The sequence below is a fragment of the Myotis nattereri genome (genome assembly GCF_964212035.1).
Source record: "Myotis nattereri genome assembly, chromosome: 8".
NCBI classification, from domain to species: Eukaryota; Metazoa; Chordata; class Mammalia; order Chiroptera; family Vespertilionidae; genus Myotis; species Myotis nattereri.
Window position 1 is genome coordinate 76,346,484 of NC_138083.1, and position 144,179 is coordinate 76,490,662.

A 144,179-nucleotide genomic window follows, 5' to 3' on the forward strand; every position below is an offset into this window, starting at 1 on the left:
ATTTTTGTATGTTGAAATCATACCCCATGTGATGGAATTATGAGGTAGAGTCTTTGAGATGAAGAGTGAACCCCTCATTGAATGGGACTGGTATTCTTTTTTTAAAAAATATATTTTTATTGATTTCAGAAATGAAGGGAAAGGGAGTGAGAGATAGAAACATCAATGATGAGAGAGAATCATTGATCAGCTGCTTCCTGCATGCCCCACACTGAGGATCCAGCCCACAACCTAGGCATGTGCCCTGACTGGGAATCGAACCATGACTTCCTGGTTCATAGGTCAATGCTAAATCATGACAGCTGGGCTGGACTGGTTTTCTTATAAAGGAGACCCAGAAAGCCCCTTTGTCCATTTTATCATGTAGGAGAAAAGGTGGTGGCCATGAACCAGGAAGAGAGCCCTTACCAGGCTTAGCATCTGCCAGCACCTCAGTCTTGGACTTCCAGCCTCCAGCACTGCAAGCAGCACAGTTTGGTTGTTTATAAACCACTGTTATAATAAGTAGCCCAATCAAAGACAGCCATGGTACCTTTGATGTTCTTAATGACATCAAATGATGATGTCATATGTAGTAGAAACAGAGTCATCAGGATAAATATTTGATATTGGAAGTCCCCAGGGTTAGATGACATTGCTGACAGAGTGAGTATAGACAGAGAAGAGAGCAAGGACTGGGCCTGGGTCTTGCAAAGTTTACGGATTAGGAGGACCAGAAAGCCCCGGAAAGGAAGGCTGAGACATAACAGGCAGAAAGATGGGAGGGAAGCAGGGAGTGTGGTGTCCCAATGTCAAGTGAGGGAAATGCTAGTCTCTGTCATAACCTGCTCACTACCTTCACCAGGTCAGGACTGGATGCAGGGCTTAGTAGGAGGGAAGCCATGTGACCTTAGACCTGAGCCCTGAGCCCTGAGCCCTGAGCCCTGAGCCTGTATGGCCTGTGAGGACAGGGTCTTCTACGTGGTGATCAGTGTGTGTATGGGTCGGGGAGAGATCAGAACCCACCTCTCCTGGGGAAAGTAAACCAAGAGACAGGAGAAATAGTCTTGGTTGGAGGATGTTTAGGGAAATCTCAGGGAGAGAAAGGGAGGTGATGCAACTCTGATAAGATCACTTGCAGCGCAAGGAGTGCAGCCATGGGGAAGTGAGGCTTTTTATTTACACGGCATTAGCCCTCAGTGGGCTCCCTCCACATCCTCTCATTAAGAAGACTGTGTCTGCCCTCTGGAAGATCTGCTGGTGGGAGTAACAGGGGCTTCCTGGGCAGACACTTAGTTCATCCCCCCCCATGCTCAAGAGGGCCACCTGGATGCCACAACCTCCCTCCTTCCCTCATGACACCATTGGAGGTGACACAGTGCTGTGACAACCACACCAAATGTCTGCTCCCTTTGGTTGGGCCATGTCCAGATGATGTGTGTTTGGATAGAAGACTGTACCCAGCCCTTTGTGGCCTCTAGCACTAGCCACCCTCAGGTCCTCATGACCACCATCTGACACCAGCGGGGTAACTTAGGAATAGGATAACCAAGGTGAGGCTCTGACTCCAGAGGCCCAAATGCCCAACTCAGGGGTATGTGCTTGGGGGTACCGGGTACACAGTGGCGGTGTTTCACTGGGGGAATAGGGGACAGGGCTGGTGGTGGACTTGGCCTCTGGAGTGGTACAGCCTAAGCCTGAAAGGGAAGGCCAGACAGGCCAGGTGTGCAGACAGGCCAATGGGGCCTGGGCTGGTGGCTGAAGCCGGTTTTCTCTGACCAGTGCCAGCCATGCAGATGGCAGCACCCTGAGGTGTAGAGGGTTGGTTAGCTTTCCCCGTGATCTCGAGCTAGGAGCCTGCAGTGTGCTCCCTCAGGGCTGGCCTTTAACCCTTTCAAGTGCAGAATTCTGCATGCCTCACCCACATGTAGGTACCAAAGTCTCAAGGGTCAGTTTAACTCTTCCAGCTCCCACCATCCCCTTCCGTGCGTACTGCTCCCAGCAAGAGCCTGCCTGACTCAGGGCGCAGGAAGCATTGAGGGAGGTGAAACCCTTAAGCAAAGTGGTGATGCTCCACAGTAACAGTTTGAGCACCAGTGATCAGGTGTGTGTGGTGGGAGGGGCGGTTCAGGCCCCACAGTGTCAGAGGAACGCTTATGTGGCTCCCTCCCTTCTCCACTATTTTGGCCCAGCTGCTCTGTCTTTGCTCAGAACCCTAGATGAAGCCCAACCAGGAAAGAGTCTGTTCACCTTCCCACGTTAGACCACTAGGGGGCAGTGGAGCACACTCGCAGGCTGCCTGCAGCAGCAACAGGATGGGAAAAGCTCAGCAGAAGCTTCTGAGGCAGGGGAGACACCCTGGGGCACCCTAGGGTCAGAAACCATCCTTAGAGCATCCTGTTCCCTCTTAGACAACGGGAGAACTGTGCTTTCACTTCAAATCAACCCGCTTCCATTTTACACAGAAACTGCCCAACCTTAACAGTCTCATCATTGTTTTGTTCTGGACCACCACCCTTATTTCCCTGGCCTGAAGAGCCCAGAGAGGGCATGTAACTACACTGAAGACACACAGCATTGGTCAAGCATTTGACTTTTAGTGGTGGGATTCTGACCCCTAAGCCTCATTGCTCTATAATGATGAATCTAGTTCTCACCTGGGAAGCAGATGACCAGGCCTCACTTCATACCGTTAGCAGGATCTCCTGGGGAGATAAAGGTGTTGCCTGGGAACTGAATTTTTAACAAGTTCTCCAGGTGATTCAGATAAACAAGGAGAATGGGGATCCTGTCCTTGGGGACTGTGACCTGAATCAACTCATAAAGTGAAGTTTTCCTTTAGTTTCCTGGCTTCCCTCCACCCGACTCACTCAGGGCTTCTAGTCACCCTGTTCCCCAGCCTGTGGTGTCAACTGCTCACCTCTGAACTCCTCCCCCTGCCACAGACTTCCCTCCAGCCCTCCTGGCTTCCCCACCTCCCACTCTGACAGAATGACACGGGGCTGTCCCTTACCACCATACCTTCCAAAGTGACAAGTTAATCTGCTTAGAAAAATCAATTCTTGAGGGATTAAGATCAAAAGTTGCCCCAACAACTGGCCAATCCCAGGTCAAGGGGATTTAAAGCGGGACTTTCTGGACATAACATCACAGTCTCGGCTTTAAATCCAGAAGTGCTGGGTTAAATACACTGAGACCCTAAGGAGGGGCTGTCAGGGAAGGAGAGAGGGGCTTTCTGAAAGGTGGAGATATTTGGCTGTGGTCGGGTTTGGAAGGTTGTTTGCTGCACTGTGGAGGCGACTGATGTAGGGCTCAGGTTGTGGTTTTGTTGAAAAGAACATGTATTGTCTCTTGCAATATAGACATAATATATATGCATGTGAGACATAAAAAATAGAGAATATTATAAAGATAAAATTAAAAACACAAACAATTCCTACCACCCAGCTGGGTTTAAGATGTCAGATGTTACCTGTCCAGACATCTCTGTGACAATGATGAGCAATTATTGTACTTGATAGAGCACCTACTATGTGTCAGACACAGTGTGTGTGCTTTACATGCATTCTGCCATTTTTTCCTCATGCGGCCCGTGGGAAGGAGGTGAAAGTTTTCTGATGGACAAAGAAACTGGAAGTAGAGGAGTTGAATAATTTGTCCAGGGGAACTACTATGTGACATGGCAGAACCCAGCCAGGCTTCCCTCACTCCAGAGCGTGGTGCTTATTGACCTTCTGATACTGGCTACATATGCACCCACGCACACACCCCAGAGACACACAGAAATCACACAGACCCTGCAGAAACACACACAGCTCTCGCACACACACACCCACAGCTCTCTCACACACACCCTACAGACACACACACACACACACAGCACGCTCTCTCTCTCTCTCTCACACACACACAACCTGTAGACACGCACATAGCTCTCTCACACACACTCTTAAGACACACACAGCTCTCTCACACACACTTTTAAGACACACACACACAGCTCTCAGAAAATTCACCACAGATACACATACCTTGTAGGACTGACATACCTTGTAGATGCACACACTACACACACAGTCACATACACATGCGGATGCACACACACACACACACACATGCACATACACACAGAGTCACAGCCATAAACTTACATATGCAGAGGTTCTTCTGAAATTTGTTCTTTTTTAATTCAATGTGTATATAGAGCTAGTATTCTTTAAAAAACCTGAATGGTATTCTGTTGCATAGATCTATCACAATGTTTCTGATTAAATCCTATTGATGGCTATCTAAGTTTCTGAAAATATTTGAATTACAAGAAAATGACAATAATGGAAAGTTACTGGGTTTTCATTGTATGTCAAGTTACATGCATTATATAATCCAATCTTTACATCAACCCTGTGTATAATCCCATTTTCCAGATATAAAAACTGAGGTTGAGAGGGTATTAGAACTTCTAATTAATAACAACCAGAGCTAGGAAATGTCTCCAGACTTACCCTCAGTATGAGCTGCAACAGCAAACGTCCCTGACCATAAGTGTCCCTGTTGAGAAAATTCCCAGAGAGGAATTCCAAGTCTAGGCTTATATCTATTATCTATTTTATACACGTTGCCGTCAGAGAAATGTACCAATGGACACATACCCTCAGTCCACCTGTGAATGCCTTATTTCTTTGCAAATGTGCCAGTACTGGGTATTTTTATCTTTGCCTGTTTGTTAGGTAGAAAGTTGTATCTAAGCATTAGACAAATCCCTTCAGGGAATCCATTTTCACTGCCATAGTCATAGGAGGGTTTGTGGTGGAGGCGACACTGAAGGATGAGCAGGTTGGCATTAGCGGAGGCTATTTTTCTTTCAGGCAGGACAGCGGGATTAACAATGTCCTGAAGCTCTCAGTGGTCTCAGGGCTGCTGGCTTGTTGGGCTGCATGTGGAAGCTCTGGAGCTTGCTTGGCACAGTGGCACTCTGCCTTGGAGCTCAGCGTTTGGAAGTTTTGCTTCCTGTGGACCAGGGGTGGGGAACATCTGGCCCGTGGGCCATATAAGGACCCAGAAATCATTTGATCTAGCCCTGCCAAAGCATTAGGTGTAAGATAATGAAATGTTTGACAAAATATAGCAGGCTAATTTGTAAGATGATAATTCTGTAGGGCCCATGAATGATACTGTAAATATCCAAGTGGCCCTTGGCAGAAAAAAGGTTCCCCACCCCTGCCGTGTGACACAGTCTAGTCCAGGGGTGGGCAAACTTTTTGACTTGAGGGCCACAATGGGTTCTTAAACTGGACCGGAGGGCCGGAACAAAAGCATGGATGGAGTGTTTGTGTGAACTAATATAATTCAAAGTAAACATCATTACATAAAAGGGTACGATCTTTTTTTTTTTTAGTTTTATTCATTTCAAACGGGCCGGATCCGGCCCACGGGCCGTAGTTTGCCCACGACTGGTAGTCTCAAGAGGTGGAGGGGAGGTGAAGGTGCAGCGCACCCTCACCTGGGAAACACCCTCACCGGACCGCCTCCTGGACACATGCAGGGTGACATAAGGGGCCACCTGGGAAGTGCACTGCTGGTGGCTCTGTGCTGTGTGTGGGGACTATTTACCCTTGGCTGCTTCTCAGGCTCCGTGCAATACAGGCATTTCCAGCTCCAGGGTGCCAGCCTGTGCTGGTTGCTGCTAGAGGGTTCGTCTTGCTGTGCGTTTTAGGCCTGGGTCTCACAGAGGTAGCTACTTGTTGCCTTACAAATGGTGGCTCTCCAGGTTCATGTTTTATTGGATCATGATAGAATGGTACAGGCAGCTCTGGAGTAAAACTGGGTCTGTGTCAAATCCCCAGCCTGCCCCTTGCCTCCCTGTCAGAAGCTGCCCATACCAGACCTGCCCTGTCTCCGTCGCCACCTGCCAACCTCTTTAGCTCAGCTCAGCACCCCAGGGCTGGGCAGCACCAGGCAGTTCTGGAGATCACTCAGCCGTTGAGGATTTGACACACGATCAAAATTGCAGCTATTCCTTTCTCAAATTTTACCTTCCTGAGCTTTTCTTAGCAGCTTTTTTTTTTTTTTCTTTTTCTGCCTGAGAGATTGGATTTCCAGTTCTGCTGTAAATTTACTCCTAAGTGGGCTCCTTTGGTATGGTGGAAGAAAAGAAAGAAAATACTATGAGAACTGTTCCTCGCATAGTCCATGTAGCATGAATATTTCCATTTCTACAGAGAGACTCTTTGTCCCGGGAGCTGGGGCTTCAGAAAAGAAGCTGAATTAGACCAGGAGAGTAAGTGTGGGATTTTTTCTCCACCTGTCTGAAAAGTAAGTAAAGGCCTGAAGAATAATGTGCAGCAGGAAAACAGAACCACCAGCTTTCCTTTCTCCTTGGATGTGTTTGTGAGGAACATTGTGGCCCTTAACTCTGGCGGGGACCAGGTTTTCACTTTGCCTGGTTTTGTGCTGAGAGTACCCAGTGGATGGGGAGCGGGCTGCCTCTTTTCCCCATGTCCAAGTATGCTTCTGTTCCATATATAGGGAGGGGGGCAGAAAGTTCAGAGTGAAATACTTTGGGAAATACAACAGATTCTGTTCACTCACATGAATATTATCTCCAATTTATTTTTTTAAAAAAATATATTTTATTATTTTTATTTATTTTTTTTGTTAATCCTCACTCGAGGATATTTTTCCACTGATTTTTAGGGAGAGGGAAAGACAGAAACATCGATGTGAGATAAACACATGGACTGGTTGCCTCCCTCCTGTACAAGCCCCGACCAGGGCCCAAGTCGGGGAGGAGCCTACAACCAAGGTACATGCCCTTGACCATGATTGAACCTGGAACCCTTTGGTCCACAAACTGACTCTCTAGCCCAGAGGTCCTCAAACTTTTTAAACAGGGAGCCAGTTCACTGTCCCTCAGACCATTGGAGGTCTGGACTATAGTTTAAAAAAAAAAAACAACTATGAACAAATTCCTATGCACACTGCACATATCTTATTTTGAAGTAAAAAAACAAAACGGGAACAAATACAATATTTGTATTTGCATGTGGCCTGCGGGCCATAGTTGGAGGACCCCTGCTCTAGCCAATGAGGCAAACTGGCCAGGGCTAAATATATTTTTATTGATTTCAGAGAGGAAGGGAGAGGGAAAGGGAGAGGGAGAGAGAGAGAAACATCAATGGTTAGAGAGAATCACTGATCGGCCACTTCCCACACACCCTTCACTGGGGATTGAGCCTGAAACCTGGGCATGCACCCCAACCAGGATTCCAACCACAGCCTCCTAGTTCATAGATGGATGCTCAACCACTTCTTTCTTAAAGCCTTTGTGTTTTTTTATTGTACATCTTACTTTCATATATTATTAACAATACATTGCTATTTTTGCTTTAGAAGGTTGTGTTTTAGAGCTGTTAAAATAAGAATAAAGAAAATTTTATTTTTAATTTTAAATATGCATTGTTTTCTTCTCTTCATATTTTTGCTTGATATATTCTTTAGATATCATATTCTTCTCTTTAAAACTTTTTAAAATCTTTCTTTAAATACTGTTTTGTCTTTGGTTTCCAGTAGTTTTTATATGACACACTTACTTTTGTTTTATTTTTACCCCTGCTTAGTATCATAACCATCATTAATTTTAGAAAATTCTCAGTCTTTATTTTTCCATCTATTTCTTATGTCCCATTCTCTCTCTTTTCATTTTCTGAGAGTCAGTGTAATATACTTTATACTTTTTGACCGTGTCTCATAGCTTTTGTGTGCTTTGTTCTATTATTATTATTATTATTATTAATATTTTATTTTTTCTGTTTCAGCTTGGATAATTTTTTTATTCTTTCCTCAGCTGTGTCGAGTCTACAGATGAGCTCATGAAAGTCTTTCTTTAAATGTTACTAGAGGTCCGGTGCACAAAAATTTGTGCACTGGGGGGGGGGTTCCCTAAGCTCCGCCTGTGCCCTCTCACAGTCTGGGACCCCTCGGGGATAACCACCTGCTGGCTTAGGCCTGCTCCCCGGGGGATTGGGCCTAAGCTGGCAGTCAGACATCCCTCTGGCAGACCGGGAGCCCTTGGGGGATGCCCACTTGCCAGCGGGGAGCAGGCCTAAGCTGCAGTCAGACATCCTTAGTGCTGCTGAGGAGGCAGGAGAGGCTTCCACCACCACTGCTGTACTGGCAGCCGTCAGCCTGGCTTGTGGCTGAGCAGAGCTCCCCCTGTGGGAGCACACTGACCACCAGGGGACAGCTCCTGCATTGAGCATCTGCCCCCTGGTGGTCAGTGTGTGTCATAGTGACCAGTGATTCCCAGTCATTCTGCTGTTAGGATCAATTTGCATATTACCCTTTTATTATATAGGATAGAGGCCTGGTGCATGGGTGAGGGCCGGCTGGTTTGCCCTGAAGGGTGATCCGGATCAGGGTTGGGGTCCTGCTTGGGTGCCTGGCTAGCCTGGGTGAGGGGCTGAGGGCCGTTTTCAGACTGGCCATTCCTGTTTCAGGGTGGGGGTCCCTGCTGGAGTGCCTGGCCAGCATGGGTGAGGGGCTGAGGGCCATTTTCAGGCTTGCCACAGCCCCTTCAAGGTGGGGGTCCCTGCTGGGGTGCCTGGCCAGCCTGGGTGAGGGGCTGATGGCTGTTTGCAGGCTGGCCATGGCCCCCAGCCACCCAAGCTCCCAGTGGAGGCTGGCTGGAAGCAGTTATCTGGGGTTTATTTATCTTCTATAATTGAAATTTTGTTGCCTTGAGTGGAGCTCAGAGCCGGCCAGGGCCTGCAGGAAGCTGGCTTCCTCCATCGCCAGGGCAACCAAGCCTCCTGCTTGCTCCAGCTCCGTGGCTGCGGGGTGACATCTTGTTTGGGTTAATTTGCATATAGTCACTCTGATTGGCTGGTCGGCGTGGCTTGGGGCATAGCAGAGGTCCAGTCAATTTGCATGTTTCTCTTTTATTAGATTAGATAATTTGCATTCCCAGCATTTTCATTTGATTCTTTTTCCTTGTTTCTGTTTCTCTGCTCACATAGTCCATCAGATATGGCATGTTATCCATCTGTTTATTAGAGCCTTAACATATGAATTATAGTTTTTTAAAATTTTCTAATAGTTTCAAAGTCTGTGTTATACATGTATCTGGTTCTGTTGATAGCACTGTCTTGACAAAAATTTTTTAGGGGGGTATGTATGCCTTTTACGTTTTTCTTGGAAGACACATCTTGTGCAGGGCACTTGAGGCTGAAGTAAGTAGTTTATACGCTTGAAGATGGATGTGGCTTTCCTTCTGTTAGAACTTTAGTTTGGGGATTTGCATGAATGTAGCTGGAGTTGAGCTAGATTTACGATTCACCGTTGCTATGGTTACCTTCAATGCATCACAGGCTTGAAATTCTTCAAGTCCACCCTGTCTTGAGGTTGGGTTTTTGTTTGCCAGAGAGTTTTTCTTAATGTCCAATCCACTCTTCAGTTTAGGCTTTCCTTTTATGCAATGCTTTAGAAAAAGAGAGTTTCTTCCCCGCTCTTGTCCCTCTACCCACAATATTCTACTATTACTTTATGTATGCCTCTTAGCCTGTGGTGGGAGCAGGTGTACCCCCTGTTCTTCTAATTAAGCTTCAGTCTAATACAGACACTGGGTCTCTTGGCCTAAGGGCTGTGGTCTTCCCAGTGCCACGGCCCCTCTCCTGGAGTAGAAGTTCTGTTTTCTCTGTTTTCTTCCCCCAGATTCAGGGGCCTTTCACTATTGCCTGAGGTGTGAAAGTGTGCATTACATTTTCCCAGCAGTTTAAGGCTTCCCCCTCCTTTATTTTTATTGTTGGCATTATTACAGATGTTCCTATTCCCGCCCCCCCCCCTTTGCCTGCCTCCACCAAGTCCCCATCCCCCTTCCCTCTGGCCATCATCACACTGTTGTCTGTGTCTATGAGTTATGCATATAAAGCCTTTTATTATTAAAGAGGCAGTAGGCATGGGAATAAGGATGGGGTTTTATGCCCCTACTGCCACAGTTGCTTTAGGCTTGCACTACCAGGAGACGCTTCTTTAGAACTCTCGTCAGAGTTTTGTGATCACTAGGTAGGTGCATAGAGAAGGGCATGTGAGTGGGTGTAAATTTCTATTACATCTGCATACTCAGGATTCTATATCTTCTTGAGATCCATCACTTGGCTATAATAGTTCAATAACAATTTTGGCTGAATTCTTACCAATGGCTGGAAGCATCTGCCCCAGGTAAACAAGTGCTCATGTCTGTCTTTCCTTGCACACATTTGTATTTACTTAGATTTCAGATCACTTGTGTGTTCTGCAAGCTCAGATCACTGACAAGTTCACGCAGAATTATGAATTTATAGATTGTGCAGCATTTCTGTTGTAAGAGTGGGAGTTATGCTCCTGCTAGCTTTCTACATCTCAAGCAGAAGCCAGAAGTAGCACTATTCTTAATGCTCCCAAACTGGAAACTACAAAAATGCCCATTAACAGTCAGATGGATAGATATATTGTGGTATATTCACCCAAAGGACTACTATGTAGTAATGAGAATGAATGCACTGTAACTACATAAAACAATGCAGACATAACTCATAAATATAATGTTGAGTTAAGGAAGGCAGTCAAAAAAGAGTACATACTGGATAGTTCCATTTATATAAAGCACAAAACTAACTAACCGATGCTCTTAAACATCAGGGGAGCGATTGTCCTTGGAAGGTCAGAGGCTAGAATGGAGGACAAGAGGGGTTTCTGAGATAACAGGAATGTTCTGTTTCTTGAGATGCTTGCTGTTTCTATAGCTTCATATTTCTAAAAATATAATGAGAGAGAAATGTGTAATACTTTTCTGCATATGTATTATACTTCATAAAATGTTTTTAAGATTGTACATGAATATAATTAAAACACGGATTTATAACTTTCTAGAAAGCTAAAAAAAAAAATAAGCTACATTACAGTCCAGCAAAAGAGAAAAAATTAAGGGAATGCCAAGGAATCATAGAAAATAAGTGTTAAAGCCTAAGGACATCAATTATGGCAATAAATGCTTAAAAATATTCCCCATTAAAAGATAATAAACTATAATAAAGTTCATATATGTTTTTTAAAAATACATGTTTTACTGATTTTTTACAGAGAGGAAGGGAGAGGGATAGAGAGTTAGAAACATCAATGAGAGAGAAACATCAATCAGCTGCCTCCTGCACACCCCGTACTGGGGATGTACGCGCAACCAAGGTATATGCCCTTGACTGGAATCGAACCTGGGACCCTTCATTCCACAGGCCGACGCTCTATCCACTGAGACAAACCAGACAGGGAAATAAAGCTCATATATGTTTTTAATGATGTGAAAAAGTAAAAGGACAATAGGTGAGCACTTTTCCCCCTCATTCCCTGTTCTTCTTAAATTACATTTGTGCTATCACTATCATCTTTTTGACACAATGTAGCTAATTTATTAAGTGGTAGGTGGAGTAGGATATGTGAGGACAGGAAGGAAAGAATAGGTCAGTGAGAGTGATAATTTGGGATGATATAATCAAATTTAAGTTTTATAAATTATGTTTTGGAGAGTGGGTTGGCAGGGTCAAGATGGAGGCAGGGAGCTTCAAAAACAAACCAGAAGCCATTGGAATAACTCAGATGAAGCATAATATGATTCTAAAATGGGGAAAGGGAAAAAGAGGAGGATGACTTCACAAAATATTATAGAAGGGGGATCAAATGGTTGTGTTAATAGAGTAGATTTGGGGGCTTCCCTAGGTTGGACTTGTCTTCGGTACCTGAATAAATAATGGTAATACTGTCATGAAAGATGGTGGAAGACTAAAGGGCCATAGCATCCATAGGGGTACTTGGATTTAACATATGCCTGTAGGCATTTATTTAGAAAGAATGACAACTCTAGGTGGACAGGGTATGTATTACTCTTGTTTGACAATTAAGGGAATTGTGTTCCTGAGGGTAAAGAGGATCCTGAGAGGATTGTGTTATATGGTCAGTGTGTTAATAGTGGAACCTGGATAAAATGAGTAAGCTAGTGACCTTTTAATTTCTTTGTACTAGGGCCAATTGTCAGCACTGTCCTAGACCTCTTATCCATTCTCAAAGGATCTTGGCTTTACCTGGAGATGAAGGAAGCAGAAGGGAGAGGAAATTAGGGAGCTATATATTTTTATTTCATTTGGCAGATACATTGGAACTATTAGTTCACTGCTATAAGAAAGGGGATAAAAGATTTGTGTTTGACCATGTGGGCCAAAGAGAGTCTGTCTCATTAATAAAATAGTTCCAGAAAGGTTATTCTTAGAAGCACTTATCTTAGGTGACCCAAGAAGAACTATATTGTGCCAAAAGGCAAATACTCATCTTTGAACACGTGATCATTAGACTATACTTGTTGAGAAAAGCACAAGGCTACAGCACTAAGATTGTGTCTACATAATCTATAAACATCTCATCAACCAGTTCAGTGAAAACATTGCAAAGCCATGTAAGTAAGTTTGCTCCTTTGAATTGTGCTACTATGGACAGAGATTTTATTACTAGTTCTAAAATGGAGTTGTGGAATTATCTCAGAAAGTCAGCTATTCTGTCTTGGTCTCAGTTTGGTGCTTGGAGCACAGTATGGTTTCAAATAATTTCCATAGAAGTGTAAGATCTTTTATCATTCTAACACTTTGAGAGTGGTTGAGAGTTCCAGGAAAGAGTATGTCAAAAGTATAGACGAGGAGCAAGGTCAGAACATTAAAGAAATCTACAGTCAGAGACTAAGATGACAAAGAAGAGCTTTTTTAAAAAGGGCATTTCAGTCTTTTCCCCTAGGAATCAATGAACTTAATGAATTGATTGGTGGTGAGCTGTTTTTTATGACTGTTTAGGGCCCCATGAAAGAAAAAAATAAAGCCTGGGAAATCTGAGTTGGGTATAAAAATTAAATTTCTGTTTAAGTTGAATGGGCAGTCTTATCCCCAACTTTTTCCATAATGAATTATTAAAAAGAAAATAATTGATCACTCTGTGTAATATTATTGACCCTGGAATATCTTTGGTCTTGGTTGTATCCATCACTCATTGGCTGTTTTCATGATTGGGTATCTTATTTTGCAAATTAATATGTCAACTTCTTTTCTTTGTTTTTTAACTCCTCACCCAAGGATGTGTTTTTATTGATTTTGGAGAAAGAGAGAGAGAGGAACATTGATTTGTTGCTTCCCATAAGCATCCCAACAGGGATCAAACCCACAACTTAGGTATGCACCCTGACCAGGAATCAGACCTGCAACCTTTTTGGTTTTTGAGACTTTGCTCCAACCAACCAAGCCACCTAGGCAGGACAGAAAGTCAGTTTATTAAGGGAGAGTGCCAGCAAACATTGGAGGAGCAATACATGTATTTTAACTTATTAGTTTAGATTATCCTCAGTCTTCTTGTAGAGATGGAGTCAAACTTGGAGTTGAAGACTTGAGAAGAGTGGAAATGTTTAGAGTTTACTTGATTTAAGGCAAAGCACTTTTAAGGTCCTTCAGGCTCTGAGAATGTCTGAAATATCTTAAGTGAACCCGAGATTCCAGAATCTCAGCTTGCTGTCTGAACTGCCCATTACTCTTTTCCCCCTCTTTGCATCAGTACCTCTGAGAGTGGCAGCTGGCTTTTTTTGTCTTGTAGGAAACACAGTCTCAGAAAACAGCTGCACTCAACTGCTGGATCCTAATGGTACATATCACTCTTGGCCTTTGGCAGAAGTTACCCTTGGCTCCCAAAATAACCTTAACCACAGGGCTAAGATTTTCCCATAATTGAAGAGTACTGAGAGAAAGAATCAAATGCATGAGAGCTGATAGACATTGAATCCATCCTACTGTAATCAACAATTTGGGCTTCTTTTGTAGTCACATTGGTGATGGCAGCCACGGCTTAACCTCTTGGGATCCAGGCTCCCACCATAGTGTGATAAGGAGTGCTGCAGAGTCCCGCCACTTTGAGATAGGTCTGAGCCAGTGATGGAGAGAAGTCACATGGCAGGATGTCTGAGAAAAACCTTTTTGTTTGACTCATAAGATATAGCTGTAAGTAGTGCCATCCCATAGTTGGTTCATGCCAGCAAATCGACTTTCACGGTTACCTGGAACAAGACTCTCATGTCAGTGAGTGACTTTAAGGTCTCCTTGTTTCCTGCTCCTAGGTCCCTTTTGGGCACATCACCTTCTCTCTTCTTGGACATTTGGTAACCTACACACTTCTTCCCTACTTCAAAATCTACTTCCATTATCTATCTTAGGAGCAAATGCCTGGTGAGTACTGGATAGAACAGCTCCAAGTGCATATTTTTAATTTAATAAGAAGTAAAGGCCTTGAGCAAATAAATGCATTGGCCTCTGGTGGAGCATTTGTTGACACAGAGCTAGGCAGGGTAGGGGGACTTCTCAAGTGCATAGCAACATACCTTTTTAGCTTTTTATTGTTTGTTTGTTTTGTCTGTTATTCTATAAGTATCTTATGAGCACATACCAGGCTTTCAGGATTCTGTGCTTATGCTGGAACCGTTGCTTTGGAGAGCTATTCTCGCTATTGATAACTCCAAATTATACCTTTCAAAGCTAGTTCATTTATCCAATCTCACCTCAGATGCTGCTGTAAGTGATTTTCAAGTTTTTCTACACTTGCATTTCCTCATTTCTTCCTCTTAATTTTCACAATAGTGTCTCCTCTCTTGGGGTTTGCACCACTTTCTACCTACTAATTCAGTTGTTTGCATCAATATTTTGTAGTACAGCACTTACAGTCTAACACTATTTGATACATAGAAACTGTTTCACTTTTTAGAAAACTTATCATCAAGCCTAATATGCCAGGCATTGTACTAGGTGCTTCTGAACCCCTTGCCAACAAGTCTGTGATGATTTGGGTTGGATTATTTTTATCACATTCCTTATTACTAGAAAACCTATTTTTATGTACCACACATGTTTGCATTTGTTTGTATTCAATTCAATAGTCATGCATTGGGATAATAGTTACCTAAAAGTACAAATCTGTCAAAACTTATCAAGTTTTATGCCCAAACGGGTGCATTATTTTATAGGTAAATTATCTATTTATATAAAAGCCTAATATGCAAATTGTCCCCTCAGGAGTTTGACTGGGAGACTGGGAGTTCAATAGCTCACTATGAAGTGCACTGACTGCCAGGGGCAGCATGGAACAAAGGAAGGCCCTGGCTAGCAGCCAGCAGCTGGGAAAGAGATGCCCCGGCAGGCAGCTGGAAGGCCCTGATCGGCCCTGATCACTGGCCAGGCTTAGGGACCCTACCCATGCACAAATTTTGTGCACCGGGCCTCTAGTATCTTAATGAGGTTGCTTTTAAAAAAATGGAGGTAAGCCTTTTCTCTGCTGAGGCTGACTTGTCAAGGACAAGGAGATCATTTCTTCCTGACAGTCAACCCACCAGTCACCCAAGCAGGGGGCATGCACACACTGACTTGGCAATGGGGTACAGAATTTTACAGAATAGACCTCTGCATAAGAAACTTGAGAATCAGCCTGGAAGCAAAAACAGAACAACAACAAGAAACCCCAGATTCAAATATCTGAAATGTAAAATTGTTAACTAAATCATATGTTTGTTTCTATAATAGAATTGTTTTCATTTATGGTATTGATTCTATATTATATATAACAATTGTAGCTACAACCACTTAATTTTATTGTAGTAAGGCAATTAAATATAAATCATCTGTTTTACTAAGGATAATTAAAATTATCAAAGTAATTTATTATAATAATATATGGATCTTTCATGTTCGAACCATTGTATTATCACTTGAAATTCAGATTATATTTCCCTATGGAAATGAAGTCCTAGTCCAGAAGAACCTGAGTGCTAACCATTGGAGCCCTGCTTGGGGTCTCTATTCCTGCCTTGTCTGGGCCATTCTCCCTGAGGTTAACCTCCCACAGGCTGCGTGGAGCTAGTCTGGGCCACTGCACCTTGAGGAGCCTCTGACATCTTTGCTACTACCCTAGGGCAGTGCTGGATGCTGTAGGCATTCAGACTTCTCAACCTCCAACTTTCAGTCCAAATTCCCTCCTGTTACTCACTTCTACAAGGTGAGCCCCAGTCACCTGCCCATTCTGACTTATCTTTCCAATGTCCAATTCCCATTTCTCCTAATCAACTTATTCCAAAATTGCCAATACTCCAATTGATCCCCAATTGAAATAATGGAATTTTCTAATTCTGTTGACTCCAGATATTTTCTTGGTTAAAAACAATCCTAGCACTGTCATTTATCAGCTGTGTCGATGAGCAAATTACCTAACCTCACTGGTAATGATTATATTAGCTCCCTCTCCAAGGTTTATTGTGAGGATTAAATGAATTGATCTCTGTAAAGCAGTTAAAACTGCCAGTACCTGGCACATTGGAAGTGTTATATAAGTCATTGTTGCTGCTACTATTTTTATTATTATTGGATTCAGTATTAAAATCAAACACAAAACATACAGCTCACCCCTGGGATGATTAATAAATATTGACTTTCACTAGATATCTCTTGATGTCCATCTGAGATTGGCCACATAAAAGTTTTGGGGAGTTCTTAGTCCTTAGGAAAAAAAAGGAAGGAGGTGACTTTGGAGAATGGGCACTAGAGAAGGGGTACAGACAGGGGTGATGCTACAAAGGAGGAGAGGGCATACAAGTTTTGTGGTTTTGTTTGATGTCTTAAGTTATTTCTTATGTCACTGAGACTAATTTTTCTTGTCACCTTCAGCCTTTGGGCTAAAGGGTTACTGATGACAGGTGTCTCCTTTTCTTTTTATTAAAGTTCCCTCTACCAACTTCTGTCCTTGGTCCTAAAGGGCAGGTCCCCAAACTGGCCCTGGTTACCAACCAAAACAGCAGGAAGATGTGATAAGAAGGAAATAAAAGGATCAGTCTTTGGTTGGTGTGAGCAGATTCACATGATATGCAAAATGCAGAGCAGAGCCCTGAACAGAAAGCCATGGCATAAGATGTCCTGGAGAAGGGGAGGGAGGTCAATGCCAGGAGTGACTTACTGGGTTGAAAGATACTTCAGCCAGCCCAACCATGTACATTGTATTCTTAGGAGAGGAATTAATTTCTCTTCTTGGGGTGTCATCAACCAGTAGGTTAGGGGTATGACTCATGATACTTCTCAGTTATCAGTAATCCCTACAGGAAAGAAAAGTAAAGGCAAATACCTACTGGCTACAATCCATTATCTACTATTTCATAATGATCTAAGCGGGGCTTGGTTTGTGGCACTGAAGAGAAGGGGAAAGCATGTCTTCTGCCCCTTGGAGCTGCCATTCTATTGGAGAGTCAAGACTCCTGTGGATTAGCAAGGATAGAATGGCAGGCACCTGTCCGGTGGGCATTTAGTAGTCAGGATTCCATGGATTTCAAGGGAGAGAAACCAAGTTCAAAGTAGTTTCAGTGAAGAAGCTTAATTTATTGGCTTCTATAACTGGGAAAAACAGGGGTGGTTGCTATTAGAGACTCATGCAATACAAACAGCTATCTCTCTGCCTCTCCATGTGTGGTACTCATGCTGTTCTGACCTGATGGGCTACTTCCATGTGGTGAGGATGGCCACTACAATTTCAGGTTTTTTATAATGCTACTTCAATGACATCAGAAGAAAGAGAAAACTTTCTCTTAGAGTTGATGTTTAAAATTCCAGAGAATGACCCATAGTGGAGTGGCGTGGGCCATGTATTCATTCTTGGCCAATAACTGTGGTGAGAGGGTTAACCTACTGTGTAGGCAAACCTGGGCATGTGGCCACTCTTATGAACTAGAAAGTAGGATCCTGCCTCATAAGAGCCACATGGAGTGAGAGGACAACTCTTTAAAATAAAGGTGGGGGTTACTTGCTAAGGGAAAGGGCAAAGAAATCTGGGACAAATAGTGGGTGCTCTGTCCATGGGTGAGGGCTGCTCTGCCCAGAATTTAAGGCTGTGAAGGCTCACTATAGAGGCCAGGCTGTGAGCCAGCAAAAGCAAGAAGACTCCCTGTGAAAAGTGGGATCTGAAAGGAAGGGGTTTGGGGAGGGGAAACAGCATTCCTCCTCTCCTGCAGGCAGAGCAGGGAAATAGGCTGTGCTCCCTTTCCAGCACCCCTCAGTAGCAAGTAGTGGTTATCTAATAGGGGCTCCTGCCAAAGCCATGTACGGACACTCATACTAAGGGGTGGTGACCTCCCACCCCAGATCCTGGGTGCTCTAGTGAAATCAGCCTGTCACCACCCAGAGTGTAATTTGTCAGGGACATGAAGGTTAACATTTTCTTCACAAAAAACATCTTTAATGACCGTCGGCAATCAGGACCTCTGATTTCCGTCTCATTTGAAAGCTTTTAATGCTTTCTGAGGGATGGATGGGATGACCTAATAGGTCTTTTCCATCTCTGATTTTCTATGATTAATGAAGTTCAATTGTGCAGAATAAAATGGTGAGTTTCTCGGTGTCACTTCAACTGTATTCCTTTTCTCCTCCCTCTTTCTCTCCCCATTTTTTTTAGACAGATGATAATCATGTACATTTTCTCTTAATGCTTCAAGAAAAAAGGACTTTTTCTCCTGAGCCAGGAATTGAAAATGTCAAGGTGGGTGTTTTTATCCATATTGTAAATTGTTGCCAAATGCCAAGAGCCACTCCTCATTTTCCATCTCAGGGATAGACTGGGTGCTTCCACTGAAGGCAGTGTGAATGCTGTAAAGGTGAAAGCAGTTTATATATGTAGAGCTCATCAGACCTTTTTCTAAGTATCCTCATAAGCTACATTTGTTTAATAACTTCTCATCTTCTGGGGTGGATATGATGGACTTCATTAAATGGTTTTGTCTGAAGGGAAACTGAGGCCCAGGGAACTTATGGGACTTGTCCAGAGCTGCCCAGCTGGGTGTGGGGAAGGCTTATCCTAGCACTTGTTGGACTCCGCTCTGCTGAATATGAGGATTATAGTGCAATTTTTAAAGCATCTCTTGAGGGAGATTCTAGAGGAATTCGGTGAGTCTTGTTTTCCCCTTGTCGGCCTGAAGATGTTCCTGGGTTGAAAGTCCTCTGAATTATGAAGAAGCAGACTTTGAGAGAGCTGTCTTGGGAGTGGGAGGTTTTTCGCCCTCACTCACTCTGAATTTGTAAGGGGAAGGCTTCAGGAGTGGGATTTCCATGGCTGTGTGTATTCAGCTGCTTCTCCCGTTAAAGAGCACAGGTTGGGCTCCTCTGAATTCCTGGCTATGCTGCTCAACGTGGGGATGGTAAAGGGACCTCAGGCAGAATTCTCTCCTGGGGGAGCAGAGACTCACCAGCAAATGATTCTGCTGCCCGAGAGTCCCCTGTTGGTCCCAGTTGGAGACCACATTTCAAACTATAAAAAAACCTATCCAGTTAATCAAAGACCCCAAATGACTGAATTAGACTACTTCCTTGTTTCTAAGATCCTAGCAATTCACCAGAGAAAAAAATAATTTTCCACATTCTCATTAGTAAAGGCACTCAGTCCTGAATCCTTGCAGATTCTAAGCATACAGAGTACATGCTATGATGTGTAATCGTGACTTTCTCAAACACCCTACCTGAGTGAAACACGCTCAACATGGACCGACTTAGGCTTGGTCCTGATGCTGGCCTGCAGCCGAGGGTTTGCTCTTCTCTTCTTAGATGAGGGTGAAAGGCCTCTTTTGTGTCCAGATCTTGGGGAGTAGTCAACTTGTCTGCATCAGAGCTCACTGCTTTGTTTCATGGCTTTGGAGTCACCCCTAGGCAAGCAACGCCTAGGTGAAGCTCATATCTGCATCTCTGTCTTTCAGTGGCTTGGAGCCCTGTGCGTTCAAAAATGAAACAGTTATTGCAATTTGAAGCTGCACAATAGGGTGGGTCTCATTTTAAGTTGGAAACTAACTCAAAGGTGCTTCAGTGGGCTGGTCTCTTGGTCCAGTGAATGGAGCCCAGGGTCTATGAGAGCCTCAGCGAGCAATTTATAACTGAGAGATTAAGCAGGAGGAAAAACGTGAGGGCAATTATAGGGAAATAGGTATGTTGGAGGATTTTTTTTTCTTTTTGTGCCACATTCTAAACCTAATACAAGTAGTAGTCCAAATGTGCTGTTTCTGCAAACCATACTTGAGAATTCCAGTCCATATTTGCTATTGTACATTCCCAGCAATTGTACATTCCCAGCAATAATGCATGAGGTTTCCAATATCTCTACATCCCTGCCAATACTTATTTTCTGTTCTTTTGATAAGAGCCATTTTAATGGTGTCAATAGTGTCTTGTGGTTTCCATCTGCATTTTACTAATGATTAGTACTGTTGGGCATCTTTTCCTGGGATTGCTGAAATGGGCAGGAGTTTTGACTATGAATTCCAGATCAATGCTTCTCAATACTGAATTTCTCTTGGAATTGTTTTTTAAAAAATGGTGATCGTCAGAACTCAACAATTAAATCAGAATCTTGTGGAGCGAGGCCCACGCATCAGCATTTGCCTCCAGTGGGGTTGGGGTGCTCCGGGACCCAAGGCATAGGATGTGGTGAAATCTGGATCTACCAGCCAGTATTGTCCTAGTTTGAGCAGACACTTTTTAAAAACCATCTTTATTATAAAATATTATAGTAATACCCTCCTAGTGGAATGATTTTGATGTATAAATGAGATAATATGCTATAAGAATAAAGAGCATTATTCTTAGCAGATTGATGTTTTGGGACAAAAGGGAAGGGGACATCTGTGCTGTTCTCTGCGCTTTGACAATAACCCTGAGAGACTCACTCACCTGCAAGAGAGAGCTAGGCATGACAGGACTGAAAAGGACCAGGAGTAGTAGTTATGTGCCCTGGCTACACATTCAGTCACCTTAGGATTTTGAACCATCTGTGGAGTCATTCGTCCACCTGCTTGACACAGAGGTCTAGAGTTTCTGGACTGGGTCCCTAGGATCAGCAGTCACCACCTCCCAGGGCTGCTGAGAGAGAGCTTGCATTCTCTGCTGGCATAGGAAGCGAATCGAATTTCCTTGTAGAAGCATGGAAAGTAGAGAGGTTACTTCAACCTCTGAGGGCCTCAACTTAAAAAATAACCCAAAAATAATGAAGGAAAAATATTCCGGGTCCTCTCTAAATCTCCGTGGCTTTAATGTGTGTTAGTGATAAAGCACATAATTGATTTAACATTGTGATTTCTCACTTGGCACAATATCCCTTTAATTTCCAATTCCTATCCTGAAATGCTGGCTCATATGATTGGGATAATACAATTATTATTGTTCTTTAGTCTTTTAGTGTGACAAAGATGAAATGGCTTGATTTAATAAAAAAATTAAATTTAGGTTTGTTTGTTTTTTTTTACCTATTACATACATCCAGGAAGGATTTCCTTTGACCTAATAAGGCAATTATTGAGTTTTAATTCAGTGACAGGTGATTATTAATCATTTTTGGAGTAATAATTTTTGGAGTTTATACCTCAGTTTTATAAATCTTTAAAAATCTAGAACACTTATGGCAAACATCACATTTTATACCCAAACAATGGAGAGTCTTTTTCACCTCTCTCTCTATCTCTCTCTCTTGCTATTTCTAACTCTATCTCTCTAAAACTATCTATCTATGTACTTATCTATCTATATTGGACATATAACCAGCATTAATCGAGCAAAAGTGTGTTCCAAACCATTTTCTTCCACAGCCCTACTTGTGTCCTTTTTGTGTTCCTTTTTATAAAAAAAACAAAAAAAAACGCCTGTGTGCATGGATTTAGGTCAGAAAGATTCTAGGGATAGAACCTGTGCCCAGGAACAACTCTTGGTAAAATTGGAAAATGGGCCATGTTGGATTTCATCAAACTCAACTGAAGTCAACCTTCAGCATTCTTCTTCCTTCCTTGTAACCCAGTTACTTTAGAACTGTAATGTGTGGTTTGCTGTTAAACCACTTAAAAAAAGCAAGCTCCAATTCAAGGAATTTGCTGAATTCTATTGTGTAAATGCTCCTTGAAATCAGGGCTGATTTCAAACTACCAACTTGACCTCCCTGTGGAGCAGGAAAGGAATACGCATATTTGACTGGCAATCTGATCCTGTAGGAGCTGCTAGAGGTTCCTGCTGGTCCTAGTGCTGCCAGTTCCTCCTACCATCTGTGTCACAACTGACTGTCTGAGAAGGATTGTGTGTCAGTCATTCACATCTTAGTGTGAATTTTAGGCTCTCAGCCCCTTGTCTCAGAAAATGTGCCTTTCTAGAAGAGAAAGAGGTCTTTCCCAGTTAATGAGCAGGTAGATAAGGTATTACAGACAAAATGAGAAGACTAACTTTCCAAAACACATATCCCTGCTATGGGGAGAAAAGAACATATAAAAAGAAATCAGATTTCATTCTATTTTTATGGCTGAGTAATATTCCATTGAATATATGTGCCACATATTCTTTATTCAATCATCTATTGATGGGCACCTATTTTTTCCCCATATCTTGGCTATTGTGAAAAAGTGACAGGATTAAGAACCAAAAATTGGTAGAAAATATTCATGGGGATGTAAAGGACAGCGTAGAGAATATAGTCAGTAATATTGCCATAGCTATGTATGGTGCCAGGTTGGTACTAGATTTCGGGGTGGGGGGTCACTTCATTAATTATATAAATGTCTAACCACTATACTATACTATACATCTGAAACTAATATAAAATAATATTGAACGTCAACTATAATTGAAAAAGAAAAAAAATGTCAGAAAGGCTGAGTTCCTGTTCTGAGCCTCTTGCCTGTGTGTCCTTGGGCAAGGCATGCCTCTTCTTTGGTCCTCAGGTTTCTCATGAGGGAGCGAACCAGCTGGCCTCCAAGGCTCTCCCAACCTTAAGTTTCTACTCCACATGGCATCTGATTCCACCCATGCTTACTCACAGAGCTAGCAGTGGAGTTGAGCTGTGGCAATAGGAAGTAACCAGATTGTTTCATTGTGCTTATATAACCAATTGAATCTTTTTTTTGATATGAATAAAGAAATATGTGAGGAGTAAATGTGTGAGGGAGTAAATGAGAGACTCCACAAACTTTGTAATATTTTTAGCCTGTCACCAGCATTTGTTAGTGCTCAGAGAATCTATTCCTTGTAATCAAGTGGCATGTATTTATCATACAATCGTTACCTTATTAAGCTGTAATAAATGCCTAGTTAAATGCGTACAGGCCGTTACTGTTGCAATTTAATTACCAGCACAGTTAATTAGGCAATATACTCCATCACCATTTTTATTCAAAGGGTTTCCTGACTTTATTAAACAGTTTTGAGGAAGGCCTGGTGGAATCAAAACCCTTGATTAGGAGAGGAAGAGGAAACCATTAACCACTGCCCCCCATTTATTGAGTGCCTACTATGTGCCAGTACTTTACAGAAACTGTTGCCAAATTCTCATAACTTATTTAGGGACCTTGCACATGGAGACTGTGTACTAAGTGCTCCTGGTCAGATGGCCAGTGACACGTCTTCCTGTCACAGGCCACACCCGTGCTCAGGAACCACAGGGAGAAGATGCTAAAATCTATGACCTCAAATTCTTTTACTACTGGATACTCTAGTGAAACTCAGACCACGGTGTAGAAGCACATGTCCCCAAGGGTGTAGTTTTTCAGCATAATTTGTGGGAGCAAAATACTGCAAACAATATACATGTCTATCAATATGAGAGAGATAAATAAACTGTATACTATAAATTATATGTTCACCTAATACATCTAATTGTCCATTACAATAAATAGATTAGGCAACCTGTATGCATATGGACAACTTGAAACCTTAATATTGTGTAAAGGATGCAGTACACACAGATGGAAAGCTTGCAAATAATGGATATGTCTTCTGGCTATGCACATGCTGTAATACTAAAGTTACAGAGAAAGCGAAGTGGTTATGTCTGGGGATACATTCAGGTGAATGGAATTGGAGAAAGTTATAAAGGTAACTTCAGCTACACATGCAACTATCTATTTTCTCAGAAAAGAACATCTGTGGCAAACTATATCAAAATATTAATATCCATTAGATCTGGATGGTAAGAATACAAATGAAATTTTTCTTTAAAATATATCACAATTTGGTAAATATGTGGTGAGTGAATAAGATACAGAAATTTTAAAAGGAGACAGTGAAGTGGACTGAGGAGCATTTATATCCAGACAAACCAGCTCTTGTTAGTGCTTCCCCACAAAGCCCACTGTCCCTGTGGGATGCCGGCAGGCACTACCTGACTCTTTATCGCAGGTGCTAGCGGAGGAATTCCTACTTGAGGTGAGCTCATTTCAGATGACCCAGAACGTTCTGTACAGATTTAAAGTGCTAGTAGGTCTTTGACAAAATATACTTTGGGGATTCCAGATATGAGTACAGGTTATTCTCTATCAGGACTGCAGGCCACCAGGAGAGGGGGTTACAGAGAGGAAGCCGTCAGAGTTTCTGAATTCATCAGCGTTTTGTGGTTGCAAGTGACGAAAACCACCTCAAATCAGCTTAAGTCAGAAATAAAATATGTGTGTGGGAGAGAGGGGTTCTGCCTCTCTTGGCCCCCACCACAAGACCATAAGAAAAGGCTGGATGGAAACAGAGCCAGCCTTATGGATGATGGGACTCAAGGTGGCACCTCATCAGGCTCTCCATCTCCTTTCTGTTATGTGGGTGATGGCCAAATCAGCCTTCTCCAAGGCAAGGCTTACAGCTGTAGGCAGATCCTGGCTTACATTCTGCCAGCCTCACTCTGGAAGAGCAGGAGAAAGAGGCAAATGGACCCACATGACAGCTCCATGTTGGGCAGGGTAGCCCACACATTTTTTCACTCCTAGATCAAGTCTGGAAAAATCCTAGGAAAGGCAATCCAATCAGCCTGGCTTAGGGTACATACCACAACTAGCTGTGAGCCTGCCTCATTTCCCTTTGCTTTAGTTTCCTTTACAAAGGAATAATAATAGATGATGATAATAATGACAGGATTATCATAAGGTTTTTGGAGTGATCCATGCAAATCACTTAACACTGTGATGGGCTCAGAGTAAAAGATGTTTTATAAACAACAACAAACATCCCTTGGGCTGATGTTACAAGGCTGCTGAAGAGCTGTGATTGGGTGAGCCTGAATAAGTTGCCCACCTAGTGGCAGGAGGCTGTGACCTGTTAGAGAAGGGTGCTGGGCAGATCCAAAGGATGGCCAGGCATGCTTCCTCAGGGTTTTCCATCTCTTTGGTTGGGTATGCTTCCTTATATTTTAGAAATGTCCAGAGCTCCAGTACCACTCTCATATCTGTATGCTTATCACTGGTTTTGGAATGTGGTTAAGGGAGCCTGAGGTACCATTACCCTAAACCCTCCTGCTTTGAATACATGGCTTGATGGTTTCCAGCTTCTTACCTGATCCTCTCAGATGATGGCTACAAATGGCCCCTGGACTCCACATGTAGTAAGGCATGTCTGGTTTAGAAGTCTCCTCTCCTAACCCCGAGCACCAGATCCTCAGGCTTTGCTGCTGAATGCTCTGTCAATCATATCCCTCTGAGAAAATAAGGAAGGGGTGGGAGGGCATCACTTTTGGTAAGAAACCTTGGCTTGCCAAAACCGGTTTGGCTCGGTGGATAGAGCGTCGGCCTGCGGACTGAGGGGTCCCAGGTTCGATTCCGGTCGGGGGCGTGTACCTGGGTTGCGGGCATATCCCCAGTAGGAGATGTGCAGGAGGCAGCTGGTCGATGATTCTCTCTCATCGATGTTTCTAACTCTCTATCTCTCTCCCTTCCTCTCTGTAAAAAATCAATAAAATATATTAAAAAAAAAAAAAAAAGAAACCTTGGCTAGACAAGTATCTACTTACTTAACCAGACAAGTACAAGCGGTTCTGTGTACCTGTGCTCGAAAGGATTGCAGAAAGATAAAAGGAGGAAAGCTGAAGCAGGGAAAGAAAGGGAGAAGGAAAACTAATATTTCGTGATCATTTTCACTGCACATAATTTAACTTTACAAACAGCTCATGATGAAAGTACATAATATTTACATTTGCTGATGGAGAAATTAATGCGCAGAGAAGATAGATAATTGACTCAAGGTCACATACTCTCTGGAGGAGAAAGAGGAGAGGAAGACAAGGATGAGATAAGGAAGTATGGTGGTGGCCACATGGTGTCCTTGACTTCAATTAACTTATCAATTACTTATGCAGAGCACGCTCAGCATTGTGCTAGATCACATGGAATATACGAACTTCTCCTGCTTCAGGGAGCTGACAGTCTATTATGAAGATTGTTCACAAAATGAAAAAAGATGGGGTAAGTTTCAAAGGAACAGATAAAGTAGTGCCTATCATAGACAGGGCCTTAGGACATCTGGCAGTGATCTCATGGGCAGGGCAGCAGCCAGGTAAGGTCCAGAGGGAGGAGGCTGGCTCACTTGCCCCCCAGTAGTCCCCATCTAGTGACTGGCCTCTATGCCAATATCCACTGTGTTGAACTCTTTGGCTTTGCAGAGACTTCCCTTTCCTGCTTTTCATAAACGTCTCGAGCTGCAGTCCAGCCTTACAAAGCCACACAATAAGCCTCTTTAGGGTCAGGAATCCCAGGAAAGAGGGAGGTGATGGGGTAGACATTCCATTTTCACTGAGCTTCAAACTTCTGTTTTGTAAAAACAAAGGGCAGCTTCCATGGACCAAGAACTATGATTTTGCTGAGAGAGCTGTTCTTAAGACTAAAAATACTGACTTTCCATGGAAAAAAAAGCCCAATTCATGCCTGGAAGCAAATTTGCAAATATATATATATATATATATATATATATATATATATATATATATATATATATATATAAATAATTTCTGTGTAGCCAAGCCAAGGCAGAATTTTCTCTCATCTCTTCCCCCACTCCTTCCCCTCTCCTTTTCACCACAAAGTACCATATTCTTTGGGGAAAAAAGATGTAACTAATCCAAGATCCAATTAAGAATGAAAGTGACTCATCATTTTTGGTTGGGATACATCTTTCTTATCTTAATTTAGCCATGTGACCATGCATAGACACACCCACTGTGGTAACTAGAAGAACACATTCCATGTAATTGATAATTAGCTCTTAACTTGGGGGTATCACTTTTCTTTTCTAGGCCCCTTGCCTCAGTTTCTCCACATTTAAAGTGATTCTCAGCGGTTTTCAAACCAGCCTCTGCAGAGCCTTCTTAGGGGCCCCCTGAGGGACAGAAGCAAGATGCAGAGGATTAAGTGAATGGGGCTCCAGCCTTCTTCACCCATAATTACTGCTTCTGGGAGAGCAGATGTGCTTTATCTGCTTGATAAATTTATGCTTTTTGGGAAAATTCATTTGAATAAAGAGTGTTGTCTATCTGTCCCTTCCATTTAACACCCTATGGCTCTAGGTCTTCAAACAGAGAGCCGCTAACATTTGAATCTGCCACTATGAAACAGATGCTATTCCCTCCCCAACTGAATTCATCACTGATGCCTAAGTAGGGGCTATAAGCCTGGGTTTCAGAAAAGAGAAGATACCTCAGTATTCAGAGTGGTCCTGGAAAGCCTTATGGAAGAGATGGGGACATGTCTGTAGGAAGAGGTTTGATAACATACATTACATTCCTACCACAGCCAGCTTAATCAAAAATATAGCCAGATAGCACAATGTGAGGGACTTTATAGGATCCACACTGCCCCAGAAAACATTACCCTGCCCACCTATGCCTGTTGATTGATATGCCACTGGTGGGAGTTGGGATTATAAATTTAGGTTTTAATGCCATGAACATGTTAATAGCCCTAAGGATGAGTCCCTAAAGAGGGAAGCACACACATGCTCTTTTCTAGTGATAGGATAATTGAGAACAGGGTTTTCTGGGGTACCTGAGCCAGTAGGATAATATGAGGTTTGGGAGAGAACTGAAAAAAAGATATAAAAAATGGACATTTCCCCAGTTTACTAGTCCCTTCTATGCAGCCAGATTTAGGCAATCAGAGAACCAGGGAATCACAACAGAAAGGCCCCTTGGGGCCTGTGCTCTAACCTCTGACCAACGCTGAATACTGTCATGACACGTGATGACCCTGATTTTGCATACACTCTTGGAGGAATGGGACTCACCATCTCACAGCCAAGACCAGTCTATTTATGGAGCATTCTCCATAAGGGGAAAGTTCCTCTTTATATTGAATTACAAGTTTAAGTACTTCAGTAATTTTCACCCTTTTCCTGGGAGCGATGCAGGATTAACCTACCATTCCTTCCAAAACAGTCTACTAGGGGTTTCAAAGGGAAATGCATATTATGTCTCCTTCTGCTTTCTTGTTCATCTGTGTGGTATTTTTACTCTAGTTAAATATATCAGTTTTCTTCTTACCTCCCTGACCGCATGTTTGGATGCTGTTATCTTGGGTTGTCAGGGTCCCTTCTTAATTTCCAAGCCCAGAACTGAGCATAACAACAATGAGTGGAAGGAATACGGACTATTTCTCTGCTGGGTGGACATTAAAATTATACTTTGTTAGTCTAGGAACAGATTAATTTCTCTAGCATCTGTGTTTAGCTGTTGTTAGGCTAGTACTTAAGAGAAATTTCTCATTCTTATGGGAATGGTTCTTGGATCAGTTTTCTCCAGTCCTGTTGCCAGGAGGTTGGCTTTTAAGAACTCAGATGGAAGCTGTGATGGTAAATTTTTTGTGTCAACTTGACTTGCCATTAAGTGCCAAGATATTTACTTAAATACTTTTTCTAGGTGTGTCTGAGAGACCCTTTTGGGAAGAGATGAGCATTTGAATTGGTGGACTGAGTCAACTAGATTGCCATCCCCAAAGTGGGTGGACAGCATCTTATCCATTACAGGCCTGAATAGAATAAAAAGTCAGAGGAAGGTTGGATGAGCTCTGGTGGAATTGAATGCTTGCTCTGAGGTGCCCATCTTCTCCTGTTCTTGGCATTCCTTGTTCTCAGGTCTTCAGACCCAGCCTGGAATCTCAATCACTGGCTCTCAGGCCTTCACACTACACCATTAGTTGTCCTGAGTCTCCAGCTTGTAGAGAGTCAGTTATAGGACATGAGTCAATATCATATAATAAATTAGTGCATCTCCTATCATTTCTTTAAAAAATGGTTTTGATTGATTTCAGAGAGGAAGGAGAGGGAGAGAGAGATAGAAACATCAATGATGAGAGAGAATCATTGATTGGCTGCCTCCTGCACACCCCACACTGGGGATCGAGTCTGTAACATGGGCATGTGCCCTGATCTGGAATTGAACTGTGACATCCTGATTCATAGGTTGACACTTAACCTCTGAGCTATGACCTTGGCTCAAGTTAAAGTTTACAAATATTGTCAGAGGAAACAGAGCAAAATAGAAAGTTAGAAATTGGGATTTCTCACTACTATCCCTTAGCATATCATAATCTTTAAGTGATTTAACAAATAACTCTTGATCTCTATCATTAATATACTTATATGTATATATAAATCATTCATATATGTATATGTGTGTGTATATGTATATGTATATGTATATGTATATGTATATGTATATGTATAGTCAGGGGAAATAGTATGGGTCATGTGTCCTGTTTAAGCCCAGGATTATAGAAGATCTAGGAAAAGCTGTGGTCTTTATTTTTAAGAAACATCCAGATTAGTTGGGTGATAGGACTTTCATATAGGGAGTCACAGTAGGCCATGCAACAGTATACAATGAAGTGTGAGGTCATATAAGGCAAACTATAAATTTTCCCAAGAAAGCATGATAAAGGTCAAAGAAAGTATTAAACCCTAAGGCCCTCATGAGCAAATTTTGGAGAGGGTTAAGAGCCTTTTCCTAATATCCTAATGATAGAGAAATAGCTTGATTATTCTGAATCATTATATGAAGAAACCGAGTCACAGAGAAAATATCATAGTTGGTCAGAAATTACACACTGGCACACGTGGAACTGGAATTCAGGATTTCTAGGGTAGGACTATTGCCACCTTTCTCTGTGACACACACACACACACACACACACACACACACACACACACACCCTTTACATCCACTCCTAATTCTGCTGTTTCTTCAAATTCGATGCCCTCCTGCCAGATGTTGTCACCTGTCTTTTCTCAGAAGACCTTGGTGAAGTTACAAGCTAAGCCCAGCAGGCGCCTGCCCCAGGCCAAACAAACAGAAGAGAAATCTTTCAGGCTGGGCACCAGGGAAAAGTGATCTGTGGCATTAGCTGAGGCAACTGATGACTTGGCATTCTGTCCTGGAGTCATCAATCATATAGAATCAATCTCAGCTCCCTCAGGAGCTGGCCCCAGCTTACATAATTCTCTCTCCCTGCCACCAACCTGAATGGTCTGGTCCCAGTGGTGGGAACTGTTTTGTTCTACGTTCAGCATTGATTCACTTGGCTTTCAGTAGTATTTTCTACAGTCCCCAGAAATGTCACTTAATTTATCCTTGCTGAGGTGGCTAAGTTGCCTGGGCCTCACTGTACCAAATAGTTCAGGTGAGCAAAGAAACGTGTTTGGCTTTTCACATCAGTGGCATGGGCCTGGGGCCTTGAGACCTGGACATCAGGGTTCATGCTCATGCTTCTGCTCTCTTCCCTGAGATGGGACAGGGATCAAGCATGCAGGCCAGGGGCTGGGGCTTGCATGTCCAGTGGTCCTGAATTATTTCCATATCCCTGCCACTTCTCGGCTATGTGATTTTGAACATGTTACATTATTACTTAATGCCTCAGTTTCCTCATCTGTTAAAGAGTGATAATAATACCTACCTCATAGAGTTGTAGGATTGAATTGAATCAGGGGCATAAGTGCTTAGGACAGTATGGGGCAGCTGTGATCAGTAAGTACAAGTTATTAATATTATGATTATTAGGACACAATTAAAATTTGTAGAGTTGACAATACATATAATAAAGTTGGTAGACATGAAGGAAAAGGCCTTGAGAAAAGTCGGCTGTGCAAAATGACTCTTCTGACCTGGCTCAGAACCCAGTATCTGACTGGCACTCATTTACTTCAGTAACCCAGAATACGAGTTTGTTATGGACAAAATGTTTGTATCTCTCTCCCCGCCCCCCGCCCCCCGCCCCACCTTGAGAATTCATGTGTTGAAACCTAATTTCCAATGTGATGGTATTTGGATGTGGGGGCCTTTGAAAGGTGATTACATCATGAGGGTGGGGTCTTTATGAATGAGATTAGTGCCCTTATAAAAGAGGCCTTAGAGAGCTCCCTAGCCCCTTCTACCACATGAGGTTACATCAAGAGATGGTCATCTATGAACCAGAAAACTAGCCCTCACCAGACACTGAATTTGCCAACACCTTGATCTTGGATATCCCAGGTTACAAAACTGTCAGGAATAAACTGCAGTTGTTTGTAAGCTATCCAGTCTGTGATATGTTATTACAGCAGCCCAAACAGAGTAAGACAGCCCTTCTCCTTCCAAGCAATAGGGGGTGGGCCCTAGAGAATCTGGCTTAACAGTCTCTGGCATATAGTGAATGGATGAGGGGGAGGTGGAGGATGTTAAAATGAAGCTTTGTGAACTCCACAAGGTTTCCTCAGACCAGAGGGATGTGCATAGATGAAGAAAGTCCTCATTTCCTCCATGAAAAGACCTTCTTTTTATCCTGTGTGTAAAAGGAGAAGAGGAAGAAGCAGTCTTGCTGGTGATGTGCACTTTGTGGGACCAACTGGAGAGGAGAGGAAAAACAGTGGGCACAGGAGTGGGTGAGTCAGACTTAACCCTCTGGGAGGTGGCACAGCCCTGGGAGAGGCAGCGGGTCCTTCTCTCTAAAGTTTAACCTCTGTGTGTCTCCACATCTGTCTGTCCCTCTCTTCTAGCAACTGAAATCATCTTTCCAAGAGATTCTGAGGACTGCTTTATTTGTTCAGAGACAAGGAGGCACTAATAAATTCCTCTGTGTGAGGTATTTAATTACATAATAATGTGTACACTAATCAGGGTAAATGTGTTTGTGAAAACACCTTGATATGGGAACAGTTAATCACCCAAGGCATTGCTTCTTAACACACCTTGGAAGTTAACTTAATTAAATTAATTAGAACAATGAAAAAATTGAACTGTTTATTGGTCCACAATGGCCTGAAGAAATGCTCCCCTTCAAATGCAGGAACATCTCCCACACTGCAAACTATTTTCCCCCAAACCCTCAGCCTTATGGTTATGACTACACCCCAGGAGCTTGCAGCCTGCAAAGCCTCCCCCTGCGCTCACCTTGGAGTCATTTCCTGTTGGAGACAGAAGGCAATCTATCCACGTGCTTACATACATGCACATGAACATACACACACAAGTGTGAACATGCACACGTGCACATGCACATACACACACATTTGTGCCTTTTGTGCATCAGAAGCTCAGGGAAATCAAGAAAGCTTTTACTTAGGATTTCTCAAATGTACATTTTGTAGTCAGCCTCAGAGTGGGCCAGCCTGTGCATTCTAAAGGGAGGAAGACAAGAATGTTTTCTGAGGGACTATTATAATCATCATCAATGCCCTTACTATCATCATAATCTATTAATAATGATGACGTTAATAATCTGAATTTGCATAGTACTTTAAAAAAAACCCTCACTATTTCTTAACCCCCACCTCCTTTCTACTTGGGTTTTGCATATGGTGACTGATAACTCAAGATGCCTGCCTCTGGGGAGCCTATAGACTATGGCATCAAGCCCTGACAAGAACAAACTTAAAAGCCATTTTGACAGCTGAGCAAACATTGAGTAGTGTGCACATAAAATCAATCAATGAAGAGTGAGCTTGCACAGCATGGAAGCCCAGGGCCTCTTGGGGCAAGAGTCTTATTTTGGAAAAGGAGTGATCAATGAGGGTAATGGGACTCCTAGAGATTGTCCCCCAAATACAGGAAAGGAGGCCTTGGCCATCTAAAGAGCTGTGAACACCACAGTCAGCTTCTCCCTTAAGGAGCTTAGGCACGTAGGGACAACCTGGACACCCTATATCAAAACACCTCCCCAATGGGCAGTAGCTAAATGCCAAAGACTTCTGTAGCCTGAGTTTTCTATGAAAATAAGAGACTTGATGATATCCAGCCTGGAATTACTTTTTACATGTGTCTTTTCTATCTCTATCTCATACAGTTATAACAGGAATAAATAAAAAAGCTCTCATGGGTGCAGCATATACCTTCCTTTCTTTCTGAAATTCTTGTTAGCTTTAAGATAAGAACATGGACCAGGGGAGAGGGCACAGAAGAGGCCTCCCCAAACTAAGTGCAGAAGGGCAGGGTCTGTGAGTTTTCTTTCTTTGAGATTTCCCCCTGTGCTCATAATAAACTTATTGATGCAGCTTTTCATGATTTTATTTGGTTAGTCATGGTGGATACTTAAGACTGAGCAAATCTATGGAAGCATGTCACCAACCAGCCTAAATACCCAAATAGCCCAGCATTACTTGACACACTCAACAATCAGGCTAACCCTGGATCAAAATATAAATAGAAAAGTGGTCATCATTTTTTTTGTGTGTGTGTGTCAGTGAGGGTCCTTGTAGGAAACTGGGGAAGGGAGTACCCAAATGGGGTAGGAGATTGGCAGTATTATGGAAAATCGACACAAGATGTGGAAGTTCCCCCGGAGCTGGCAGGAGCAGGGGAGGAGCCTTTACCAGCATGAGTAGCTCAAGGCCTGAAGGAACAAAGCAGTTTCTGAATCCAGAGAGACTTGTAGCTACAGTTACTGAACAGAAGATTTTAATGGAGAAACACAGCCACAGCTGACCTGCAGACTGCAGGGAGGGAGCTGAAGGAATAAAGACTGAGTGCTGTCTCTCATTCCCCCTGACCCCCCAAACTTTTGCCAGGGCCTGGGGAAGCCAGAGTTCTGGAGAGCCTGGAAGATTCCATCCATAAGGAAAGGTAGAGGATGGAGCTCAGACCAATGATGTGAGGGAAAGAAAAATATTCTGTAAAAGGAAAATAAATGTAAAATGAATTTCATTCAGATGATTCATCTTTTGTTGGGATCATAAAGTTTCTGTCCTATATGATTATTTAAACTCTCCATATATTGAAACAGATATTTATGTTTAAGCTGCCACCAAGCCAGGGCTTTAGTTTTCACAACTTTTCTCCAAGTAATTCTTTATTCGTGTGTGCACTGGGGAGGAGCTTGCTCATAGAGATTTTCAGTAAGAAGTTTGGCCCCAGAAGCCGGCCTACAAAAGACACACAAAAAAAGGAAGAACCTTATTACAGTGGGGCCTTGACTTAGGAGTGTCCTGACTAACGAGTTTTTTGAGATACCAGCTGTCTCTCAGCCGATTTTTTGCATTGAGTTGACATAGTAATTTGAGTTAACGAGCTCCTTAACGAGCTTGGTTTCTGAACGAATTAAACTTGTAAGTCAAGGCCCCACTGTATTTAGGAGAGGGTGCTGATCAAAGGCACCATGGTGAAGAGCATGTGGTTCCCTTCAGAGCTGCAGATGTCCAGTTTCTGCACTTAGATCAGATCTGCAAGGCATAATCAGACCTCCACCTGCCAGGCAGGCTACACATACCCATATCATTCATGAAAATGTTAATCAAACTAACCTGTACCCCATTTCCAATCTCAGTGAGATACATCATAGGGACATTACGCAGCTTAGAGTCTAGTAAGAAATTTAGATCAGATAAGTAAATAACCACAGTTGAGGCAATATAAGATGCACTCATTGAAAGGGATCAAAAACAACAGGTTATTTGTAGTTCAGTGGAAATAAAAGCCACTACTAATGGGGAAAATGAAGAAAATCTCCATGGACAAAGGGGTATTTCAGGAGATCTCAAAGAAGGGAGGTTGTTAAAAAAAATTAGTTCTCAGTACCTGCACCCTTGCCACACTCACCTCAACTTGGTGTCTTTGGTTTGGTTATTGTCATTAACCTACCAGGGAAGCCTAGCTCCATGTCGTCCTTTTAGTGGTCAAGGCCTAGCCCTAGATGAAGTCCTACCATGCCAGGGAATGTTTTCCTACTGCTCCAAGCCACACCGACCTCCCAGATTCATACATCCATTCCCCCAGAGGCTGACTTGTATTCTGACCTCTTCATGGGGTGAGTCTTGTTTTTCCCAATCATGTGATGAGCAAGTGCCACACTTTCTTCATTAGTAGCTTCAATATTGCCCATCTGTGTTCCAAATTGGGCCTGGGAGGGCAGCTGGTTCAGATCGTGGTCATTCATCTCAGAGATGTGCCCCAGCACTGGGGACATGCGCACATAGCAAAGCCGGATCTTCTGATGGTGAAACAGGTGATCTGGATAAACTCAGCCCAGATTCAAGGACTCCACACCCACTGAGCCAATGATCTGAATTTCTGAGCCATTTATCCATCTCCAAGTTCACATTTTTCTCAAAGATGATTATGGAGGAAAGATGCAGACATAAGTGGAAAAGCTCACTCCTCATGTAATTACAGTCCCGTCAGAAGGGAAGGACAAACGTGTTCCTGGAACGTGACTCCTCAACACTCTTTAATCATCATCACCTGTCTCCGTCCCTGGATTCCTGCCCTCCCCCAGTGACCCTTCCTTTCCTTATCCAGATCCTGTTCTGGTTCCCTTCCGTCTCTCTCCAGGGACTGTCAGTCCTCAGGGCCCGAAGCCGCAGCCATTCCTTGTGGGCAAGGTAAGAGCCTTTGGCTGCTCTGGATGTCCCCTCTGTGTTATCCTTTTCCTTCATCCTCAAGAACTTGAATTCTTGATAGCTTTTGGATGTGTTATGCTTCTTAAGGAGCAAAAAAGACTAAAGGCCAAAAAAAAAAAAAGGGAAAAAGATAAAATATCTTTTCTTCCTTTCATTCGCACAGTTGGTTGCCTTTCCCCCTAAAGTTCATACATAAAACCCAGGACAGCGTGTGGTGCAGGGATATAACACATGCCCAGAGGGAGCTGTAGGCCGCTCAGTGAGCGGCTGACTCCCGCGACCCTAGATTGTTTATCTGGCATGACCTTCCATAATTACAGAAATTGTTGGCTAGCTTGGATGTGTCTTTGCGACTCCACGCCTCCAGTGACCTGAAAGTCCAGAGGAAGTTTCCATTTCTTTAGTTGAATTTGGCCCATGTCTATTCACTTCTTCATCTTGCCGTTCAGTTCTGTTTATCCAATTCTATCCCGTTCAGTTCCAATATATGTTCAGGTCTGACCTTCAGAATTTTTCACATCAGTCCACACAAACAGGTTTAATGTCCCCAGAAGAATGGCAGCCGAGACACTGTCCACAGCAGTCTGGTTCTTCTCTTTATTCTAGGCAGAGTGGGAGCCCTGGCTTCCCACCCTTCCTCTAAAGCTGGAGAAGTGGACAAACAGACACAAGGGGATCGGGATCCTTTTCCCTGCACCTACAGTTGGTCCAGAATTCATTCGTCGATTTCCTATATCCATGAACTAATCAATTGCTTCATTATTCATTGCTTCATGGATTCAGTCAGCTCACTGTTGTTAGTGGCAGTCACTGTGCTAAATGCTGAGGGTATAATGATAAATGTGAAGAGGTTTTCTTTCGTGGAGTTAGGAAAAATCCATGTATCATCAACTGTCCCCCTTTACCTTTCCCAGTAGCCCCAACCTCTTTAGCTCCTTAGCATTCCTGATTTTTTTTAAAAATATATTTTATTGATTTTTTACAGAGAGGAAGGGAGAGAGATAGAGAGTTAGAAACATCGATGAGAGAGAAACATCAATCAGCTGCCTCCTGCACATCTCCTACTGGGGATGTGCCCGCAACCCAGGTACATGCCCTTGACCGGAATCGAACCTGGGACCTTTCAGTCCACGGGCCGACGCTCTATCCACTGAGCCAAACCGGTTTCAGCAGCTCTCCTGATTTTTAACTTTCTTATTCCTCCATGAAGCTGAATGTCATGCTCAGGGGTGTGAAATTTGCCCCTGAGCAGAGGCACTCTCCCCCTCCCCAACTGAGGATGTAGCTGTTTTCTATTTTTAAATCTTAGTTAGCTGACAGCCAGAAAGCAACCTTTGCCTTTCTGAGTTGGCTCCTGATACTGGCTTCTGCCGGGGTCCAGCCCCAGCGGGTCCAGGGGTTCCCAAAGGCGTAGACGGAGTCGGCGAAGAAGGAATGGCACGGAGGCAGTGTTCAGTTGATTCAGAAGCCTAGCCAGGATCTCTAGCCAGGATCTCTAGCCAAGTTCTGGTCTGGATCTCCAGCGAAGTTCTGTTTAGGATCTCCAGCCAGGTTCTGTGTCCATGGTCTCTTGCTAGGTTCTCCAGCCAGGTTCTCCAGGTTCTCCAACCAGGTTCTGTAGCCATGTTCCCTCGCTAGGTTCTCCAGTCAGGTTCAGTCACCAGGTTCTAGTCAGGTTCTCTTACCAATTTCTGTAGTCAGGTTCAGTCAAGGATCTTTTGCCATGTTCTCTCCAGCGAAGTTCTTCTGTCTCTAGTGAACGTTCTGTGCCTAGGTTCGTTCTCTCTCTCTCTCTCTCTCTCTCTCTCTCTCTCTCTCTCTCTCTCTCTCTGTCTCCTAAGTTCTGTCTGCTGTTGTCTTGTTTCAACTGTATTTATACCAGTTGATTCCAATCCTATCAATCTCTATTACAAAGGTTAGGGCGTTTCTTATCTCCATTCCAGGGAGTAAAGATTATGTAGCTTAAGCATGATTATTCGTAGTTAAAGTGATTAATTACCCGCCTGGCACTTAGTTAAGGGATTTTATTCCCTCCCTAACTTCAGGGGAAAATCCCTACCTGGGGAAACAACCTTTCTCAGAGACCTTGGTTAAAACACATAGTGCCTAGAAGGTGAGCAAACATATCAAGAACAGTATGCCATATATGCCAGGTCCCTTGAAACAGCAAGCATGGACCGGCTCCCGGCAGGCTTCCTCTTTGTGGGCCTTGATTTATTGCAGATTGCAGGAAGGTTCAGTGAGATATTGAGGACCGGGGCTTATACCTACTCTTTACTGAGTGTGTCTTACATCAGACGCCATGGAGGAAGGGCTTTGAGGATAAATAGGACCCAGAGTCTGCCTCCAAGAAACTTATAATTTAGGTGCATACACACCAAATAATTTTAAAACCAAAAAGAGGATTAGCAACATAAAGAGTATAATTGAAACTCTTTGTTATTTTAGGTAAATAGCGAGGACTTTCAGGACTTTAGAGAAGGGGGATTTGCTCAGACCTTGAAGGATAGTTAAATTAGCATTAAGTAGAGACTATCTCCATCTTTCCATCCTTTCTCCCATATCAGGCCTACCTGCTTCCACCAGTCCTTTCTTAGCGCCCTCTCTACCTCAATAAATAAGAAGGAATAGCCCAATGTCATTAATTGAGTCAGGCACAATTGGTTGGGAGGTATTTACTGGTGGGCAGCATCCCTGAGTTAAAAGGCATAGATCCATGTGCTGTTCTTTATCTCTTTCTCAGTATGAGGCTGTGTGGATTTGCTAGGCAGGCTTGGCCTTGCCACTGTCCTGCTGGCCATTTTTACCTCATTGGTGAATGCAGCCAGTAGATTAGTTGTGTCTCACCTTATACCTATTCTTCATGCTTCCTCTCCTTTCTCTATTGGCTCCTAATATGTGCCCATCCAGAGGGTTCTAATATTTCTATCTTATTGGTACTGTTGTTCCTTGGTGGGGAAATGGTTAAGAGGCCCCCAGAGGTCTTCAGGCTGGAGCTCTTTCACACTGCAGCCTAATAGGTACTTTGCATTGGGGTATGCATCTGGTATACACTGTCTTGTTTGGTAGACATCTGTGAATATTCTGTTCCACCCTTACCCCCGAAATGTGGTCAGAATAATATTCTTTATACTTTGTTTTGTTTGTTTGCCCCAATACTGTATGGTCATATAGAGTAGCAAGTGGGTCTTTAAAAAAATACATGGAGTATTCAAGTATGGATGATATACGGCCCTATTCCCAGCATGCTCTCCCTCCATACAAGCTCTTTGTGACCTCAGCAAATGGAAACACATGTCTATCAGTTTACCATGCTCCTACTTATTCAGGCCTGTGCCTACTTGGTCATGGCTGACTACCTTTTTTCCACCCTCACACTTCAAATAGGGTTGGTCTCCAGTACATGCTAAATCTCTCTTCTCTTCCCATTTCCAATAGGGCCAGTCTGGGATAGACCCTCATGGTATGTTGGCAAAGGCTTCTATTGATTTCTCTGCCTCCAAATCCCTGCTCTAAGCATATATGTCCTGCCTATGGTCTGCAGGTTAATCCTCCTCAAATAGCATATTCACATTGGTACTCCTGAACTCCTCATTTTCTCTAGTATTCCCATAATTGAGTTTCTCCAGAATATGAATTTACTGTTCTCACTCAAGTTCACTTCTCAATATTCCCAAATATAAGTGGCCAGTTCTGATTGACCTGGTCATGAACATTCTACCAACATCAAAGTACCAGTGGCTAAAAAGTCTTCAAAATGTTCCATATAAAGCATGCTTCTATAACAAAGATTTGATACCCATCTTATAATCATTGAAAAATCATTGCTACTAATCAAAGGGCATAAAATTCTTCAACAGAAAATGATTAAAGCATAATTAGGATGAGTTATGTATTGAGGTGAAAAATCAGCCAATAAAAGGAAGGGGTTATGTGTGAAGTTTGCTTATAAAGTGATGTTCATGTCTCAGTATGATGATGGGCAAGTCCAGCAAGTAAATGCATGTTGCTACCAACCTGGATCCTTTTCCTGTTTCTTCCCTACATAGCAGACATGTGACAGAATATAGATAACAAAACACAAACACAGCATGCTAGAGATTATTTTGACCAGTTTGTCCAGTGCTAGAAATCTGGAGATGATGGCCAACCGGGAACAAGATTTAAAGATGCAGAGTTAGATGAGGTTTTCTGGACCTCATGGGTCTCCCTGAATGTCTTTGTTAACTGAAGATCACTAATTAGCAGTAGATCCTGATAGCCTCACTGTGATTAGTACCCATGGTTTGTTACTCCCAGTCTTTGTACAGATTGATCTTGGGGTTTATCCTTATCCCCTTAAATGTTTTTCGCCTGTGGAACTTGGCAAGCCAGGGAGCTATTTAACATGAAAGAGAAAAGACAAAGGAGACCAGGAAAGCTACCATGAATGTTAGCTGTCAATAGAAGGAGGAAAGGCAAGATTGGGTCTTTGAATATGTACATATTTTAAATTATTTCTCTTCCAGATGGAAAAAAACTCAGAGCATTTGAGGGAAGTTCTAAGGGGCTATACCAGCATTTTTATGGATCCTAACTATTAGAAAGCAACTTGGACTTTTACTGAAAGACCATGTTCTCTGCCATGGATTGCTGGAGCAGAGGTTTGGTACTGGCTTGGAAGGGCTCTAGAGTTCTAGAGGGGAGGCTAGGATTCTGGAGTTGTAAGTCCTTCCAAGGCTCCTGAGTTTGCCATCCAAACATCCTTAATGTTCATTTTACTTCTGTCGTTGTGTCTGATGCTGAACTGAACATGCAATAATAGTTAAAAAATTATTATTGGCAGATAATATGGTTTCAATAAAATTTCAGTTGGGTGAATAGATATGGCTCTGTACAAAAAAAAGACAATTTCAAAATATATAATCTTCCAATAAAATCATGAAATTCATTCCAGAACCCAGAATAAATGACGTGGGGGATATTTACTTCTATTGGAAGAGCCAGGATATACCTTCTCTGTGGGTGCTATTTATCAAAGGGATTTGGCCCTGGCTGGTGTGGCTCAGTTGGTTGGACATTGTCTGTGCACTGAGAGGTTGAGGGCTTGATTCCCTGTCAAAGTATATGCCTAGGTTGCAGTCTCAATACCTGTAGGGGGCATGCAGGAGGCAGCCGATCCATGTTTCTCACATAGCTGTTTCTCTCTTTCTCTCTCCCTCTCCCTTTCCTTCTCTCTAAAAATAAGTAAAAATCTTTTTTTTTAAGGATTTGTATGTACTGAGCACTACTATATGATTTATCTGGGTCAATATTTGTGACGGCATTGTAAAATTGACTGAGCCCTAATGACAGTGTTGTGCTGCTGTATGCCACATATGGTGGGGTTTGCTTTTCATCAGGGGATGGTGTACTGGACCCTGACACCCCACAATTATAGGGAAATAAACAATCATAGTGGGAGAATTTGGAGTTGGAAGATGGTGATGTCACCAGCACAGGACCCTTGGATGTTCACTATTATAGGGATTTCAGCTTCGAGTGTGCCCAACACTGAGTTCATGGATCCTGGCCTTGGGACTATCAGCTTCTGTCCTTTGTAGATGGACAGAATAACTGCTTCATAAGGCTCAGGGATCTGTTTCACCCCTTAGAGGAGGTGTGGCTATGACAACATTGATGTTGTGTGGTCTGCAAGGATAGGTAAGAGCAAGAAGCAAAGAAGACCCAGGGCTATCTTGTGAAGAAGCCTTATGCTGAGTTTACTCTGAGTGGGCAAGGTAATGTACCTCAGCCTCAGCCTGGAGCCTAAAGCCATAGCTACATTTATAGTATCTCTCTGGAATGTGCTGAATATTAAGGAAATTGCTCTTTTGTTGGTCCCTGATGTGCTCAGGTTGGCCGTTGGCAAAATCCACAATGCCCACTCGCTCCCTGCCTTTCCTTGCAGCCTTCCTCTGCCCCAGATTAAATGCTAGGACCTCATGGGGATGTCTCTGATTGCCCTGTGGCACATGGTCGTTCCTCTGCCACCCCCAGAGCATTGTAGCATTTTGCTTACATCTTTCTTATGGCTCTCACACTAGTCCCTGTTGGTGGGGGTCCTCTCCTCAGAGCTTTCTGGCCTGGTGACTAATGAGCATTACTTCCTCTCTGGACCATTAGTTAACAAAGAAGAGAGTGTTACCTCTTCCTTCATATTCACCTTCAAATGAGAGCTCTCTGGGGGAGCCAAGGAGACTTGAAGACCCATCAGGATAAAGTTTTTATGACAGAATACCCAGGAGGAGATTTTTTAAAATGAGAGTTTGAACTTTAATATGTAGCTTTAAAATAATTTCCTCTCTCTCTTGCTCCCATACCAAAAAGCCTAGTTGGCATCTTGGCCCTGACCCTTTCCACATCCCTCTTTCTTACACACCCTTTGGGTGGCACCACGTTTCCCGTGACTCTGCCTCTGCCTCACATGTTGGAACCATCACGAAGTCCCCCTTTTCCTATTTACCAGCCACTTGAGAAGTGCTTTCAGTTTTACTCTCTAGTAACTCTTCTTTCCTTCCCAGGCTGCCCGGCATCCCTCCCTTCAGCTCATATCTCTGCCTCACTCTGATCTCTCCCCATCCTAAATGCCCTACGAGCTAACGCTGCCCTCCTCCTCTGCAAGGCCAACCTGCTGGTACTCTTCCCTCTCTTACAATTTGTCCCAGTGCCCCCAAATGCCACAGAATGAGCTCCTAGTTCTATGGGTCATGTCCATGCTGGGGCTTCCCAAGACTGACCCCAGGTTTCCCATTTCATTTTCCATTTCTCTGCTTTATACATACAAATACATACACATTATGCAGACACACTTGCATACAAACACGCATGCACAGTTGCGCATGTACTCACATTTGCACACACAGATACATATATATATATATATATATATATATATATATATATATATACACACACACACATGTACTCAGACTCATACTATAAACTTAAATTTACCCACACACTTTATACTTACCTGTCTCCTCCTGAATCATCTCATATCCCTATCTCTGTGGGATCAGCCATGAAAGTTCAGTTTAGATGTTACCTATTTCATGAAACCCTCATTGATTCTCTTCCAATATAAGGCTACCCCATTTCCTAAACTCCAAGGGACAGTTGAAGGAGTGTGATTACTATTTATTGGATATGTGCTTGAAAACAGTATATTTTGCATATATTTAAAAATTAATTTTTGCTGTAGTCCAAGAGGTACCACTGTCCTCACTTTACAGATGAGCGAAGAGACTCTAAGCAGTTGGGTTGCCTTCTCTTTCTTTCTTAAACATCACTTAACTTACAAATGTCAGGGACAGAATTCATTTTTTAGGATTCAAACCTCCACTTTTTCTCCTTTTCCCTGTGTTCTTGCTAAAGCCCCTTGGAAATATTTGTAATGCTATATTTTTGTCTTTCTTATGAAATGTGCCACCTTTTTCCTTCTCCCAAGCTTTCCATGAGCCTTTTAGAGTGTTCCTTCCTTGGACTGGAACACCCTGCTCTGTGTAATTCTCTCCTTTTCACCAGGTAAGTCCCACTTTTCCTTTAGCTCTCCATCTAGAAATCTTCCCTGATCCTCTTGTCCCAAGTCTGAGTTAGACATTTCTAATCTGAACCCCCAGGACTCAAGGGCTTTCCTGCCATTAATCACCTATTTGCTCCTTCATTTTCCCTATTAAACTTTAGGCATCTACAGAACAGGGAACTTCAGTAACTAGGATGATGCCTGGCACACTCTCAATGCTCAAAATATATCTACTGAGGTAATGGATGAAAGAATAAATGGATGAATACAACCAAACTCTGTGCATATGTGAGTGTGGGTGCCACTGTATTAGGGTAACACCTTCTCACAGAAATTCTGCTCTCAAATGTGAAAATGACTGAGTCAGAAGATAGAGAGGTGCTTACAAGGCTCCTATGTGATTTTAATGGGTCTTTTATGTATTCTACTTCATTAATAAATGGAAGAATGGAGTACTCCAGCATCTTTTATCTCCCATCTGTATTCTAATACAACAGAATTTCTCCCCAATAAAATTTCAGGGTAAATTAATGATTTTCATTTTCTCAGAAAATGCATTTTCTCTGAATGCATAGATTGCTGACTCAACACATAAATGTGATTTCCTGCTTAATAATAGGTACTGGATAATATGATGCAGTGTAAAATGACCTTTGGTCTTATTATGAATCTGTGAACTTTGGGTTGGGTGAAATCATCCTCTGTAGGGCAGGTGTGGTGTTACAATGCAGGTGCTCCTGCTTTGGGGTCACCACTCCCATGGCCTAGTCCAGGGGTCCTCAAACTACGGTCCTTGGGCCACATGTAAATACAAATATTGTATTTGTTCCTGTTTTATATTTTTACTTCAAAATAAGATATGTGCAGTGTGCATAGGAATTTGTTCATAGTTTTTTTTTTTAAACTATAGTTCGGCCCTCCAATGGTCTAAGGGACAGTGAACTGGCCCCCTGTTTAAAAAGTTTGAGGACCCCTGGCCTACTCAGTTCTTCCTGTCTAATGACCTCAGTCATCCAATGGTAGATGGGGACTCATCTTGACCTGTTGAGTGACTTCTTTGCTGCCTTTTCGCTGTGAATGACTTAGTCTTGACATATAAATCACTGGCCTTGAGAGCATGCCCATGTAGTTTTTCATAAGTATTTAAACAGCCTTTACATTTTAATGAATGTGCTTCTGGAATACACAGAGAAAAGAGAGAAGTGGATTGAGAAGAGGGTTGACCATAGGTACCTATGAGGGAAGGACAAGAGAGAAGGTTGCACCACAAGTGCTGGGTACTCTGGAGACCAGATCAGAATGTATATTTTCCATATAGGAGATGAGAACTTGTGATAGGGAAATGCAGCAAAGCCCAAAGCCGCTGGAGGTGGTCAGTGGACAGCTGAGGAACCCTCCCATGGACTGCAAAGTAAATCAGAAACCTCTCCAGATGTTGCAGGCTCTTCATCTTGTACCTTGAACTTGGAGCTGCCTTCAGTGGAGTGTGACTGAGGCAAAGGGATGGGACCCATAGCCAAGAGGTTTTCACAAGCCAAACCATCCTATGGGTAGTAATACCACTGTTGTTAATACCTAGAAGTTAGCAAATACTGGATACAGGCCAGTTTTATATGATTTCCAGCAGGTAAAAAGTGAAACTAGTTATAGGGTCTATATATAGAACGGTGGGAGGATAAAGGGTAACCACAGAGGATAGTGCAGTATTCTAGGATGTTTAACTGTAAGAGAGTTACCACCCTTGGCCTGAAGGAACAGAGCATGGAGCTATTACTGGACTCTGTGTGGAGGGTCATGTTGATATTTGCTGTGATCTTCGGTTAAGGGCTGTAGCCAGCCTGAGGTCACCCTGGAAGGAGGGAGCCAGGATAATTAACACCTCTCAGTCTTTCATGTGTCCCATTGACTAAAATAAATCAGAAGCCAGAAGTTAAGGGACCCAATTAATATAGTTGATGTAGGTCAGTCTTTGGCGTACAGAGCAAGCAAGACAGAGAAGGATACAGAATGGATCTGGGGGAAATTGGAACTAGTCCATGTGCATCTACAATTTAATTTAATCCTCACAGAAATCCTATCTGGAGGGTATTATTATGCCCATTTACAGATGGGGAAGTTGTTGCACAGAGAGGTTAAATAACTTTTCCAAATATCCTCAGTAAGTGATAGAGTCAGGCTTTGAACACAGGCAGACCTCCTCTGGGATCTGACCACTTAACCATTGTGCTAAGCTAAGAAAACAGCAGTTGAAAGTATTCCTTTTTTCTTGCGGGGAGGGAGGGGGCAATGTTTACATTTCCTTCATTTATTAGGAGATGCTCTTGAACATGCCAACCCTGTCTTGACTGAGTTTGGTTTAGCCTTTATCTTCAGGGGCTGGAGGTGGGCAGGTATGAGTGTGGGAACAGCCCTCTTGGTTTAGCATCCTAGTGGGAATTGGAGTCCTGCACTGCTTGAGTTGCAGTACATGGTGAGAATAGATACCACAGGTGAGAGTTAAATGGAGTGATGAGAACTGGCAATCATGCTCTGAGGTTTCCTAACTTTTGAGTTCCCAGATTGGTAGTAGCTGGTTATAGTGGATTCTACTCTGCAGCTCTATTTTCCCTTTAGGACTATAGTAGGCAGATTTCCAAGAAGACCCTGAAGATTCTCAGTCTCTGATGTGTACAAACCTTCTCCTAGTGACTCAATCAAACATTAATCTAGGTACTTCTGTGAAGGGATTTTGCAGATGGAATTGCACTCCAAATCAGTTGACTTTAGAATGTAGAGATTAGCTGGATGGGTCTGGCTTAATCCCATGAGTCCTTAGATCTAGATCTAGAGATTATTGATAGAAAAAGTAAGAGATGCAAAGTGTAAGGGAATCAATACAAGAGAGTTCTCCACTGCTGAAGGAGGCCTCTCAGAGCTGAGAGCACCCCTGGGCTGACAGTCAGGAAAAAGAGACCTCAGTTCTATAACTACAATCTGAATTCTGCCAACAACCTGAATGAGCTTGGAAGTAGATTTTTCCTGGAGGCCTCAGATAAGAATGCAGCCTAGCTACCACCTTGATTTCAGCTTCCAAGCAGAGAGCCCATCCAAACCTTTTTGGACTTCTGAACTATAGAACTATGATCTAATAAGTATGTGCTGTTTTAAGTTCTAAGTTTGCGCATCAGTAACTTCTTATTGCAACAATAGGAACTAATACAAACAAGGTCAAAGTCACTCATTCTCCTGGCTGTGTAGAGTACTCAGAACTACGTCTCTCTCCAGAAATCATTCTGGACTGAAGGAAGCTGCCTTGGTTAATTATGTTCCCTTCTTGAGGGAAGGCAGCATCTGATGACTGATTCATGGAGGCATACAAAGTCTTGAGCCCCTTGCCTCCATTTGGGGAAACTCTGATGCTCCATCCCAGATTTTGAGCTGCCTGTGGGATGGTCTGGAGCCTCTGTTACATCACTTCTCTCTCTGCCTAGTCCTGCTTCCCTTACTTGATCACAGATGGTCTTTCTGAGGGCATGACCCAATATGCTTTTGCATGCAAATTCCCATTGTAGACTCTTTCCCAATGGGGCAAGATTTAAGAAAACCCACTAGATCAGTGGCTCCCAACCTTCTGGCCCTTTAAATACAGTTCCTCATGTTGTGACCCAACCATAAAATTATTTTCGTTGCTACTTCATAACTGTAATGTTGCTACTGTTATGAATCGTAATGTAAATATCTGATATGCAGGATGGTCTTAGGCGACCCCTGTGAAAGGGTTGTTCGACTGCCAAAGGGGTTGCAACCCACAGGTTGAGAACTGCTGCACTAGATAAATGTAGAGTGGTAGAGGAGAAGTAAGATGAGTCTTGTCTCATAGGAGTCCAGCTTGGAACAGCAGATTCCTGCAAGGAGCAGTGACATAATGACATTAGGTTCTATATAGGAAAGGCCCAGCATTTGTAGCCCAGACTTAGAGGGGCCATGTATTTCAGTTATCCCAGGACATACTGTTTATATCTTTACCCTGGTGGTAATAATGAATAGTTACACATTTGACTCTCCCATTTGGATGACAAAGCACAGCGTCCGTGTTCCCAGATTCCATGAGTTATGGGAGTACAGAAGATAGAGAGACCACTGTGGCCAGGGTGGGCCAAGTTGTAGAGAAGTCTACGTAAAGTGGCCTCTGAGCTAGACACTGAGAGATGAGCAAGAATTTTGTTACATGGAAGCACCCAGGTATTCTTAGGTAGGAAAAGGTAGGAAAGCATGGACAGAGAGGGACAACTAGGAATCCATGTATGAGGGGCTTGGGGAACAGCAGCAGCTGCAGGAGGAGGAGGAGGAGGAAGAGGCTTTCATTGTTGGAATGGCATAAGGAGCTTGTTAATGGGTATCTTTTTATGAATATATAAAACAAAGAAACTGGCACATACTGGTCATAGAGGGGATGAGTGCCCACATGCACAATCATGTGATATTTCCTCATGTCTTGGGGAAAATGAAAAGGAGAAAGGGAACAGATGGCTAGCCTCCCACTGAATGAGGCCAGACCATTTTGCTTATCACGGCAACACTATTTTTTAAATCTCTACCCAGTTTGCTTATTTGTCCTGTAAAGATGTCTTCGTGGATTGATGAAGAAAATCGTGATGCTGGTGGTAATGACCATTCCTTACTCTTGCAGCCCTTTCAGCGTTGTTTCACACTCATTATTTCATTTCATATAACCCAAGATTCTCTTTGTCTTCATCACTGTACTATGTGAAAGGCAAGGTGGGTATTATTTTTTCATTCAACTGAAGGGAAACAGTCATTAGGTGAAAAAATTCTCAAAGGTAATAGATATGGAGCTCAAACTGAATCTGAGTGTGGTGGCTCTCATGTCAATGGTCTTTTCACCACATTGTAAGAAGATAGTGGTGTGTCTTTGTTCAACAGTGGCCTGACAAACCCCTCACTGCCTTGATCCCCTTTGGCTTCCCTTCCTGGATTTTAGATGCCCATTAGACACTCCATTGAATGGTGCCCCCCATCTCTTCAGCTGCACACAGCAGAATTTACTGAAATGTACACTGAAATATTTTTTCTGGAGGTGCATGGAGGTTGTATCTCTTCTGAGTAAATGATGTTATTTCATTCCAGATTGGATTAGAGTATTACAGGAGGAATTGTTTTATTTAATGTCTGCTAAATGCTTTTACCTCAGTCTGGACCACAACCTTACAAAGGAAGGGTGTGCAGCTTACATGAGGAAATTGAACTGAGTGTTGCAATTCCTTGCCTAGGGTCACAGATGATAATGGTCAAGCTAGGGATTGAACCTAGTTCTGTCTGTGTCCACATTCAACACCTTTCCCGCGAAGCCACTCTGGCTCTCTGGAGTTCAATGTCCTCAGTGGTTATCAAGATATGAACCCTTTAAAGCTCTGACTCTTTTTGTAGACCTAGAGCACTTTCAGGATAAAATATTTTAGCTATAGACCTTCTTCTCAGAAAAATGCACATTTATCCAACATTTTATATAACATTGCAATGGACTGCAAAAGCTGCTCTATAGTCTTCAGGTCAGGAACTCTTGCCCTAGGGGAGGTTAAAACTCAGGGAAACAGGAATAGAGAAGTTTCAGTAGCTCTCATGGCCTCCTGGAGTGCCTCATTTTTAAGCTAATCTCTACTGGGACTTAAAGGGTTTGGGTCTTTGTCTTAATAAAACAGGTTATTACCTAAAAGGCTATTAAAGCAGCAGGAGAGAAGTCTGAGCCAGCTGTTGGGCAGAAGGGCAATCCATTGTTCTCTCCAGTAAACCCAAGCTAGGGAGAAGTTGCAATTAGGGGCACTAAAGTTTTGTTATTTCAGATTGTAAAATTTGTGACAACAACGAGGCTTGGACATTTTCTGTGACACATGCATTCTCCCTCACTCTCCTTCTTTGGATTGACTGTCTGGAAGCAGTCAACATAAAGTCCAGTTTGTCCTGGATGAGTCTTTTGTCCCAAGGCTGTGTCAGGATGATGAAATACATCAAGTTGAAAAACAATGGAGAAGGCTTTTGATTGACTTGGATCAATTTTTAAGATGGCCAGAAAAAATATACCTAACTATGAAGAGTCTACTGATGTCCAATCACAATTGCACGCTCAGATTTTTGAATATTTGCATAAATATTTAAATATTTGTTTAGATGAGCTACTTAACTATTTAGATATTTCAGTGGGGGCTCTCTATTTATTAGCTCTTTCTCCAGTGTTATGGACACATCCAATCTCATCTCAGCCTTTCTATCCCACTGTATCTCCCACTGCTTCTGGACAAACACCCTTGGTGCCATTCAGGTCCATTTTCTACTCTGCCTCTGAAAATGGCATCCTCCAACCACCTAGCATTCCTTGTCCCATCTGCCAATTAAACCCATCCATTGATTTTGTGAGGTGGTCAAGGGCTGAGACAACCTGTAGATCTGGTGTGCCTCCTTCTTCACCTTGCCGAACTTTATTTGTAATAAGGAATGATAGTTCCTATGTTGTATTATTAAAATTCAATGAGGTAGCATATATAAAGCAGATGGCATTTATAGCTACTCTCATGTTCTTCCTCAAGGCTAGAGCAAGTATTGCTTCCTTCAGAAGATACTCCTGGAAGCTTAGCCCAGAGTTATACTTACCTTTTTCTTAGTCTGCTTGGGCTGTCATAACAAATAATACAAGCTGAATAGCTTAAACAGAAATTTGTTTTCTTACAATACTGGAGGCCAGAAATTTCGGATCAAGATCCAGGAGGGTCAGTTTTTGGTGAGAGCTAAAGCTCTTTCCTGGCTTGTGGATGGTTCCTTCCCACTATGTCTTCAAATGGCCTTTCCTTAGTGCCTGCACATGGAGAGAGAGAAAGAGCAAGGTCTTTGGTATGTTCTTAAAAGGAACTAATCCTATTGCACCAGGGCCTTACCATTATGACCTCTTTTAACCTTAATTAATTCCTTAGTCCAGGTATAGCTACACTTGTGGGTTAGGGCTTTAATGTATTAATTTAAAGGGGGACACATATATTTAATTCTTAGCAACCTCCAGTGTAGAACTTTCATGGTACTTATAATAAATTCCCTCACATTTTACTGTTTAAATATTTCCCATTGCCTTCCTTCATGAATTGTGCATTTTCAGTCAAGACAGTAGCCTCCCTTGACAAAGACCTGTTTCTCCTTTTTATGTGTAACCAACATAAAATAGGGCACTTTTTAGGGTTAAGAAATACTAATTAGTGAACTGGCTGTTTGCTTTACCAACATGAAACCAATCAATTTGAACTTTGGCTTATAAAATTGTGGGGATGTTCACGAATGGATGTATTATTCAGGATTGGCTAGATTGTGCATTGGTAACAAATAATCCCCAATTCCCAGTGACTTAAAAAAGCTATTTCTTCTCATCCTTGGTACCCATCATGGGATGATAGGAGGAGGATTGCTATCAGACACTGCTAGTTGCTGTGCCAAAGAAAAAAGAGCGCATTGTAGGGTCTGGCAATCTGAAATTAAATGCTCACTGGCCACAATTGATTGGTTAGTAAGAACTAGTTGCATGATCCCACAACCATAAGGTTGGGGGCAGGAAGTGCAAGCCCACCATGTGCCCAGAAGGCAGAAAGCTAGAGATATTTGGTGAATATCATTAATGACCACCATAGTGGAAAAATGTATGATCAATTTTCCAGAAAGTGGGAAAATTGACACTCATTTCATAATACTTATCTTTTATACAACTAGAAGGCTGGCTTTAAATTTCTTCTCTCCCTTTTCTATGCAAAATCAGCCAAGAAGTTTCACAACGTACATGAAGCCTGGATTGTTGTGATTGGAGGAAACCTTCCGTATTTTCCATCTAATTGGGGAACTTGCACAGTGACTCTGAAATGATCCTAGGAGTAGTTCCATAGGGATTTACCCAGGGAGGGCTGTCGGAAGGGCTTTGGTGAGAGTGGGAAAGACCCTGGGTCCTACCTTGGCTTCTTGTCTGTCTGACTTACGTGTAGGGCTTCTTTGTAATATATATATATATATATTTGAAAACATAAATGGTGCTACAGAAAAAAAAACCCCACAAAAAACCATTGAATGTAGTCCAACCACATTGGCAAGACATAGATGATCCTATAATATTGTTTCCAAAACCTGAAGCCAGGCCTTAAGGACTGAACTGATACCTTCCACTGTTCTGCCTGGCACAGCATCTTTCCTTCACTTCATGCTCTTCCTGATGATTCTTGGTGAGCTGGGTTTCAGGGCTCTCTCTTTGCCTGGGAGTTGTATTCACTGTGCCTTAGGCTGTCTCCTCCCTCATCAAGCCAAGAAGCAGTCCATTAACTTTGCAAACAGAGGTGCCTCCTCTCTGCTTGGACCCAGGCCTTGGCTTGTTTGGACCAATATATCACACAAATAAACTAAGGAGGGATTAAAATATTTTTTGTCTGCTGTGTTTCAAAATCACAGAATTTGCTTTGGATTCTTTTGAAGTTGTTTTTCTTTTGTTCTCTTTCTGAGCAAACTGAGGGCTGATGAGTTGTCTCCAAACTGCAACACTTACATGCAAATATGGGAGAGTGACAAAGACCTTGATTACAGCTTCATTTGCTTTGTGCAAGACTCCAGAAGCCAGTGAAAGCCTCAGAAAATGTGAATAATGGATTCCAACAAAGAGGTATTGGAGCCAGTGGGCTGACTGGCAGGTCCTCTGTGTGGTCACACCTCTCTTCCATTGGACCTCACTGGCTATAGGCTGGCAGAGGATACTTTATCAGCTCTATGGATGCTGTCCCCACCCAAACACATCACCCCTTCCTGCTGCCTGGGGTTTGAACACCAGAGTTGGTGTTCATCTTTAGGTTTTACATTCAGTCCTTCTTTAAATGCCTTTCTCACTAGGAAACTTCCACAGTTAAGCTGTCATCATGCATGGTCCCCTCATTGAGAATGGTGTGTGAGAGCATGTGTCCTCATGTGAGAAGGAGTGGGAATGAGTGAGAGCTTGCAGACCCTGAGGGCTTGCAGACCCAGGATCAGGACATGGGGTTGGGAATGGGCAAACTAGACAAGATTAAGTTTAAAAGTAGAAATTGGTGAAAATCCTCAACTTTTAGTGGGAGGATAGCAAGTAAGTTCCAACTCTTGTCTTGGAATCTATTTAAGGTCATCTTAGGAATCTTACTGAGTGACGCCTGGGGGCTAAAGCAAACATGGGGGCTAAAGCACCTGGAGTCCTTGCCATCAAAGACGTTAATTCATTAATTTAATTAAACACGGCCAAACAGCAGACATTCCACATATATCTTCCCTAATGAAAGTATGCAAAACCCACTGCAAGTTCTCCAGATTTATTAAATCAAATTATGCAACTCAATCAGTAAAGGGAGAAGCTGCTGAGCTAGGAGGAGGGGTACCTCTGCTTCAAGGCAAGACAAGTTCAGCTAGGAAAATATAAAAACTGGTTCATTAGGCTTAATGTCAAGAAAATACAGAGCTAAAGGATGGTGACCAAGGGCCTGGGATCAGCTCTCTAACCCCATTGCCTGGCACAGAACAGGGACTGCCGGTGTTTTCTTCTAGGTATGAAAGCACATATATTAATAAATGAACAAGTAAGTGGTGATAACTAGCAGAGTGGCATTGTGTCAAAGGCTCTTTGACACCCCCACCCTCACAAATACTGTGGATGACCCTCCTATTCTTGACCCTCAGGCTTTACCAGTGAGAGTTGTAAGTTAACTGCAAGTAGATTTTAAGAAAATAGTTGAGACTTATTTGCTATTCTGATGCAGAATATTGGAATCTAGTGACTGGAAAAATTGTATTGGGTACATAGAAGTGTCTCACTAAATGTTCACCAAAGAGTAGAGTTAGCCTAGCACCATCTAGTAAGACATCATAGATATTTCTTTGTCTATAACTTGCCTTTGATGAACATGATCTTGTGGACTTGGAGCCAAGTTTGGGGGTGTTGATAAAGAACAGGAGAAGAGGGAGACCTGAGACACTTCCTAGAAATGTTGGGTAAGGGGACAGAGGCCAGGGGGCCTGAGGAGAGAGCTGTCGACCTCAGAGGAGGGCACGAGGCTCTGAGAGCATCCTTCCTCAGTGTCTCTCACAGCCTCTGCTTGAGAAGTTAGTGATGGGCAAACAGACAGCCTGGTATTTCCTAGTTCCCTGTCCTCTAAACCATGAGGGCACCTGCATTTTTGTATTAAACATCAATAGGAAGCTGGCTTCCCGAATATGGTGTATCTACAATGCTGAGTATCATGGGGTGTTTATATATATGAACTTCTGAGCTATGGCATACCTGCGTGGCCATGTCACTAGAGTCCTGGAGTGAGTTTCCCTGGCCTCCTCCAGCCCATGTGTGATGTAGGTAAATAGTGCAATTTATAAGCCAGTTAGTTCCCACTGGGTCCAGATCAAATACTTCAATTATAGCTCCAATTTATATATATTAAAATTGCTCAAAATAATTCCTACAGTTGTTGTCATCATCTTCTCTCTTCCTCCTCATTATTATTATTTTACTGCTGCTAAGGCATGGAGTATTTTTGAAATTCCACTTACTGAGTTCTTCTATCTCTGCCCACTTTCTCAAACATACTCCAGCCCTTTACTCCTGTTATCCATGCTTTTGAAAGAAGCATTTACTGGGGGAAGGGAGTTGTTCTGGCAACTATTTCTATTGCCCAACTGATTATACTTTTATGCCCACATCTTCCCAGTGACCATGATTAGCCTTTCCTTTCTGGCTTATCTTTCACCTCAGATACCCCTTGATATATCCTTATCATGATAAGAATTGAAGGACATCTGTTTACCCCACTCCCAAACCCAAATCAGTGGCAGCACCAAGATTGGGCTTGGAAGCCTGGAGCCTTTCATTATTTCTATAACTTATACCTAAAGTTACTGCAAATCAATACAAATTACAAGTGAACACAGTATTCTTATAGTGTAATTGGAACTTCAAACAGGATCCTCTAGTACTGCCTTATAATTGAATTGCAATCCCCAACCCTTACTGTGGTTTCTGTTGCCCTTTATTATGTTTCCTGTGGGTTTTGATGATACCTGAGATTCTTCAGGACTTACTTTGTAATAAAAGTCCTTCAAGAGACATGTACATTATTATCACTGGGTAAGGTTCTGTCTCATATTCACTGCCAAATAACACGGATTTCCCTTATAAATAATTAGTGGTCACGAAGCATAGAGCAGGCTTTGTGGGGGCTAGACTCAAGACATGCATAGATGATGGGATGGGAAGGGAGGAGGCAAAGAGGATGGAGGAGAAGGACATTTATAGCGCCAGTCTGCAGGAGAGTTGAGGAAAGATTTAATAGGAGGGTAGCACATCGAGGGAGAATCAGAATGTTCTGAGGAGATGTCCAAGATAGGGAGCTTCATGAAGGCATTCTGTCAGATACTTCTGGAGATGCCCAAATGAGTAAGACCAGGAGTAACACAGAACCATCAAGTTTCAAACTTGTTAGAATCTTAGAGTTCATTTAGTTTAATCTCTGTCGAAAGCCTGATTGTAACTAGAATAACTGAGGTCCAGCATCCGTTCCAGTACTTCCCAGGATGCAAGAGGGTTGCTAGGGAGAATTAACTAATGCCATTTTTTAGCATTTCAGAACGGTTGAATTTTTATCCCTGTATAGAAACATTAGAGGCCTGGTGCACAAAAATTTGTGCACTTGGGGGGTCCCTCAGCCTGGCCTGTGCCCTCTCCCAGTCTGGGACCCCTCAGGGAATGACCACCTGCTGGCTTAGGCCCACTCCCTGGGGGATTGGGCCTAAGCTGGCAGTCAGACATACCTCTGGCAGCCCGGGAGCCCTCGGGGGATGTCCACTTGCCAGCGGGGAGCAGGCCTAAGCTGCAGTCAGACATCCTTAGTGCTGCTGAGGCAGCAGGAGAGGCTCCCACCACCACCGCTGTACTGGCAGCTTCAGCCTGGCTTGTGGCTGAGCAGAGCTCCCCCTGTGGGAGCGCACTGACCACCAGGGGGCAGCTCCTGCATTGAGCATCTGCCCCCTGGTGGTCAGTGTGTGTCATAGTGACCAGTCATTCCCAGTCATTCTGCTGTTAGGATCAATTTGCATATTATCCTTTTATTATATAGGAGTGCCTGGCCAGCCTGGGTGAGGGGCTGATGCCTGTTTGCAGGCTGGCCATAGCCCTTTCAAGATGGGGGTCCCCCCTGGGGTCCTTGGCCAACCTGGTGAGGGGCTGATGGCTGTTTGCAGGCTGGCCACAGCCCCTTCAGTGTGGGGGTCCCCACTGGTGTGCCTGGCCAGCCTGGGTGAGGGGCTGAGGGCTGTTTTCAGGCTGGCCACACCCCCTTCAGGGTGGGTGGGTCCTGCTGGGGTGCCTGGCCAGTCTGGGTGAGTGGCTGATGGCTGTTTGCAGGCTGGCCAAGCCCTCAGCGGGGACCCTCACCCCATGGGGGTGTGGCCATCTGGGTGAGAGGCTGATGGCTGTTTGCAGGCTGGCCATGGCCCCCAGCCACCCAAGCTCCCAGTGGAGGCTGGCTGGAAGCAGGTATCTGGGATTTCTTTGTCTTCTATAATTGAAACTTTGTTGCCATGAGCAGAGGCCACAGCCGGCTCAGAGCAGGTGGGAAGCTTGGCTTCCTCCATCTCCCAGGCAACCAAGCCTCCTGCTTGCTCCAGCTCCTTGGCTGCCTGCAGCCATCTTGGTTGGGTTAATTTGCATATAGTTGCTCTGATTGGCTGGTGGGTGTGGCTTGGGGCATAGTGAAGGCACGGTCAATTAGCATCTTTGTCTTTTATTAGTGTAGATGTGACTGCACATAATTTCCATTGAGGCCCTTGTTCTGCCTTTGGGGTTGTATCCAATATGCATATGATGCTCCCGATGTGGCAGATCTTCAAGTATTTTGGTAAAAGCTCTGATACTCCCAGGTTCTTCTTGTCAGCCTGAGCACTCTTCCAGTAGGCCCTCCAGTCTCCTCCTATCCTGCAAAATGCCAGTGAATTCCAACCAGCAGTGTAGTGGGGACTGTGATGTCTCTTTTTGATTTGGCATGGTTATGCATTAGCCGTTTAAACTGAAGGAAGTCATATATTTCACATCTTACATTAGTTTAAAACAATTTTTCTATTAGATATCAACTTTTGATTGTTGTTAAAATATCAAAAATTTTAAAGAAATGTGTTATACCATTCATTCATTCATTTAATAAATACTGATATTTGGGGAACAGCTATCTGCCAGGCACTCTTTCATGGGCTGGGTATGTAGCTATGGACACTATCAAGTGCTTTCCTTCTTGAAGCTTGCATTACAGTGAAAGGAGAGAGATAATTGACAAATAAACAGTAATACATGAAGTAAAATAAAACACACTAGGGCAGTGGTCAGCAAACCGCGGCTCGTGAGCCACATGTGGTTCTTTGGCCCCTTGAGTGTGGCTCTTCCACAAAATACCACGAATGGGTGCGCACATACAGTGTGACTGAAACTTTGTAGCCCATGAGCAGAAGTCAGTTTTCAGAAAGGAGATAGATGAAACAAGTATACAAGACGAGTGTGGATGGGAGAGTTGGAAGGGGTCGACCTTGTACCTCAATCAGATTGAAGACGTTTTTAGCAAAGGCCAGTTTAGGAGTACCCTAATTAAGTTAATAACAATGTACCTACCTATATAGTTTAAGTTTAAAAAATTTGGTTCTCAAAAGAAATTTCAATCATTGTACTGTTGATATGGGACTCTGTTGACTAATGGGTTTGCCGACCGACCACTGGACTAGGGTGATAGGCAGAGCAGGGCACGGTTGCTTTTCATGTAATGTTTCTCCATGTGTTGCTTTTTCATAAACTGTATATATCAGCCTCTATATTTGCTCCATGCTTTATGTCATCCACAACCATGGGGAGATGATTTTGTATGACAGCGATAACAGCTATAACCACTGCTAATGTTACCATTGTTAACGTTACCAATGCTCATTCCACCAGCACCATGCACTTATATCATCAACCACATAAGACCAAAGCTCTGGAAAGATCATAGGCTTTATGTGACTAGTCCTATTGGGTATAAAAGCAGTTCTTAGCTGTGTAAATTGGCCATGGTTTTTAAAGTTTTGAGCATTAGTTATTCATTCAATAGGGATAAAAATAATACCTCTTAAGGCAATGGTGAGGATAAGATGAAATATTGCATTTGAAGAAAGTTCTAGATCATAGCAGACAAGAGATAATCAGCAAATGTTAGCTCTGATCACTTTCTTTTTTCTATGTCTCTAGCCCATATCCTGATTAAAAAGTCACTTGAGAAAGGCTGACACTCAAACCACTAGAAATGTCTCACATTAACCTTACTCAAGAATTTAGAGTCTTTGAGCATGGTAGTCAGCTTTGGAACCCATCTAAATACAGTACCAATCTCTTCATGTTTTCTTATTCCATAAACACACCAGCTCGGGAAGGTAATAAAATTATTGTTATATGTGTAATGAGCTAGTTTGGTAATGTTGAATTGAATTGTAAAAGTAAAAGAGTGAACAAAATAGTTGTAATCAGCATAGGATATAGAAATTGACAGATGTGAGATGGATTGGGGCGGAATAGTGTGGGAGAAAGCAAGATAGGGTGGTATGATCTTTTTTTAACTTTTTTAAAAAATATTTTTATTGATTTTAGAGAAGAAGAGAGAGGGATAGAGAGATAGAAACATCAATGATGAGAGAGAATCATTGATCAGCTGCCTCCTGCACACCTCCTACTGCGATGGAGCCCGCAACCCAGGCATGTGCCCTTGGCTGGAATCAAACCTGGGACCCTTCAGTCCACAGGCCGATGCTCTATCCAAACTGACTAGGACAGGGTGGGATGATTTTGAGTGAAACAGGATTAGGGGTGCAGAATAGTATGGAAGGGAAATGGGTTGAGACCAGGTGGGTTGTATAGTAATCAATTTTTAGTTTCTTTACTCGTCCACATCCTTTTTCTACAGAGACTCTGAGCATAACCGTGGTGAGCATCATGGATTTCCATGTGTTTTGTACAAGCTGATGCCAGTGTTGACAGAGACTTAGTGCTGCCATTGAGGGATTTACACTATCTCTTTAATGTCCCCTTCTGTGGTGGCTTTATGGCCCTGCTGTCCAGTTTAATATCTGCCACTTGCTATTTGGCACACGAGTCTCTCTTTGTCTCAAATGTGCATGGAATGGGAAGGGAAGTGAGGCTCTTTGTGTGCAACAGCTGTGTCTGTTTCTGGACTGGGCTTGGGCTGGGGCCCAGTGACCAGTCTTCCCTTAGGTTTTTAACATTTTCCTGCTCCAATAGGGTAATTTATCCAAGGAAGTACTATGTGTAGCATCTAGACAAGCTAAAGGATATTTCTTTGCGTCACTGGAGAGCACAACTTCTTTTGAAAATGTTCTTCCTCTCTAAAAATTGATATATTGAAGACTAATGCTTCTGCACCTCTAGCTCCAGCAAGGGCTATATCATACCCAAGTGTCTGTTGACATGTGAGTACTACATGGCACCTCCAGGAGCAGTTCTGGCTGACAGTGATTTATCCATCTTTATATTCTTGCTCTGCCTTGTCTAAGCATCAACTGGGATTATGGCTAGCATGCAGTTGGGAGCTAAAATTCCCAGGCCAGAGTTTGCCTGGGAATCATTTCTCCTTATGGGCTCCTGATAGGCTGATGTGGCTGTTGAAAAGCTTGCCATAGAGAATGTGTGTGTGATGGAAGAGAAAGAGTATGGGTTTTGGAGCCTGACAGCTTTGTGTGCAGGGCCAGGACTAGGGGTAAAGCAAGGCGATTACTCTCAGGCTCACACAGTGTACTCTCAACACCTGAGGATGAGGACCTCCTGAAATCTTTCACCTTGAGTGCTTTGCTTGCCTTACCCTACTCCTGGCTCTGCTTGCAGAGTTCAAATCCTGGTTCAGCCACTTTCTAGCTGGGGCCTTGGGTGAGTTTTTTAACCTCACCTATAAAATAGCTAACCTGATGCTTATCCCTCAGAATTCCAGCGAGGATAAAATGAGATACAACAAGCAAGATGTTAAGCAAAGGAGGTGCTTATAGAACAACATCTCTCTACCTCTGGCATCCATCCATCCTTGAAAAACAATAACAGCAAAAGAAGCAATGAGGCAACAACAAAGCTCCAAGTGCAATGGTTAGGGCTACAGTTGATTTTCTCATGGAGACTGTTTTTGATCTGAGTCCCAAGAGACCCTTCTGACTTGAGCAGATGTGTCACATATAGGAGGAACCAATGAGCTACAAAAGCTGGAATGGGGCATGGGACAAAGGACCTGGGCTTCAATGCTTTGCCATACTTCCTGAGTAGACCCTCCATCTCTCTGTCTAGAGTGGGTGAGCAAGGCTATCTCCATGGAAAGCAGAGTATGTCTGTGAGGCTGCCAGCTTTACCTCTAAGTCTTCATTCCTTTTTCTTTTTTAAAAAAATATATTTTATTGATTTTTTACAGAGAGGAAGGGAGAGAGCTAGAGAGTTAGAAACATCAATGAGAGAGAAACATCGATCAGCTGCCTCCTGCACACTCCCCACTGGGGATGCGCCCACAACCAAGGTACATGCCCTTGGCCAGAATTGAACCTGGGACCCTTGAGTCTGCAGGCTGATGCTCTGTGCACTGAGCCAAACCGGTCAGGGCTAAATCTTCATTTCTTAAAACACAATTGCTGGTGTCTCCAAATGGTATCCAGATATCACCTATAAATAATCGTGTCTGATGAAGGTCATTTACAGTGAGGTTAACATGCTGGTCTTTCCTCATAACTCTTTTTTTTTTTTTGATCTATTTATTTTTTATTGTATTGGTTTTTTGTTTTTTTGGTTTTTTTTTATTATTAGTTAAGGTATTACAAATGTGTCCTCATCCCCCCCTTTAGCCCCCAACCTCCCCCCCCCACACACAAACTCATGCTCCCATCCCCCCGTTGTCCATGTCCATTGGTTTGGCTTATATACATGTATACAAGTCCTTCTGTTGATCTCTTCCCCTTACCCCCGCCCTCCCCTACTTTCCTTCTGGGGATTGATAGCCTGATCGCTGTTTCTCAGTCTTTGGGTCTGTCCTTTTTCATCAGTCTATGTTGTTCTCTATAATCCACAAATGAGTGAGATCATGTGGTATTTATCTTTCTCTGACTGGCTTATTTCACTTAGCATAATGCTCTCCAGTTCCATCCATGCTGTTGCAAAAGGCAAGAGTTCCTTTTTTTTTTACCGCAGCATAGTATTCCATTGTGTATATGTACCACAGTTTTCTAATCCACTCATCTGCTGATGGGCACTTAGGCTGTTTCCAAATCTTAGCTATGGTGAATTGTGCTGCTATGAACATAGGGGTGCATATATCCTTTCTAATTGGCGTTTCTGGTTTCTTGGGATATATTCCTAGGAGTGGGATCACAGGGTCAAATGGGAGTTCCATTTTTAGTCTTCTGAGGTAGCTCCATACTGTTCTCCACAGTGGCTGCACCAGTCTGCATTCCCACTAGCAGTGCAGAAGGGTTCCTTTTTCTCCACATCCTCTCCAACACTTGTTGTTTGTTGATTTGTTGATGATAGCCATTCTGACAGGTGTGAGATGATAACGCATTGTCGTTTTGATTTGCATCTCTCGTATAATTAGTGACTTTGAGCAGGTTTTCATATGTCTTTCTGCCTTCTGAATGTCCTCTTTCGAAAAGTGTCTATCTAGGTCCGTTGCCCATTTTTTTATTGGATTGTTTATCTTCCTTTTGTTAAGTTTCATGAGATCCCTGTATATGTTGGAAATTAAACCCTTATCGGTGGTATCATTGGTAAATATGTTCTCCCATGTAGTGGGTCTTCTTGTTGTTTTTTTGATAGTTTCCTTTGCTGTGCAAAAGCTTTTTATTTTGATGTAGTCCCATTTGTTTATTTTCTCTTTAGTTTCCATTGCTCTAGGAGCATTATCAGAGAAGAAATTTCTTCGGCATATGTTTGCAATTTCGCTGCCTGTGGATTCCTCTAGTATTTTTATGGTTTCCTGTCTTACGTTTAAGTCTTTTATCCATTTTGAGTTTATTTTTGTGTATGGTGTGAGTTGGTGATCTAGTTTCATCCTTTTGCATGTATCTGTCCAATTTTCCCAACACCATTTATTGAAGAGACTGTCTTGACTCCATTGTATGCTCTTGCCTCCTTTGTCGAATATTAATTGGGCATAGTGGTTTGGGTCGATTTCTGGGGTCTCTATTCTATTCCATTGATCTATATGTCTGTTCTTGTGCCAGTACCAAGCTGTTTTAAGAACAGCGGCTTTGTAATACAGTTTGATATCTGGTTTTGAGATCCCACCTACTTTGTGTTTTCTCAGGATTGCTGCAGCTATTCGGGGTCTTTTTTTATTCCAGATGAATTTTTGGAACGTTTGTTCTAGATTTGTGAAATATGCCGTTGGTAATTTAATGGGGATTGCATTGAATCTATAAATTGCTTTGGGTAGTATGGACATTTTGATGATGTTGATTCTACCAATCCATGAACACGGTATATTCTTCCATCTGTTTATGTCTTCCTCTATCTCTTTTTTCAGTGTCCTGTAGTTTTCAGCATATAAGTCTTTTACCTCCTTAGTTAAGTTTATTCCTAGGTATTTTAATTTTTTTGGTGCAATGGTAAATGGGATTGCTTCTGTAGTTTCACTTTCTGTAAGTTCACTATTGGTGTAAAGAAATGCCATGGATTTCTTAGCATTAATTTTGTATCCTGCTGCATTGCCGAATTCATTTATTAAGTCTAATAATTTTTTGATGGAGTCTTTAGGGTTCTGTATGTACAGTATCATGTCATCTGCAAATAAGGACAGTTTTACTTCTTCTTTTCCAATCTGGATGCCTTTTATTTCTTCTTCGTGTCTGATCGCAATGGCTAGTACTTCCAGTACTATGTTGAACAGGAGTGGTGAGAGGGGGCATCCCTGTCTTGTTCCTGTTTTTAGGGGGAATGGTTTTAGTTTTTGCCCATTGATTATGATGTTGGCTGTGGGTTTGTCATATATGGCTTTTATTATGTTGAGGTATGATCCCTCAATTCCTATCTTGCTGAGAGTTTTTATCAAGAAAGGGTGTTGGATTTTGTCAAATGCTTTTTCAGCATCAATTGATATGACTATGTGGTTTTTTTCTCTCAATTTGTTTATGTGATGTATCACGTTTATTGATTTGTGGATATTGTACCATCCTTGCATCCCTGGGATAAATCCTACTTGGTCATGGTGTATGATCTTTTTGATGTACTGCTGGATCCGATTTGCTAGGATTTTGTTGAGGATTTTGGCATCTATGTTCATGAGGGATATTGGCCTATAATTCTCTTTCATTGTATTGTCTTTATCTGGTTTTGGGATTAGGGTGATGTTGGCTTCATAGAATGAGCTGGGAAGTGTTCCTTCCTCTTGGATCTTTCGACATAGTCTGAGGAGGATAGGTTTTAGGTCTTCCTTGAATGTTTGGTAAAACTCCCCTGTGAAGCCATCTGGCCCCGGGCTTTTGTTTGCTGGAAGCTTTTTGATTACTGCTTCGATTTCCTCCATAGTTATTGGCCTATTGAGATTTTTAGATTCTTCCTGGTTAAGTTTTGGAAGGTTGTATTTATCTAGGAATATGTCCATTTCCTCCAGGTTGTCTAGTGTGTTGGAGTAGAGTTGTTCATAGTATTTTCTAACAATCCTTTGTATTTCTATGGGGTCTGTTGTTATTTCTCCTCTTTCATTTCTGATTTTGTTTATTTGGGTCCTCTCTCTTTGTTTCTTGGTGAGCCTGGCTAGAGGTGTATCAATCTTGTTTATCCTTTCAAAGAACCAGCTCTTGGTTTTGTTGATCTTTTGTATTGTTTTTTTGGTCTCTATGTCGTTTATCTCCGCTCTGATCTTTGTTATTTCCTTCCTTCTGCTTACAGTGGGCTTTTTTTGTTGCTCTCTTTCTAATTCTTCGAGTTGTAGAGTTAGGTCATTTATTCTCATTGTTTCTTGTTTCTTGCAGTAGGCTTGTAGAGCTATGAACTTCCCTCTCAAGACTGCTTTTGCTGTGTCCCATAGGTTTTGGATTGTTGTGTTTTCATTGTCATTTGTTGCCATGATGTTTTTTATTTCTTCTTTGATCTCACTGGTGACCCAGTCGTTGTTTAATAGCATGCTATTTAGTCTCCATGTGTTTGATTTTTTTGGATTGTTTTTGTTGTAGTTGATTTCCAGTTTTATGCCTTTGTGGTCTGAGAAGATACTTGATATGATTTCAATTTTCTTGAATTTGAAGAGACTTTGTCTGTGACCCAATATATGGTCTATCTTTGAAGATGACAAATGTGCACCTGAGGAGAATGTATATTCTGTGGCTTTGGGGTGAAATGTTCTGAAGATGTCAATTAATTCCATCTGATCTAGTGAGTCATTTAGGATTGATGTTTCTTTGCTGAGTTTCTGTTTAGAGGATTTGTCCAGTGGCGATAATGGGGTGTTAAGGTCCCCTACTATGATTGTATTGCTGTCAATCTCTCCCTTGATCTTCTCCAGAAGATTTCTTACGTATTTGGGTGCTCCTATATTGGGTGCATATATATTTACCAGAGTTATTTCTTCTTGTTGGACTGCTCCCTTAAGTATTATGAAGTGGCCTTCTTGATCTCTTTTTATGTCCTTCACTTTGAGATCTAATTTGTCAGATATAAGTATTGCTACCCCGGCTTTTTTTTCACTTCCATTGGCCTGAAAAACCTTTTTCCATCCCTTCACCATCAGTCTGTGTGCGTCTTTTTTACTGAGGTGGGTTTCCTGTAGACAGCAGATATATGGGTCATGTTTTCTTATCCACTCATTTACCCTATGCCTTTTGACTGGGGAATTTAATCCATTTACATTTAAAGTTATTATTGATAGAAACTTGTTAGTCGCCATTTTTGTTCTTTACCGCTGCGTTCCTTCTTTGTTTCCTGTTTTTTCTATTTACAGCAGACCCTTTAGCATTTCTTGCATTGCTGGTTTGATTGTAATAAACTCCCGTAGACCATTTTTGTCTGTGAAGCTCCTGATTTGACCCTCAATTTTGATTGATAGCCTCGCTGGGTATAGTATTCTTGGATTCAGACCCTTCCTTTGCATGACTTTGTATATTTCATTCCATTCCCTTCTTGCCTGATGTGTTTCTGTTGAGAAATCGGTCGCTAGTCTAATGGGGGATCCTTTGTAGGTAACTTTCTGTCTCTCTCTCTGGCTGCTTTTAAGATTCTTGCTTTGTCGTTGGTGTTTGCCAATTTAATTATTATGTGCCTTGGTGTCGGTCTTTTCGGGTTCATTTTGTTTGGGACTCTGTGAGCTTCTTGGATTTGTGTGAGTTTTTTCCTCCCTATATCAGGGAAATTTTCTGTTACTATTTTTTCAAACAGGTTTTCTAGTCCTTGCTCAGTTTCCTCTCCTTCTGGCACCCCTATTATTCGGATGTTGTTTCGTTTAGCATTGTCCCAGAGTTCTCTTAGGCTCTCTTCCTGCTTTTTAATTTTTTTTTCTAGAAGCTGTTCTGTTTGGGTATTTTTTTCTACCTTGTCTTCTAGCTCGCTGATATGGTCCTCTGCTTCTTCTAGTCTACTGTTGATGCTTTCTATTGAGTTCTTTATGGCAGTGATGTCGTTTTTCATTTCTTCTTGGTTTCTCTTCATTTCCTCTTGGTTCTTCTTCATTTCCTCTTGGTTCCTACACATATTGTTGAATTGGTCTTCCATTCTTTTCATCCACCTTATGACCATTACTCTGAATTCTTTCTCTGACAGGTTGCTTGCCTCCATTGCCTCTATTTCGTTTACTTCCTTTTCTGATGATGCCTGTTTTTCTTTCATATTTGGGTTGGTTCTTTGTTTCACCATGATTTCTCTTCTCAAGGTGTTTGGTTATGTAGATCTCTCTCTGTTGCGCTGGTTCAAAGGCACAAAATACAACACAACAAGGCACAACGTACAAGGCACCAAACTAAATGCATTCACGAAATTAATAACCCCAAATAAAGGTGACCCCCCCCGAGCGAAGAGAATTAGGGGATAAAGAAGAAAAAACAGAAAAAGATTAAAGAGAAAAATAAAAAACAAAAAGGAGTGCTGAAATGAGATTGGGAAAAGGGAGAGAAAAAAAAAACAACACAAAAAGACCAAAAAAAAACACCAAAAAAAAACAACAACAACAAAAACAAAAAAAAATTAAGAGAATGAAATAGAGGTGGGGAAGAGGCTATTTGTATGGGGAGCGCGAGGGATTGGAAATTAGATATATAAGTAGGGTGAAATTTAGACAGTGGGTAGAGAGAAGGAATAGGTAAAATCCAAAGCAGGAATAGGGTAAGAGAAACAGGACAACAAAAGGGGAAAAGTGAGGAAGAGAGTTTTGGCTTAAGGGTAAATGTGAGATAGAGAGAAATGATGCTAAAGGAACGATGAAAATAGAGTGTAGAACACTAATCCCAAAATAAAATTAAGAAAAATAAAAAAAAATAATAAAAAATAAAATGACCCTTGAAAAAATGGTAAAAGGATAGCAATAATACTGGTTAAAAAATGTAGTAATTAAAAAGGTAAAATCAGGTGATGAAAAAAATAAAAAATAAAAAAAATAAATAAAATAGGTTCTTAATGAAATGGTGAAAAAAGAATTAAAAATATATATATATAAAAATATTCGGAAGTGAAGGTGCTTCAGATCTTCCACTCTTCTTTTTGGCACGCCTCAGTCCTGCCAGGCATTCAGGGGAGTATTGAACTTCCCTGCGATACACTGTCCCTCCGTGCAGTAAACCACAGACCTGATTTTAAGGCAGGTTGTATTTTTTTACCAGACTGCCTTTATTTGTGATCGCAAAAGAGACAGTTCGTGGCTCTGCCTCTGGGTGGCAGTGTGTCTGGATTTACCTCCGAGGCTCTAAGTCCTCTCTATCAGTAGGGTTTTGTCCTCTATGGTATTTGGAACTGATTCGGGAAAGACCACTGCCCAGAGCTGGTTCCTTGCCACTGTCCGCTGTTTCCCAGGCTCCCCAAAAAGAACTTTCCCCTACAGGCTCTGCAAATGACCCCAACTGGGGAATCCCATGCGCTGGGTTTAATAATCAAATGCACGCATCTAAGGGGAACTGTAACAAGAGCCTGATAGTTGTGCGAATTCGCAAGCCTCCACCTTCCAGGTCTGCGCAGTCTCCGCACGCAGTCTCTGCGCGCCCACTCGCCCCTGGCACCAAGCAGCCAGCAGATTGGCAAAGTCCAAGGCTGCTCCTTTACATCCAGTCCAGCTATGGGCTCATTTTTTGCGTTCCCTTCTGCCAGCAGCCCTGTGGGGCCCCTTCCCCACTCGCGGGTCACGCTGGTCCCAACGGCTGCGGACTCTGTGGCGAGCTCGGTCCTCCCTCCAACCCGAACTGCAAACCGCACCTTTAGGGGATGTCCAACCTTTCCGTGAGAAGAAGCAGTGCTCGTCTGAGTTCAGGCAGTCACGCTGCTTGAGATCCCTTGTTTCCAGGTTAGTAGCTGGTCTCTGGATGCCGGCAACAACCACCCAAGATGGCGCAGTCTCCGCTGCTTAGCTGGCGCACCAGGAGAGGCTTCAGCTGCAGTCTCCAACCGTCCTTTTTTTTCCCTGGGGGGTTCTCAGTCTTTCCTAGCTGCAGACAATCTCTCAGCTGAAAATCCTCTACCTATTCGGGCTGAATGTTACCCGTTTCAGCTGCTCACCCTTATCTGCTCCAGGACAAGGCACAGGACACGTCCGCTTATACCTCTGCCATTTTCCCCATCTCCTCATGACTCTTATGCCACCTGCCATGCCCTCCCCACCCACTGCTTTCAAATCCTACCTTCTCTTTGAAGTCCCTCTTAGACTCCTTATTCTCTGAGAAGTTCTCCTAGCCACTCCAGTTCTCCTTTGTTCCTTTGCTCATTCTGCTCTGGGACTCAGCCAATTTAAGACCTTCTGCGGCTGGGATTGGAATGGAGTTGGAAATGAAGATGTTGGTGCCAATTGTGGGTCAGGTACTGTGCTAGGCTTTGTTATCTTTGATATCGATGTCATCAAGTGTATAGTGAAACTCTTTTCCAACTAGAAATCCCCCCATGGAGGGAGAGGGGCATCAGACTTGGCAAATTTTTGGAAACAAGTGATTCCCAAGGTCATATAATACCTTACTGACAAAATCTAAGCTAGATCCCAGCTCTTCCTAACCATGTCCTCTTTCCACAATCACCCCATCACCATCATTTAAGTGCTCTGCCTTATAAATATCTGCTGCAGGGCCAAGTAACCACAGGCCTCCTGCAACTTACCAGCTAGGTATGTACTTAAAGGAGGAGGCTGTGTTTGATCAATATTGTATCCTCATGGTGCTTGCACAACATCTGGTACACAGAAGTTCTTAAAAAGATCGTAAACAAAACCCCAAGCCCCCAACTACTTATTGATTTGTTTCACCTGTACCAGAAGCTTTTACATTCCAAAAACAAATCCTGCATGGGCAAGAGCTATTATCTAATGGGATTAATTTCCAATGTTAGCTACTTTAGAACTCCCGCTGGGTGCAATATTTGGGGGGTCAGGGAGGTCTTTCCCTTGTCTTTCATATCTCATAGCATAGACTGCTACCCAATCCCCATGCTGGAGTTTGATGAAATTCAGGTGACTAAAAAATCTAATTAATATGGTTTTAATTATAGCAGTAATAATACCTACCTCCCAGCATGAGAAGCTAGGATATTAAGTTAGTAATACTAAATTTCCCAAGGGTGCACAGGCCCTTTAAGATGAGTTAATTTGAAAGTTACTGATATGATTAAAGAACAGAAATAGGCATACTTGAAAGGTTTCAAAAGGGTAAGCAAACATCAATATATCAGTCAATTGTGCCATCAATCAATCAGCAATCTAAGACACAATGTTAAGCTCTGGCTGTAAAAAAAATGAAGATACTACTGCTTTTATGCCAAGTATAATAAGATAGCACAGGTAAAACATAGACCCCAGCCCCTCCAAGTAGTTCAGTGGTTTCTCCTTTCCAACTGGTGGAAGATGGGCCTGGAGTCTGGCACACATGGCTGGAAGCCTGGATTTGGTGCTCAGTAGGGAAACCTGGAGAGGGAACCTATCTATCATGAACTTCAGATTTATCATTACTTTGAAGAGCTGGGGAGGATTCAAGGAGACGATAAGTGTACCATGTCTGATTTATTATCATTTTTAGAGTAGACAGTGATTATTCTTGCCTGTTCACAAATGTGGGGTTATGCATATGTGTGGCACCTAGGAGATGCCTATGAACCATTGGAATCCCCCAGGAAGATGACAGAGCAGGAGAGGACAAGGGTGTAACTTGGGGACACCACCATCCTGGGTGTGGCCTGAGTGACAGAGGCTGAATGAATTCCAGACAAGCCTAGGATGGGATGGAAGAATGCTGGGAAACAGGTGAGCACCGGTGTTGGAGGCTGGAGAGAGGTCAAGGAGGAAAAGCACTGACAGCCAACTGCAAGGTCTATCAGAAAACTCCTGAGTGCCCAAACCAGGGGCAGACATCTCCATGAGAGGGACGTGTAGAGAGGAAAGAGCAGCGTTGGGGAGCTTGTGCCATGGTGTCAAGAAGTGCAGTAGTAAATGGAAGAGGGGTGGACATTTAAACAAAGTCAGATCATAAAACAGTATCTTTGCTCTTTTTGTTTTTGTTTGAATTTTTCCTCTTTGTTTGACTTTCTGCTGTTATTGGATGTGGACTACTTGAGCAAGTTTCCATTTGCGAGGAAAAAGCCAGCAGAGGGAGAGGATTTGAAAATGCCCTGAGTAAGGAGTGCTGGCTAGGTGCCATTAGGTTTTGGAGTCTGAGCTCAAACTCTGGTTTTGCTTCTTAGTAGCTGTATAATCTTGAGCAAGTGACTCTAAACTCCTAGCCTAAATGGAAAATGAGGATAGAAAGAGCACATCCTATGCTGGTTTGTTGAGAGAGTTGGTGAAGCCCTTAGCAATGTATTGGGGCCAAACAGAACTCTGAGGAAATGTTTGGAAATGGCAAGAGAGACATGGCCTGGCCCCTGTGTGGCAGGAGACAGCCTGTTAGAATGAGGCATGAGAAGGGGTTGGGGTGTGGCTGAGGTGAGTACAGAGGCACGTTGAAGAGCATTGGAAGAAGTTGGGATGGCTGTTGACTTACCTGTTAAATGGATGACAGTTCATCTGCAGCCATGGTGGCTGGTAAAGATAGGGGTACCCGAGGATCTCAAAGGCAAGTGAAAATAATCCTGAGATGTAAGGAAAATGCGAAGGTACTGGGGAGGGTCAGCTTCATGGCAATCACACAGCCCCTCCCTCCACTTTAGGGTTTAATGCTCTGCTGTCTCCATCTTGAAATTTTAATAATTTAGCTTTGAATTGTGTCTTGTGAGTCCAGCAGAAAAATGGGGCATGTGTTGCGGACTTGGAGTCTGGCTCATGTTGCTGTTCCAGCCCCAGGATAGCTTCTCTGCCTTTTTCTTTTCTGCTCCCACCTACCTAAGCCTGGGAGACTGGAGTCAGGCATACGCTCATGTACTGAGGTGAGAGTTCAGGTGAGCATCTGTGAGGGTCTGCACTTGCCTGGAAGGTATCCTTGCACGGGAGGGAGTGTGACATTAGATAGCAAATGAGACAGAGAAGAAGAAGAAAAAAAAGGCTTTCCACCTGCTGTTTGCACACGGGGAATGCGTTTTCTTTCTTTTTTTCTTTTTGGCTTTAAATTTTCTTTTCTTTTTTTTTATCGCTTAAAGTATTACAAAGGGTATTACATATGTGTCCTTTTTTTCCCCCCTGCTCTTGACAATCCCCTGGCCTCCCCTACCCCTCAGTGTCTTATGTCCATTGGTTATGCTTATATGCATGCATACAAGCCCTTCGGTTGATCTCTTACCCCCCATCCCTCCTGCCCCCCAACCCTCCCCGGCCTTCCCGCTGCAGTTTGACAATCTGTTTGAGGCAGCTCTGCCTCTGTATCTATTGTTCAAAAGTTTATAATGGTCTATATTATCCATGAATGAGTGAGATCATATGGTATTTTTCCTTCATTGACTGGCTTATTTCACTTAGCATAATGCTCTCCAGTTCCATCCATGCCGTTGCAAATGGTAAGAGTTCCTTCTTTTTCACAGCAGCATAGTATTTCATCGTTTAGATGTACCACAGTTTTCTAATCCATTCATCTACTGATGGGCACTTAGGCTGTTTCCAGATCTTAGCTATGGTGAATTGTGCTGCTATGAACATATGGGTGCATATATCCTTTCTGATTGGTGTTTCTGGTTTCTTGGGATATATTCCTAGAAGTGGGATCACAGGGTCAAATGGGAGTTCCATTTTTAGTTTTTTGAGGAAATATTTTCATCTTGCACATGGGCCCCACACATGATATAGCTGGTCCAGAGGAGGAGAGGCCCCTGGAGAAGTAAGGAGGCAGCAGAATAGCCTGCAAGGAGCAGCTGGACTTGGAGCTTCCCAGTTTCTAGTGGACACAGCGTAGGACTCATGGAGGGTCCATCAGCCCAGACATAGGACTGTGAGAAGCAGAGGGCAAGGATTAGTGAAGGATGCGTGTGACAAGGTGAGGATGGTGGAACTATAACGGGCAAAGGGACTATTGGTGCTAATGAAAAAGAAATTCAAGTGACTGTGAGTTAGACTGTCCAGAGAAAGAATTCTTTCAAAACAGAAGGAAAAAGGTGAAGATGCAGAATGAGAAATAGATTTGAGAGCCAGGTACAGAAGAAAGGCGGCTCATGGGTGACTTGGCCAGAAAAGGGAATTTGAGAGTTTAGAATTTCCAAAGTAGAATATTTTCAGAGCAAGTTCCTTTACATCTCATTAGTAAAGTTTGTAATTTTCTTTTTTTTTTTTTTGCCCTGCATTTGCAAACAAAACATTGCTCTCAGATTCAAGACTTAGACTTCTGAATCATAGAACAACTCATTTTTTTTTTTTTTTTGGTATAAGTAACATATGTTTGGCGTCTTTAAACACAATTACTTTTGTATAATAAAAGTGTTGATTTGATGATGCAACATTTTCTGCAAGTGTGTTTAAGAGAGTTTATGTTTTCATAAGTTGCAATGAAACTCAATTATGTATGTGTAATAAGGCTTCTGATTGTTACACTTAGACTTTTCTGTATAATGAAGCCAGCAATTAGAATTTGCTGGCTCTATGGCTTAGGAAAACACACTTGTTTTGGAGACAAAAGACTCTTAATGAGCCCCTTTTTTTGTTAATTTTTTTGTTGTTGTTAAAAACCGGTCTATAACTCAAACATATAATTAGATTTCTTAAAGGTTTGGAATTTTGTTTTGTTTTTTCCCCCTTCTAAATACAAAACAAAGCAAAAAACAGAAACTTTAAGGCACACTCGATTTCAAAACGGTGAGTCTTACCAGGATCTGCAGTTTTACCTTTGAGGCACCTCCAGCACAGACTGAGGACCAGCTTAGCAAAGGAGGCAAAGGCCTGGGCATGGCAGCTGCCTGAGTAGAGATGTTCTTTTTAAGCGTTGAGTAGGAACTGGTCTGGACACTGTTCCTGGAGCTGGGTGCTGGGGTGCTGCTGGCATCTCAGCCTCAGGATTAGCCTGAAGCCCAGCTCAGGGAGAGTCCCACCTCCGCTCCCCATGGCTGCTACTTGCCTGAGAGGCCAACTAATGCTAAGATGGACGGACCTCTGACCAGGCTGACTGTGGAGTGAGTGCTGGCAGAGTTTTCTCAGTGGCTAAACAAACTTCCTGGCCCTCTCCCTTTCCATATCATGATCTGCACCCGCGTGGCGGCTGCTCATGGTCCCTTGTACTCTTGGTCATTCACTTCACTGCTGGCCATTCATGTCACTTTCACAGAAGGCTGTTACTCCCCTGGTTGTTCAGACAAGTGGGGGAGGGCCCATAGGTCAAAACTTCCTCCATCATATGTCATTGGCAGGAAACCCTTCTACCTTCAGAGATGGTTTCCTTTAAGTCTACTATTCAAAAGCTCCGACTCTTAGAAGTGCTACACTGTTTTGTTATGATCATTAGCAGCTTAATGAAAATCTGTTTTCATAATTTAAAATATACTGAGAAGGCTTTCAGTGGTAGATCAGTGTCTGGTAGAAAAACACAGCATACTCTAGGAATTTGCAGCAGAAGAGGATTCAGTACAGGCAGTTGGTTACAGCTATGCTAGAGTGGCTGGAGGAGAAGCAGTGGCAGGGGTTTACCCTGTGCACAGCAGCCTGCATGCATGCTGATATGGTTGCAGTTCCGCAGGCAGGTTTGATGCCACTGCAATCACTGCCCCCCACCTCCACCCCCGAAGCAGCATGGACCAGGGAACTCACTCCCCTTATGGTCAGATCCCCAATGATATGATTGCTGGAGTCTTCAATTCCCCCAAATCTTCTGTTGTTGCCAAAGTCAGGAGGAAAATGGGTACCTTTCTCTCCTGCCCTCCAGGCTCCAGTGAGACCCTCTCAGCAGCAGCCCATAGCTCTCCAGGGATTCTGGGCCATACGCTTCCCAGGCTTTCACCTTATAGGATAATAGAAAAGCAAAACAGGGTAGAAATGAGTCTGAGTAGCACTGAATGGTGTTTGTAACATTGGGACTCATAATGAGAATGTTCTATTAAATATAAACTTGTAATCGCCAGCGATGTCACCCACAAACCCGGACCACAGCTATGGATTTCAGTCAACTCTGAGCGGTGCAGGAGGGAAAGCAGAGGGGGTGTTCTGTCAGGAATTATCAATATAAAGGAAAGACGGGTCAAGTCTGTTTGCTGGAATTAACGATTTCTACACCCAAGACCCATTTCATTCAGCCTCTTCTCAGAGGCAGACTTTTAAATTTTAAACAAAGGATCCAATTAAATTTGATCCAATTTAAATCCATTCAGTTCAGAAACCTTTATTAAACATCTACGATGAATTGTGCCCTGGGCTAGATCGTTGCAAGAGATACAAATGTGTGGCTGGAAGGCAAGAGCAGCACTGCTACTATAGATCTAAGTTGGGATAGATTCCCGGTCCCCCAAACTCTCGGTTTCGGTTTCTTTGTTATTTAATTGCATAGAATGTATATGTCCTCCGGAGAGGCATCGCCACACCCATGTTTCATATAAAATGCCATTTATATTGAGAATTTCTTATGTGCTGGATATTGTGGAAACACTAAACGAGCAGCATCTCATTAAATTCTACCGGGATCCTAGAACTCAGCTATAACTGTAAACTTTATTTTTTTCCCAATAGATGAAGAAACTCAAGCTCTGAGAAGTAAAAATGATCTGGCCAAGGGAGACACCAGGTTGTTGGCCGGACTGCAAGTCCTCAAGCCTGTGGTCACAGCTCAGATGTGCTATTTCTCAGGTAAGGTTCAGAGTCAACCATCTAGTCCAGCGGTTCTCAACCTATGGGTCGTGACCCCTTTGGCGGTCGAACGACCCTTTCAGAGGGTTGCCTAAGATCATCCTGCATATCAGATATTTACATTATGATTCATAACAGTAGCAACATTACAGTTATGAAGTAGCAATGAAAATAATTTTATGGTTGGGTCACAACATGAGGAACTGTATTTAAAGGGCCAGAAGGTTGAGAACCACTGATCTAGTCAAAGGTGGTGTCCAGTTCTAAAGAATTTTCCACTTGGGTAAACAGACCTGGAATTCTATGGACCTGACTTTCATCCCAGCTTCACCATTCCTGAACCATTCCTGGCATCTTTGGCCTTCAGTATCACATGCGTAGAATGAGAGGTTGAATAAGACACTTTTCACAAGGAAGCAAGGCTTACATGGATGCATTTAGTAGCTTTGCCTTTCCCTGTCCCATTCTCTATTTTTCTTGCCCATCAAACCTGTCTCCTCGCTGCCTGTTTCACAAGTCATTCTTGCTTCATTGTCTTACCACGTGATTGTATTATTGCCCCTCCCAGAATATGTCCCCTTTCCTTCCTACTTGCCCGGGTTGGACTCATCCACTAAGCCCCTCCTCCTCCAGGTAACATCCAACCTAAGCTCCAGAATGCACAGTGCTCTTACCCTCCTCTGAGCTTCCATAGTATGTATTTTTGAACTTTTCACCTCACATGTAAAGTGATTGGGCACTTTTATTATCTTGCCACGTGGGCAACTTTTGTCTCCCCAGTGTCTGACCCTTAGGAGATAGGGGCAATGCATGTGTCAGACTTTTCTTGGACCCCTATTATGGAGCCCAGCACATGATGAGTGTTACTAATTACCAGTTAGTAAAGGAACTGGTTGGACATTGTACATATGTGTTAACAGTGCAAGGGATGGATAGGCCAATGTGGACTGTAAGAGTTCGGGAGGAGTCCCCTGAGGAGATGGGCTCAGGGTAGAGTTTTGAAGTTTAGGGATTTAGAGAGTTGGAGATGACTGAGGCTGGCAGAGCACAGATAAGGAGGATGCAGGAAAAACAACATCATGTTCGGTGCCTGGGAGAGGCTGCAGGGAGAACTGATTGGTTGAAATACACAATGGATTAGGCCGCGGGAAAATGGGTTCATGAAGTGGAGCCCGTGGGAAATAGATTCCTGGCATCAGGGAAACAGAAGGTGGTTGATTTAATATAGAGTTACTCAGCACTTTCTGTTAGGTGTGGAGACAAAGCTGAGAAAGAGGTAATTTCTTCTTTATTATGCAGGAGTTTTAACCAAGGCAGGGACTGGAGACCAGATCCCAGGGAGTTCTCATACCCAGTGGAATACCACTTATGTCCACAGGAGAGGTGCTCCTGAGGACGCCGGTCCTGGCCATGGGCCCTGGAGATAGAGAGCTGGGCCTGAATCTCAGCTTCAGTACATACTGCCTGTGGAGAGAAGATTCCTGGGTTTCTCTGGGCCCCAGTTTCATCATCTGTAAAATGGGATTAATATTAGTACTTAATCATAGGGTTATTGTGAGAATTCACTACTATCATGGGTATGATATTAGCAGTGTAGGGCCTAGGTATGTACTCCAGCATTATTAGCTACTGTTAAATATTTATTCAAAAGGAAGAGAAGATGGCCTGTGATCCACAGAGATTGTTATGGACCTTGAGAATGTGCCATGTTGGCTGAGCTTTGAGCCAAGCGTGGGGCTTAGCAGGTGGAGACTGGAGCCTGGCATGTCAGGGAGCATAGGCAGTTCAGGGAACGGGGTGGAGGTAAGGGCATGCCTGACACTGTGGGGAACAGTAGATAACCCGATCTTCCAGAGCAGAGGGTGAGTGACAAAGAGGAGATGTAATAATTTTGAAAGTCAGGTAAGGGATATGCAAAGGCTCACATGCCAGGTGGATAAGCTTATTCTCAGCGGTGCAAGCAATTAAATGACTAGAAATATAAACCTAGCAGTGCTGTGGATGGAAGCAGGTGGCAACAGGCATGGCTCAGGAGGGGACCCCACCCTGCCCCTCAGGCCTGCATTGGTTAACCTGTGGAGGAAAATTCACTTTTTCAAAGTCAGTCTCGCAGAGAGACAGCCACGTGAATCCAAATATCCGGGCAGCAATCCCCAGCGGCGCCCAAGGTAATGAAACATTGGTATCTGCCGCTCCTATCTGTTATTGCTGATATTCAGATAATGATGCCAATACCCAGCCGGGGAGGGAGGAGGAAATGCTGCTGGGCCAGCTTGTTCGGCTCATCTCCTTGAGGGTCGAGAGGAGAGGAGGGGAGACAAAGCAAGAAGAAGGTGACCCCAGAAAACAAACCCTCTTCCTCATTCTGGTATAGGTTAAAGGCAAAATAAGTTACTCCCTACCACCTAGCCATCTGAGAATGCTGGAGGTCTCCCTCTACCGCACCCCGTCCCCCCACCACACACACACCTGTCGGCAATAGTACTGGGACTAATAACAATCCCACCTCATAGCTCAATAGTGTTTTATAATTTTCAGAGTGCTTTCACATCTAGTATCTCAATTAGTGTTCATTGTGAGAGAACCTAGATTCAGGAGATGCTAGGACTCATATGCAGGGAACTTGTCCAAGCCCCGTTTTGCCACCCCCAGCTCATCAGCACATCTTGAAGGAATTACGTCCAAGTGGGGAGGGTGGAGGGTGGGAATGCTTTCTGGGCTATCTCTGGTGCATCCAGGATTAGAGCTGGGGAGTGAAGAGCCCGTCCACATCTGTGGCAGACACTGACCATGGATCACAGCAGGCTTTCCACTGAGCCCTGACAGAGCCTCAGGCTCCATCGCAAAGCAGCACTGGCCAGACACTACTAATGCATCCGAGCTGGCATTCAGGAGGAAGCTGTTTGCCCTCCCTGCATCGAGGCATTGTCCAGAGCCTCTCCCTGCTAAAATGTCAATACTTGTGCAATGTTAACATAAGTCGTTATCAGCTCCTGCCACCTTCATGTGAATTCATCTGTCAGATGGCTGTGTGGCAGCCTCTGAGGAACTAATCTGGGACAGAAGAGTCTGTTTACTAAGGCATGCATGGCCTGGTGGGAGAATGGGATGACCAGTGGTGGCTCCTGGAGGAGATATTCAGATGGTTTAACAGTCTCCTGGGAATATGTATTGACTCTACTCCAGAGACCAGAGTGAGATCTTGGGCAAATCACTTAGCCCCGTTAGGTTCCATTTCCTCACCTGAAAGATGAGAATAATGGCATCTGCTGCTCCAGGTACAAAATAACTGGGAGGGTGACATGCTTCTGCATGTGTTTTGTGTTTTATTAAGTATTTTACAAATACAAGGCATACTCATTTAGCTACATTAGGAAGAGACAAGCGCTCATTCCTCAAGTCAAATGTACACAAAGGGTAAGGAAAAGAGAGGGAGAGAGGAATGAATATGTATTAGATTCCCAATTGCCATTCATCTTAAATATATTATTGGAATTTCCACAACCATCCTGTGAGGTCACCACTGTTGGGCCCATAGTCTCACAGGTCATTTAATCAGTATTTTCCAGAGACAAGATGTGCCCTCTGGTGTATCTGGGCACCCTTCCTACAGCACAGTCCAGTGCACACACTGGCACTCTCCTTTCCTGGGTGCTTCCTGCAGAATGAGCTTGGGCCCCAGGCCAGAATGCTGTAGATAGGGAACAGGCAGGTGTCCCATGACCAGAACCCCTGCAGACAGGTGATGCTGGCTGAGAGACCACCAGGAAATGATTTGGGAGATATAGGGAGGAAGCTAGAATCCTCTTCTGCAGGCCTGGGCATCCACCAGGGCAAAGCATAGAGAAGACCTTTGCACTCAGGTCAGTCTGGACCAGTATGAAGCTAGTGCATAATCTCCACGGGAGTAGAGACCACATCACAGAGAGGCAAGGCTGGATGCCAAGTGGAAGCAGCATACATAAGAACTATGAAGGGTGGATGAGATCAGTGGTCATCAAGGCAAATGATTCAGCTTTTTTGTGAGGTCCTAAGAAGCAGGATGCTGAGATGGACATTGTGGAGAGATGTATTTTGGCTCATTATGAGATAGATATTCTATCAGAGCGTGTGGTCCAAAGATGGAATATTTCCTGTTAGGCTCTTATATACCTCTACCTAGAGCAGTGTCCCCATGGATGAAGTTTTCCAAGGTGTTAAAATGACAGTTTCCAAACCTGACTGTATAGTAGGCTCACCCAGGGAATTTCTTGAAAAATACAGTTTCTGGGCCTCCATTCCCAGAGGTTATGCTTCAGTAGGTAAGAATAAGTAAATATTTTTATTTTACAAGATTTCAGAGGGACTCTTGTTCATGGAGCAACATCTAAAATAACTTTTAATAGATAGTTTTAAACTCTTGTTTGGGTGGTTGTGCTCAATGATCTCCAAACCCATTTGCTAACTGAACCCTAACACTGTTAGAATTGCAGCCTTACATTGACCCCAAATCTCTAGCTCCTTCTACCCGAGCAAGTCAGAGTTCCGTGACTCCCTGATTACATTCTGTGATCCTCTCTGTTATCTTCATGGTCTCCTGCTAAACTTGACCCCAGGGCTGTAACTCCTCCCCAGTTCTCTGTCCAGGACATCTCCTTCAAGAGGAAGAGCTTGATCCCAAGTAACAGAAATTCCCAGACTAGATTAACCACATGAGAAAATTCAGGATTTTATATTAAAAAGTGGGTATCTTTATTCAGGAAACACTCATGTAAAAAGAAAGTGATAATTTAATTATTTTTATCAGTATCAATAATGGTGATTATTTCTGAATAATTTTATGAGATAATTTTGTTTTAACTCAAGGAAGCAAGTACCCAGGGTCTTTGTGAGGTTTTAATCAATTTACCAATCACCTCCTTCATCATCCAAAGTCATTTTATCTTACATACATTTGATGGAGTATGGGAAGAGTTCTTTTGCTATCTTATGCATTAGATACAAAGTACATAGTAAGAAAAAGGAAATGTTCACCTCAAAATTCAGTTATGCTAGAAATTTCTATTCTCTCTGGGATGACCAGAGTGACTTGTCAGAATGCGACTCTGGGACTTGGGTAGGATAATGTGCAGAGTTGAACAATAATACCTCCTACCCCTGAAGGCTTCTGTGTGCTCTGAGCAGACAAATCCTTCCTAAGAATCATGGCCTATTGGGTCACTTGGCTACACCTCCTGAGGGTCAGACACATGTAGGCATAACTTGTGGTTGCCTGACAAAATGAAGATGAAAGACAGGATGCTATGATGGCGGTCAGAAAGAGCAGTCTGGTAATGTGAGGCTGTAGTTGTCCCCAACCTGGCCCAGCCCTCCTGGAGGACTGATGCTCCCATGAAGGGATAGCACTGAGCTTCTGGGTGGCAGAGAGCTGGTCATGAGACAAAGGGAGGATTCCAGAGTTAGACTCCGAAAGCTCAGGGCTTCCCCATTGGCAGCAGCAGTGATGATGGTCAAGGATCTGGGTCCCACGGCAAATGTCAAGCCAGCCACACACTGTGGGGAGCCCCCCAGGAAGAAAGGCAAAGAACATTAGGCAAAAGATGGGGTGACCCAGCAATATTTGATGTGAGAAATGCTCCTTCGTGCCCATTGGGACACATGGAGAGCAGAGCAGAGCTCCCCTTTTGAAAGGGGGACATGTTAATTCTGTGACCTTAAGGGCAAGTATACTACAATGAAACCCCAAAGGACCTATGAGTGACAGGCTCCAGGGGGCATTCAAGGTACACAGGATTTCCTCAAATCATTGTACGTGGCACTGTGAAGGTCATGACAGCAGTCAGAGAGAGATGTTTGACTTGAGAAGTGAAATGGATTTGGAAGGAGAAAAAGAGGTCACACCAGTCAAATCATAATACTCACCCTTCCTCCTTTTTTCACTGGGGATTCTATCAATACAAAACCAAATCAGTTATCAATATCAATGCAGGCACCTTAGAGTGAAACAGCAATTATCAAAAGCTAAGGATCCAGATATTGTAAATTAATTCAATGAAGCCACTCATTTCCAAGTTCCCGTGTTGATCTACTCCCACACCTTCTCTCTTTTCTGGATCCCAGAGTAGTTGGCATTTCCATTACTACACTTATCACTTTCTGATTTGCATTATAAATGATATTTTTTGAGGGCATGCCACAGATCCATAAGGAGTGCTACAGATCCACAGGGAGTGCCAGGGATCCACAGCTGATGTTGGTGGCTTGAGGACAGGTGGTCGTTTGATTTGTTATACCCATCTCCCCACCCCTGTGGTCTGTACACTACCTTCACATAGTGGACAACATATGCTTTATGAGAACACCGTGCCAAGGTAGTGTCTCTGCTCTTTTGTCTGGTTACAGTGGATAAGCAATACCTTTTCTGGAGTAGCTATTACCACTAGTATTAATAATAACATGTAGTATTAACTCTCTTCTGACATAATGTGCAAATAGCTTACAGGTTAGTTGAAAAAAAACCCCACAATTTAAATTTGTTAGACAAGAAACTATTTAAGCAAGATTGGCAGAGAAGGTGATTTTAGAGACTTCATGGTGGAGGCAATGAATGAGCTAGTTTTCAGAAGGATCAACTGGAATTGTATGAATAGAAGTCAATAGGGTATGTGCATGGGAGGAATTTCACCCTCAGGCTCTGTAGGGGTTAAATAGACAGTCTCTAAATAAGTTGGAATTTTGACTCTACTACTTTCCTAGGGCTTTGGTATCTTTGAGTCAAATTGTGTGACCTGGAGCAAGTGATTTAAATATCTAATTTTTAGATTTCTCATTTGTAAAGGAGGTACTGTATTTAGCTGATCTTACTGTAAGGATTCATTTAGGTAATATGTCAAAGTACTAAAGAACCAGGTACTTTGAATCATGTAGCATGGATCAGTCAGACTTATTAGGAGCAATTTTGTATGGTTAGTATTGCTTTTAATTCCAGGGGTTGGACATTTAATCTCCTAGAGGTCAGGGCCATGCCTCTGACTGGTGGACCTCATAGCACCCAACTCACAGTAGGTCTAGTAATTCCTTGTCAGTTGCCTCTCTTGTTTCTTTTTACACATTCTGCTGAATCACCTTGCCTCCTGCCATGCTATTTTGATACAGACCCCTTCATACTCCTCCACGATTTGTGTTAATAAAATGTAGCAACGGATTTCATCATAACATTAATTACACATGGTTCATGCAGTGTCTGATGTGAGTGAATGAAGAAGGAGAATTTGATTACTCAAGGGCATCAGGGTTTTCAACCAATAATAATTTACTATCTCTACTAAGTACCTCTGGATGCTCTCTGTTGAGGGGACACACTATTTTATGTACAAGTGACATAATCCTATGAGCTCATGTGGCCAGAGTCAAACATCCTCCATGCTGAGTGGATAAAGGGTAAGGTTTTCCTTTCCTAATAAGGTCATAGTGTTATTTTTCCTTCTCCAGAGCTGTGAGACAGGGCACACAGGAGGCAGCAGTACTCTGTAAGGTCATAGAGAAGGGGATGTATTAAAGCAAGAAACTGTGGCTCCAGGTGCAGAGACTGGAGACTGAGATTCCAAATGTGAAAGCAAGGTTGCACATGCATGTATGTGTGTGTATATATGTATATGCTTGTGAATGTGGATATATGTGCACAATGATGTTTACATGTGCATGTGTGCAGATGCATAATTATGTGTATATGTGAGTGCCCTGTGTATGTTCTGGTCCTCTGCCACCTAGTCCTATACCACTTCTGCCTCTGCTGGGTCTATCTATCTATCTATGTATCATCTATGAATCATCTATTTTTATTGAATAGCCATACTTTGTATGAAAACATTCCATGACAGGCACCCAGTCAAATGTATTGTGTAGCAATCCTCTGAGGTTACTTTTATGATCACAGTTACATTGAGGAACCAAGACTTAGGAAGTCAAATAATTGAGCACAAGATCAACCACCATGTGGCCCAGCAGGGGATCACATTCAAGCAGGCACAGCTCCATACACACCACCTATTTGAAGATTCAGACCAGTGTGTCCTCTCTGCAGCACTCTTATATTTTCAACATCCCTTTCAGAGCATTACATCCAGAACCCCAGCCATGATCCTCTTGCAGTGGTCTGTCAAGTCAGTGTCTGTCCTGCAGTTGGGTCACCTTCTTTCCCTCAGTGCAGCCCAAAGCAGCATGTAAGCACCTGTTTCAGAGCAGGAGGCTTCTACTTCCCTGACCTTTTGCAGAGATCATTCCATTTAGACTTCAGTTCCAGGGTCTTTACGGCTTTCCCAGTTCATTTACAAAGCATTAAGATCCGGCACCAAGAAGGTGGCCAGAGGGTAGCACTGACCACCTGTGCAGAGAGAGAAGGGGTAGACAGGTTTATGTGACTCTAGGCCTCCTTGGGGACTCAGGGTCATCTTCCCAGCAGCCCTAGGAGGATCTTTTGAGCATAGACAACCATCCAGATTGAATGTCCACCAGTTCCTCCAAAACCACACATGCAGCAGAACCTGTTGTAGGGCAGTGAGAGTGGAGAGGGTTCCAGAGAGTAATGGGAATTTTATATGCAGGGTTACACCCAACCAATCAGTCTAGTTTGAAAGTCAGACAAATTCTCTTTGCTGCCATGGTTTCTCTCAGTATGTGAAAATTCCCACTGTAAGATAAAATATTACCTGGGAGGGCTGATATAATAAATAATGGCTACCTAATAGCAGCCTCTTGGGATGTATTAGTTTATTGGACTAACCTTTGAAGGACACAGTAACCTGAGAGGCTGAAACAGAAGATTGGCAATTCCCTAGAGCTGAGATGTTCAATATGGCATTAGCCATAGGCTACTGAGCACTTAAAATGTGGCCATTCTGGGTTGATATGTAAAATAGACACTGGATTTTGAAAATGGAGCATGAAAAAAATGAATACAACCTATCTCATTAATTACTGCTCTATATGGATTGTATGTTGAAATGATAACATTTTGGATATATTGGCTTAAATAAAATATATTCAATTTAATTTCACATGTTTCTTTCTACTTTTTAAAATGTGGCTACTAGAAAAATTTTAAAATGGCATATGTGGCTTGCATTTGTAGCCCCTGTTATATTTCTATTGGAAAGAACTGCCTTAGAAGTCAGTCCAGTGAGGGCCTCTAAACTACAGGGGGTGTGGTGGGGCTTGGAAAAACGTGGGATTGCTGTGTGTCGAGTTGATGATGGGGACTAGAAACATACCTTACCTACATTCCAGCCTCCTTTGGGCGAGCCCACCTACATTAAATGGTGTCTAATGAGACGGGTGTTTTCTGATGAAGCAAATGTGTATCAGACCTGTGTATGACTTGACACTTCCTTCTCCTAATGATTGAATCAGCCATTCACTTTGAAATCTAAAACATCTTTCTAGGGCAGTGGTCGGCAAACTGCGGCTTGCGAGCCACATGCGGCTCTTTGGCCCCTTGAGTGTGGCTCTTCCTAAGACTTAGGAGTACCCCAATTAAGTTAATAACAATGTACCTACCTATATAGTTTAAGTTTAAAAAATTTGGCTCTCAAAAGGAAAATTTCAATCGTTTTACTGTTGATATTTGGCTCTATTGACTAATGAGTTTGCTGACCACTATTCTAGGGGATCTGTATTCTGTACCTGTCACCTATCTCTAACCTGGTCTATGTCAACAGGCTGGCCTTCCTCCTACTGTGCTCATTCTATGTTTATGGTGATTTCTCTCTGATAGTACCTCACTTGTTTCTAAACACTCTTTAAGTCTCATGAGCCCTTCCTTGACTGCATTGATCTTCTTTAATCTCCCTTCACTCATCTTCCTGGGTCCTTAGTTCCTGGCTAGAGCCTTGATCACACACTGCCTATTGTTTTATTTTTATGTCAGCCATGGAGATCCTGTCTTTAGGTCCTAGTTTATCTCCATTGGGCCAAGCAGAGTCAATGCTTTAATAAATATTGATTGCTGGCATCATTGTTTAGCTCTGCCTTATTATATCCTCCCATTAACTTTGTGCCCATGGGGACAAGGGCCCTGATGGCAATCCAGTTGAGGTCGGGTCCTGTGCCTTTTGAGTTTAGGGGCTCACTTTTAAGCTTGACATCATTCACCCAAAATGTGTCCCACTGTTACAGAGGAAGGACTTGATGGTTTCTGACCTGCCCTGACTCGTGAACATTTGACTGGGCTAGCTGCCATGAATGTGTCCCCTATGGGCCTGACAGGGTGCCTGCGAGACATTCAGTAGCAATGTGCTTCTCTTTATGACTTGGTATGTAAAATTCCTATGTGAAGGAGTGCTGATTAACTCCCACACCCAGAAAAGAGTGAAGCTGTTGGAAGATGCCAAGGTGGGAGAAAGGAGAGGTCTGAGAGAGAAAACATTAAGGAACTGTGAGGTGGGGATAGCTAAAAACATATGGCCTTCTTCCCCAGTTTTCTGAGGGCTAGCCCTTTCCTGGGTCTAGGATGAGCTCACATCTTCGTTCTCTCTTCCATCCCCATAGAGCCAGACTGGAGGAATAAACCTCGCGTCAGTAAATCAACAGAGCTGAGAGATCAGTCAGTCAGTCAATCTTAAGAGCATTCTTGGATTTGTGGATGCCTTGAGAAGGATGCTTAGAGAAACCGAGGATAGGATAGTTATTAAAAGAGATTAAAGGGTATTAGCTAGTGCCTCTGCAAGTTGTAATTAAAAAGAGGGAATGGAAAGGAAACAGGAGACAAATTTTTCCAGTTGCTGAAATTTCAAGGAGGAGTGAGCTGGCCTGTGAACCATTACCGATTTATATTAATTCTCCTGTATGGTTAAATCTAAACCCAAAGACACTCTTTCTCAGTTGGAAATGTCCTAGTCAATTTCACTGTATAGTACAGAGAGGAGGCAGCCCAGGAGACTGGGCAGCTATGCTAACCTCAGATGGTATTATTCTCTGAAGGATTTTAAATCCTGTTCTGAAAATAAGTGAATTGTTCCTAGGCCATGTCCTTAGCATGAGGAAGGGGAATTATCTTAATGCCTGTCTGGGGAACTTGAGTCCAGGAGAAGTAAAAGAAGAGATCCCACTAGACTACCCAGCAGTCAAGTGTATTACCAAGCACACTGTGACATGCATGGTGATGATTTAGTCCCTTTTGCTGGTACTTAGGACCATGGAGGAAAGGTGGGAGGTCACACACCTGACGAGGTTTAACAGAGTCTTTTGTTTGTCACTCCCCCAAATCTCACCTACTTCAATCAGAGGTCTGCCATTCCCCATTAGAACTTCTGTTTGATTACTTACGAATCTCTGTTAACATGCCGACTATCTGAGTAGCACCATATTTAATTGATGCCATTCATTTATCTTTAGGTAAGGATTAGAGGTTTAAAAACTGTTTTTTTGAGAAAGAGGCTAGATCATTAGCTTACTGGGTAATTGATGCAACAGAGGAATATACCAAATTTGCCACCCTCAAAATTTTGCAGACATTTAGCCTTGATTGTGATGATATGAGTTTTTATTATTTTAAAAGATCAGGCTAACAATGGACCTAAAGCTCTTGGTGTTATTGAAGAGAAATTATTTTTTAAAAAACTAGCCACACATCCAGACTTACATAAAACAAACACCTCTTTACCTGGAGACCTCTGGGCTAATGACTGGCTTTTTCATCGTTATTCCCTTTATATTCAGGGTTACATGAATTTGGCTTATTCTCAGAATGGTTTCCTAGTCCATAGCAGATTAGAAAGAAGCAACACAGGCAAAAGTAGCAGAATCAGAAAGTGGAAACAGACAGCCTTTCAGGAGAAAAAATTGTTCAAAAATCAGACTTTGGGTTTTCCAAAGGCATAGCAGTCTGAGGTTAACGGCCATGGGAACTCAGAGCATTTTCTACGTCAAGATCCCCTCAGGTATTACTATGTGCCAGGTAATAAACAACTACTTATTTTCATTAGGGGTGACAATAAGACATAAGAAATTAGATTTAGTGCCCTGGCCTGAGCAGAGGGTAGGTGTAGAGAAGGGAAATTCCATGTATTGGGCTATGAACCGAGGTAGGTGAATTACATCTCTAGTCCTTTTAATTTCTCAGCATTGGAAATACTGAAAATGAATGAATGAAGATCAAGTTCATCAGTGTCTGTACTATATGAGGCCCATGTCTCTCTTCTCCCAACACATCCCTTCCTTGCCAACAGGGATTGGTCTCTATTGTTCTTCTCTTCACTGTGATCCTTCCCTTCTTCTCTTTTTACTCATTTGCTTCCTGAGCTCAGAGTACCTACCTCTTTCTGTCCACATTTCCAAATCATTTTTTCATCCAAGGTCTAGCTGAAGACCTATCTCCTCACTGAGCACTTCTTACCTCACGTCAAACAGCTTTCCTCTTTGTCTGATTTCTATAGCTCTGGGTCACCCCTGCTGAGGGCTCAATGATTTTTGCCTCTCAGGCCTGGCTTCTATCATGCTTTATCCTGCATAGCCTTGTGGTTGGCTATGCCTCCTCCTTTAAAGGCTTGCTTCCTTAGGTCAGGGACCTTGTCTTCTCTTCCTTCTGTTTCTGAATTCTACACAAAACATTTACTCCTGGTAAATTCTTGGTTGTTTAGAAATATCAGAGGTGAATCTAAGTACTCTCTTCTGCACTTGTGCTCTTTTGGTTAGCTGATGTCCATCGGTGCCCTTGTCCATGACGCACCAACCCCTACAAGCCTGTTACAGGATGTCTGAAATAATTTGACAAATTCTTTCTCCACTCCTTGCTGGCTCGGCCCATAGCACATTTGTGACTTAATTGCCTAAACTGTAGCCAAGCAGAGAGACATCTCCTTTTAAGGCTTGGAGTCCCCAAGGATAGCAGACATGTTGAAAATTGCATCAATTAATTGTTGCAGTCCTAAAAATTAGAGCAAAGCAAATTTATCCCCCATATTATAGCCTCACTGTTTCAATATCTTTGGCCAGAGTAGTTTCTTCTGCCCCCTTGCCTCCTCTCTCTTCCCTTCCTAGTTCATAGTGAGTCTCTTACCTGCATCTCCCTCCATCCCCAGGAGTCACTGTCCTTTGCTAGCTCAGGCTCTTTCCTCCCTTCCATTCTCTGCCAGTAAAGTCATTTCATCAAACTAAAGCTCATTAAAGGAAAAGGCAGAGAGGCCATTCAGCATCCTGACCCCCCGATATTGTAGTGAAAAAGCCCTTTGCCTTTTATATTTCAGCCTGAATAGGTGCATGACTCAGTAGTGGAAGGATTTGTAGCTGACACTCAATAGAAGCTGCTCTCGAATTTTGACAAATCCCATCTTGAGCCAAGAAGAGAAACAGATATTGATCCTAAGTGTACCTAATTCATCTCTGCACTTGTAATCCCACAAGAAAATGCCTTCTATGACCAGAGGGCAGTCAATATTTTTTCCATCTTATAAAATAAATAGCAGTTATTTTGGTGTGTCTTCATGCATCCGGGGCACCAGAAGTAAACAAAGAGTTGATTTTTCCTCTTTCTGTGGTCGAGTTATAATAACTACTGGGTCTCTTGTTTGGCCTAATTAAAACCACATCAAATAATTTGGATTGATGAGTGACTAGAGGCGATTGTATTATACTCCGGCCACATTAACAAGGAAGCCTTGTTCCCCAGGCTGTGGAGTGGCATATCTGTGGAGACTTAGCTGCAGACATACAATAAATTGCAAGAGAATTCATTTCAGAGGACTCTCACTGACTCCAGCAGTGTTATAGTTTTAGCCACACAGGGGAGGTCTTCATGTCGGCTAGGGGTCTACTTACAAACATGTTTTTATTTATTGTCCTTCCTCTCCTTTACCTGTGAGACGAAAGTTAGTTATGGGAGAACTTCCCAAAGGTCAGCAGATCAGCCAGATAGAGAACGGTTCTGTTTCCACAGTCATTCTGTATATTCTCAACCCAGATGGAGGGTCACAAGTTGTTGGAAATACTGAAAAACTGATTTGGGTCTATATTGATCCAAGCCCCACATCATTTCCCAACCACCCCAGGTCAGTTCCAACAAATAAGCACATAATCTCTTTGTATGTCAAAACCTATGCCTTCATGTGGACAAAACATCTGCTCAATTTCAGTTTTTTTCCTACATGTTAATAATTGCTTTATTATACACTAGAGGCCTGGTGCACGACATTTGTGCACCGGGGGGTTGTGGTCCCTCAGCCTGGCCTGTGCCCTCTTGCAGTCTGGGACCCCTCAGGGGATGTTCGCCTGCCAGCTTAGGGCCTGCTTTCCGAGGGGTCCTTAGTGCTGCCGTGGAGGTGGGAGAGGGTCCCGCCACCACTGCTGTGCTCACCAGCCATGGGCCCAGCTTCTGAGCAGCACTCCCCCTGTGGGAGTGCACTGACACCAGGGGCAGCTCCTGCGTTGAGTGTCTGCCCGCCCCCGGTGGTCAGTGCATGTCATAGGACCAGTCGTTCTGCTGTTCAGTCAATTTGCATATTAGCCTTTTATTATATAGGATGACTAGTTCACTCAGATAAACCTAATTCAAGCTTCTTAAAAATTAATAAAAATATCAGAAATCAAATTTGGATTATTCAAGTCTTTGAAGGGATATTAATTTCAAATTACAAATCATTTTATTTTGAACCATCAAACAAAACCATCTGGATTTTCCCCAGATTTTCTCAGTGCCCTGTCAGAATTCTTATTTGAATGTACTATGAGTCTTACTCACAGAGGCAATTCTGATTTCCTCACATTCTTTCAGATCCATTGGGTGTTGGGCAAACAAGTCCTCTTGACAAAACAATCAGATGTTTGGCAATTGTATGGTTGTGTTTTACTCTCCAGCCAAGAGAGCCTGCTCCTTCTTCCTGCCATGGGCCACAGACTTGCCCACTTAGGCTGCTGTTTGCCCCTGTAATGCCCTCTTTGCCATTAGTTTATACTAAATTAGTCTCCTAGCTGGTTTTTTCAAACCCCTACTGAATAGGCCTGCTGATTCTATACTCCAGCTCTAAGGTTTCCCCTGAAGGCATGGAAAGTTCAGTTCCAAGGTTCATCCCGTCCATCAATGTGGCAATGAGTGAGAAATATGCTAGACAAAGCTAAACAAGGTTGTTCCAAAATTTATAAAATTTCTACCTAACATGTGTATTCATAACTAAATGTCAAAAACCTAAGTGGGAAATATTAAAGCCATAACACTCATTAATGTAAATGGGCTAGTGATACATTTAAATGAAACAATATAATTTGATGAGGAGTTAGAAGTCCTAAAAACTATTTTCAGCCCTGGCCCAAAGTAACTCTGTGTCTTTAGTTAAGCCATTTAATATTTCTGGGTTTCAGTGTCCTCATAGTCAAATGAGAGGGTTGGGATTAGATGGCCTCTCAGCCCCCGTGGCGTTTTAATATTCTATGATCCTGTATCTCAGAGGCATGTAAATAAGCCATTGGGGAGATTTACATTGTTTTCTTTACAACTGTAAAGCACGAATAGAGATATTGGGCTTATCTCAGCATGGCTAAAACTCAAGAAATATCAAGCTTATGTTGTGAATCTCCTTAGTGGATCAAGGCATTTACCAAAGTTCTTCAGCACATTCATCTGCTAGGGTCCCAGGGATGAAAAAGAGTGGTGCACATTAGCAAGATGGATATTTTTTATGATAAAATTGCCTGTGGTGTCACATTTCATAACATAGCGAATGCATTGACATACATGTCTATTCTGTGTACATATTCTAGGATCATGGGTTCTTATGTTAAAAACAACAAAAACACACACAAAAAAACACACCTCAGAGATGATCTCATCTGGTCCTTTCTTTTACAGAGGAGACTGTAAATCTCAGAGAAGAAGAATTACCTAAAGCCACCTAAGTAATTTAAAAATTTGAGAATTGAATGGCTTAGCTCAGTGGTTCTCAACCTTCTGGCCCTTTAAATACAGTTCCTCATGTTGTGACCCAACCATAAAATTATTTTCGTTGCTACTTCATAACTGTAATGTTGCTACTGTTATGAATCGTAATGTAAATATCTGATATGCAGGATGATCTTAGGCGACCCCTGTGAAAGGGTCGTTCCTTAGCTAATACTCCTCTAATCCTTTTTTGTTTCCTCCCACAATTACACATATTATACATATTGTACATATTATAAACATGTAAACATTTATAAAATTGAGGTAACATGCAAACATGTCACCAATTATTTGTATAGTTATAATGTACCCAGCAATAAAAAATACATTCTTAGAAACATTGCAGAAATATTAAAGATAAGCCACAGACTTTAAAACTCTTCCTCAATCTCTCTAGGAATGGACATAGTCAGTACACCCCCCTAGCTGTCACTTATTCAAAGTCATACAGTGAACCCAGACAAAATCTAGATTTCTCTCTTGATGGGTTATTTTCAGAGTTGGAGTCTGGGGCTTTTAGTTCTCAGGCTGTGTCCTTTCTCTCATAACAAGATGGCATTTATCCAAATTTTATTACTTTTCTGACATCTTATCCAGTGTTTGCTTGAATACTTTATTAAAATACTTTATAGAGTCCCATACTGCCTGAACTAGCTAATTCCACCCTAAGAATGTTGCCAATTTAGACCTTAAATCAGATTCCCTGTGTCTCCCACTCGTGTTTCCTAGTTTGTTCTCTGCTCCCTTGTGTACACACACACACCTTGACACCCCTTATATATTTTAATGCAAACACAGTGCCCCTGTCCTGCAGTTAGTGGCAAAATGGCACCAGAGTGTTATAGGGCCTGGGTTCAGCAACCTTGGCACTTGAGTTTGGCAAAGAAATAATTCAGAGCCAAGGAACTCAAATTATAAGAGAAAGTTAATTTTAGAAAGTCATAGAGGTAGAATAGGTGAGCCAACTGAGCTGTGTAGGCTCAAAAAAGAAGTGGGAAGGACAGGGGTAAAGGCACTGTCAGGAAAGAGAGAGAGAGAGAGAGAGAGAGAGAGAGAGAGAGAGAGAGAGAGAGAGAACGAGAGAACGAATAGGAGAGCATTCTGGGGAAAGAAGGGAGTGAGGAAAGGTGCTGGGTCCTCCGTCCTAAGTGTTGTAACCCCCTCTCTAAAGGCAGGGATTTTAGGGGCGGTCCCAGGGAAGGATCTCAATAAAATATTCATCACCCTTTCCAGGTGTGTCCTTTCAGAGTCATGGTCTCTACTGATTGGTCAGCACTAGGGGAAGGTCATTAGTCATTGCATCTGGTCCTGATGTCAGCCATGGCATTGCTTGTCTGGTTTTGTTGCTTTTCTGGGCCTGGAGCTGAAACACAACTGAGACCTAGATGTTAATTCCAGTTTGACTAAACTGCCGTCTCTGTGGTCAACAGATCCAAGGCTTTGTTTTTAAGATTATTTGATGTGTGTCAGAACCTCATTGTCCCAAGCTTCATGCTTAGGAGAATGGTCGTGCAAGGGCTTATATGGGAGTCTATGAGGCTATTCTCCTGAGCCCTTGTTCCTCCTCTAAGTGGGTCTACCACATGACTAGCTACATGCCAGGGGAGGGTCCGAATTGCATGGCCAGTGAGATGATAAGTCAGAGGTCTAAATCACATGACCAGTGATATGCTAGGGGAAGAAAGGTCACCCTGGGGGCAAGATCCTTGTTTTCCCAGTTTTGCTCATTGCTAGGTACCTGGGGCTTCCGCCTTGGTGCTATTCCATTGTTCCTGTTCTGCTCATGACTGTCTAACTGCCTGCTACACTTCCACCCTCCAATCTTACATTACTGGGTTCAGCTTTCCTATTCTATTCTCCCTTTCATTCTTTACATCATGTTTCCCCTCCTTTGGGTATTTCTCATTGTCCTCAGGAAAATATTGCACCCCAAATAGAACATGATTCCCCAGGTGTTCTCTGATCAGCGTATAGAGAGCTGTTACTCACCACAAGCAGGATACTACCTTTCCATCAAACACAGAGACTCATCAGTGTTCACTTATTGCTCTGTTAAAGGGTGATGAATTTGCTCAATCCTTCCCTTGGTGTCTCAGCAGAAGGCAGGCAGAGGAGCAATGGGCTTGATTTCAAGAATCTCTTTTCTGCTAGAACTCTGAGGAGCTTGTCAATATCTTTTCTAGGTGCGTTTTGTCAAACCGATATTCCAATAGACAGCCATTAGCACCTCACCTATGCTTCAGAATCACATTTGGGGGAATTTACTTTGACTGATTACAGCTTGCAGGGATCATTTGGCCTATGGATCCAATCTTATGTTTCAAAAGCCATTTCCTATCAGGGATGGTGCGTACATCCCCCCGCTTACCCTGATTTTTAAAGAGCAGGATAGAAATGTGTTCTTTAATTTTCTTTGAGCCTTGTCTAAAGGAAAGAACAATCCCTCTCCCCACCTCTCCCTCACCCACTAAGAGCTAGCCACTAAAGATAAAAGATATCACACCTCCTAAGAAATCTGATAAAGACAAATTGTCACCTTATTGACATATTGAGATGGCAAACTACACAGTGCATTTCTCAGGCCTCAGCAATATGGATGTTTTTCTTTCCAGAAATGTATCTGATTGAGGAAGTTTATTGTCCTATAGATTGTAATGTGGTGATCAGTCAGATAAGACCATCAAAGGCAGAGTAACTCTGATTCTTATAATAAGCTATGGGCTTATTTTCATCAGGGCACCAAAGAAAGATAAAATACCGGAGCAGAGGAGATCCAAGGATATGATTCTCTTCTATTGGAAGAGCATTAATATCAGGGAAAACATAGTTTAATAGGCGAGGGGGAAAAATCCAGTTGGTGACAAGAACAATAGATTTTACAGACAAATATGTGGTAAGAAAGAAACATTGCATTGTTTGGGACACCTGTAGTTAATTATTGCAGCTAAAGACATTAAAATCAGTTTCTTTGCTCATACATCTTCATAGACTGTTTGGCAATATTAAATGACAAAAGCTTAATAATCAAAAGTACTGAGTTAGCAAATGTTTTCTAATTTTAATAACTTCTTGTTGTAATTACCAAGTCTTAGAGTGAAATGATTTAATTAGAAAGTAATCAAGAAGTGTCTACTGTTAATTGAAGGAATTATAAAAGATCTACATTTTTAATATATTTTGGGGGTAATAAAATTAGAATTCACCATAATTATCTTTAAACCACCCCAACGAGGAATGTTTGATGTGGGAACAAAGTCTTTGATACTTGCAAGAGTGGCAACCATCCCTGAGTCTGTAATGGGATTACAATATCTCACTTTTGTCTGGAAAATAATAACAATAGCTAATATTTATTGAAAACTTATTTTCCAGGAAAAAAAGTGGTTCTGAACAGAAGCCATAACTGTTTTATTTACCAGTGGACCTTTGGTGCACATAATAGACTCTTGATAAAATATTTCAAATCATATTGAATGAATGAGGTGTGGAATCAGAAAGAAAGGAATGTGCCGAGGTCCCCAAGCTCAGCCTCAATGGAGTTGGTCAGCTTACTCACTTGTATCATTAGACCCTTCTATTTGGCAATGCTCCTTTGGGATTCATAACCTGATTTCTATTTTCCCTCACCTCCAGACCATAATACTTATTTCTACACATGAGTTCAGCTGAAGTGACAAAAACCTTACCACAGACCCTAGAGAATAACTTTTACTGTTTATCTGCGGCTGTTGTTTCTCCTCATTATGTATAAGCATTCCACCACTGGGTATGAATGGGTATTTGTAAATGGTAAAGAAGGCAATGAAGAGAAAGAGAAGTTAGTGTTAATTCTGTGAAAGTGGGAGTGGTGCTATTGAATATTACAAAGGTAAAATTATTCAGCTTCATACCACCTCCATGAAGTCGAGAAGGTGAGTTATGCCTTTAAATAACTAATGGTACAAAAGGAATCATTTTTATGAACTCTGGAAGATTCACAGCTTTTCAAACACACCCATCTCTGGCTGTCCCTCCCAGTCCCATCACTATGATATGCCTGCCTCACTATCACCATCTTTAGCCACAGTGAATTATCAGGGACTTAATAGTTATGTGGGATTTAACAACTCTTCTCTGCATCTTGGACCATCAACTCCTCCTGGACTCTCATTAATCCTGGGAGCAATGGCTTAGACCATGATCATTATTGCTTTAACAAATACTGCCAGGATACAATGAAAGTGACTTCCCATTTATCTTCCAGGGAAATTCATTCTGCAGGAGTGACACTGTCTGCTTAAGAGACACACACTATTGTCTCAAAGTTTTTTAAAGGTATTATTGCTCTCTGTACTTATTTTCCAGGGTAGGGCAAAAGTAGGTCTACAGTTGTGAGTATGTAAAACACAGAGTTAATTCTTGTATTATTATTTATCAACTAGAGGCCTGATGCACAAAATTCATGCAAGAGTAGCCTCCCTTCTCCTGGCTGCCAGCACCAATCGCATTGCACTCGCCTTGGCTGGCCTGGTGCCAGTGGGTGTCATAGCGTGGTCCTGGAATGTCATCTGGATGGTCATTCCACTGTTCAGCCATTTGGTCAATTTGCATATTATGCTTTTATTATCTAGGACTAGAGGCCCAGTGCACGGAAATTCATGCGGGGGTTGGGGGGAATCCCCTCAGCTCGGCCTGCCCCCTCTCACAGTCCAGGAGCCCTCAGGGGATGTCCTGATGGCTTAGGCCTGCTTCCCATAGAGGGCCTAAGCCACAGTCTGGCCTCCTTCTGTGAGAGGCGACTGGGATGATCAGGAGAAGGTGCCTCATCCATCACCCCACTGCTGCTGCCACTGCTGGCCATGGCGGCTACAGGGCCTGAGCCCTGGGCCTCTCAGCCACCAGGGCTGCCTGAGCCTTGCAGCCGCTGTGGCTTTGTCCGGATGGACGTCCAGAAGATGTCCACCCTAATTAGCATATTACCTTTTAATTAGTATAGATTATTGTATTATGTTCCGTACAAGCACCTGTAAACCTATTTTTGCTCCACCCTGTGTGAGAAAACAAAGGATAATGAAATGTTTGTTTTTTCCTAGCTCCCTAAGTGATCTTTCTCATATTTCTCCCTACCTCTGCATCTTAGCATACTGTATGTCAAAACACCCAAAGAATTTCTCTTAGTTATCTTCGAGTTGCACCTTTTTTAATTTTCTTCAGTTAATGCCCCTTTCCATCCCTTCTACACCAAATGTATTTCTGACTTCTCTGCTCAAACTATAAGAATACACGCTTCCTTTTCTCCTAGAGGTCTTTCTAGTCTTCCAAGTTCCCACTGCCTGGTAGAATTAGGTAAACTCATCATCCAACATCCTCAAGTTAACCCAGGAAAGCTGTTGTACAAGAAACACCATTTTGAAACTTTTCTCCACAACATTAATTGCTAAGTCCAAAGTGGAATGACTGGTGTTTTAAAAACATGTCTCTGTTTCCCAAGTGACACAATACAATCCTCCCGTTTTCAGAGAAGTGTGGCAAAGGAGACTCATCTGAAACACACTGTGGCCATAATGGAGAGCATTTCTCATCTGAATTTTCCAAGAAAAAACTTTTTTAACAAATTTGGAATGAGACAGCAACTGTCTGTGAAGAGAGAGTCTCAAGCAACATTTCAGGAATATGAATGCATTTTAAAATGACTACATGCAGGTCTACACATTTATATATTTTAACTGAAATAAAAATGAGGGTCAAGAGCATGGATACAGTCATGCTTATCAAATCGCAGGCAGCAAAGCTAGGAGACCCCAATTTAAAAACTGAAATGGATAGCATTGAGTCATTTGCAGAGGTTTTGGTCTTCTTACTCTTGCTAAATCTGGCTGGAATAGATTAGTCAGCTATTTGATAGTCATCTCCCTTTCTGCCACTGATACAGTGGCCAAATTAAGGGTTTATTCAGAATATGAATATGGTGACCAATGCCATCAGCATCAGAATGACCACATTCAGGATGGCATAATCTAATTAACTAAGTATGAATAGGTTCTTAGAAACTGCCAGGCTGCCTAGAGTACAAATAAATAAACTGTAGGAATAAAATTAGAATTATGAAGCATAGTGTGTCCTTTCCATTCTCCTGCTCCTTCTGCTCCTCACTACTCATGCCCATGATTTAACCCAAATCAGTTCACATGATCATTTCCTGTTGCAAAATTCACACTTCTGGAGGAGCCTGGGTAGATGATTATTAAACTGAAACTTCACAGACTTAAGATTCCTGTTCACCTTAAGCAATGTGCTCCCCCATGGGGCCTATCTCCTCTTGGATTGTTGAAGGAGCAGTTTCCCTGGGCCTCTACCTACCTTAGGCCCAGGGCACTGAGTAGTTTCAGTATGCCTAGTTAACTAAGAATTTTGTAATATAAATGAACTAATGATTTTCCTGTTGAGATGGACATATGATTTTCTCGATCTAATCTGTCAATAACCTAATAAACGGATTTTCAAATTTTGAGATAATCCTGCATTTCTGAATAAAATGCTACCTGGTAATGATGCAATCTTTTAAAATGCACATAACATTCAAAGTTTTAATACTTTATTTAGGGGATATGTGTCTATATGTATAAGGGACTTAGTCTATAATATAATTTTTTTCACTGCTCATGTCCAATTTTGGTGCCAGAGTTACACTAGTTTAATTTAAAAATTGAAGCTTTCTTACTGGTTTTTTCTTCTTTGAAATAATTTGTATAATAAGTAGATTATCTCTTTCTTGGCACCAGGATGTTACTTAAGTGATTTTCTATATTTTATAGTTTCTCTGTTGTCATTTTTTTAAGCATTATTTTTCATGATCAAAAAAATTCATATTTGGCTTTACCTGGTTTTGCTCAGTGGATAAAATGTCGGCCTGCTGACTGAAGGGTCCTGAGTTTGATTCTGGTTAAGAGAACATGTCTGGGTTGCAGGCTCGATCCCTAGTAGGTATGCAGGAGGCAGCTGATCAATGATTCTCTCTCATCATTGATGTTTCTATCTCTTTCTCCCTCTCCCTTCCTCTCTGAAATCAAGAAAAATATATTTAAATTTTTTTAAAAAAATATTTGCACTTTAACTTATTTATATATTTTGTTGTTCAAGAAACAACAAAGTGTATAGTAGTACAAATAGAAATTTAGGTTATAGATGGAAATAGTGGTCTATTGTTTTTTATCTCATATATCTGATCCCTTATTAATTTTCTTATTAATTACTAATATTGTTTATTTTTGTCTTTTTTATCTTTGTTCTTTTACTTGTTCAAATTAGAAGTTTATTTTAATAATTTTTCCAAAGAAACACCTTTTCTTGTTTTGTTGATCCTCTTTATTGCTGCTTTGTGTGTTTTTTTCTGTTTAATAATAAACATTGTATAAGTGTAACATATTGATTAATTAATTTCTGATCTTATAATCTATTATTTCCTTCTACTTTTCTTGGTTCATTCTTTTCCTAATCAGGTTTTTGAGTTGAAATGTAATTTGCTTATTTTCAATCATTATAATTTTAAACTTCCATAGTTAAGAGCTGCTTTCTAGCCATTCTGTAGTTTCCATCATAATTTTCCTTTTAAACTAAAAATTATTTAGCAATCATTAAAGCAATCTAAGCTTGTTTTTATGGTCTTGTTCCTCATTTTTAATTTAATGGTATTTTGGTCAATGAATATAACCTTTATGATATTGTTTGAAATTGGTTGACCCTTGTTTTGACTTCATTCAGATATGGTAAGTTAAGAAAAGTTTTATATATACCTGAAAATATCACATAATCATTTATTTTTCTGAGCAGAATTGTCCAAATGTCCATTAGACAAATATTTTTATTTTGTTGTTCAAATTTTTCATATTGGTAAAGATTTAGTGTCATTTGAACATGTCAGTCCCTGACAGATGTGTTTTAAAATTTCCACTATAATTACATATTAGTCATTTGTTCTGAAAATTCTGTCAGTTTTAGTATGATGTATTTCTCCATCAAACAACTCTCACCTCATTTTATTAATTTTAAAAAATTAGTTTTTAAAATAAAGGTTAAATTTATTTATAATCCACAGTTAATTAAACTTACTGATATTTAAAAGCCATTTCTGTGCTCATCATTGTGAGACTTACCTCTAAGTACACGTGCTTCTTGCTGAAGTGGGTACCTTAATACTTTTTATGAGTCTCTATGGGTAATCAACTCAGTCTTTTTATAACTGAAATAGTCTTTTCAGGGAAACTCCTGGAGAGAGCTATCCATATCATTCCGTTCACTTTTTCTCCCCAGTCAGGCCTTTGTTACTTTCATTTCACTGGATCTGATCTTAAGCAATGATCTCCAATGCCAGCTCTAAAAGATCACATGCCAGTGTTCATCTTCTTCGACCTATAAGCAGCATGTGGCACACGTTACCACACCTTCCTATTTGAAACATATTTCACATTTCCTCTTCCTGGTTCTGCTCTTTCCAGGTTTTCCATGGACCTCATTGGCCCGTTACACAGGCTCCCCCACTGGTTTCTTCCGCCTTTCTTACTTGTAACCTCCACTTTCCCCAGGGCTGTTTTCAAATGTTTCTCTTTATCTCTATTCATTCTTAGCACATGACTTTAATTAATATGTAGATGCAGACATGTATCTCCTGTACCAACCTTTTCCTCTGGATTCCAAGTTCCTATATTCCAATGCCTGTATGATATCCTCATTTGAATGTCGGATTAGGTATTTTATTTACAAAAGTGGCCTTTTGGTTTTTATTCACAAACCTTCATCTACTGAGTTTTATCCATCACATAAATGCTCATCCCATTCTGCCAGTTTCTTCAGCCAACTACTTTAGAGTCCTTCTTCCTTCCCCCCTTCTTCCCCCTTTCCTTCCCTACTTTTTCCCCCTCCTCCTCTTCTTCTCTCTTCCCCCCTCCTCCTTCTCCTTTTTCTTTTAGGGTAATTCTCGGGTCCCCCATCAAGGATTCATTGCTTCAGACACTTTTATGGATAACTTCGCCAATCCTTTGGGAATCTGATCAAATGTCATAGCCTCAGAAAAGGTTTCTTTTATGTCCCTTCATAAATAACATCTTCCCATCACCACTCTGTATTCCTCATCCTGCCTTTTTTTTATAGTGCTTATCACTTCACACCATATTATCTGTTTATTGTCGGTCTGTCTGTCTTCATTAGAGCAGGGGCTTGAGAAAAAGGGCTTTGTCTCCTGTTTCCTGATATATATGAAAGGCCAGAATAGGAGTTAGAATGGAGTAAATATAAAGGCAGTTATTTGCTGGGTAAATAACTTATGCCTTTGCTTTACAATCCTTTATAATTCTGTAATTCTAGATCTACAGTTATTTTCCCTCAGCACTTCTAAGTGTCATTCCATTATCTACCGGCATCTATGGTTGCGAAGGGGAATTTTACTTGTTATACTGATTGTCATTTCTTTTTACTAGGTGTTCCGGTTAATAATGACAGGTTTTGTAATCAAAGGAAACATGGTAATTTCAAGAGAAACCTCAAAAGTGCTTTATTCAAAGTAATGACCATCGCTAGCTACACATTTCCCCCATCTTTCAGGTAATGTTTGGATACCGTCCCAATAGAACTTTTCTTGTTTTGAGGCAAACCATTCAGAGACCCAGTTTTCCACTTCTTCGTACGTTTTGAAGTGTTGCTCAGAAAGCGCCTGTGCCGTCTATCAGAACAAGTGGTAATCTGAAGGAGCAAGGTCTGGTGAATACGGCTGGTGGGTTAATATTTCCCAAGCAAGATCTTTAACATGTCTTTAACTGGTTTTGAAGTGTGTAATGGTTCATCATCATGAAGCAAAATTACTTTGCCGCGTCTTCTGGCACATTCTGGTTGTTTCACAATCAAAGTGTGATTCAAATTGATTATTTGTTGTCGGGAGCCATCAGTATTAATGGTTTCACCTGGATTTAGATGCTCATAGTACACCACACCTTCCTGAGCCCACCAAACGCAGAGCATTGTCTTCTTTCCAAAGCGATTTGGCCTTTGCGGTCGATGTTGATGGTTGACCTGGATCAACCCATGATTTTGTGCATTTGGGATTCTCAGAATAAATCCACTTTTCATTGCCAGTCACAGTTCGATGCAAAAAAGACTTTCTTTCATGCTGTTGAGGCAACATTTTACTGATGACTTTTTGGTTTTCCATTTGTCTTTTGTTCAGTTGATGTGACACCCATTTTCCTTCCTTTAAAATCTTTCCCATTGCTTGCAAACCATCTGAAATTGTTTGCTAAGCAACGTTTAATCTTTCTGCAAGTTGTTTTTGAGTTTGACATGCATCTTCATCCAATAATGCTTGTAATTGTTGGTCTTCAAACTTTTTTGGTTGACCTGGATGTTCTTTGTCTTTCACATCGAAATCATCACTTTTAAAGCCTTTAAATCAGCGTTCACAAGTATCTTCAGATGGAGCAGTTCACCATGAGCTTCCCGAAGTATATAATAACTTTCAGCAGCACTTTTCTTCAAAATAAAGTAATGAATTAAAACTTCCTGCAAATGCTCTTTTTTTTGGCATGAAATTAGACATTTTTTAAACGTAAAAATATCTATGATGTTAACACCTTCAGAAAATTTGACATATGACATTTTGAAGCTTGCTGTTAATACAACAAAATAGCATACATATCAAACCGCATATACTAGTATATCAACATATGTGTAACTCCATCTATTGAAAAAAATCTGCATTATTAACTGGTACACCTGGTATTATGAGAAATGCATTTTTCAAGGTTTTTAAATTGTCATTTAACTCTTGATATTATACAGTATAACTTTATATATATATATATATATATATATATATATATATATATATATTCTATCTTCAAAACCCTGGATTTATATTGATATATCTAATTCCAATCCTACACCATAGGATTCATTCTTGTTTATGTTCTTTCCATATTTCTAATCTCCTTCCCTGAGAGTGAGAAATCCTGCACCATCTTATCCTCAATATATTAATTTATTTGCTAATCCCTTTGCATATATTCAGTCTTCTATCACCACTAATAGCTATTGTTGCTGAGTTTATTGTCCTTCTAATTGGCATTCCTCTGTAGGTAGTATTTTAAAATAAATGTTTTTTTTTAAGAAAAATTTTAGATTTACAGAAAAATTAAAAATGTAGTACAGAGATTTCCCATACACCCTATACTTATATTCCCTATTTATTAACATTTTATATTAGTTTGGTACAATTTTTACAATTAATGAATCAATATCTACACTATTACTAACTAGAGCCCATAGTCTATTCAGCTTTCTATAGTTTTTATCTAATGTCTGTTTTCTGTTCCAAGATTTCATCCAGAATACAAGATTACATTTACTCATTGTATTTCCTTAGGCTCCTCTTGACTGTAGCCATTTCTCAGACTCCCTTGTTTTTGATGACCTTGACAGTTTTGAGGAGTATTGATCAGATATTTTGTAGGATGCCCTACTACTGGAAAATATCTGTTGTTTTCTTATGATAGAACTGGAGATATGAGTTTTGGGAGGAAAACCCCAGAACTAAAGTGCCATTTCATCACATCATATCAATGTTATATACTATCTATATGATTTATGGCTGTTGATGTTGACTTCGATCACCAGGTTAAGGTAGTGTTTGTCAGGTATCTGCACTGCAAAGTTTCTTTTTTATTTTCTTCTTTATAATACCTACTCTTTGGAAGGAACCTACTCTGTGTAGGCCACATCTCATGAGTAGGGAGCTAAATGCTCTACTTCCTTGAAAGTGAAATATCTGCAAAAATCCCTGCTATGTGTTCAACTCTGTGTTTTCAAAACACAGAGATTTTAGGGCTACGTCTGGTAACATCTCTGAAAAATATATTTTGTTAAATGTTGGAAAAGAGTATGAGGACAGTGTCTTAGTCATCTCTGTATTCCTAACCCCTAACATAGTCCCAAGTTTATAGATTATGTGAATAAATTAAGATTAAATCTCATCTCTAATAAAAACTGAAATGTGAGGCAGGTATAGTTGGAATCCATTTACCTAAAAACTGCCTGTAGATTCTGTTCATTTTTTATAAGTTATGACCATCTGACAAGAGTCCATGAGAAAGTCCTCTTGTCAATACCATGGATTTGTCAATAATGAAAAAACTCTTGTTTGCAGCCCGTCCTGGGAACAACAAAGCAGACGATACCTATTATCCATGTGTCATTTCCTAGTTGAGGACATAAGAACAGATCAAGGCAAAACCCAGTACATCTTCAAATTAGTGGCACAGATCGATGCCCATATTTCTCTGTGTCATGTTTCATTATATTGAACTATTTATGTCATCATAACCCAAGGCATCTTAATGCAACCTGACATCCAGGTTACATTGCATTAAAAAATAAGAAGCTATTGTATTTTGTTAATGGGGTGGAAAAGATTCCAGGTCTCGCTTTTTTTTTTTTTTTTTTGCATAGTATATAAGTTTATGACATGCTGTATGTATGGGGGTTCTGTATTAAAGGTTGAAAGGTCACAAGCCTTCAATTTAAGTCTATCAAAATATTCCTTTAGTTTGGCCACTCACATCTATTTCATGCCAATAATAGAGGATAAAAGATTAATTTTTGGGTGATAAAATTATTCTTTGTCATAATGTTTAGAAGTGATCACTTAAATTAAAGCAGCTCTTCTCCAATATTCCAAATCACAATATCACTCCTGTTTCAAGATTCTACTTAAATGCTATGCCTTCCATTAAACATCCCTTCTTACCATTTTGTTTTCTTCCTTCCTATCAGAACTTTCATAACAAGTCATATCTACTGATAAGACATATTTTTATATCCTAATAATATTATAGACGTTTGAGTATATACCTTAGCCCTATTAATATCCTAAATGTCTTCAGATTAGGAACCATTTCTATTACTATAGTTTAGAGATTCTTTAACTTTCAGTGTCCATAAAAATAATTTAGAGACTGTTCAGAAATTTGGATCCTTCTCATAATGCAAGAGACTTTAATACAGTTGTTCTGAAGTGAGATTTGGTAATCTGAACTTGTTATAAAAATCTGGAGGAGAGTAAATACAAAGAATACCAACCTTAGGCACATCATAGTCAAAACCAGAGACAAAGACATAAAGAGAACATATTGAAAGCTACTAGGAAAAAAAGTATTATATGCAGTAGAACAATAATGTGAAAGACTAGAGGCCTTGTGCACGAAATTTATGCACTCGGGTGGGGGGGCCCTCAGCCCAGTCTGTGCCCTCTCACAGTCTGGAAGCCCTCGGGGGATGCCCCACTGATGATTTAGCTGGGAGGTCGGACATCCTTAGTGCTGCCGCAGCTGCGCTCACCAGCCTTGAGCCCAGCTTCCCACCAGGGGACAGCTCCTGCATTGAGTGTCTGACCCCTGGTGGTCAGTCTGAGTCACAGTGACCAGTCTTCCCGCCATTTGGTCAATTTACATATCAGCCTTTTATTATATAGGATAGGATGGTTGATTTTTTTGTCAAAAACAAATAAGGCCAGAAGACAATGGAATGCCCATCTTTAAAATACTAAAAGAAAAAGAAAACACTACTAAACAAGAATCTATATACAGTGAAAAAAAATTTTTTTAATTTTATTTTCTTGTTTAAAGTATTACAAATAGTAGCACATATGTCTCCTTTTATTCCCCATTGATCTTCCCCCATCCTCCCCTACACCCTGGCACATGCCATTACCGCCCCCCCCCCCCCCAGTGTCTGTGTCCATTGGTTATGCTTATATGCATGCATATAAGTCTTTCGATTGATCTCTTACCGCCCCCCCCCAACAATTTTTTTTTTTAATTTTGAGTGAAATAGACATTTACAGATAAATGAAAACTGAATGAGTTTGTTGTTGGAAGACCTGCACTATAAGAAATATTAAAGAAAATTTATCAAACTGAAGGAAAATGATATCAGGTGGAAATTTGGTTCTATAAGAAGGAATGAGAAGCACTAGAAGTGGTAAATATACAACTTAATATAAAAGACTAATCTTGAAATATTCTCTTAATTTCTCTCAAGGGTACATGAATTATTTAAAGCAAAAATGGCATCATTGTAAGGTTGAATTAAAATGTATATAGAATTAAAATATATGACAATAACACTATACAAGTTGGTGGGGTAATGATAGTGAACTGATTTGATGTTCTTATATTTGTGAAACTGGAAATGTGAAGTGTGAAGTGTGAACTGGTAAAATATTAAATCTAAGGATATTCTGATAAGTTAAGGATATATATTGTAATTTCTAGAGTAATGAGAAAAAGTAATAATAAGAAACAGTGTGGCTAAAAACCCAATAGAGGAAATAAAATAGAATACAAAAGCTATTCAGTTAATCCAAAAAATAGCAAAGTAATAAAAACCATAACAAAACAGTAGTTAATTTAGGATGTAGAGAATATAAACAATATTTTCAACCATGTTGACTTAATTGGTATTAACAGAGCACCACACCCACAACTATAGAATGCACATTATTTTTAAGTGCACACAGAACATTCAACAAACTAGGTCTCCCCATCTATTAAGCCATAAATGCATCTCATAAATGTAAAGAAATTTAAATCTTACAGAGTATGTCTTCTGACCACAATTAAATTGAAAATCATCAACAATAAAATATACAGAAAAATCCCCAAATATTTGGAAATTGAAGAACATATTTCATCAAAACTGGATAAAGTAAACTTGTTTCTTCATTGTTTCTCATTCATGCCATAATACTTCCAGGGTTTGCTTCTGCTAATGTGATTTTCTCTCACCAGAAAAGCTTCTCCCAGCCTCTCTGTCTGCCTTATATCCTTTCCTTTGGAAGTCCAATGACACAAAACCTTTTCCAGCTGGGTTTGTTGCTAGTATCTAACTAGTAATGATTTTCTCTTCTTTCAATGCTGTAGTTCTCATTGACTAATCTATTCAGTCTGGCACTTCCTTACATACCAAATGTATGGTTATCTCTTTCCCATATGGGTCTTTTCTCTCCAATAATATTGTAAACATTGTAAACAAACTTATTGGAAACATTTCTACTTCTCGTCTTATAGCCTGTCTTCCCCTCCAACCATGTGAAATAAAATTAAAATGCTCAATAATGTATTTTTAAATTAAGGACATAAGATTTGGGGGTTCTATGTGAGTGAGAATTTCACTCTTGGTACCCACAAACTATATAATATTAAAAGATGTATTTTTCTTTATCTATAAAGATGGGAATAGTAATTTTTTTCTCCATAAAGTAATTGAAAGGATTAAGTGGTGTAAAGTGCATTAGCCACTTAGCACATTGGTGCTTTATAAGCATTTAGCAAATGGTTATTGACAAAATTGTTGTTGGTGATGTGCCATTATTGTGTAGTTGTGACATTATTATTTTTATTGTTAAAGACCATATAATATTAGACTGTATGGGAGTTAGGGATTATAAAGTTCAACCCATTTATTCCTGTAATTAGAAAACCAAGGCCAGAGAGGAGCAGACTGATGATTATTTTGTCTTAAAAGAATAGTTTTCAAGATTCAAAGTTTATGTTCTGATTTACATTATGATGCAATTTTAAAAACATATTTGCTTCTTACAGAGAATACTTTCCCAGTTAGAGGAGTAAAAATACTCCTTTACATTTACATGGAAAATAACCCTTATAATTTCGTAGTGTTCCCACCCACTATCTGGGTATGAACTGCTTTTGTTAAAATATACACTCGAAAAAGTTACAAGAGGCAAACCTCTCCCCACCATGCTCTGCTTACATGTACATTATACATCCATAAATTCTCACATGTTCAAGTCAACCCCATTGAGGGAATAAACAATTAGCTGTTCACCTACTACTTGTGATCACAACAGTCAAAGTAAAGTACCTCTGACCTATTTGGTCATGTGCTCTTAGTCAGTTGTTTAATTCTTGACCTGTCAGTTAAACGTCTTATCCTGAAAATGCCCAGCCTCCCAATTTGGAGGCCACTACAACTCATGAGTGAGCCCATTTGTCCTCCATCATCGAGTGTGGTGCAAAACGCCATGCCGAGAGAAAGTCTATATGGGAACTGGCAGAGGGTGAGAGAGAGATCAGAGAGATGGCATCTGGGACATGAAAAATAGATGTTTTAAATACTGAGGCTTTAAGAAGGAATTAATGAATTAGGGTTTGTGAAGGTGGGCCTCCGCGAAAGGACTCCCAGTGTGTGTACGGCATGCACAGACCAGTCAGTTGTCTTTGCTACACACTCATTCTATCTTCCTCTGGAACTTGGGTAGATTTTAAAAGTCCAAGGACTTCTGGATGGTGCTGCAGCCACCACCCTCCCCCACATTTCTCACCCCTTGCCTTGGGACTCCATGGGTATCTGCTGTTAAGTGCCCTAAGAGCTGTGATTACTGTGATTTCCTTTAAACAGCTCTACACATTCTTCGCCTTTCAGTTTTTTATGTCAGTCCTAATGTGTTGGGCCAAACATGTTGGAACTTGTTAAGGTTCTCCAAATAGCTTCTTTGTGTTGGAGAAATCACACCAGTGACAGGCCTTCCTCTCCTCTCCCAGAGCTTTTATGCAAGTGCTATGCCCCCTACTGTCCCCATCACTCTGCCTCACACAGGAATTGACATTTCCATCCAGAGCTCAGATACCAACAACACTTACTCTTTTTTTTTTTTAGTTTGTTTCTCTCTCTCTATTTCCCCTTTATCCCATTTAAATGCTGAACATAATAAAGTTGCCAAAGCTTTCCCTCCATTGGAGTGAAAACCATTCATTTGTCGTCTCAATTTAAGATTCCTGACTCCAACTAGAAGGATATTCTCTGTGGACGTAATGGGACATTTAGCAGTTCATTCATTTTCTTCACATGCTACTTATTTAGGCGCTCAGCGGTTGGCAGCTTTGATGTGAAGTAGTGAAATTATAAAGACATTACATATCATAAAAATATAAATGAAAGAAAACACCGACCCTCTTTTATATCAGGCTAAATTGACTGCTGTCATATTAAGGGTATTTTGTTTTATAAATTATACCTGTTTCAAGGTATTCCCTTGAGTGAGTCACTACATTGTCTTTTATTTCCTTTTCCTTTTTCATTTTTCTTTTTTTGGTAACAAAATAGGCTCTCCCTTTCCAATACATCAATATAAAGAACTATAAAGGGCTCAAATATAGGAATTCATGTGCCTGATACCAAAATTTACCTGGAATTTTCAATATTGGGCCAGCAAGGCAGTCAAAGCATGCATAATTTTCCGCATAATTTTCCAATGCTAACCTACATTATTATATTGGACATAAAAGGACTTTGGAATAAAAACCAGGTTCATGAATTATATTCTTCAACATTCACTTTTTGAAAAAGTTCTACATGTATGACCACTTCTATTTGTATGTTTGGGCAGCTGTGACAAAATTCCACAGACTGGGTAGCTGATCAAAAGCAGATATTTATTTATCACAGTTCCATAGATTGGAAGTTCAAAATAAGGGCATCAGCATGGTTGGGTGAGGTGGCATATTTTCCCTGTATACTCACAGGGCAGCTCTATGGGCTTTCTTTGATAGGTGCTGCCAGTGAAAGTGGGGCTCTTCTACAGGGTTGTGAGAAAAGCATTTCAGGAGAACCACACGTGGGAGAATGTGGTGTGCAGTGAGGTTTATTGGGATGGAAATCGAGGGCTGCCCTGGGTGCTGAATGTCTCATCTCCATCTGCCCTGACATGGAAAACGTCCAGCCGTATCTCCATCAAGGTCAAAACAAAGATCATTGTCCAAAGATCCTGTGCCGTTGGTCCCTCATCAGCAGTCTCAGTCCCTGTCCAGGTAGCTTAGTGCTGTTCCCGGCTGCCACCGTGGCTGTGCTGCTGGCCTGCTTGTGGAGTTCTTGCAGCTGCAAGGGCCACATGGTTACTAATGAGAGAGAACCACTGGGCAAATAGGTGTGTGTGTGTGTGTGTGTGTGTGTGTGTGTGTGTGTGTGTGTGAGAGAGAGAGAGAGAGAGAGAGAGAGAGAGAGAGAGAGAGAGAGAGAGCGCTCTTTGTTAGCTGAGATTATATTATTTGGGGCTTGGGAAAGACTAGGTACTTTCTCAAACTAACCAATCAACTTCCCAAGCTTTCTCAGGCTTCTGATGGGTCCACTCCCTAACCAATCTATTCTTTTCCTAGGCTAGACAGACAGGCCTCAGTCCCTTCTCCCAGCGACCTGTAGAGAACTGACCAGTGGTTCCCTGGGGAATGTGTGAAACTGTAACTTCTTATGAAAGCAAGCAGGCTCATGCTCCCCAGTTGATTATGTGTAATAATGTCTGATGTCCTTTGCTTCCTTATTAATATTTAGCTACCTATGCTAATATAAGGACCTGAATGTCATTCATGAAGGCTCCACCTTATTACCTAATCACCTCATAAAGATCCCCATCATCTGATACTATCACCTTGGGGAGTTGGTTTCCAATATATGAATTTTGGAGGGACAAAAACACTCATGCCATAACAATACCTCTTTAATATTTGCTCTATGAAGCTACAGTTGTTCTAAATACAGTAACTCCTTCACTAATCCGTTATGTCTCTCCATAAATACATCCTGTTCCCAGGTTTTCTCCCTGTGGATTTGGGCATGGCCGGCAGGGAGGAGATAGCCTCTCTAAGATGGAAGGCAGAGCTACCTGGAACGGGAATGTCACTGAGGCCATCCTGTGGGGTTGGCTTGTATGCGGGAACTGGTGAGGGACCTTGTTTGGTTACTGCTGTGAAGGTATGAGATTGAGTAGCCCCCAAACGAGCCATGCTGAAAGAGAAGCTAGAGGAGGACTCTGAGGTCATAGAAGTCAAAGTAAAGAAGAGAACAATAAAGGTAAAAGACTCAGCTGAGAGATGTCAGATCAGAAGGGACAATGGGAATAGGAATAAGACCAGAGCCAGCAAGAGGTAAAACCAAATATGTGATTTGTGAATGGTCTGCATAAAATTATGAGTTAGATTTGCCTCGTTACCTACTATTTTTAAATATTAGAAACTTTCCTTCCTTATGATTGACCATTTTTGTCTAGACTGTTTTTATTAGACAGGAATATATATTTAGAAATATATATGGGGCCTCATGATTTGAACTAAAACTAGTTCAATCTATTTTGAACTATTTTGTTCACTTTTCCAGAAAGGCTTATTATTCCTAGTATTATAATATTCAATAAGAGATACATGTTCCCCCTCCATTCCTCATTCCCTCCCTTTTGAATGGAGCACTATGTTCCATCTTCACATGAGAGTCTAGGTCTGAAATTAAGCTGAAATTCTCTTAGTGTTCTTCAGCCTGCCCCTTGGGGTTTAGGGGTGGAATATCATGGCCAGTTTGTCCTGGTTAGTGACAGACTCTCCAGGAGGACCCTGGCTCCTGACTCCCAGCTTGAACTCTTTCCCTTGTGCCATACAGCCTCTTGCTTAGAATTAGAAACCTCATCATCTTAGACACCTTTGTCCCTATCAGGTTGCTCCCTCCTGTCTTGTTAGAGCTTATCTAGTAACTGTGGCAATGATTTGCAAATTATAGTGTAATAAATTCTTAATCCAGTTTTATTTTAACATCTTCATTAATTATGTGGAAGAGGGAGACAATGGCTCGCTAATTAAATTTTCAGATATTGCTAAGTTGGAAGGAGTTGCAAACCCAGCTGAGAGCCAAAATGCAACATAAATGAACCTGGAGAAGTTTTGGGGAAGTGCAGCTAGAAAGCCAGGAGGAGCTTAAAACTAGAAACAAAGAAATCAAGGCCATCTAGAAAAAAGAAAGAGTAGATCCATAAACCCACAGGGTGGGAGCAGCCTGGGGAACCAGGCCAATCATGGTTGATAGTTAGATGGGCAGGGTGACAGGTTTCCATTTTCTTCTCCCAGAAAGGAGCCATGCTTCCTCTCTGATAGCTGTGTCTGATGGCTTCAGGCATGTAATTTTGGTCACAATGATGTGTGAAAGCCTTGGGAGGGAGAACGGCACAACTCAGGGGTATGCAAAGCTTTGTTTCTTGCATTCCTCACAGTGCCTTGCACCTGGCTGGGCACATGGCAGATGATAAAGACTGAATTAATTAAGGTATGTAAAACTGGTTTAGAAAAAAATAAGAAGTACTATGGGAAGCGAAAGATTATTGTTATTTTTACAGTAATGATAATTATTATCAATCTTTGTTAATTTAAATTTAATTGAAGTTGATTAGGGAGAAAATGGCATATGTGGGCAAAGATAGCAGAGGAGAAACAACAGCTGAAATGATTAACATGGGTTTCTCCTCCTAAAAGTACTTGATGCAGTTCTAGGGAAATGACATGGGTTTCTAGGACATTGAGGCCCTACAGTGACCGATCTGTGTCCCAAGAGTGAAGAAACTTTGGCCATTTCATTAATTCTTTCAGAACAGGTAATGTAGAGAGTCAGGAAGAATAGCTGCTGCGGCCAGGATAGTACAGTTGAGCACTATAACTATCATTACTATTGCAGGAAGGAAACATATCTTTCCTAGAACTATCAATTGACCCCCTCAATCTAGCCATAATCTTTTCCCAGCATCAGTCACACTGACCTTAATCAACTACCCATTGTGGGCACATCACCTTTCTGCAGCATAACAGTGTGACTCAAGCCTATACTTGCTTATTCCTGGTTTCAGTCCCTAAATAACACTGCAGATGCTACTGTGAACCCTGAGTATCCTTTCAACTCTGTCCCGTTGGTTACAAAGGATGCTAAATGAAGGGTCCAAAGAGATGAATGCCCAGTGCATACTATCCCCAGAGCTGGATGAAACCCCAACACAATATTTGTTCTACCAAAAAGGAAGAGGTAATTTGATGAGATGTGAAAAATAACATTAAGATTTTCTTTTGCTACAGTAGAATTTTATCTGTTTCCTTCCATATACTAGACTCTTAACTATCAGAGGCCATGCATATAGCTTCTCTTTTCCTTGTAACTTCCACAATGTCTAAGAAGGTGTGAACACATAGAGGACACTCAGAAACTGATGGGTTATATTAGGAGAAATACTGCTTCTCTTCAAGAAACTACTTTCTTCCATTTAGAAAAAAAGGTATAAATGGGCCTTTTTTTTTTTTACAATTCTCGAAAAGAAAAGAAAGGGATGAATAGATATGACATATTTTTTTTTTTTACTTCAGTAAAAGGCAGGTAGATTGCACATCAAAAAGTATCAGAAGGCTCTGCTAAGGAAGTGTCAGCTTTTGTCATCTCCTGACTTCTACTTGGTAAGTCCAGGAAAAGAAGAAATTAAAATAGCCAACCTGTAGGTTTAGGATTATATGGAAAGAGGCTAATTGGTTTTTCACCTTATTTTCCCTGTCATTCCTTCAAGGATTAGGTTAAGCCTCTGTATATGTTTCATCAGGGAGTCATTGGGATTACACCTTGCCTTTCTGTCTGTCATGCTGACAGCGCCTGCAATGTGGACTCGATTTTGATAAGCCCTACCACTCGTCATGTAACATCTTTTAGTCAAAACAGGTATATAATTTATGGTGCCCAAAGCAGTTGTTAGTGTAAAGGAATTAACTGGGAGGGAGGCACATGCACTAAGACAGTCACTGAATTGCTAAGCGGCTATTCCTGCCTGCTTTGTGGAGATTGGTTTTTTCCCTTTGAAGTTCTTAAGTAAGGCATAGACACATTTGACATTCAAATGTGGTATCTTTTCCTGCTTAGAAAAGAAAAAGTTAGAAAAGACCTCCCCCCCCCCCCGCCCGCATTCAGTATTCTGGGTATTGAAAGACACCCAGGTGGAAGAAATGGGGGAGAAGACTAGGGTTTGTCGGTGAGCCAGGGGAGTCACCTCCAGGAGATGACTGTTGAGTGAGTGACAGCATGAGGGTGAGTTGTGAGGGTGTTGACAGATTTGTGTCATCAGGTGAAGTGAGGCACAGCAGGAGTCCAGGCTGGCAAGGGCTGTCAGAATAACTGCTGTGACCCTTTCTATAGAAATTATAGGCTGATAGAGTTAGGAGCCTGACTCAATCTCTGGAAGACATTGGGGTAGCCATCTGTGGGGCTTGCTGTTTTCAAAAATGCTCAGGCACAGCACTGCTCAGATTCTGAGGTTCTGCATGCTGGAGTAGCACATCCTAACTGACCCAGATGTTGTGGCTTGAACTATGTATGCCCCCTGGCCCCCAAAATATGCTGTGGTTCTGACTCCCAGTACCTCAGAATGTGACCTTATTTGGAGATAAGGTCTTAACAGAGGTAATCATGTTAAAATGAGTTTCTTAGCATGAGTCTTAAGCCAGTGATGGTGAACCTTTTGAGCTCAGCGTGTCAGCATTTTGAAAAACCCTAACTTAACTCGGGTGCTGTGTCACATAGAGAAATTTTTTGATATTTGCAACCATAGTAAAACAAAGATTTATATTTTTGATATTTATTTTATATATTTAAATGCCATTTAACAAAGAAAAATCAACCAAAAAAATGAGTTCGCGTGTCACCTCTGACACGCGTGTCATAGGTTCGCCATTACTGGTCTTAAGCCAATATTACCGGTGTTTTTATAAAAGGGGGAACTTTGGACATAGCAACTTGCACACAGAAAGAACTCCATGTGAAGATAAAGGCAGAGATCAGGGTGATGCAGTTACAAGCCAAGAAATGTCAAAGATTACCAGCAGCTAGAGGGAAAACATGGAACAGATTTTCCCTCACAGTTCTCAGAAGGAACTGACCTTGTGACCTCTTGATATTATATACTTCTAGCCCCTAGAACTGTGAGACAATAAATTTATGTTGTTTATGTGGTACTTTGTTATAGCATATCTAGGAAACTAATATACCAGGAAATCTCAGCCAGCTCTGCCTGGATGAACCCACTGCTCACATTTCTCAGAAGTTCTAGGTACCAAAGCAGAGTATGATGTTTTTCACTTACACGAAAATCTCTAGAGTCTGTCTGCAAGAATGAGTGGAATTCAGACTTATTTTTTAACTAGGATTAAGAAGATATTTAGAAATTTAGCCAAAACCCAGATTAGGATACAGACCTCCTCTTTTAGGTGCTCAACTCTAAAACCATTGTTCAGTGGCAAGGTCAGAACAACCAGTAGACTCTGAGGGGAGGTTTTCTAGGGCTTAATGTCAAAGTGGGAACCTTTGAAACCTTATTCCTGTAGTCCCTTTTACATTAAGTTTGGTTACCTTCTGTCTGCATGCCCTGTACTCATCTGCTTTTTCAGGTTGATTGATTTCAAAGCAGTGCAATTCTTTTAACAACAAATCATTTGTCTAACTTCCTCAGGAACGAAGCTTCCCACATAAGCAAATGTACCAGATTTCTTAGACATATTTTAAAGGTGCTGCCTTTATCTTAAAAATTTTAACAAGTTTAAATGGAATATTTCTAAAATATATCATGCAAGCTTAGGCAGATATTACTATTTTTTTTAACTAGCATTTAAAAAAATCACAATGACATAACATCATTATAGTTAATATTAGTTGCTACACTCTGCTGTAACACACACAGGTTCTCATTGCTTTTCTGAGCAGGATGTAAATCATTGTACTCTGGGAAGTTTTCGTTGGGAGTGAGGGAGAGTGTTTTAGTTACTCATTGCTGCATAATGAACTACCCCCACACTTAGTGGCTTAAATACACAGTTTATTACTTCTCAAAATTCTGTGTTTATGGAATTATTGCACTGCTCAACTGGGCAATTATTTAATGTTATGCCGTGTTTATTGGGATCCTTCATGCAACTGCTTTTATCTGAGAGCATGACTGTGGCAGGGATGTCCAAGAGAGCCTATGATCTCCCGGCCTCACTTCTTTTTATACTTCCTACAGTATTGTGGGTAGGCTTAACCATGAGGAAGCAGAGGCTGCCAGGCCTCATAAGCCCTCTGGCCAAAAGAGTTCCAGAATAATACTTCTGTTACATTCTATTAATCAAAGCAATTCCCAAGACCATCTTGAGTTTCAGGAGAAGAAGGTTGTCTCCACTTTGATGTGACAAGTGGCACGCTTTCCAGGAAATGGATGATTTTTGGCAGCCAATTATGAACACCTTTATTATTATCCAATTTATTAAATTATTATAAAATAATAATCACCTCTAGGAACCCCTTTCTCTCCTGTTGTGGTGACTAAAGTTACTAGCTGCAAAGAAAGAGAACAGGGGCCATCAGAGGTTTTAACAGCTGAATGGCCAGCCCTAATAGAGATCTTTGAGACCTAAAATCTAGGCTTGTGGCTTAAGTTGGACCTTCTATCTTTCTTCTTTTTCTCATGAGTCTAAATCTTCATAATGGAAGGAAATTGAACAAAATGCTTTTTGTTCACCCTGAAGTCTTCCAAATTGGCTGTAACATCTTTGCATTCTCACCAGCAGTGTATGAGAGAACCTATTGCTCCACATCCTTATCAGCATTTGGTATTGTCAGTGTTTAGAATTTGGAGCATTCTGTTAGGTGTATAGTGGTGTCTCATTGTTTTAATTTGGATATACCTGATGCCATAGGATATAGAGCATCTTTTCAAATGCTATTTGCCATCTTTGTTTTTTTGGTGAAGTATCTGATAAGGTCGTTGGACCATTTCTTATTGTTTTAGGAGTTCTTTGTATATTTTGAATAACAGTCCTTTACCAGAAGTGTTTACAAACATTTTCTCCCAGACTGTAGCTTGTCTTCTAATTCTCTTGATATTGTCTTTCATAGAGCATTTGTTTTTAACTTAACGAGGTTCGGCTTATAAGTTATTTCTTTTATGGATCATGTCTTTGTTGTTGTATCTAAAAAACATCACCACATCACCATATCCAATTTCATGTAGGTTTTCTTCTATGTTATCTTCTAAGAGTTTTATATTTTGGTCTATGATACATTTTGAGTTAATTTTGTGAAGGGTATCAGGTCTGTATCTAGTGTTTTATTTTCTTTCTCACCCCCCCCTTTCTTTTCATTTTCTTTTCTTTTTTTCCATTTGGATGTTCAGTTAGTCCAACATTATTTGCTGAAAAGACTATAGTTGCCCCATTGTAACTTTGTCAAGATCAGGTGACTATATTATGAAGGTCCATTTTCTGAGCTCCCCATAATGTTCCATTTAACTATTTGCCTATTCTTTCACCAGCACCACAGTGACTTGATTACTGTAGCTTTATAGGAACTCTTGAAGTTGAGTAGTGTCTTTTCTTCAATTTTGTTCTTCTCTCTCAATGTTGTATTTGCCATTCTGGCATTTTGCCTCTTCAAACTTTTGAATCTGTTTTTCAGTATCTGTAAAATAACTTGCTGGTTTTATTGATGTTACATTGGATTTAAAGATCAAATTAGGAAGAACTGATATCTTAGCAATATTGAGTCTTCCTATCCCTGAACATTGAATATCTCTAAATCTATTTAGTTCTTTATTTCACTCATCAGAGTTTTTTGATCTTGCATATATTTTGCTTGATTTATACCTCAGTATTTCCTTTTGGGGAATGTAAATGGTATTGTTTTTAATTTCAAATTCCACTTTTTTGTTGGAATTTGACCTTTGTATATAGTATAAATTTGCTATAATTATTTATTAGTTCCAGGAGTTTTTGTTGTTGTTGTTGTTGATTTTTTTGAATTTTCTACATAGCAATCAAGTCATTTGTGAACAGAGACAATTTCTGTTTCTCTTCTCAACCTGTATGTATTTTATTTTATTGCCTCATTGCATTAGTAAGGACTCCAAGTATAGTGATGAAAACAAATGGTGAGAGAGGACATTCTTGCTTTGTACCTGAAATTAGTTGGGAAGCTTCAAGTTTCTCACCATTAAATATGATCTTATTTGTAGTTTTTTTGTAGGTAGTTTTTATCAAGTTGAGAGAGTTTCTGTCTATTCTTAGTGTACCAAGAGTTTTATCATGAATGGGTGTTGGATCAGCTCAGTTTTTACTTTTTCCAACATAACCGTTTTCTTTTCTTATGAACTCCCAGCATTTATACTAATCGTGTGTATTTTTTTTATTATTTTCATTCAATAGTTATAGCCTTGTGACATATCTTACTACTGAGACTCAAAGTGTTTCTCTTATTTCTTTCATAGTGTCTAGCAAAGTGCTAACTACAGGGCCCATAGTCTAAAACTATCTAATATGATTTATGAAAAAAAGTGGACTTTGTTCTGAAGTAATCAGCTGAATACATTCTTTTTTAAGGAGAATTTATTGATTCTCCTTAAAGAGAATGAATAAAGAGAATGAAGAAGGACACCCAAGGAAATTTTATTGATTTTCAATCAAAGAGAAAGGGGGGGAGGGAGGGAGGGAGAGAGAGAGAGAGAGAGAGAGAGAGAGAGAGAGAGAGAGAGAGAGACAGAGAGAGAGAGAGAGAGAGAGATTAGAGAGAAACATGGATTGATTGCCTCTGTATGCTCCCCACTGGGGATTGAACCTGCAACCTAGTTATGTGCCCTGACTGGGAATTGAACCTGCAATCTTTTGGTGTGCAGGTGACACTCTAACCAACTGAGTCACCTGGCCAGAGCAAATTAATCTTTTCTTAATGGTTGAGTGTATTGTATATTAAAATTGTACTAAACTTATAAGTTGACTAATATAAATAGCAGCAGTTCATACTAAATACAAATGAACAACATTTAGAATGTAGGTGAGCTTATTTTATGGTGACACCAGCATATAAAACAGATCTACATTCACATTACAGTCAAATAAATCATGTCCTATGTATAAGTCAGTGTCCTGTCAGGATAAACAGAAGCCATGCTAGGTATTCTATATGGAGAAAAGAAGCCTTGGAAATGTAGTTTTCAGGCTTTCTATTATGAGAGTAGAGGAGAGTGTATGAGACCAAGTGTGGAACGGAGGGACAAGAGATACTGGATGGTATAATTCACCCCTTGACTTCTCAGCATTCATATATATCCCCTTCTTCCTCCAGCTAAATTTCCGTATAATGATAATAAAAATCACCCCGCTTCCACCTCAGAGACTGCAACTAACCCTCATACTAGCGAAGGTATGTTTACCCTCTTCTATAAAGTGGAGACTCAAAATCATGTCTATGTGTAGGTTTGGTTAATGTTAAGTTAGTCACCATGTTATCTATATATTCTATAACCAGAAGACTAAATCCCTACATTAATCATCACCAACACTCCTTATCCAAAAACATAGGGAAAAGAGAGAGTAGAAACTGATTAACATATACAAATATGTGCATAAAAACAAAGAAGAAAATATGTATATTGTTGTTGTTCTCATTCTTAAAGTGATTGTGAGTCTGTAATTGATATTTAGAAATATCTTATTTTAATAGAAATTTTTTGTTGGTACTGGAATCTGTGGAATCACAATCCCGTATGCCATCTCCACTTGGCAGAGGGCAATAAACTCTCTGTTCCAAGGTCCCTCTCCCTCTGTTTTCTCCTGCTATCCCAACCTGTGATAGGCTACTTTTCTACCCTAATTATACATTTTGAGCTGCAAGTCATTTGTAATGATTTATGGCAGCTGTGCTTTTGCCAATCTTACACAGTATTTTTCTTATTACTTAATTGTTTTAGCAGTGCTTCAGCCATTAGTTTCTGAGTTCTGAAAACAGGAAACAGAAGTCTTCTATTATAGACGCCTGCTTAATTAGCTCAGAGGCTGTCTAATGGGGGCTATTAAAAATGCAAATGAGGTGTGATCAAACAATGAAAAGTTTGGTCCCCACAGGATATGCTAATGCATTTCCCCCCTTGCAAAAATCTACCGCAGTCCTGACTGTAGATTCCTTCCTTCCTTCCTCACCATTTGAAATAGCATTGTTGGTGATTGGGTTGCTGCCTCACCTGGGCTGGGCTGTAGCTTAACAAAAAGTTATTAAGGCCCTAACTGGTTTGGCTCAGTGGATAGTGTGTCGGCCTGCGTACTGAAGGGTCCTGGGTTCGATTCCGGTCAAGGGCACATGCCTGGGTTGCGGGCTTGATCCCCAGTAGGGGGCATGCAGGAAGCAGCCAATCAATTATTCTCTCTCATCATTAATGTTTCTATCTCTCTCTCCTTTCCTCTCTGAAATCAATAAAAATAAAAGTATTAAAAAAAAGTTATTAGGGAAACTAGCCTTATTTTCCACCCCTTAACTAAGGCAGTAGTTCTCAAACTTGAGCACGAATCAGTCACCTGAAGGCTTATTAAAGCAAAGGTTCCTAGACTAACTCCCAAATATTCTCATTTGAACAACTTCCCTGACCTTTTTTTCAACCCAAATTAGGGTTATGTGCACGTTGTTTATGATTATATTATCATACTAAACAGCACATGAAGGGTAGATCTCAGTTTCATGGAGTCTGAAGCTTATTTTTTTTGAATTTTAAAATCTTTATTGTTGAAAGTATTACATATGTCCCCTGTTTTCCCCCCTTTATCCCATTCTAGCCCACCCCTACCTCCTGCCTCAGCCCCTTTTGAAGGATCCTCTTAAAAGAAACAATAAAATTTAATATAATTTGAATGAGGATCACTGAAGTTTTAAAGTTAATTAGCCCTTGCACCATATTTTCTGAAATGTCTGATTCTTTGTATAGCTCTCTCACTAATTAGTGAGTTCCTCATGGACTAAAAATCTTATTTATCTTCACTGAGTATCTAACACATCCTGGATGCTCAATAGATGCTTGTTGACTTCATCCTTTACATCAATTTAACACTGAAAAACTCCATGCTGGATTTTCCCATCCCATAAGCTCTTCTCCTTCGCATTGAGATATGACTTCTTATCTTCTTTTGCTACCACTGCAACTTCTTGACCATATTCTTCAACTCCATCCCCTTCCATGACCTATTGGAACCCCATCAAACTTTTCATTTTGCCCAAGCACTTGAGGTCCATTTATGCCTTCTTGCATTTCCTTGTTTTTCTTTTATGATCTGGAATATTTCTACTCATCCTTCAAGATCCACTTCAAGTTTCATCTCCTTTTGTAAATGCTTCCTGAAGTTCTTTTTTAGGCAGAAAGAGGCCTCCGTTCTTTACAGCATGTGTCTGACACATCCGTGCTGGCTTCATATGGGAGGTTGTATAGATTGCAAATAACCTGAATAACTATTCTTGGTCACCCAACCTCCTTTTATTCATCTTTATAATCTTAGTAATAGTCACCATAAACTTGTGATAATGAAAATAAATAAATGAATGAATAAAGGATAATGTTATTGCTAATGTTGTCTGAAAGGAGATCTGATGTTCCAGAGTATACATGGAGAAGGAGATGCTTGGCCAAGATCCCTTTGTAGCCCCTCACCCCTCCACTCTGTTTTAGTGAGAGTTCAAGTTCAACCTGGTGGCCTCCCTTCTATTCTCCATCCCCCCATCTTGTTCCTGGCAGTGACCTAGTAGTTCCACTGTGTTTCTCTCCTTCCTTTCCTTCTACTTACTCTCAGCTTAGTGCCTGATTAATTGTATGTGCACTCTTGAAAGAAAAGGATTTGAACTGGCACTCAGGCCCTGGGACTCCTTTATTGGCTGTCCTTCTATATTCTCCCTGAGGAAAGTGCAGGAGCTGGGACCTTGCCCCAGACCTGAAGGAGGACACTGGCAATTTGAGTCCTCTGCACATTGGACCTCACAGAACAGCATTTTCCAGACTCAGCAATTTGTAGTCAAGTGCTGTCTTTTCATCCCTTCTCTGGTCATTAATAGAAAAGCGACCTGTTGATTGCATTTCTTCCTGCTGGTCAAACCTTGCCCAGGGGATTTGGGTATTCTGAGGAGGGCTCCTGCTGGAAGGTGCCCTGGCTGCGAGCTGCCTGCCACTCTCCAGGTCTCCTTGCCTGTAGCTGCTCCTTTATGATCGGAATATAAAAGGAGGCAGAAGCAGTGCAGGCCAGAGTGTGCAGGGAGTTACAGCTCTCTGACAGAAACCCTCTGATCCAGGCAGAAGACCTCATGTTGCTCTCAAGAAGCAATCTGCTTTCCCTCCTTCTCCCCAAAGTCTCCATCTTCAGAGCCTGGGCTTCATCTCTCTGCCTGGTGCTAAGAACCCTGTTTCCCCTCTCAAACCAGTGGCTGGCTGGTTGGAGCATTCTCTTCTTTCCTCTAGCATCATATCCCACAGAGAACTGGAGTTGTGCTTCCAAGCAGGGGATTCTGAGACTGTGAACTCACTGCCTCCAAACTGTTCAGCAGAACTGTACTTGGCACTTCCAAGTCTGTCACAGGGGAAGCAGGACCATCACAGATACCAAGGGCACTTCTGCCACCCCCTGAGCCATGGTGCTTATCTATCTATATATATATAAAAGGCTAAGTGACCGTCCGACCATCCGACTGTCTGGTAGGTATGACCTGCACTGACCACCAGGGGGCAGACGCTCAATACAGGAGTTGCCAAGCTGTGGTGACTTAGCAGCAGTGGTTCTTGGGTGACGTACCCCAGAACCAGAGAGGAGGGAGCCTGATTCTGAGGTGCATCACCCAAGAACTGCGCTCTCGCAATCCGGGACACCTTGGGGGATGTCGGAGAGCCAGTTTCAGCCCGATCCCCGCAAGCCAGGCTGAGGTACCCCACCTGCCAGAGGGGCCCCTGCTCACTCTGCAGACATCCTTCCAGCTGTGGTGCCACCCCAGGTCTGGCTGGCCAGGGAGGGATTGTGGGAGGTTGGCTCCAAGGCGTGTCCAGCCCATCTCATCCAGTCTTACCCCCCTGGACACCTTCTAATTAATTTCTTTTTAATATGCATGAATCCATGCACCAGGGCACTAGTTCCTGAATAAAGGACCACAGATGCCCTTGATTCTGACTCACTGCTGTCCTTGCCTGCCATGAGGCCATTTGTTACTTGCAGCCCATCTTGCCACCTCCTCCATTCAAAAGACCCTGATACAACTTAATCTTTTAATTAGACAGCACATCTTCACTGACCAGGGTTTGTCCTTGTTGGGCTGGGGGAAAAATTGCACATTATAGGAAAAAGATGAAACAACAATTCAGTGTGAGGGAAGTGGTTTGGCCTCTGGAAGGAATGGTAGAGTAGGCGGCAGCTCCCAAAACCACTCTTCCCAGGCCACAGCTGAGATACACTTCTTAACAGCCTGCAAACATATGCAGGGTCTTTAGGTCTTTGAGGTGGGTACAGGTGGGACTCTTTCTTGTTGGGCTCATACTTCTGCCTACCCTTTCCTTCCCTTCTCCAGGCTTAATAACATCAGTCACCATTCGCTAGAAGTTTCCTCTGTGCTCATCCCTGTGCTAAACCCTCTCCTCTTCCGGATAGCCCCCTGCATTCCTCAACTTTCCACTCCCACCTTCTGGTAAACATTGTCCAGAACTGATGGCCCCAGCGGTGTCAGAATACAGCTGGTAGGAAGGCATAGTCACAGAGAGGAGACCCCCAACCACAGCGCTCCATGAGTTCATAGGATTCTGACAATTACAGACCCTCAAGGCCCAGAGAAATCATCTTCCCCAAATGTTTCCAGGGTGAAAAAGACTAGTTTGGTACCTCTGTCTGGGGCTTTAAAAGTTATTTTTGTCCTTGAAATATAATAGTGGGTTATTGGTAATTATAGGAAAATAGATGGAGTGGAAATAAAGGGTTTTTGAAGTTTTGTTCTGGTCCCAATATTATATTTTGAATTTCTTATTCAGTTAGACACAATTCCTGAGACCATGACCTCCATGATTATAGCAGAAAAAGGCCCCTATTGTCCATAAGCCCATGATTTTCACCGTTTTCCACTCCCTCTAACTGGCATAATTTCTCTGGACACCACAGAGAAAGGATGTTACCTAAATGCTTGTTTCCCAGGGTGCCATTCCCATGCGTCAAGTTCACATGAGGCAAGGGCACAACAGAGCCCAGTAGGTATCCCTTCATTGGTCTTTATTTAGATAATTCAGAACCTATGCTCTGTCAGACATTTTAATGGTTCCCCACTGCCAACGGACCGAAAGCCTTCCTTCTTGGCTGGGCCTTCCATTTCCTCTGCAATGGCTTGCACAATCTTTCTCAGTCACTCTGTCCCATTCATTCATTCATTCATTCATTCATTCATTTCATAAATATGGATTCACCACCTCTTCTATGTTGCAGAACTTGTCCTAGATTCTGGGGATATAAAAAAGAATAACAATACTCTGTTCTTCTATTCTGGATGGTCTAATAGTCTAGAACAGTAGTTGCCAACCGGTGGTCCGTGGACCACTGGTGGTCCGTGAGGTCCAAAAGATTGGCGACCACTGGTCTAGAAGACAAAGATAAAAACAAAACCGCAAGCATCATTGTCTGTGATACTGCGATGGAGGTCTGCTTAGGGCAAAGCAGAGGCACGAAGAAGGAAGAATTTCCTTATACTCAGGTGTGGGGCTGTCAGATGGACCAGAGAGGTTCCATAGAGGAAGTGACTCCACTGTGTAGCTACATGAGTATAGAGAAGCCATTCCAGCTAGAAGCAGTGTCTTGAGTAAGGCCATAGAGGAATAATGACCAGAGTATACTCAGGAACTACAGCCAGAACACAGCTGACCAGAAAAAGGCTGGATAGGAGGGCAAAGGCCAGAGTCTATAGAGCAGCATGAGGTTACTAGAGCCATTTATGGATGTGGTGTGTGTGTGTGTGTGTGTGTGTGTGTGTGTGCATGCATTCGGGGGGGAGTGGGAGGAGAGGTGTTGGCATGATTAGCTCATAAGCCCCAGAATGGAAGACTATACTCAGCCTGCTAAAAAATGTGTGTGTTTAAAGCCTATAATTATATAACAAATTACTTGAATATTTAAAGGAACAGCACACCTATAAAATTATTTTAAACCTGAAAAATATGAATAGCCTACAAGACATCCAGCTGCTTGATTCAATCATGATATATGTAGTCCAGCGTAGTCCAAAACTTCCTGGTTCAATAATGTATGCAGTTGAACCCATCCTTGGAAAGATCACTGGTTATTTCTGAGAGTCCCTGGGGGACTAATGGGCTGTCTCTTCCCTTAGGGCAGTGGTTCTCAACCTGTGGGTCTCGACCCCTTTGGCGGTCGAATGACCCTTTCACAGGGGTCGCCTAAGACCATCCTGCATATCAGATATTTACATTAGGATTCATAACATAGCAACATTACAGTTATGAAGTAGCAACGAAAATAATGTTATGGTTGGGTCACAACATGAGGAACTGTATTTAAAGGGCCAGAAGGTTGAGAACCACTGCCTTAGGGGCTCCACCAGGCTCCCACCTCATTTGCCTGCCCTGCTCTGATCTCCTTTGATATTTCCATGTCCACTCTCCCACCCACTTGGGGGCCCTGGTTTCAGGGGGCAGTGTCTGGGTGTCCCTTTGCTTCAGGCTTTGGCAAGGCAGATCTGATAAGGTCCCCACTTAGATGAAGAAAGTCTCCCCTCAGTTCTGGGCCACACAGACCCCAAAGCACCTGAGCCTGAAGCAGAGGATTACGGGAACTCTTTCTGAAAAGCTGCACCCCCTCTGCCTATTCCCCTGCCCTAGGGCCAGGTCCTGAGCAGAAGCTATTTCTCCTCTGCCTCCCATCCTCGCCCCTCAGAACATGCCTGTGTCTTCCCCAGTTAAACACAAATGCTTCCATGTTGCTGCCTATTCTGCCATCAGTGAAGTAAACACGTCCTGTTACAGAAGCCAGCTACCCTGGCACCTGCATGTTATGAGCAGGGGACACTGAGCTCAGAAAAAATGAGAAGTAGGAATGCACAGGGACTCAAGTAGCAAAAGCCAGGGTATAATTCTCAAAAAAAGAAGGGGAGATAATGTGGGGAATCCATTTCAAATATATTGATTTGATCTCAACTTTGATGATTAGAGATAAATGTAAATGTGTATTTGGCAAAGTATTAAAAATATAAACCATCATTTTAAATCACAAATGACCACAGAATGTATACACAGATAGATTGCATCCAGAGTCAAAGACAGAAAACCAAGGTAGCAGTGAGAATGCCAAAGCAATGAAGCTTACAGCAAGATGAAATAAGCAGGGCAAGGCATGCTACTCCAGTAATGATGGCTGCCTTAACACCCAGTGTTCAAACTGATGACTTTCCTGGTGGTATAATGAAAATCTAAGAGAAAGAATCACCTAAACAAGATGTCAGAGACAGACAAGCTAAAAAATAGAAAGATGAACAAAGACAAAATAGGAAAACACAAAGGAAATTAGTCCTGAGTAATATCACTCTATGTATAATTATAGTAAAACATTAAATAATGGTCAACTAACTGTCCTAGGAGAATCTTTAGAATTCAGCTCTGCTATGAAGAGAAGGAGAGAAATGATACAGTTAATTATTGGATATGTATGTTAAAGGATGGTTAAAAATATACACTTTATTGAAGTTTTTCTTTAAAAACAACACAGGTTTTATGTAGAACACTTGGAAAATAAAGAAAATTAATGTAGAAGAAATCAGTGGTTACCTACCATCTCAGAAACCTTTATGCTATTTTTCCCTTTTGGTTTTGAAGGAGACCTGGCTGGGGGAGGGGAGGCGGCAAGAAGGGAGTGAGTGAATATTCAAAAAGGAGAGGAGCTGAGTGGTGAGAAAGGTCACTGTTGATCCCATTTTCCCTCCTCTAGACTCTGATGTCTAGAAACACAAAGATTTTCCCACCTTCTTTGTCCTCTTTTCTTTGAATGCCCAATATAACTGAGCAGGGGCAGTGATTCAATGAGGGCAAGAGAAAGGGAGAAAGGAAGCAGTTATTTTTACTAATTCCTCCCCTCCAAAACAACAACAACAACAACAAAACAAACAACAGGGTATTTTTTTTCCCATTGATTTTTTTTTAAAATATATTTTATTGATTTTTTACAGAGAGGAAGGGAGAGAGATAGAGAGTTAGAAACATCGATGAGAGAGAAACATCGATCAGCTGCCTCCTGCACATCTCCCACTGGGGATGTGCCCGCAACCCAGGTACATGCTCTTGACCGGAATCGAACCTGGGACCTTTCAGTCCGCAGGCCGAAGCTCTGTCCACTGAGCCAAACCGGTTTCGGCCCATTGATTTTTTTTTTTAATTTTTTTTTTAATATATTTTATTGATTTTTTACAGAGAGGAAGGGAGAGAGATAGAGAGTTAGAAACATCGATGAGAGAGAAACATCGATCAGCTGCCTCCTGCACATCTCCTACTGGGGATGTGCCCGCAACCCAGGTACATGCCCTTGACCGGAATCGAACCCGGGACCTTTCAGTCCGCAGGCCGACGCTCTATCCACTGAGCCAAACCGGTTCCGGCAGCATTGATTTTTTTTTAAGAGAGAGAGAGAGAGTGGAAGAGACAGGGAGAGACACACAGAGAGAAACATTGTTGTGAGAGGGACACATTGATTGGTTGCCTCCCACACCCACCCTGGCTGGGGCCAGGGATCAAGCCTGCAACTGAGGTATGTACCTTGACTGGAATCAAACCTGAGACCCTTCAGTCTGCTGGCCAATGCTCTATCCACTGAGCCAAACCAACTAGGGTGGAAGCAGTTATTTTAATTCCCTTAAAAATCCAGAGAACATATATAAAAGCATCTGAGAAAAGTAGTCTAAGAAGTTACAAAGATGAGGGGGAAGGAAAAACTCAGGGCCTCTGTGACTTTCTGTCCCAGCCTTTAGAAAAGGAGAAGGAGGAACAGGTGGAACAGGGAAGACCGTGATGTAGAGATGGGCTTCCCAGGAGAGAGGGTGAGAGAAAACTGAAATACTGAAAAGAGCTCCAGACCAGGAGCTCAGCTGCAAGGAGAGCAGGAGACCAAATCCTAGAACAATGGTTCTCAACCTTCCTCAAGCCGCGACCCTTTAATACAGTTCCTCATGTTGTCGTGACCCCCAATTTCATTGTTACAAATTGAACATAATTAAAGCATAGTGATTAATCAGAAAAACAATATGTAATTGTATATGTGTTTTCTGATGGTCTTAGGTGACCCCTGTGAAAGGGTTGTTTGACCCCCAAAGGGGTCACGACCCACAGGTTGAGAACCGCTGTCCTAGAGGGAAGAAACAATTTGCTGTGTATGTAGTTCCCTTTCGTCAGGCTGGGCATGCTGCCTCACAGGTACCTTAGAAGTAAACTTGCTTCATTTCAGTGGCTTCCAGGTCAGTTCCCAGACTAGCAGTGCCTTACTAAGAGGGCTGGGTGGTCACCAAGAGCCCACGGAAATGGAATGACTGCTGGGTGGAGGGATGGGATTGAATCAGGCACCATACCTGGGAAGGCATCTGTGTTCTGTGAGGAATAATGCACATTTGATTTTTCACATCAATGCAAGTATTCTCAGGCTAGAGGCAATTCAACAAATACAGTGTGGGGGAAGGGCCTGTTTTAATTTGGAGATTTTATGCAAGCGTTCATCTCCCAATAACAGAACAGCAGTGTTCTCTAATGAGTCTCTGGGATGGAGAACAGAAAGTACAGGAGTAGGGAAGGTGGTAGGTGGGAAATATGGCTTAAATGTGCTTTTGCCTGTGCCTTCCAGATAATTATAATGGAGTCTGCCTCTCCCCCACCAGTGCCTGTCATCCTCAGTATTAAATGATGATGATGATGATTACTAATAATTACCCCTTTCATGTATTTGGCATTTTCTACTTTGCACTTAGATGTGGATCCCTTTACCATGAGCCTAGGAGACAGGAAGGGCAGGCACCGCTCTGCCCAGCTTTGAGATGAGGGGCAAGGCTGCTGTGCCCCTGCCCTGGGTCACTTAGCTTGTTAGGGACCCAAGCACCTAATGGTCTCCACTTCTCCCTCTCAAATGAATATCTGGCTCTTTAGAAGGCTAGGTATTTTTCCCCACATTTGAGGATATAATGGATAACTATATGTATATACCATGTATTAATAATTGAGTTATACTTTAAGTATATAGCACTATTAAGTTCAGAGTGTAACTTTTCCTTTCTCCTCCTCCTCCTCCTCCTCCTCCTCCTCCTCCTCCTCCTCCTCCTCCTCCTTCTTCTTTCTCTCTCTCTCTCTCTCTCTCTCTCTCTCTCTCTCTCTCTCTCCCTCTCCCTCCCTCCCTCCCTCCCTCCCTCCCTCCCTCTTTCTTGCTCTCTTTCATGCAGACATATCCTCAGTCATTTATTTATGGATTTCAAAGCATTTTCCAAATAACAAGACATTACCTCCTTTGTCAGTTACAATGGCTAGAAGTTTTAGAAGGCTCATCTTAGCTTTCTGCTTCTTCTGTGTATAACAGCCCAATCTAGGGATAGGACTGGGTATCAGCATTGCATTTAGGAAACTGGACTTGGAAGAGTGTGCATACAAGGTACCACCTGCATTGTGCCTTGGCTAACTGCTGATGATTCTCCATGATCTGGAGCTAATCCCAGGGATTAAGTGAGCATCTGCTCCTGATGCCTGATGGGGCCAAGCCATAAACAGAGTGGGTGGATCAGGCTCAGGCGAACCAGCCAATGTGGGGATGGCTGGGCTTCTTGGAGAGCCTTGGAGATTTGACCCTGGCTGCTCTGCTCTGCCCTTCTGCACTGTGCTCCATTCTACCCTCACCCAGGCTCTCAGCCTGGACACTGTGCACAGTGGTGGTTAAGAGCTAGTGTCAAACTGCTGGTGTTTGTACCTGCTATGCAGCCTCTATGTGCATTGTGATCTTTGGCAGGTTGCTGTGGGCATGAAGCCTCACCTCTTTTACACTCTTAGAATGGGGACCATGGCAGTCATCCATCCCGGAGTCACAGTGCAGATCGGGTGAGCTAGTCCTCTCAATGAGCCTACGCCGTGATTGCACCAATGTGCACAACATCCTGATGCTCCTTCCTCTTTTGGTTTCCTGCTCACCATTTCAGCTCAGGTGCCACCTTCCAGAATTCCAGTACATATGAATCTCCTTGCTCGCTGCCACATGTTATATGGATGACTCTTTGTGACATTTACCTTGTTAAGTTCATGCATTCGTTTGTCTGTTTAATGCATCTGAGTCTTTGAGTATCTCCTGGAAGGGTCTGTTTCAGATCTTAATTTTCTGTAGAAACACACACACACACACACACACACACACACACACACACACACCAGAGTAAAGGGAAAGTAAGGCTGGGGGAGAAATGAAATGAATGAAGACACTACCTTTGTTTTAATCAAGCCCAATGTGAGTTTCTTTCCCATACTTCCTCCTCCTTGGACAGAGCAGTCTTTGCACCTAATAGCACAAGCTCTACAGAAAGTCATCAGAGAGCACTCTCTACGGCCAGTGTTCGGAAGTAGAAAAAGAACCTAATTCTGTGATGGGACCAAAGTAGTGGTGGTGAAGCCAAAGCCCCTAAGTCCTCAGGAGGCAGAGGGACTGCCATCTCCCTTTGTAGGCACAGAGCATGTAAGACTGCACCTCAAGCTTTCCTCGAGCTGGAACTTCTGTTTGTCCTTGACATCTTCCCTTCTCCTTGAGATTCCTCCCAGAGCTGGGAGACAGGTAGGCAACGTGTCCAAAGGGTCAGGTTCATCAAAAGTGAGGAGAGTTTCTGGAGTTACAGGAGCTGAGGAGCACCACCAGCAGGGCCCAAGGTACCAGCAAGAGCACTGGCCTGGCACCCAGGCACTGGCCCAGGTGCCGGAGCCACAGATCTTCCTAGACTACCTTGGGCAGGCAACCTCACCTCTGTGGCATCTTCATCTGGAACATGTAAGAGCTAGGGTCTCCTCCACTCTGACATAAGGTGGCTTGCCACAGCCACTGTAGGCAACACTGCCTCTGTGCACAGACAACAATTAGAATTTAAAGTAATGGCACTGAGTCATCTAGAATCTATGAAAGGGGATTTATTCACCATGGTGCCTCCACCTCTGGGGATCCTGAGAGCTGAGGGATTCTGCAGAGCTAAATATTCCAGATCACTGAACTCTATCTACTTTTAAATATGCAAACTGAATTTTGTTGTAACCTTAAAAAAATAAACATCTTCTTTTAGAATTTTCTTCATATTGAATGTTCTGTTCTAATTATTGCTTCTCTTCAGGAAAGAGAGGATGGAGAGAATACCTTGCTCTTCTCTGGCCGACCCCGGGCCAATGGTTCTGAGCACTGCCATGGGTTTGAGTTTTCTCTCCACTGACCTCCCCTGCATCTTTCTTCACTCCCTTCAGTCTCTGAGGGTGTCCAGGGGCAGGGACTAGAAGGGACAGTACTGTTATATATGCAGCCCTAGGCCTGGAGCAGGACAGGAATTTCCTCAGAGCTGGTCAGTGGCATTGCTGGGGGAGGACCAGCTCTCTTTATCTTGTGAGCCATAGTCCTAGAGAACTCCTGGTGCCAGCTTGCCTAATTTGCAACCCTCATTTTCCTTCTCAGAGGGTCTCTAAGCCATCCATTTCAAGTGTCAAGTTTGGCTCCTCATAGAATTGATTGATATTGTTGCTGATGAAGACTACCCCATCATACAACCGACTGTATATCATATTTTCACATTTTCAATCTAGGGAGAGTCTTTGGTGAGGGCTAATAAATTAAAAAACAATACCCTGCTGTAGCAACCTAAGATCCTGTTCCTGCTTAGGTACCTGGAAGATAACTGGTCAGAATCACATATAAGCATTGTATTTTTTCTTTTTTCTATGTCTCTCTCTCCCTTCCTGTCTCCCTCCCCCTTTTTTCTTCTCCACCCCCTCCTCTCCCCTCCCCACCCCTCCCCTCTCCTCTCCTCTCCTCTCCTCTCCTCTCCTCTCCTCTCCTCTCCTCTCCTCTCCTCTCCTCTCCTCTCCCTCATTGAAGAGACTCTAATAATGTGAAGCTTATCCCTGCTATAAATCAGCTGCGATGCTGTTCCAGTGCTGTGCTTGGTATGTCCAGAACTCCAGGACCATTCGCTTCTCATAGCCCTTGGCTGGCAATATTGGTATACACCATCTTAGAAGGGAAGTGGAAACGTGGTTGCCCACCATGAGATTTAAACAACTAGGCTCAGCCCAAAGTATGACAGGAAGGCGAGCTCTCAAGACTAAAGCAGGCAAATACTACACTGTAACACGATGATACCTTCCTCAGAAGGAATGGCTCTGCTTTGTACCATGTGTCCTTTTTTTCTCCAATTCATGTGGAAAGGGAGCATATACCCAGAATCTGTGATTGTAGGCTGTAGTGGGTTTATAATGTGTGACCTTAGGCTGAATTCCATTTTCTGTATGTTTCTGGATAGGTTGGGCCTAAAAGTGATTCTGTTGGGAGATTTCTTGGGTCAAAGGAGGGCCTGCAACTTCCCCACCTTCCCCTGAATCCTAGACCAGGTGAGTGTAGGTTTTGCTCTAAAGCAGAGTCCTGGCCTCTGCAGGATACACTTAAAGTCATAGACAATAAGAACTCAAACAAGTTTCAGAACATCCTCATAGACTGGCCAGCTCAGGCTGGTGTCTTCCAGCTTGTTCTTGTCCTCCATCCTTATTTCATAATATAGCCCCAGGGGCCTTGTCTTTTCCTTCCATAGGACATCACACTGGTCCATTACTTGGATAGTATTATGCTGGCTGAGTCTAGCAGTCAGGAAAAAGCAACTACTCTATAGACCTTGGTAAGACATGCTAGAGGGCAGGAAATAAATCCTACAAAAATTCAAGGGCCTCCTGCCATTGTGAAATTTTTAAGTGTCCAGTGGTCTGGAGCATGTTAAGATATCTCTTCCACAGTGAAGGGCAAGTAGCTGCCTCCAACCCCTTCTACCACTGAGAAAAAAGCACAATGCCTAAGGGGCATCTTTGTATTTTGGAGGCAACAGATATCTCATTTGGGTGTGTTCTTCTGACCCATTTAGAGTGACATGAGAATGTGCTAATTTTGGGTGGGGCTCAGAATAAGGGATGGCTCTGAAATAGGTCCAGACTACCAGGCAAGCTCTCTGCCACTTGGACCATCTGATCCAACAGACCCAATGGTGTTTGGTGTCAGATTGAGGTGCTCTTGTAGTCTTTGGCAAGCCCCTATAGGTAAATCACATAACAGACTCAGATTTTGGAGTAAAACCATATTCTCTCTTTATATAATTATTCTCCTGTTTAGACACAGCTCTTGGCTTGCTACTGGGCCTTAGTAGAGAGTAAAAGCTTGACCATGGGCCACAAAACTACCATATGACCTGAGCTGCCCATAACAAATAGGTATTGTCTGATCCACCAAGCCATGATGTTGAGCATAAACTGGGGATGTTCATTATAAAATGAAAGTGATATATATGAGATTGGGCTGAAGCAGGCTGTGAAGGCACAAGTATGTTGCACGAGGAAGTGGCCCAGATGTCCATGGCCTCTACTCCTGATACACTGTCTATTCTCTCTCAATCTATGGCCTCATAGGGAACTCCCTATGATCAATAAACTGAAGAAAATATCATACCTGTGTTTTACAGATAGTTCTGGATGGTATGCAATCACCATTAAAAAGTATATAGCTGCTGCACTATATAGCCTCATTCCAGATGGCCCCGAAAGGCTCCAGCGAATGGAAATCTTACCATTGGCAGGATATTGGGCAGTGCTCAGGAGAGATGGCAAGAGTTGCAGATTTATATCATTTCATAGACTGCTAATGGTTTGGCTTGCTGTTCAGGGACTTGGGAAGAATATTAATGGAAAATTGGTGACAAGAAAGTCTGGGGAATAGGCATGTAGATCGACTTGTCAAAATGCACACCTAGTGTTAAGGTATTTGTGTCACATGTGAGTGTTCACCAAAAAGAGATCCAGTAGAGTTGGATTTAATAATCACGTGGATAGGATGATTTCTTCTGTGGATAGCAGTCAGTCTCCTTCTCCAGACACTCCTGTCATTCCCTAATATGTTCATCAACAAAGTGGCCATGATGGCGCAGATGGAAGGTATATGTAGGCTTAGCCACATGTACTGCCACTCACCGGAGATGAACTGGCTACAGACACTGCTGAGTGGCCAATCTGCCAGCAGCAACACCAACATTGACATGGCACCATTCCCCAGAGTGGCCAGCCAGCTACCTGCGGACAGGTTGATTACATTGGCCTGCTTTCATTATGAAAGTGGTAGCACACTGTTCTTAGTGAAAAAGATACTTGGTCGCTATATAGTTTTGCCTTATGGTTACATTTTACCTGTGAGAGCCCACAGAAATGTTACTTACAACAATTTTCTGTAAAATTAAAAAAAAAAAGTTTTTCTATTTTATGTCCAGGACCTTGCCACATTAGAATGTTCAGATTAGAAAGTGACGAAAAACATCTCCCAGGGCAGGCTAGGTTATGCTGCACTAAAACACAACTTCAGACATCTGATGGCTTCACAGAACTTCTTCCTCCCTATCATTGTAGATTGTCTGGGGGCTCTGGTTCACAACCCATATTGAAAAAGCAGCCACCTTCTGGTGGGCTGACAGTCATGATGGCAGAAAGAAAACCTTATGGGGTCTTACACTGGTGATAAAATTGACAGGCCCAGGCCACATACTCCCAACCCCAAGGGAACCACTGGAAAGTTCAGTGCTACCAGAGCCAGAGCATTTTGGTGATCAGAACTGATGAGTACTTTGGAGGTGAGGGAAGGCTGTAACTTGTAGGGCTCTCAACAATACTGAAGGATGACAGCTGTTTGTGAGGGAAGAGACAGAGGAAAGAGAAGAAGTCAAGATGTAAAACTGGAGCATTTAGTTTAGGTCAGCTAAAGAGACCTGAGTCATTCACTGTTCTCCAGTACACTATAGCAAATAGTGTTCAGCTCAGCTCCCAGTCATGAAGGAAAAGTAAACTTGTGTTCTACACAATCTGTTTAAGAGGGCTTACATATATTACATTTTAGAATTGTTTCTAAACAAAATCCCTAAAATATTGATGTTTTATGTGTAAAGGAACACTATGTTAGGCTTATTCTTATTTTGAAAAGATCCCTAATAGTGGCAACAGGATGGAATTGCCACTGGTGTTTTTGTTATCATAGTTACCATACCCATGCTGGGCCTTATTTCTCATGAATTAAGTTACAAGCAGCAAGGAAAAGGGCCGTAACCTAGTTGGAGAACACTCACTCCTTTAAATCCATCAGCTGGCTACTTTCAGCTGCATCAGTTGAGAACATGCTGGGATGACATTCAGCCTTAGATAAGACTGTTTTGAACAATATGAAAAATCACTGGTATTCAGGAAATTAAATCTAATTTACTCTACAAATTGCCAAACTATCAGTCCTATCAAATCTGTTTATTAAAAGGCAAGAGCTGGGTCATAAGCTGTGGCTGGGATAATAAGACGAAGATGAAGCCCACTAATGTAGATAAATTGTGTTTGATTTCCAGGCCAGAGGTAGCCAATTGGAGGACTTTCACCTCGCCTTCCCTGTCATCCAGAGGTGTCTGTGAGCCAGTCAGAATGTCCCCAGAGTCAGGCCATACTGATTGATTTCCATGGCACTGAGAGACCCATGTCATTGCCCTCAATCTGGGGTCATTAATAAAACCATCTCTACTTCTCTCTAGTTACAATTTAAGGAGGTCTTTATGATGTAGAGGTGACTAGGATAAGGAGAAGAGAGTGGCAGATAATGGTGGTGATAGTAGCAGGAGTACGAGGTTGGGCTTGTTATACTCTTAAATCCTAAGGTGTAGATAGGATAGGTAATAGTAGACTTTTATTCCAAAATTACTTAGGGTGATCCACAAAACTTGGTAAGGTTAGGGGTTGGATTTTTACAGCTTAATAATTTCAGGCATACACATATAATGAGGGAGAAAAGGACAATGTTAATTAAGTCTTTATTCTTAAAGAACAATCAGTCTTAATTTATAGTGCTTACCTGTTTAAAATGCTCTATCTCAAGGTTTTCAGTTACTAAATTTACTCATCCTTGGAGGTCTATCTTAAATCCCCTGTCATCTTAAGAAGTCCTCCTTTAGTATTCCAGTCCTTAGCTTTCCTTTTTTTTGAACTCCTGTCCCAGTGAATATTAATAACACTTGACTTGACAATTATCATATCCTTCACCACATTGCACTTTGACAAATCTTTTTATAAAATACTTCCCTGAAACTACAAAATAAATATATGGAGAAATCTAGCAACTTGTCCAAGATCACACAATTAGTATCTCGTGCTGTTGCTAAGCTCCCTGTTAGTGTTTGATTCCATGGGGTAGTTTGATCTTGAGGGAGAAGAAACTTCATTAGGATGTGAGTTGGGAGTGGACTAGGGAATACAGTGTGAACCATACTTTCCTTCCTGGGGCTAAAAAAAAAGCAAGGCCCTCCAGTAGATGTCAAGCAATGACCCTTCAGCCAGTATAGGCACACAGGCTGGGTTGAGACTGAATGATTGGGTTCACTAATTTAGAAGAGTAATCTTTTCCATTGAAATTTAGCATGCAAGTATCTTCCGTAGTCTGTATCTGTGCCATTCTCTTTGTTCCAGGCAGACTTCAGCTCAGCCAGGCTTTGTAGTGGATACTATCTTAAACTAGGAACAGGGAGTATGAATGAGAATAGAGAACAACCCTTGAACATACAACCTCAAACCCCAGATCTTAATTCCATGGAATAAATGTGTCGGTTTGGGTCACTATTCATTCAGTACAATCCAGTGCTAGGTTCAGGAAACCTCTGGAGGAAAGTTGAGGTGGAAAAGGGAGGGATGAAAATCGCTCACAGTAATCCAAAGGCTTTATTAGTCTCTAATTAGGAGTGATGGGGGGAAGCCAAGTGATGGAAAATTTAAGCTGAATTGCAAGAAAAAAAAACTGAGTCCCTAACAATGAAGAGTATTCAACTGTGGAGGAGGATGACAGAGACAGAGCAGCGGCAGTCACTCATAATTTCTTTATTGGTAATTTGGTCTCTATATTTTGGATGAAATACATATCTGGGAACCATGCCAAGCCATGCAAGGGATGCCCTTTAACCAGCATTGAGGGTGATAGCATTAATGGCTCCAGGAGAGGAAAATGAGATAATCTTGAGAATCAGCTGAAAGTGAGAAGTCCAAAGAACACGGTGTTGTCTTAGGTTTGGGTGGTGGTGCTGCACGACATTTGCGTTCCCCAAATTGAGGGCTTGCACCACTGGAAAAAAAAATCCAGTGAAATCTCATCTTGCTTCCATTACCTCTTAAAAACGTCTTTTACAGTCCAACCTTAGAGAAATCTGAATTCCCAGAATATAAGTAGTCTAGGAAAGAATTAAAACACGACTCTGTTCCATGTAATACATTTATTTTAGAAGGGAAAGAAGAGTGGCCATAGGGTTTTAAAGTGAAGCAAAACATACCTAAACCACAAACGACTTTTCATCACCCTTCTGGGAAGATTAACTTATGAAGACAAACCTTAGATACTTCCTATCTAGAACACTCCCTGCACATTTTAAACAACAGCGCATTCTTCCTTTAGTCTCTCATCTGGGTGGATTTTGTGTGCTGCTATTTTCCAATGTATTTAATGTTTACCCAACACACACACACACACACACACACACACACATGCCTGTGCACACACATACAAACCATATAAAGAACTCATTTTTTCCATTTAACATCACCAAAGTCTAGTGTAACCGAGAATATAATTTCAGGAAATGCCTCTTTTGCTTTTAAACCCAATATCCTTGTTCTTCAAATCCATTTCCTACCTCTCCTAAAAAGGCACATGTGAATTTAGTCACCATTCATCTTCCTCCCAGAACCCATCTTAGCTCAACTCATCATATAAGAAGTCTACCTGCCCTTTAAGGCTCAAGTCCAGCACTGCTACTAAAAAAAGGCCTTCCAACCTCCTCAGCAGGAAGGGATCACACCTTTCTCTGAAATTCTGAGGCCACGTGAATAACCTGAGGATGCTCTACACATCTGCCTTCTACAGAAGATCTTTGTACTCATGCTTCGTCTACCTTCCTGGAATGTACTTTCTTTGAAGTTGAGGAGCATATTTCACAAAGCTTCAAACTTTCCACAGTACCTAGCAAGGTCCTTTTAACCTAGTAGGTACTAGAAAGAACTTTTTTTAGAGAATGAATAAATTAATAATCATAAAATGAATTTTTCATCATATCACTCTTCCACTTAGGACATATTCTGCTTGATCTTTCCTCCAAAGTCTCGTTAGGCTCTGTGATTCCCCTGAAACCACAGGAAGTTCAGTGTATTAGATCCTCACTGGTCATCAACAGCCTTTCCTGTTTCTACTGAGTTCCTTCTTTCCATTGCTTCACTGTGGAAGCTGTATCCTCCACTTAGAGTGTGACCTTGTTCGGCTGGCCCTTCAGCGGTGGCCAACCTCTACTTTCTCCTAGAAACCTCTTCTGGCCATCCTAGTTTTGACAAACACTTAGGTTCTCTAAAATTTTTTGGTAATTATAATTAAGCTGCATACTGCAGCACTTAACTATTTTCTGTTTTAAGAATTTTTTCTCTACCTGGGTCATAAATTAACCAAAGGACATGTAGAATCCTATATAATAAAAGGCTAATATGCAAATAGAACAAAGAGCGGAACAACTGAACAACCGGTCGTTATGACGTGCACTGACCACCAGGGGGTGCATACAGACAATGGCGGGCATTGGCTGCAGCAGGATGATGGAGCAAGTGAGTGAGGGTGCCAGTCCAAGGCGAGGCACCAGTTGCTGTCATTGGGGCGAGCTTGATGGTTACTGAAAATTCTTTGTTCCCATGCACCACAGTCCTGCCTGGTGCTTGCACCTGTTGCCAGCACCAGCCCCACTCGCACCCATTGCCGGCACCAGCCACCACATGCACCCACTGCCAGTGCCTGGTGCCAGTCCCCATCACTCAGCGCCGCCAGTGGGTATGAGCGGCAGCTGCCAGTCCTCACTGCCCCTGAGGGTTTCTCCACCTTTCCCTGCTCCTGAGGGGTAATCAGAGCTGGAAGCTGCCTCTTGCACCCGCTGCTGGCAACAGCCCTGCTCACACCCGCAGCCAGTGCTGGAGCCGCCACTCACAACTGCTGCCAACGCCTGGTGTCAGTCCGGATCGCTCAGTGCCATCAGCGGGTGCGAGTGGGGCTGCTGGCCCTGATCACTCCTGAGGGCTTTTCCACCTCCCCCTGCTCCTGAGGGCCAATCAGGGCAGCAGCTGCTGCTCGCACCTGCTACTGGTGCTGGTCCTGCTCACACCCACTGCTGGCACCAGCCCTAATTGCTCCGTGCTATGAGCAGGTGTGAGTGGGGCTGGTACCTTCAGTACACGGGAGCAGCGGTGGCAGGAGCGGGGCTACCAGCAGACAGGGGACTGGGAGCTGCGGCAGGAGGAGCTGGGCAGGGGTGCAGGGGATGGGCCAAGACCCGCCCCTGTGCCCACCACAGCCTCATGGCCCACAGTTCCTTTCAAGGTGCACAGATTCTTGCACTGGGCCCCTAGTAGTGTGATAAAAACCTTGGGTTTTAGAGTCAGCCACTTTATTGGAATCTGACTCTGACACTCATTAGCAATGGGTTCTTGAGCAATTATTTAATCCATCCATGCTTCATTTATCTCATCTGTAAAATGGAGATAATACTAGTAATAGTGCAAACTTTATAGAATTAAGTAAAGATTAACTGAACTTATATATGTAGAAAACATATAGATCAATGCCAGGTATATAGAAGCACTGTGTATGTGTGTTATTATCATTATCAAACATAAGTTGAATTTTTGTCTTATTCTCTATCTTCTAAGTGTATAGTAGACTGTCAGAAACATGGTATGTAATTAATATATTCCATGTAAATCATTTATTCAATGAATATTTATTGAGCACTGTCTAGGTTCCAGGTTAGTTTCAAAGGAGAGAAATTCAGAAGTGCTTGAGCACTTTCAAACATCTGCATTATGTTCACTGATATTCTGTATGGCTAAGCCCAGAGTCCATGTGTGAGAGAATTGCAGGGTCATGGTGGATCCCAATGTTTTATGATTTATTGAGTGTCATTACTACTCTACTTGCATACCTAGAAGCAGGGTGTTGTTGAAACAGAAAACCCAAGCATGTTGCACAGCCTTTGGACTGGACAGCAGGAGAGATCTGGAAAAGTAGGAAGGAATATATTAGTAAAGTTTAAAAAAACAGTGAACAAAAATTGAAGGCTGAAAAAATGGTGAAAAATTATTTTTAGAGACTTGAAAAATAGTGGTTCATGGAGATATAAAATATTGGTCACATTATTACTTAAATTTGATTATCTTACTGTTCTGCTTAAAATATATGTTAGTTATCAATTGTTGTGAAACAAACTATTTTCTAGTGGCTAAAACAACCATTTCATTTGTAAGTCAAAGTTTTTGGTTAGGCTCAGTGGGATAGTTCTTTGCTGTTCTCTCTTGGTCTCACTCTGTGGCTGTAGTCATCTGGCAGCTAACTGAGCATGGATGGTCTTAAATTGTCTTTTATGTGTGGTGGGTTGTTGTTGCTGTCAGCTGAGCTGTGTGTCTCCAATAAGTTATCCTGGACTTCTTAAAGTGATAGTGGCAATATCACAAGAAAGCCAGTTCCATTTTGCAAGCTTTTCAAGGTTTGGTTTGTTTCATATTTGTTGATGTACCATTAACCAAAGAAAATCACAGGTCAAAGCCAAGAATAAATATGGAAGGATACTATATAAAAAGGTAGTAATACAGAGATGCATGATTCATAATAGAATATCACAGTCTATCCTCTGGCTCCAGTAATTCATGGTTCCTTCTACATGAAAAATAAATTCATTCTCTTCTAAGATTCAATAGCAAATCTGCCTGTAAATCTATGATATTGTCATCTGCATTCAGATGTCTATTACTGCCCTTGGAACCATAATTTTAGGCATATCCTTGATCTAAAGAACTGAGAACTAAAAAGACCAAAATTTGCATATGCCTTCAGAATGGATGCAATGAAGTAGAGGTAGAAACACATCCATAAAAGATAAATTAAAGGCCTTGGTTAAAAGTAAAGATGAGTGGATCAGACAGAAAGGACTCAGGGACAAAAGCAAAGGGAGAAACCTGGATGTCTTAAACTATCCAGACGCACTGGGTTGATTCTTGCTGATTTTTATCAAGGAAGTGATTCTAAGCCCATGCATGATGTGTAGACAGGATTGAGAAGCAGAAGGACATGTTATGATTGTGGATGAGTAGGTCTAGTTATGGGTTTATATTAGTGCTAAAATGAAATTTCCTTGAGCACATTGGAGACAGTTTCCCTTGAGTGCATTGGCCATATTTTCTCAGCCTATCCTTATATCTGGGATACACAGGGTGTAGGACATAAATACTGCCTTGGAAAACATAAGACGTATGATTTCCATGCCCTTAGGCAGAAGCTGACTAGACCATTTTCAAAGCTGAGAGGATAAGGGTGAGTTTATATGTGCAAAAATTATGGTTTAATCACCAGATAGGAAAAAAGACCTCTGAGGATGCCATTAGCCTCCAGAGAGGGCTGCCTTCATTCAGTGAGCAAAGGGGCCAGAGAACCACTGGGAATGAGGACAGTTGCATATACATTGGGGTGTCCATTAACCTATTTTATTCCAGTTCCATGATGCTAAATAGCAATTAGAACATCGTGCGTTTATTTTCTGCCCCACCCACCTTGGGCCCCTTGAAATTACTTCATATTTTAGTCTTAATGAGACATAATAATAGAACTAAGAATTATAAACCAGATGTGGGGAATTTTGGGGGGGATGTCTCATGAAGGGCACTTTTTTTTACTTCTGTAACTGACAATTATCTTCCAAGAGGCTCACAAGCTGCCTCATAAATGTAACATCCCAACCCCTTCCTTATTACTTAATGTGGAGATGTGAAAATTCAGTGGGCAGAGCTGTCATTTCCAGGAAGATATTTTCATCTAAAATAGGCACTTCTGAGATGCTTCTAGGAGAAAAGATTCATGTGCACATGCAGTTCTCTGGACTCTATGAGTCTGGTCCTGACCCAGTAACCTCTCACCTCGATCCTGCCAAACCTAGATCCTGCCACAGCTGTCAGTCTGCCCATCTGGAACCTCATTCCCTATGTTAGCTCTGCAAGTCCTGTCATCCCTCAAAGTCCAGATTAATTTGCCTTCCTCTTAGAAAACATGCTTTGCTTCTCCACCCCATTCTAAGCTCTTCTTATCTAATTCCTATTGAATTTAGAGCTTAAGCCTTAAAATTAAGCTCTAACATAACGACCATCTATTAATAATATAATTTTAACATAAACTGTGTTTTGTATTATTGCTTCAAGTACACAGCGCTTATATCCCAACTAGGAGTGCATAATAAAAAGACTGTAAGAATAACTGATGGTAGACATTTCTGACATTGTATTGTGTCTTCAAGGGTGATATTTGGGGTAAGGTTCCCTTTGAGGACATTTCTGTCTCCAGAACAACTAGCATTCATGCATTAGTTTGTGTGAGCATTTGTGTGACTTTACAAATTATTACTCTAGGGAAGCACTTTGGCTTAAATTTAATTCTAAATATAAACTGAATGCATGCTATGGGTAAGATGTTGTGCTAAGTTTGTGAGTAGGAGGGAGGGATGACTTATTTGCATATACTTCTTGTGATTTCTTAACATACAACCATCCCCTAGTGTGTATAGGGACTGCAAATACAGAGACTGGTTTCTATTGTGAGCATCAGCACGGAATGACTGTGGCCCTTGGGACAAATCACAAACTCCTTTGCCATTAGATGCCACACATTCAAAACAGGTACACGACAATTATTTCCAGAGTGAGGCCCACAGTCAGAGGATTAATAAGGTGATCCACTGGGGTGTGGGAAGAGAATATCCAAACTTGTACTACTAAAAGGATTCAGTTCCTAACATTTAAATGTTAATTTGGCCTGGGAGCCCCCCTCTCAGTCCTTAAGTCAGACAGTCTATGACTCACAGTGGCATTGCGGTGTCCAGAGAGAGGTGGGGATTCCCACCGTAGAGGATTTAGTGGGGTTTGCTGCTTTGTTCTCTTTTAGTTTATATGTACCCAGGTAAGTGGATTTGTGGGTTAAACAGGTTGGGGCAAAAGTAGGTTTACAGTTGTCTGTATGGAAAATAGTACAATAATTAATAAATAATAATACAAGAATAAACTCTGTGTTTTGAGCACTCACAACTGTAAACCTACTTTTGTCCCACCCTGTGATATCTAAGTCTCTCTTCTTAGTGATGTATAATCACTCTGTGGGAGAACTGTGGACTGAAGTTAGTGCTAACAATACAAGCCCTAGAGAACTGCCCTGTTAGGGCCTGGGGGAGCCAGCACTTCTTTTCCACCCTCTTCCTCAGCCCCATCGCCAGTTCAAAATAAGGGGCATCCAGTCAGATGCAAAGCAGGGTCGACCAATGAGTGCAAAAGTAAACAACTTTTCAAAATGGGTGTTTAGAAAGAAGTTTTCCATCCCTGTGTGATGTTGTTGCCAAAAATGACATTTAAAGCGTTCCCTTAAGTACATTAAAAATGTCAGGAAAATTTTTCTAACCTGCTTGACATTAGATAAGCTAGAAATTGACTAGCAAAACTCCAAAAAGTACTTTTGTTCAGGGCACATACGATTGAAAAGTGGATTCATGACCAGTCAGCAGAGCCATTGTGCCCTCATCCGTGGGCATTATGTGTCTGCAGGAGGTTCTTTACAGTTAGAACAGCCATGAAACTGAGGATCAGAATGAGCTGAACTTGGCGCCAGACTTTACGATTGTTCTATCACAACATGAAGACTCTGAAACGTGAAGCATATTCAGTCTCAAGGCTTTCACTGAAAATATTACTATGAATAATGTTTTCAATTTCAGCCAAAAGGCTAGCATTAAATTATTATTACATAATGAAATAAAAACGTAAATATTGGTTGTTTCATTTGTTTCTCATATTTTTAAAATTTATTTTAATGGAAGCTTTACAGTGAACACTGTGTATTTATAGTACATATAAATGTATGTGTATAATAAGTCTGTCTGTATGTATATACATGTATATATTTAATATGGGGTCAACAAGTTCAGTTTTTTCTGGGTAATTGTATACGACCAAAATGGTTGGAGGCCACTGGATTTGGGAAGTATTAGCTGCTTTTGAAAGTATTTTATATGAGCATAATAATAGTAATGATAGAGAATGCTATTTAAGAGGCAAAGTGCAAGGCTACTAGCCCACATGATCAGTTGGGGCAGCTAACAGCAAGAAGTTGCCAATAATTGATTTGATTAAAGTGGGAATGTTTCCTTTTATCTAAAAGAATATGACCCAAATTCTTCTCTCTCTTCCTCCAAGCCCTCTATACAATCCAACTGTCTTTCTACTCTGTATCTGTGTGTAGGAATCTTCCTCTTGAACCTAGCTGAAGGACTCTTGCCTCTCATGTAGAGCCGGTGCCTGTTCCCTGCAGGCGTTTCTCTCCTCTTCCCCACCTGAACTACCCTGTAGTGCCCTGTGTCCTACTGACCTTGTTGTATCCCAATCCTACTCCTCCTTCCTGAGGAAGGTCAAACTCTCAGCTTCTCCTACAATCTTCCCAGACCACTTTAGCCCACAATTTTCTTTTTCTTTTCTAAACTAATAGCAGTTTCTACCTCTGCCACTCATTTGACAATCAACTATATAATGCATTGTGACAGGTCTGATATTACATTGCGCTATGTCGTTATTTCCCTTGCCTGTTTTTAGTTTTTTATCTATTTCCCCTCACATTTTTCTTTATAACTGTAACTTCACTCAGACATCCTTTATGGTAGGGGTGTATTTCCCCCTTCTGTTATATTCGTCCTTAATCTGTGCTCAGTAGGTAATTAGACTCAGAGAAAATGTTTAATGACTATTGGTAGTAAGACATACTCATAGGGCTAATATAAGGATTAAATGAACTATGTATGTAATGTACAAGGCAGAGTGACTGCTACTTGGTAAATCTTGGTAAATTTTATGTTCCCCAGGATTAACTCACTAATAGAATCTTTTATGTCACAAAACCACCTGCTTATTTTGAAGCAGCAGTTGGACAGAAATGAATGATTTGAGACATGCTTCATTCATTGATCCACATATATCAGGCACTAACCAAGAGCTTTTAAATTTTCATTCTAGCATGCCTTCTCCTCTTCTTGTTATATCAATCATTATTCTCTGAAGTTTTCCTTCTATAATCAAGAGAAATAATGCTTTTCTTGACTCATTGACAACTGATGCTAATAATATGATGGTCTCTTTGACAATTCAATATACTGACCACTATGAACAAAAAAGAAAAAAAGTAGACACACACACACACACACACACACACACACACACACACACACCCGCAATGCCCTTAATCAGACCTGAAGTTTCCTGCTGACAGAGATTTAACTCATTAATTCTGTTTGGCTGTTGGCCTGACACCATCACTATAATACAATACGAAGTGCTAATTACCACAAAATCCAATGATACAATTTACCAGGAAAACCTTTTTTCTTTCTTTATTGGAAGCTGCCTGCTCTTGCTCTCAAATTTGATCAGCATTTACTGCGATAGAAGAGGAAACCACAGCACCGCATTTGTCGTGAGCCCTAACTAATGCAAAAGACAGTTCACTCTCAATCCATGTTATTTTTCAGATAATTCAGCACATCACTGGGTGCTTAAGAGTTTCTGTTAGTAATCTAGAAAGACAAAACAAATCTGAGATTCCGTATCCCTTCAGATGGGCACCCTGGCTGGCTCGGATGAGGAGCAGGCAGAGGCCGGGACCTCACTCCCGCCTCCTGCTCTGAATCCATTTGTTTGTATAGGCACTGAAGAGCTGGCCATCCACTTCATCCCATTTCCTAAATTAAATGGCCTAGTCAGTTTCAATATTCCTTCCAGGTCCAGGTTCCTTAAAAACAAAGCCACCATCGCCAGAGACTTCCTTAGGAGAGTGTGTAAATTCTGAAGTCTGGGAACTGTCCATTTCCACCTGGTCCAGGCTGCTGTACCTAAGGAGTGCTTGAGAGTCCTTCCTGAGAGTCTATGGCCTCTCCCTGCAAACCACCTCATTGCCTAGAGTTCTGCTAGTCACCATGTCCTCTCGTCCTCCTGTCCTCCTGTTAACCTTGTCAATGTCTAGTGATTCCAAAAGGCTTTTCCTTTCCCCTGGAGTCAGTTAACAATTGAGCAGACATTTTTTACTGGAGGCATCATTAACTTCATCCATTTCACCTTTTATTTGCTAAGCCTTCTAACCCCCAACTTTCTTCGTTCCTCTTCCCCCACTTCACCCTGACATAGATGTGGCCTAAACCCCCGAGTTTGTGGGAGGTGGGTATGGAGTTGGGGTGTGAGAAGGGGTTGCCATGGGTGAAGAGGAGGGTGAGGGAATGGACAGAGCTGCAGCTGCTCCTGCAATGAGCCCTCTATCTTCCAGGCCACCAGTCTCACCTCTTTTAGCTTCGTTTATTAATGCCTTATTTTTGGAGCCCACAGAATGCAGCGATAGGAAGAGAAAGGCAAGGGAAATTTTCAGGGCACAAACCTGTCTTAAAAAGTTCACTTTATGTGCAGTGAATGAAATATTGAACATCCGGTATATTATTTTTAAAAGGGATATTAAACAACAGTGCAGAACTGTCTGGTTATATTACAATGTCTGTCTTCTAATGTGTCAGCAACAAGTAACGCTGAAGGAGGCCTAATTATCATATTCACAGTG